The sequence below is a fragment of the Mytilus galloprovincialis genome, chromosome 8 (assembly GCF_965363235.1).
Source record: "Mytilus galloprovincialis chromosome 8, xbMytGall1.hap1.1, whole genome shotgun sequence".
NCBI classification, from domain to species: Eukaryota; Metazoa; Mollusca; class Bivalvia; order Mytilida; family Mytilidae; genus Mytilus; species Mytilus galloprovincialis.
In genome coordinates, this window is record NC_134845.1 from 10,470,372 (window position 1) to 10,614,550 (window position 144,179).

Here is a 144,179-nt window from a genome sequence, read left to right on the forward strand (position 1 = left end):
TATTACTTAAATCTTTGTTTGAAAGTAAAAGATGAACAAACAAGTCATAAACTTCGGACAATGGTTGACATGGTCAACTTACGTCAATAATTTAACTTTGATAAACTATAGGGCACAAACTAGTACCAAAGTCATTAAGTGATTGCTATATAAGTAGAAACTCTGCTTTGAGACGTCAAAGTTTGAATTTTGAAACTTATAGGTAAGTCATGATTTTAAAAGTATTAAATTTTAAAGTAAAATATTTTAAACAAGTTTTACTAAAATAAAGATAATTTAAAGTTTTCTTAAATAAAGTTTTATCAAAATATTTATTGTTTTCTGTCAGGGAAATAATTGAAAATATTTGTTTTACTTTATTGTTGTTTGTAACTGTTTTGTATTATTTTTGTTTTTGTTTATTTTATTAAAAAGTTTGAATTTTGAAACTTATAGGTGTCAGTCGATCCCGGCCTGCCTCTACATCGGCAACAACGCCCGGCCTGCCTATACAGCGGCAGAAATGCCATACACCATCGTAGGCATTGTTCCCGGCTAGTTTCCCCACCAAGATATCCAAAGCTAATTTCCACCACATCATGCAAAGATTCAAAGCTTAACTCTCACAGATGTAGTTCGTCTGTCGAGAGTCCGAGGGAAAAGAGCAACAAGCAGAACAAACAACAGTACAGAAATAACACCTTCTTTTTGTTATAATAAAAGTGCGAAAGGAAAGAAAATTGGAACGAATCGAAAAAAAAAAACCAATACAAAATGAAATGACCAGTCACTGTTACTTAAAATATAATGTATAAAATCAACCAAGAGTCAACTAATTATAAGCTGTTAAGTTTAATAACAATATAAATTTTCAAAAGTGGAGAATTCATTTTAACACACAGCTCAGGTTATGATCATTCTTAGTTACGAATTAAGAAAAGGCGATTTTAACAAATTTGACATCACATGAAATAACAGTATCCTGATTTATTTTCTTTATATTTTGCATGTATTGAAAAGATAAACTTTTTAAAAACTAGTATGTACCTACTAGGTGGAATTTAAAAGAAAAATCTACAATTTAAAATTGATACTTTAAGTCGAAAGAGCATAAGTAAGGAGTCAAAATAATGTTATGGGTATCGTTATCGAGACCAGGCCATATCCGCGAATTCGCAGGTCCGTAATCGAATTAAACAACATATATCTTATTCTTAGCCTGGATTTTGAGAAGTCGTATTGTCATTTGGTATATAGTCAAGCTGATTATAAGGTGCAAATTCGAAGTTCAGGTATAATTATTACCCGTGGTTTTAGAAAATTCTGAATAAGCCTATTGGTACCATGCCATCCGTTATACATCTTTGTCTTTCTTATGGAAAATACCATGAACCCTAGCCTGGACCACACGTTTTTTATTCCCAATTCATAAAGGGAATGATGCATCCGATCTTAATAACTATAGAGGAATTACAATTACTGATTCATTGGGGAAGCCTTTTTAATAAGATACTTGATACACGTCTTTGTAAATCCTTAGATAAATATCATATCATTGATGAGAGCCAAATTTGGTTTACCAAAAAAAACAACAACAAAAAAACACGACCATCTGACCATATGTTCATTCTAAAAACTATTATAAAGTATTGTAATACAAAAGAAGGTAGAATGTTTGCCTGCTTTGTTGATTTCCAGAAGGCTTTTGATACTGTCATTCTCCCAGGGATAAAACGTAAGCTATTTAATATAGTTAGAGAGTATGGTAAGAGATCTCTTTAGAACTAAAGTTGGAGTAAAACAGGGAGACAATTTGAGTCCAAATTTGTTTAAATGTTTTATAAATGAACTTCCTGATTGTGTTAAAAGTTCCCCTGATCCAGCTGTTGTTTATTCACGACCAGCCTATTCTTTACTATACATATGCTGATGATCTTGCCATTTTTTCAACTTCAGCAAAAAAATGTAGATCAGGCTTATCCTAAGATTCTTTCAGAAAGACTACGCATTGAATTTTGTAAACATTTACTTGGTGTTACCAAAAGAGAAACACATTTTGCCAATCTTTCTTAACTCGGTAGATTCACTCTGTATTTTGTCATTGCAAAGTCTATGATCAGATACTGGTACAGGCTTGACAATTTGGGATCATCTTTCCACTACTAGAGGAGGCATATTTAGAGGACTACACCAGTTAAATAAATTCCTTCACAGTATGGATCCTTAAACTTCTTTCTAAAGAATATGGGGGTCAGCAATTCACATTGTTTACTACATTTGTATATGCTGATGATAATGTATTTTTTTGAATTTCAGCAAAAGGACTTCAGCAAACAGTATTCATACATAGCTTGTAGCCAGGATAATATTTAAAATATAGATCTTTATGCTCCAACTCAGCGTGCTGGTCTTTTAAATCTGAGTACATTCATACAATATAAACATTATAACATAAATATTATTTTCAACCTGCATAGGTATGTGATAGTTGCCGCAGTACATTTAGTTTTACCTTGTAATATTATCTTAGCTACAAGGCTGGCTATAAACTACTAATATTTGAGCTTACTCTTAAATTCAAAGCGTGTATCATTGTAAAATATATACCTGCATATATGTATGTAATATTTTCCGCAGTACATTTAGTTCTACCTTGTAATATTATCCTGGCTACAAGCCTGTCTAAAAACTACTGATATTTGATCTTACTCTTAAATTCAACATGTGTAGCATTGTAAAATATCTCAACCTTATTCTTACTTTCTAGGTTAACACAATGTTCATTGCGACACCATGGATTAAGTTTTTATTCTGAACCAATACTTAGAACAATTATCAATGATATACCGCAAGATCGATGGGCGTCAAGTTGGTTACCTATTCCCTATTCCCTATTCGTTACCTATTCCCTATTCCCTATTCGTTGCCTATTCGTTACCTATTCCCTATTCCCTATTCGTTACCTATTCGTTACCTATTCCCTATTCCCTATTCGTTACCTATTCGTTACCTATTCCCTATTCCCTATTCGTTGCCTATTCGTTACCTATTCCCTATTCCCTATTCGTTACCTATTCGTTACCTATTCCCTATTCCCTATTCGTTACCTATTCATTACTTATTTGATTTTTAATATCCTTCCCCCTTTTTAATTATGGCATGGAATAGTTTAATATGGCTGCCGTTACCATGGAAACGGCACAATTGTGAAAAAAATCAGCTTTTGGTTTTTGGTGAACTGTTTGGATATGCTTCAACTCAGAATCATCATATTTTAAAACAATGTAGGTGCCCACTATATACAGGTGTTGGATGATTTTGGCGATTATTGGAACTACTATGTTGCCATGGAAACTACACCAAAATTTTCAAAATTCTAAAAATGCTCAAAACTTCATGAAACTTCACAGTAATGATGAGCAACATTGGAGTTGGAATTTCCAAAATAGGTCTTGTTACCATGGAAACAATGCAAAAAGGTCAAAAATTTCAAAAATAAGAATTTTCCGCAAACTGGATGAAACTTTACAGAAATGATAACTGGCATAGGCAGAGTTGGATTTAGAAGTTAGAATTTTCAAAATGGCCGCCGTAACCATGGAAACAGCAAAAATATCAAAAATTCAAAATGTTCAAACTTAATGAAACTTTGCAAAAATGTTACTAGACATCTGTAGATGCTCTCTTTGACTTTGGAATTGTCAAAATGGCTGCCGCTCACCTGGTTATAGGGGGAAGGGGTGCCTTCCGTTATTGCTAGCAATTACAAATCTAGTTGTTAATAGTCTTACATATGGTAATAGTTCTGAATTGGTTGAGGTAAAATGATCTTTTTATGACCTATTTATATGTGTTTGTGCTCAACCGATCCTTTTACTTCATGTTCGATACGCATTTGTTCCTTACTTGTTTTTTATACGTTCTACCTTTTAACTGCTTTATGTCCGTATGTTTGAAGATGGATCTTGGTTCGACGTGATGAAATCACCGTGTTAGCGCTTGCGTAAAAACGAAGATGTGGTATGATTGCCAATGAGACAACACTCCACATTATACCAAAATGACACAGAAATTATCAACTATAGTTCACTGTACGGCCTTCAACGATGAGCATAGCCCAAACCGTGTAGTCACCTATAAAAGGCCCAGACATGACAACCTCATACAATTCAAACAACAAAACTGACGGCCGTATTTCATATACAAAAAAATAAACGGAAATATGTAACACAAAAACAAACGATAACTACTTAATTTCAGGCTCTTGTCTAGGGACAGGCACATACTTACATAATGTGGTAGAGTTAAACATGTAAGCAGGGTGTACATCGTTCCGGAGCATGCTATTACCTTGTTTAATTCGTTCCATCACTCGCTTATAATTCGCTTATAATACGTGTATCTTACGTTGCACCTTTTAAAACATGATTTTCAATTGTTTTGTTGTCTCTGGTGGAAGATTTGGGCTCTTAGAGGTGATATAACTCTATAAGTGCATTTGTATTCGTTCCAGCGGTCGGATAATACCCTGTTAAATATTCGTTACTAATTCGCTTTTAAAAAGTTTGTTGTACGTTGCACCTTTTAGAAAAGGATTTCCAATTGTGTTCATATCTCTGGTGGTAATAATGTGTTCTTATAGATGAAATACCCCTATAAGCGCATATGTACTCGTTCCAGCGATCGGTTAATACCCTGTTACCTATTCGTTACCTATTCGTTACCTATTCACTTATAGTACGTTTGTTGTACGTTGCACCTGTTAGAAAAGGATTTTCAATTAAATTCATATCTCTGGTGGTAACAATGTGTTCTTAGAGATGAAATGACCCCATTAGAGCGCATGTACCCGTTCCAGCGCTCGGTAAATAACCTGTTACCTATTCGTTACTTATTCGCTTTTAATGCGCGGGGTATACGGTGCACCTTGAAATAAATCGTTTTTTAATTGTGTTCAGGTCTCTGGTGGTAAGAATGTGTTCTTAGAGATGAAATGACCCTATTAGCGCGCATGTACCCGTTCCAGCGCTCGGTTAATACCCTGTTACCTATTCGTTACCTATTCGTTACCTATTCGCTTATAATACATTTTTTTATACGTTGCACCTGTTAGAAAAGGATTTTCAATTATGTCCAGGTCTCAGTTGGTAACAATGTGTTCTTAGAGATGAAATAACCCCATTAGAGCGCATGTACCCGTTCCAGCGCGCAGTAAATAACCTGTTACCTATTCGTTACCTATTCGCTTTTTATGCGCGGGGTATACGGTGCACCTTGAAATAAATCGTTTTTAATTGTGTTCAGGTCTCTGGTGGTAAGAATGTGTTCTTAGAGATGAAATGACCCTATTAGCGCGCATGTACCCGTTCCAGCGCTCGGTTAATACCCTGTTACCTATTCGTTACCTATTCGCTTATAATACATTTTTTTATACGTTTCACCTGTTAGAAAAGGATTTTCAATTATGTCCAGGTCTCAGACGGTAACAATGTGTTCTTAGAGATGAAATGACCCCATTAGAGCGCATTTACCCGTTCCAGCGCTCGGTAAATAACCTGTTACCTATTCGTTACCTATTCGCTTTTAATGCGCGGGGTATACGCTGCAACTTGAAATAAATCGTGTTTTAATTGTGTTCATGTCTGGTGGTAACAATGTGTTCTTAGAGATGAAATGACCCCATTAGAGCGCATGTACCCGTTCCAGCGCTCGGTAAATAACCTGTTACCTATTCGTTACCTATTCGCTTTTAATGCGCGGGGTATACGGTGCACCTTGAAATAAATCGTTTTTTAATTGTGTTCAGGTCTCTGGTGGTAGGAATGTGTTCTTAGAGATGAAATGACCCTATTAGCGCGCATGTACCCGTTCCAGCGCTCGGTTAATACCCTGTTACCTATTCGTTACCTATTCGCTTTTAATGCGCGGGGTATACGGTGCACCTTGAAATAAATCGTTTTTTAATTGTGTTCAGGTCTCTGGTGGTAAGAATGTGTTCTTAGAGATGAAATGACCCTATTAGCGCGCATGTACCCGTTCCAGCGCTCGGTTAATACCCTGTTACCTTTTCGTTACATATTCGTTACCTATTCGCTTATAATACATTTTTTTATACGTTTCACCTGTTAGAAAAGGATTTTCAATTATGTCCATGTCTCAGGTGGTAACAATGTGTTCTTAGAGATGAAATGACCCCATTAGAGCGCATGTACCCGTTCCAGCGCTCGGTAAATAACCTGTTACCTATTCGTTACCTATTCGCTTTTAATGCGCGGGGTATACGGTGCACCTTGAAATAAATCGTTTTTTAATTGTGTTCAGGTCTCTGGTGGTAAGAATGTGTTCTTAGAGATGAAATGACCCTATTAGCGCGCATGTACCCGTTCCAGCGCTCGGTTAATACCCTGTTACCTATTCGTTACCTATTCGCTTATAATACATTTTTTTATACGTTTTACCTGTTAGAAAAGGATTTTCAATTATGTCCAGGTCTCAGACGGTAACAATGTGTTCTTAAAGATGAAATGACCCCATTAGAGCGCATGTACCCGTTCCAGCACTCGGTAAATAACCTGTTACCTATTCGTTACCTATTCGCTTTTAATGCGCGGGGTATACGATGCAACTTGAAATAAATCGTGTTTTAATTGTGTTTATGTCTGGTGGTAACAATGTGTTCTTAGAGATGAAATGACCCCATTACAGCGCATGTACCCGTTCCAGCGCTCGGTAAATAACCTGTTACCTATTCGTTACTTATTCGCTTTTAATGCGCGGGGTATACGGTGCACCTTGAAATAAATCGTTTTTTAATTGTGTTCAGGTCTCTGGTGGTAAGAATGTGTTCTTAGAGATGAAATTACCCTATTAGCGCGCATGTACCCGTTCCAGCGCTCGGTTAATACCCTTTTACCTATTCGTTACCTATTCGTTACCTATTCACTTATAATACGTTTGTTGTACGTTGCACCTTTTAGAAAAGGATTTTTACTTATGTTCATGTCTCTTGTGGTAACAATGTGTAATTAGAGATGAAATGACCCTATTAGTGTGCATGTACCTTTCCAGCGCTCGGTTAATACCCTGTTACCTATTCGTTACCTATTCGTTACCTATTCACTTATAATACGTTTGATGTACGTTGCAGCTTTTAGAAAAGGATTTTCAATTGTGTCCATGTCTCTGGTGGTAACAATGTGTTCTTAGAGATGAAATGACCCTATTAGCGCGCATGTACCCGTTCCAGCGCTCGGTTAATACCCTGTTACCTATTCGTTACCTATTCACTTATAATACGTTTGATGTACGTTGCACCTTTTAGAAAAGGATTTTCAATTGTGTCCATGTCTCTGGTGGTAACAATGTGTTCTTAGAGATGAAATGACCTTATTAGCGCGCATGTACCCGTTCCACCGCTCGGTTAATACCCTGTTACCTATTCGTTACCTATTCGTTACCTATTCACTTATAATACGTTTGTTGTACGTTGCACCTTTTAGAAAAGGATTTTCAATTATGTCCATGTCTCTGGTGGTAACAATGTGTTCTTAGAGATGAAATGACACTATTAGCGCGCATGTACCCGTTCCAGCGCTCGGTTGATACCCTATTACCTATTCGTTACCTATTCGTTACTTATTTGCTTATAATACGTTTGTTGTACGTTGCACCTTTTAGAAAAAGATTTTCATTTGTGTTCATGTCTCTGGTGGTAACAATGTGTTCTTAGAGATGAAATAACCCTTTTAGCGCGTATGTACCCGTTCCAGCGTTCGGCTTATACCTTGTTACCTATTTGTTACTTCTTATTTCAAGTAGTCGAGCGCTGAAACGGGTACATATGTTCGATTAAGGTTATTTCTCCTCTAAGAACCGACAGTTACCACCAGAGACACAAAAATATTTCTTTTTAAAGTGCAACGCATTACACACGTTTTAAAAGCGAATAAGGAACGAATAAGTAACAGGGTATCACTGAGCGGTGAAATGGGTACATATGCGCTAATAGAGTTTTTTCAACTCAGATCACAGAACACATAATTACCACCAGAGACGTGAAAGCAATCGATAATCGATTTATTTCAAGGTGCAACGTATACCATGCGTATTTAAAGCGAATAAGGAACGAATAGGTTACAGGTTATCAGTCGAGCGCTGAAACGGGTACATATGTTCTTTTAGGGTTATTTCACCTCTAAAAACCGACAGTTACCACCAAAGACACAAACATATTTCTTTTTTTCTAGAGCAAACGCATAACACACGTTTTATTTTTTAATTTAAATATATTTATTTATAGTGGATTGGGAAACAAGTTTTGCAACTTATATTTACCCTTTTCCACTTTTCGAGTGCGAGTGATGCCTCTAAGAACACATTGTTACCACCAGAGACATGAACACAAATGAAAATCTTTTTCTAAAAGGTGCAACGTACAACAAACGTATTATAAGCGAATAAGTAACGAATAGGTAACGAATAGGTAACAGGGTATTAACTGAGCGCTAGTACGGGTACATGCGTGCTAATAGGGTCGTTTCATCTCTAAGAACACACTGTTACCACCAGAGACATGAACACAAGTAAAAATCCTTTTCTAAAAAGTGCAACGTACAACAAACGTATATAAAGCGAATAAGTAACGAATAGGTAACGAATAGGTAACAGGGTATTTACCGAGCGCTGGAACGGGTACATGCGCCCTAATGGGGTCATTTCATCTTTAAGAACATATTGTTACCGTCTGAGACCTGGACATAATTGAAAATCCTTTTCTAACAGGTGCAACGTATAAAAAAATGTATTATAAGCGAATAGGTAACGAATAGGTAACGAATAGGTAACAGGGTATTAACCGAGCGCTAGAACGGGTACATGCGCGCTAATAGGGCAATTTCATCTCTAAGAACACATTCCTACCACCAGAGACCTGAACACAATTAAAAAACGATTTATTACAAGGTGCACCGTATACCCCGCGCATTAAAAGCGAATAGGTAACGAATAGGTAACGAATAGGTAACAGGGTATTAACCGAGCGCTGGAACGGGTACATGCGCGCTAATAGGGTCATTTCATCTCTAAGAACACATTCCTACCACAAGAGACCTGAACACAATTAAAAAACGATTTATTTCAAGGTGCACCGTATACCCCGCGCATTAAAAGCGAATAAGTAACGAATAGGTAACAGGTTATTTACCGAGCACTGGAACGGGTACATGCGCTCTAATGGGGTCATTTCATCTCTAAGAACACATTGTTACCACCAGACATGAACACAATTAAAACACGATTTATTTCAAGTTGCAGCGTATACCCCGCGCATTAAAAGCGAATAGGTAACGAATAGGTAACAAGTTATTTACCGAGCGCTGGAACGGGTACATGCGCTCTAATGGGGTCATTTCATCTCTAAGAACACATTGTTACCGTCTGAGACCTGGACATAATTGAAAATCCTTTTCTAACAGGTGAAACGTATAACAAAATGTATTATAAGCGAATAGGTAACGAATAGGTAACGAATAGGTAACAGGGTATTAACCGAGCGCTGGAACGGGTACATGCGCGCCAATAGGGTAATTTCATCTCTAAGAACACATTGTTACCACCAGACATGAACACAATTAAAAAACGAATTATTTCAAGGTGCACCGTATACCACGCGCATTAAAAGCGAATAGGTAACGAATAGGTAACAGGTTATTTACCGAGCGCTGGAACGGGTACATGCGCTCTAATGGGGTCATTCATCTCTAAGAACACATTGTTACCACCAGACATGAACACAATTAAAACACGATTTATTTCAAGTTGCAGCGTATACCCCGCGCATTAAAAGCGAATAGGTAACGAATAGGTTACAAGATTATTTACCGAGCACTGGAACGGGTACATGAGCGCTAATAGGGTAATTTCATCTCTAAGAACACATTGTTACCACCTGAGACATGGACATGATTGAAAATCCTTTTCTAACAGGTGAAACGTATAAAAAAATGTATTATAAGCGAATAGGTAACGAATAGGTAACAGGGTATTAACCGAGCGCTGGAACGGGTACATGCGCGCTAATAGGGCAATTTCATCTCTAAGAACACATTCCTACCACCAGAGACCTGAAAACAATTAAAAAACGATTTATTTCAAGGTGCACCGTATACCCCGCGCATTAAAAGCGAATAAGTAACGAATAGGTAACAGGTTATTTACCGAGCGCTGGAACGGGTACATGCGCTCTAATGGGGTCATTTCATCTTTAAGAACATATTGTTACCGTCTGAGACCTGGACATAATTGAAAATCCTTTTCTAACAGGTGCAACGTATAAAAAAATGTATTATTAGCGAATAGGTAACGAATAGGTAACAGGGTATTAACCGAGCGCTGGAACGGGTACATGCGCGCTAATAGGGCAATTTCATCTCTAAGAACACATTCCTACCACCAGAGACCTGAACACAATTAAAAAACGATTTATTACAAGGTGCACCGTATACCCCGCGCATTAAAAGCGAATAGTGACGAATAGGTAACAGGGTATTAACCGAGCGCTGGAACGGGTACATGCGCGCTAATAGGGTCATTTCATCTCTAAGAACACATTCCTACCACCAGAGACCTGAACACAATTAAAAAACGATTTATTTCAAGGTGCACCGTATACCCCGCGCATTAAAAGCGAATAAGTAACGAATAGGTAACAGGTTATTTACCGAGCGCTGGAACGGGTACATGCGCTCTAGTGGGGTCATTTCATCTTTAAGAACACATTGTTACCACTGAGACCTGGACATAATTGAAAATCCTTTTCTAACAGGTGCAACGTATAAAAAAATGTATTATAAGCGAATAGGTAACGAATAGGTAACAAATAGGTAACAGGGTATTAACCGAGCGCTGGAACGGGTACATGCGCGCTAATAGGGTCATTTCATCTCTAAGAACACATTCCTACCACCAGAGACCTGAACACAATTAAAAAACGATTTATTTCAAGGTGCACCGTATACCTCGCGCATTAAAAGCGAATAAGTAACGAATAGGTAACAGGTTATTTACCGAACGCTGGAACGGGTACATGCGCTCTAATGGGGTCATTTCATCTTTAAGAACATATTGTTACCGTCTGAGACCTGGACATAATTGAAAATCCTTTTCTAACAGGTGCAACGTATAAAAAAATGTATTATAAGCGAATAGGTAACGAATAGGTAACGAATAGGTAACAGGGTATTAACCGAGCGCTGGAACGGGTACATGCGCGCTAATAGGGTCATTTCATCTCTAAGAACACATTCTTACCACCAGAGACCTGAACACAATTAAAAAACGATTTATTTCAAGGTACACCGTATACCCCGCGCATTAAAAGCGAATAGGTAACGAATAGGTAACAGGTTATTTACCGAGCGCTGGAACGGGTACATGCGCTCTAATGGGGTCATTTCATCTCTAAGAACATATTGTTACCGTCTGAGACCTGGACATAATTGAAAATCCTTTTCTAACAGGTGCAACGTATAAAAAAATGTATTATAAGCGAATAGGTAACGAATAGGTAACGAATAGGTAACAGGGTATTAACCGAGCGCTGGAACGGGTACATGCGCGCTAATAGGGTCATTTCATCTCTAAGAACACATTCCTACCACCAGAGACCTGAACACAATTAAAAAACGATTTATTTCAAGGTGCACCGTATACCCCGCGCATTAAAAGCGAATAAGTAACGAATAGGTAACAGGTTATTTACCGAGCGCTGGAACGGGTACATGCGCTCTAGTGGGGTCATTTCATCTCTCTAAGAACACATTGTTACCACCAGACATGAACACAATTAAAACACGATTTATTTCAAGTTGCAGCGTATACCCCGCGCATTAAAAGCGAATAGGTAACGAATAGGTAACAAGATTATTTACCGAGCACTGGAACGGGTACATGAGCGCTAATAGGGTGATTTCATCTCTAAGAACACATTGTTACCACCTGAGACATGGACATAATTGAAAATCCTTTTCTAACAGGTGAAACGTATAAAAAAAATGTATTATAAGCGAATAGGTAACGAATAGGTAACGAATAGGTAACAGGGTATTAACCGAGCGCTGGAACGGGTACATGCGCGCTAATAGGGTCATTTCATCTCTAAGAACACATTCTTACCACCAGAGACCTGAACACAATTAAAAAACGATTTATTTCAAGGTGCACCGTATACCCCGCGCATTAAAAGCGAATAGGTAACAGGTTATTTACCGAGCGCTGGAACGGGTACATGCGCTCTAATGGGGTCATTTCATCTCTAAGAACACATTGTTACCACTGAGACCTGGACATAATTGAAAATCCTTTTATAACAGGTGCAACGTATAAAAAAATGTATTATAAGCGAATAGGTAACGAATAGGTAACAAATAGGTAACAGGGTATTAACCGAGCGCTGGAACGGGTACATGCGCGCTAATAGGGTCATTTCATCTCTAAGAACACATTCCTACCACCAGAGACCTGAACACAATTAAAAAACGATTTATTTCAAGGTGCACCGTATACCCCGCGCATTAAAAGCGAATAAGTAACGAATAGGTAACAGGTTATTTACCGAACGCTGGAACGGGTACATGCGCTCTAATGGGGTCATTTCATCTTTAAGAACATATTGTTACCGTCTGAGACCTGGACATAATTGAAAATCCTTTTCTAACAGGTGCAACGTATAAAAAAATGTATTATAAGCGAATAGGTAACGAATAGGTAACGAATAGGTAACAGGGTATTAACCGAGCGCTGGAACGGGTACATGCGCGCTAATAGGGTCATTTCATCTCTAAGAACACATTCTTACCACCAGAGACCTGAACACAATTAAAAAAGGATTTATTTCAAGGTACACCGTATACCCCGCGCATTAAAAGCGAATAGGTAACGAATAGGTAACAGGTTATTTACCGAGCGCTGGAACGGGTACATGCGCTCTAATGGGGTCATTTCATCTTTAAGAACATATTGTTACCGTCTGAGACCTGGACATAATTGAAAATCCTTTTCTAACAGGTGCAACGTATAAAAAAAATGTATTATAAGCGAATAGGTAACAGGGTATTAACCGAGCGCTGGAACGGGTACATGCGCGCTAATAGGGTAATTTCATCTCTAAGAACACATTCTTAGCACCAGAGACCTGAACACAATTAAAAAACGATTTATTTCAAGGTGCAGCGTATACCCCCCCCCCCCCGCATTAAAAGCGAATAGGTAACGAATAGGTAACAGGTTATTTACCGAGCGCTGGAACGGGTACATGCGCTCTAATGGGGTCATTTCATCTTTAAGAACATATTGTTACCGTCTGAGACCTGGACATAATTGAAAATCCTTTTCTAACAGGTGCAACGTATAAAAAAAATGTATTATAAGCGAATAGGTAACGAATAGGTAACGAATAGGTAACAGGGTATTAACGGAGCGCTGGAACGGGTACATGCGCGCTAATAGGGTAATTTCATCTCTAAGAACACATTCCTACCACCAGAGACCTGAACACAATTAAAAAACGATTTATTTCAAGGTGCACCGTATACCCCGCGCATTAAAAGCGAATAGGTAACGAATAGGTAACAGGGTATTAACCGAGCGCTGGAACGGGTACGTGCGCGCTAATAGGGTAATTTCATCTCTAAGAACACATTCCTACCACCAGAGACCTGAACACAATTAAAAAACGATTTATTTCAAGGTGCACCGTATACCCCGCGCATTAAAAGCGAATAGGTAACGAATAGGTAACAGGTTATTTACCGACCGCTGGAACGGGTACATGCGCTCTAATGGGGTCATTTCATCTTTAAGAACATATTGTTACCGTCTGAGACCTGGACATAATTGAAAATCCTTTTCTAACAGGTGAAACGTATAAAAAAATGTATTATAAGCGAATAGGTAACGAATAGGTAACGAATAGGTAACAGGGTATTAACCGAGCGCTGGAACGGGTACATGCGCGCTAATAGGGTCATTTCATCTCTAAGAACACATTGTTACCACCAGACATGAACACAATTGGAAATCCTTTTCTAAAAGGTGCAACGTACAACAAACTTTTTAAAAGCGAATTAGTAACGAATATTTAACAGGGTATTATCCGACCGCTGGAACGGATACAAATGCACTTATAGAGTTATATCACCTCTAAGAGCCCAAATCTTCCACCAGAGACAACAAAACAATTGAAAATCATGTTTTAAAAGGTGCAACGTAAGATACACGTATTATAAGGGAATTATAAGCGAGTGATGGAACGAATTAAACAAGGTAATAGCATGCTCCGAAACGATGTACACCCTGCTTACATGTTTAACTCTACCACATTATGTAAGTATGTGCCTGCCCCTAGACAAGAGCCTGAAATTAAGTAGTTATCGTTTGTTTTTGTGTTACATATCAGTGATATTGTTTGCCTTGAATTAGTGGAGAATAAAGGCTTTTTCCCCTGGAGAAGAATCCCAATTTGAAAAAAAAATGGCTTAAAATTATTCCCAAAAAGACAACTTTTTTCCCAAACAGTGCAGTCTCAGTAGTAATTGTGCATGAATACAAACTGAAAAACACTCATTTAAACAATTTTCTTGCCTATAATGACTAAATGTGCGCATTTGAGGGTCTATTTATGTATATCATCACTGACAAAATGGGGTCTTATTTTAAAGCAAGGTTTGACTCTTGAAAATTGGTCTGTAAATTGAAGTTTCAGTCAAATTCATGGTTTATTTTAAATTTCCCAATTTGAAGAAAATGATGCATATTTTCCCAATAAAAAAGGGTAGAGGTAATTTTTAAAAAAGCCAACAATATCACTGCATATTTCCGTTTATTTTTTTGTATATGAAATACGGCCGTCAGTTTTGTTGTTTGAATTGTATGAGGTTGTCATGTCTGGGCCTTTTATAGGTGACTACACGGTTTGGGCTATGCTCATTGTTGAAGGCCGTACAGTGAACTATAGTTGATAATTTCTGTGTCATTTTGGTCTAATGTGGAGTGTTGTCTCATTGGCAATCATACCACATCTTCGTTTTTACGCAAGCGCTAACACGGTGATTTCATCCCGTCGAACCAAGATCCATCTTCAAACATACGGACATAAAGCAGTTAAAAGGTAGAACGTATAAAAAACAAGTAAGGAACAAATGCGTATCGAACATGAAGTAAAAGGATCGGTTGAGCACAAACACATATAAATAGGTCATAAAAAGATCATTTTACCTCAACCAATTCAGAACTATTACCATATGTAAGACTATTAACAACTAGGTTTGTAATTGCTAGCAATAACGGAAGGCACCCCTTCCCCCTATTACCAGGTGAGTGGCAGCCATTTTGACAATTCCAAAGTCAAAGAGAGCATCTACAGATGTCTAGTAACATTTTTGCAAAGTTTCATTAAGTTTGAACATTTTGAATTTTTGATATTTTTGCTGTTTCCATGGTTACGGCGGCCATTTTGAAAATTCTAACTTCAAAATCCAACTCTGCCTATGCCAGTTACCATTCCTGTAAAGTTTCATCCAGTTTGCGGAAAATTCTTATTTTTGAATTTTTTGACCTTTTTGCATTGTTTCCATGGTAACAAGACCTATTTTGGAAATTCCAACTCCAATGTTGCTCATCATTACTGTGAAGTTTCATGAAGTTTTGAGCAGTTTTAGAATTTTGAAAATTTTGGTGTAGTTTCCATGGCAACATAGTAGTTCCAATGATCGCCAAAATCATCCAACACCTGTATATAGTGGGCACCTACATTGTTTTAAAATATGATGATTCTAAGTTGAAGCATATCCAAACAGTTCACCAAAAACCAAAAACTCATTTTTTTCACAATTGTGCCGTTTCCATGGTAACGGCAGCCATATTAAACTATTCCATGCCATAATTAAAAAGGGGGAAGGATATTAAAAATCAAATAAGTAGCGAATAGGTAACGAATAGGTAACGAATAGGGAATAGGGAATAGGTAACGAATAGGTAACGAATAGGGAATAGGGAATAGGTAACGAATAGGTAACGAATAGGGAATAGGGAATAGGTAACGAATAGGCAACGAATAGGGAATAGGGAATAGGTAACGAATAGGTAACGAATAGGGAATAGGGAATAGGTAACGAATAGGCAACGAATAGGGAATAGGGAATAGGTAACGAATAGGGAATAGGGAATAGGTAACCAACTTGACGCCCATGCAAGATCGTCATGCAATCGATAAAAAATAAAGACAACACGATAAAAACACCAGGCATTTGTGGATTTTTATTAATCATGATTCACCAAAAGCCGAATATTTGAAAGCCAATGGTTTATAAAAACTGCAATAGCTGATTAAAAATTAAAGAAGGTTGTTAAAAATTGTACGTTCAATAATTTCATCTGCCGACATGATTGCAGGAAATAAAAAGTCGTAAATAAAAAAAAAATCTGAAAGCAAATATTCAACAATTTTATGCCTTAACGTGCAGTAAAAATATATTAATATTCAACCCTAACATACTATTTGGCTCAATGCGAGTTGATTGGTTTTCACTGTTTCTCCTAAATGATGGTCGTTTGGAACATATCAAAAATGTATGATTGATAATTCTTTAACTTATTTTCTGCATCAGAGTAACAAATGAAATAATATTTTTTTGTAGTAAACTTTATATAACAACTGAGTTTATTAACATGGTTATGCATGTGCACAGTACTTTTAAAATAGCTTGATAAAAGTTCGTCTAAATACTTGAGTTACGGTCATCTTTCAAAGTTACGACCATCTTGTGTCGGTTACGACCATCATCCAAAATACTATAGTTGATATTACGACCATCACAAGTTAAAGTTACGACCATCATGCTCGAATTTTTGAATGACTATTTTACGAAAATTGGAATTATTTTATGTGTCAAATTTGGTTTCAATAAGAATGCACTCACGATATGTGTATATGAGACAAGCGGTTTGACTCAAATGAACCTTTTACTGCACGAAAATCGGAAAAGAAAAACTTATCCCTAGAGTTGTCTCCCATATTCAGATGGTCGTAACTTTTAGTTACGACCATCCGCTTACCACCAGTGAACCTAGACTTTACCTAAAAGATCCAGGGAGGTTGTCGTCACATAAGATTTAAAAAAAAATCATCTTACTTGAATTGTGCCAAGCAACCATTTATTCTTATTGGAAATGCCTAGCATTCTTCTTTTTATATTGGAAATGTGCCTAAAAACCATTTATTTATGTATATAGGAAGACTGACTAGCAACAATATATTTTCGGTTGCATTGGGACAAAATTCAGAAAAAAAATGATATTAAAATGCAGTTTTCTTTAAGAACGTGTTTAATCATGAATAGTAAATTTATGGAAAATTCAATTCTCCACAAGACACCAAATTTTAAAAGCTTTCTTAAAAAGGTTTCTGATTTATTAATCTCGTCTTCTCCAAGTTCCCTCTTTAGGCTACCAATTTCACTATCAAAATACTGTTTTTAATTGTTCATGGTAATGCCTGCAATATCGGTTACCGTATCTCTATCTGTTATGTCTGTATCATAATGTCTTAAAGGTAGACTTTCTTCGCGTTCAGAACTTGTTTACATGTTCGATTTTTATACAACTTAGATGTACTAATGCCATGCTGGACTTTTTAATTGACAACATATTTGTTGAATTTGGAGGTTTGATCTTCCAACAGACTATTGGAATCCCAATGGGTACCAATTGCGCTCCTCTACTTGCAGATTTGTATTTGTATTCCTATGAAGCAAAATTTATCCAAGGTCTTGTACAGAAAGGAGAAAAGAAATTAGCCCAGTCTTTTAATTTCACCTTTCGGTATATTGATGATATACTGTCTCTAAATAAAAATAGATTCAGTAATCACTTACATTTAATATATCCAAGTGAACTTGAAAGTAAAGATACTACGACACAGATAAATCTGCTTCATATTTAGACCTTTTTCTCGAAATGACTACTGATGGTAGGTTGAATACCAAAATTTATGACAAACGCGATAATTTTAATTTTCCTATAGTCAACTTTCCATTTCTGTGTAGGAACATCCCAGCGCCACCAGCATATGGAGTATGTGTGTCTCAACTGATACGTTACTCTAGAGCTAGCTCAAAGTACGTTGATTTTGTTGAATGAGGAATACTGTTTACTCAAAAGTCGCTAAGACAGGGCTATGAATCAATCAAATTAACGTCATCACTCAAGAAATTTTAAAGTCGCCATCATGAGCTGATTGGCCATTATGACAAAAGTGTGTCAGAAATTATATCTGATATTCTTCTTCAGTCATAATTACCTTCCATCATTAACAAACTGAACAAAGAAATAACACGACGGGTGCCGTATACGGTGCAGGAAATGCTTACCCTTCCGGAGCACCTGATTTCACTCCCGGTTTTTAGTGGAGTTTGTGTTGTTTCTTAATTATTATTTAAAACTGTTGATGTAAATGTCCTTTGGTTTTGTGAGTCTTTGTTTACTCCTTGGTTTTGATTGTTATTGTCCTAGATAAAAACATATATTATTAATTTGATCAAACGACGACCAATTATTGCTTCATAAAGACGAGTGATGTCTTTAATAGCTGGATACATGTATATGTTCATGCATAACTTATTATGAAGTGTTATGCTCAATTAGATTAATTGTTGTTCTGGAACCGAGATGATGAATTGGGCCGAATATACTTATAAATGACGATTTTTTCTTCAAACAAAATCGTTTTATTTCATAAAGCATTTCTTTAGTATTACTAGTATATACCTTGCAGTATGTCACATGTGGCTTTATTTATTGGATAAGTAAGTAACATGAGTATTATCCAAAAAATGTTTTCTGTTTAAGAGACTGGGGGAGTAAATGACTCAAAGGCACATATTGCTTAGAGGTATAGGGGGGGGGGGAGGGGGTTAAGATCTCATAAACATGTTTAACCCCGCCGCATTTTTGCGCCTGTCCCAAGTCAGGAGCCTCTGGCCTTTGTTAGTCTTGTATTATTTTTAATTTTAGTTTCTTGTGTACAATTTGGAGTGAAGTATGGCGTTCATTATCACTGAACTAGTATATATTTTTTGAGGAGCCAGCTGAAGGACGCCTCAGGGTGCGGGAATTTCTCGCTACATTGAAGACCTGTTGGTGACCTTCTGTTGTTGTCTTTTCTATTGTCGGGTTGTTGTCTCTTTGATATATTCCCCATTTTCATTCACAATTTTATATAACCATATAAAGATCAGTACCATCACCACTCGTATTCTCGAAATTGCCACATATACATATTGTTGTCAAGCTTATCGTTTCTTTTTGACATCTTTGCAACATAGCATCTTATAACGAAACAAAAAAAATTTGAAAGCGTTTTTTCTGGGTGTTACAGATATGCAAAATCAATATTATAAAAAAGCAACAAATGTGACATTTGGTTTCATTTTACAAGACATTGTTGATATTTATAACCTGCTCAAGGTGCGTTTAATCATTCGTTTGATATTTTCTTCTTTTGGAAGTTTTTTCTCAATTGCTTTTGATTTTTCAGTGATCATTTTGGAAATTTCATGTTTATTGTTCTTGTGAACATTAATTGCAGACGTCACTAGCGTGTGGATATCAAGAGGAATCATCAAGGCGCCAATAATACCGCTAGCTACATGTAAGCTGGTTTCAGTAGTTCTTACAGCAGCACCTGCAATTCTAATTCCAGTTCCAACTCCCTCACCAAGAATCCGCGCTGCTGCTTTTCTATTTAATAGACTATCTTCAATAACATCCAAAGTTTCTTCCCAGTTGTAAGTCGCATTTTCCGACTCTTTCTTTCCATGTACGATTGAACACCAAAAATTTACCCATTCTGGAAAGTATTTGTTTACTTCCCCTATCTTTTTCATCTTAACACTAAGTTCTAAGCATCTACTTTTGATATTTTCGCTTGCTTTGTCATAATTTTCCAGTATTTCAAAGGCTTGTTTCTTAAAATCGTTAGCTATACCACTATCTACAATAACGGAACCTCCGACAGTAGCACCTCCTATTCCTCCCACAATAGCAGCTATAAAAAAGAAGAACATTAGAAATTGTGTACTCTTATTTCTTTAATTCTTCATCAACTTATCCCTTTCTGCACCCATTGTATAAAAAAAAAATAATCAACGTGTGGTTCGCTTGATCTCAGTTCTTCGTTGGTTAAAATCCGAATATGACGTCGAATATTCTTGTTTCCCTCTGAATTTCCTATTGTGACGGCATGAACAATAAGGCGATCATTGCCTGATGACGTCACATAGAAAGAACACAATCATCTTCTTGCAGATCAGTTGCAAAGTAGCAATTAGTTTGCTTGCGTATTGTTTGAAAAACATTAGAGGAACAGATTCCACCACCAAATATCGTGTAATACGATATTTATTCACTCTCGACAGTTAAATTTTAAATATTTAAAACGCTCAGCGAGCCTCGCCTTTTGAATTTGATTTAGCTATCTCGAGTTGAGAAATATCGTATCACACTCGATGCAGTGGTAGAATCTATATATAACGATCACCTGTAATATGATCTTACTATTTTGTTATACGAAAACAGTAAATATAAATTTATGAAAATACATTAATGCAGTCCTGTATGATGTAATGATTCAATTCAATTCAATATTTTATTTATATATATCTGCCCCTACGTGTCACTAAGTTAAGTCGTCTTAATTAGCCAAATAAGTCGACTTGTCAGTTAATTAAGTCTACTTGTCAGATAATAAAATGAAACTCTTTTGTAGAAAATAAACACGTCTTTTAGTGTTTTTTGCCCATTTAATGACACGTAAAAAATCGACCTAACTAAGTGACAAGTAGACATAATTAAGTGACATTAGTAGACTTAATTAAGTGACAAGTAGACTTGTATATCTTTACAAGTAGACGTATTTATTGGACAAATCGTTTTACGTATTTGAAAAGTCAATTAATCATGTCTACTTGTCACTTAGTTAAGTTTTCTTGTCACTTAGTGAAGTTTTCTTGTCACTTAGTGAAGTTTTCTTGTCACTTAGTTAAGTTTTCTTGTCACTTAGTTAAGTCTTCTTGTCACTTAAGTAAGTCTACTTGTCAATTAGTAAAGTGTACTTGGCAGATATACAAGTCTGTTTTCACATGTCATGTAATGGGCAAAAACGTTAAAAGACGTTTTTATTTTCTTCAAAACAGTTTCATTTATTATCTGACAAGTATACTTAAGTGATAAGTAGACTTAATACGCTCATTATGACTACTTAACTAAGTGATTAGCAGGAGCAGATATATGCTACCATAAGATACACCAGTCTACTTGAACTTAATTAAGTCTACGTGTCACTTAATTACAAATGTATGTCTATTTGTCACTTAGTTAAGTCTGTTTTTACGTGTCATGAAATGGGCAAAAACACTAAAAGATGTTTTTATTCCCCATAAAATGGTTTCAATATATCGTAAGACAAATAGACTTAATTAACTGACAAGTCGACTTATTTGGCTGGAGGCTCGCAGCAGTCCATTCAAATTTTCAAAACAGCCATTCCATTATTCAAAACTGGCTATTTCTTAATTTTTGGCATTTAGGTACTCCGTAACCCCTATTATGATCTCTAATGAGCATTGCAACACAATTGAAAGTTATATCTTTAATCAGGGGACGAAGAATAGAAAAGGTCCAGTGAAAATAAAGACAAAAAACAATGTTTTAGTATATTAATTTTGATATATGTTTCGGTATTCTGATCGTCCATACATTCAAATAATGAATGTCTGTTTAAAAAGTTAGGGAAACCCACTTCCTTATCCTCTGAAACTAAATAAATTATAAAATATATAAAATTCAAAGAGTGTTTGTGATTTTTTTCCCAACATATTCATTTGAATATTTGTTGAAAAACACCAAAATGATAAATTATAAATTAAGAAGTACGGGATAAAGTAGTTTAAAGTCTCTAGCCAATGTTTAATTCATGTGTGAGTAAGTGATCAAGGAGCATAACGTGAGTCATTGCACTATTTAAGGTTACTGCTTAAGCGTTTTTTGTTATGTCATAGGATGATTTGTTCCAGTCGTTAATAATTTGAAAAAAGACAGAACATTTCTAACTGTCTTAATTGCACTGTTTTGTTCTGCACTCTTTTGTTATGGACCAACTCTGGTGTAATAAATAATGGGATGGAATGGAAATGGTTAAAATGAATAAATAAATAAAAGAAGACGTGGTATGATTACTGATAAGACATATCTCGACCAGAGACGAAATACTGTAGAAGCATACAACTATATATGGCCGTACGGCCTTTAACAATGATAACAGCTCATACCGCATAGTCAGCTATAAAAGGCCCTGTAATAATTAAAAAAACAATTCTGCAGAGAACAATTGAAGGTCTTTCCACCTCGATAATAAGAATGAAATTTAAAAAACGATGTTAGAAAATGTCACTCCGTGTTGATGTAATGGGGTAAATCAAACTGATATAAAAAATAAGATTAATAGGTTTATGCAGAAGACTTTTAAATTAATTGATTAATAATGAACCAGAAAGAATTTTTAGCAAAGGTCAGAATCTAGAACGTCCAATTGACCTTTGACCTTGACCTCAATTTTGAGATCATTTGTCAGTGATCTCAAATCAAAAGATCCTAGGTCAATCACTTGTATGGTTGTGGAGAAATACTGATTTGAAATACAAAAGGGGAGAAAACTCCTATAAGGGTTAACCAAAACTCTTCGACTTAATAGGTTGAAGTTGCGCCTTTTTGAAAACATTTATTTGGCAAAGACATCATATCATTTACTGTCACAGTTTCTTTGGAATAACGATAACAAGCAACATTCAAAATTTATTACATGACCTTGACCTTTGAACTTGACCTCAATTTCCTTCAAATGGACCAAGGACTTCATATCAAAAGACTGTAGGCCTCTACGACTTATAACGTGTAAATTTATCCAACAAATCGCCTATCGTAAATTTCCAAAGGGAAATAACTCCCATAAGATGTCTTCTGATCACTCGAGTCAAAATAAACCAAATCATACCATTAACTGTAACAGTTTCATTTGAATAACGATAACAAGCAAAATTCAAAATTTATAACATGACCTTGACCTTCGACCTTGATCTCAATTTCAAGGTCATAGGTCAGTGAACTCAAAATGCAAGACCGGAGGTCAATCACTTGTATGGTTGTGGAGAAATACTGAATTCAAATACAAAAGGGGAGAAAACTCCTATAAGGGTTAACCAAAACACTTTGACTGAAATAGGTTGAAGTTGCGCCTTATTGTAAACAGTTTTTTTGGCAAACACATCATATCATTTACTGTCACAGTTTCTGTGGAATAACGATAACAAGCAAAATTCAAAATTTAGAACATGACCTTGACCTTTGACCTTGACCTCAATTTCCTTCAAATGGACCAAGGACTTCATATCAAAACATTGTAGGCCTCTACGACTTATAACGTATGAATTTATCCAACAAATCACCTATCTTAAATTTTCAAAGGGAAATAACTCCCATAAGCTTATTTCCGATCACTCAAGTCAAAATAAACCAAATCATTCTCAAGAGTAGACGAGCAATTTGGTGAAAACAGTTTGCTAAAATCTTTTACGGTTTTAGAGATATAGCGATAACAAGAAAAAGGGGATGCAGGGAGATAACTCCTATATGAATAAGTGTTTGGTCACACAGGGTTAGTTTTAAAACCCCCATTACCGTACAACATCATTGGCCAAAAAATCGATTCGATATGTTGTGAGACAAAAAAGCATCGAAGACTGCAGAAGAAAAAAAAAATAATCAGAAGAAAAACAAAAGGTCTTTCCACGAAAAGTGGAAAGACCTAATTAAAAAGGTCTTTCCACCAGTTAATATCTATTTTGATATTAAAATATTAAAATCAGTCTAAAATGTCAGTTCATATGGCTTTATGATGTATAGATATGAATTTAAAGCAAAGGTCAAAATCTAGAACGTCAAATTAACCTATAACCTTGACCTCAACTTGAAGGTCACAAACTGATGATCTCAAATCAAAAGACCCTAGGTCTCTAATATGTATGGTTAATAAGTTATATCACTTTACACATAATTTTAGATATGATAGGGGCAAAAACTCCCATTCATTGTCTACGCACCCTTTTAACTAAAATTATTAAGTTACGACATGTCGCAACTAACAATTTCGTCAAAATAATTTGTCGATATCTTATACAGTTTCTGGAAATGAGTGGAAATAAGCCTAATTCAAAAATTAGAATATGACCTTGACCTTTGACCTTGACCTAATTTTCATTTTTTTGGACCAAGGACCTCAAATCAAAAGATCCTAGGTCTCTATCACTTATGGTGTTCTAGTTTAAAATACATTTCAAAATTTCAAATACAAAAGGGGAAATAACTCTCATATGGAGCGTTCATATTGCTTCGGTCGAAATTGGACAAATCATGCGAAGGATATAACGAGCAATTTTATAAAATAAATTTGTCGTAATCTTCTACAGTTGCGAAGGAGTCGTGGACACAAGGAAAACAGTGTTTGGGGAGATAACTCCTACAAAGAAAAGTATTCGGTTACGCAGGGTAAATTTCAAAAGCGCATAAACTGTTCGATATCATATATCAAATATCTAAGCGACATATTGCGAAACAAATATTTATCGCAAGAACAAATTTAGGCGGAAGAAAAAAAAATAATCAGAAGAAAAACAATAGGTCTTTCAACAGAAAAGTGGAAAGACCTAATAATCAGAAGAAAAACAAAAGGTCTTTCCACGAAAAGTGGAAAGACCTAATAAATGTAACACAATTCAAACGATGAAATGTATGGCCGTATTATATACACACAAAATAAAACGATGGACAACCAATAAATTACATTAAAATACATGAAATTGACTTCGATCAGAAACATATACATAAGATCACATAATGTGGTTGGATTAAACTATTACATGTATGTTTGCGCAAAACCCTTTTCTAACCGGGACAGTGTTGTTACAGTACAACTGCAACATAAACACAAACGTGAATCAATGTATCTAAGTACTAAACATCGGAAAACCGCAAGTTCTTGTGGATGGTCACAAGCACTTGTCTAAGAAAAAAATCACATCTCTATACATGTATCTAAAAGTGAGTTTTTTTCTGAGACAAGTTCGTGCGTGGATGATAAATTGATGACAGGGAATTCAACCTCACCTTAATAACTATTATATCGTAGTGATGCAAATCCGTACACTCTGGTTTGTGGTTATATATTATATTAATGTTTGTATATTACATTTGATGTATATATAATTTTCATCCATTTGTATATCATTCTATTCTACTGTATTAATAATAATACAGTGCATGGTAGACAATATTATGTGATAATTCGATTGTTCTAATAGATTGGATTTAAGTGGGCATTTATATTTTCTGCAAAACGTTCAATCTCTAATGCAGAGTTATCGGTCCTCGAGAGAAAGCAAGGACCGATAACTCTGCAAAAGTCCTAAAAAAAAACTTCAAGGGGGCCTGCAAATACATTTTAATGTTGTTTTTTGGCTTTTTCATGCTTTTATAAGCCGAAAGTCATTGTAAAATTAATTGTTTGATTTGAATTGTGGACAAAATTGCTCTTTCAAAATTTCAATTTGGGAGCCTTCATGGGGGAAACCCCCCGCAAATATGGCAGGTATGGATAATAATGATTTTTGACTTACATATATATAGCAAAACATATCATACTATTCCTTTATGTTCTAAAAAAATATTTTATGAGTATTCATTGACGAAATAAATTTATATAACAAGCGATAAGGAATTTAATTTGCACTCGATGAAGTCCGCGTATTAATAGATTATAGACCGGTAACAAGTTAAACATGAAAGTTACGTAATGGAAATCTCTCTCGCAACAATACACCGGATTGCCCTCACGGCAATCGGCTGTCGAAAACAATGTTACAGGGCTAAACTCTTCAGATCAAACAAAGCAGAAAACACGTAAGAAATCGTTTTATGACCACTTCACGCTGTTATAAATTCTCCTCGAATATAAACCCTTATGTCAGTTGCATATCTGTCTTTATCTAACATGAATATTCATCAATAAAACTACATCAAAGATGCATCAAAAATGTAACTTTATATATAACAGTTAATGAAAAAAAACCAATCACTCTTAAAGCATTTAAAATAGAAATAGATATATATATATTAACAAAAACCAAAACGAAATGAACAGTGAAAGCCTACCGCAGACCACTTAAATGACAGTGACACCCCTCTGGGCTTTCAATGTCCATACAATTAGACATAATCATTGAGTCTGTATATATAGAGGTTGTATCAAAAGATTTCCCAGAATAATGTCATCTTCGGTATTCACGGAGGGCTTAAATTATCACATTTCAGCAAAAAAATGTTAAAATTTCAGGACAAAGGGCACGGGGCAATTGTGAGACCCCCTCAATCTTTCTAATATTTTGCAAACAGTTAGTTAATATGTAGATACAAATTTGACTAAAAGGAATTTTGGTACACTTCTGGTCGTCTATGTTTACGGAGGGCCCAAAGTGCCAGTTGGATATTCAACCTTTGTATTTGTAGTCAAAACCTACCGGAGATCGCTTAAATGTATTATCTGCTGTTGGCAAAATTATTACGATTGACTTGGGTAGGATTGCAACGGATGATTCCGACAACAAATATAGTCGTGTCATACTGTTATTACACCATTGTAAAGGTAGATTAATGTTGATTTACGATATAACAAGTTTTAGTGAGGTTGACAGCCTAGAAAGTGGCATATAACGGAATTTCGTCACCGCCTGACATTTTTTTGAAATGCAAGTTAAGTACCTTGTGTTATATTAAGGTATATGGGATATTTTTTTCTTAGACAAGTGCCTGTGTTAAAGATGCCTCAATTGATCGATAAGGCTAAATTCATAGAAAAATATGATTCTAGAGATAAATGATAGTAAATTGATACTTTTCTTCTATTTGCGTAATTTTAAATCTTCTATAAATATCAAACATGCTTACCATACTATACTTTTCACAACTATTGAGAACCGATTACGTATTACACACACTGTCAAAATTGAGCACAACAACCGATGTTTTGATTTTTTTTGATTTACGCAAGAGAAAATCGTGAGGATAATAGGAAATGAATAAAAGTATCTACTAAATTAACACAATCAGCTTTGACAACCTTACTGGCTATACGGAGCAAACGTTTGTTACACTATCGGGAGCCGATAACATTAGGATATTTGATGGTGTCTGGTTTTATTCACTAAGTCTTGATCTACTCTATAGAGACATTCTAATTTGTAAGTGTCGTACGGTCTTTTTTAAATTTTGCTTGGATATTGTTGTATCGTTGTTTATAAGATATGATTACCTAGGGCTGCGCCCAATGATGCTCCTCCAGTAAATGGTACCGCTGCTATACCAATTACAGTGCCTGTAATTGCCGTTACTGCACCACCGATCTTTGTTTTGTTGATATTTAAAAAAATATCATCTAGTTTGTAAGTCAAATCATTCAAGTTTTCAATGATCAACTTTGTATCGTTCAGCCAATCTAAAAGCTCCTTCTCAAACTTTTCGATTTCGATCTTTATAGCCTCTCTGAAAATACAGGTATTGTCCTTTGATTAATAAAAATAATTTTAAAACAATATTTATTACTTGTTTTACATTGTGTTATCGCTGCAATTAATCCCAATAATAAAGAAACAGGGGGAATCACTGACGTTTTATGAATTTCAAATATCTTCTTTCTTCGATGTTAGTCTTATTTATAATGCATATAGAACCATGTCGAAAAAGCTCATGTTTGATTGTACTCTAAATACTCTAAACATTTAAGATATTTTGTGTTAAAGCTAATAGTACTAGATTCCATGTCAAATTCTATTGATTACCAACCAAAATATCATTTTTTTTAAATTATACCTACATTGTACTGTTGAAAATTTTCCAAATGAAATTAAATGAAACATTTAATATAGTCTCACCTCTCTACATGTACAATACACACATGAATACAATATCTGCAACATGTTTTATTTAAAAGCACAAAACAATCTTAAAAACATCCAAAAGCCACTCTCAAAAGAGTGATGGGAGACTTTTACAAAAAATTGACAAATCGATTCAAATAAAAAACACTTTTTTTTAACCTTTATAAAATATTCTTCCTTTGAATAAAAATATCATGGCAGATTTTGGTAGAATGAAAGCACACATTTTCATATCAAATAAGAATATAAATTCGTCTTTATCAGTTAAGTTTAAAAAACACTATTACAAGAAACAGATTTAGTGAAAAGCTCTTGTCTTGTATGTGAATATAAAGGGCATTTAAGAAAACATGTTCCCCATCTTCAATGAGTTTCTGTTGCATACATGAATCATTAAAACTAAATCTATTTTCACTTAAAACCCCTTCATATCTGCCTGTTTCTAATTTGCGCCACAGCACACCGAAATTTATATTTTCCTGGCATATGAACTGTTACACTTCAATAATTTTCTTTACGATATTCTTGTTTAAACAACCTATAGGTACACAGTTTACTGCAAATATTTGTTGCTAAATCATTACACCATTTTCTCTTGTACATATCAAAAACATATTTTTCAATATTCTTAATATCACATTTTATTAAAAGTACAGTTTATATTAGTACAATAATTTAATTTTGGATGTAACACGTCTTCTGATTGGCTAACGTAGTTTTGTTTATCATCTCATAGACATAATTTTTTTCATGTGACCGTTACGTCATCAACGTTCTTTCATGATATACTCTGGTTTAAAAAGAAATTAAGAATTAAATTATAAGAAATGACTGTAATATTTTTTCTGCCTATTCGAAATAACATAAAAAGTGTGAAGCACACTGCAAATTACCAGCTTCGCGGATTATACAGTGTGCACCACATTTTTATGCAGTTAAGCTGCATTATGCGAGCACCCTAGATTTGTGTTTTACCCAATAAATGCTGAAATACTTGCCATTGTTACTATCTAGCTGGCTACTATGTTATATATAACTAATTGAACACTTTTTTACTACTTTTTATTCTTGATTACAAAAAATATTACCAGAAAAACCTTAAATGATCGTCGAATTATCAAAGTTTTGAAGTTACACATAGGAAGTAGTGCTCATTAGGAATCCTTGTGTAGTTTATTATGACCTGTGCTTTTTGTCAACATGTCAAAGAACAATAATTTGACATACTTAATCGCCGAAAATCTCTTAAGACGTGTAGTTTAGATTTCCAAAAATGGCAAAAGTCGTCGATACGTAGTACTACTATGTCAGTAGTCTATTATATAATAAGTTCGACTGTTCAAGCTGTTGGCGGCAATTTCAAATTAGAAGACGAAATTTTCGTATCTTTTCAATTTGGGGACAGGGGTGCAAATTAACGGTGGTCCGATACCTTCCACTTTTGCATGCGGAATTTCGATTTGGACAGTTTCTAGCTACGCCCGACCAAGTCACCTTCCACTTGAAAGAAAATAAGAAATAACTATGCAAATCTTTTTACCCAAAAGTCTCCAAATAAACGATCTAAAAACTTTTTGTATCATTGTTATCATGACAGCTATGTTCATTTTGTTCAACCGCTAGCTTTATACAGGAAATCGCCGACAAATAATGTGTAAATTTGAGTAAAATCGTATCTGATTGACAAAAACAACATTATAAACACATATAACAATGGCTGCCGTGGAGACAAAATTTTACAATTAAAAAATAAAACCTATATATTAATATTACAAAATGACGATTTTTTTAATATTAATAAATGTTTAATAATATTAAAAATTCGATTTATTAATATAAATAAATAATATTTAATATCAATAAATGATTTATTAATTTTTATAAAAAGGGAATACATTCCACAACGGCTTTACATAGAAATAGTACTAAAAATTAAAAGTATTCAATAAGCAGACAGTTATCACCCGTTGTCGTTTAACCAATTTGCCCTCTAAGTTAATCTCCTGTCTTAACATTGGCAGTTGATGTATCGTCTGACTCTGCTGGGTCAAGTGTGTTGTCTCGCGGGTTGTAAAGTTAGGCATACTCTGAAGTAGTCTTTCAGAGTCGTTTTCCTAGTCTCTGTGCGTAGTTTGACTGCTTCGTCTGTATAGATTTTTGGTAATGGATAGCTTTTGAACAACGAGATATATTTGTTTAGTTCTTTTGAGTACTTGATCAAAATTGAGTTGAAATGGATCTGATAGATGATTATGTTGATCTCTGGTATTCTATTGAGTGTGTTGATGGTAGCTGTGGAGTCAGAGTTTACACATCTCCAGTAGCATCTGTCACCCCGTTTAGTCTTTACTCTGTATTTATACTTGTAGTTATTGTAGACCAAGTGTTCTTTGCCAAGACGATTCTTTAACTGTGCATTAGTCATACTTGAAAAGTGAATGACACAAATTGCCTATCATCAGCTTATATGTGCACATTATAATATTGTTCGTTTTTTTTAGTTTGAAATAATTGTATCGAGTGGTATTTCTTTAGTACTTCTTATATGTCTTATGTTGATAAATACATTTCCATTCCCAAAATAACTATTTTTTTTTATTTTAAAAGTTATAATACGGTTTATCTAATTTATAAGATAAACCAATTTAATTAAAGAGAAATGATTATTGCCTCATTCGGATCCGGTTCTTGTTTCCCGCCAATCAACGTCACATGACTCGTCAGCATTACATTGCACTAGCCAATCTTGTAGATATGTAGAAGTTTCAAAAAATGCAATCGTAAAAAATTATTGACATCCGCATATCATATTCTAATATTTTGAAATGAAACTATCGTAGAGACAATTAAGACAATTCTCCAAGAAAGGATTTTCATTTGCAAGGGTCAGCAAACGACGATATTAAAAGGTAAACCGAACTGTCACCACACGATCCGATGCCATCAACACGAGGAACACATCCAGCTTCTTTCGACATGCTTATGTTTGTGAGATTATTAGAACAATTTAATAATGTATTTGCGCCATAAAAGTTATACAATGCTCGAATGACGGGGACAGCTTCCAATTTGTCAGTGGCTCATTGACCGGTGATCAATTTAATGGCACAACAAAACCTTCACACCAGGAGCCCCCGTTTAGAATTCCACACAGCACAAGATGCACTTGTAAGGAAAACACGATTTAAAAGAAGGAAAACCAATGATCCAAAGAATTCACTACCTGGTTCCAGCGGTTTGCAGATTTCGTCAAGCTTTAACCTTGGTATGTTGAATTTATATATATATAAAAAAAAAAAAAAAAGGTGATGTGTTGTGGTGTATAATTATTCTAATTGATATTTATCTCATTAGGAATAAGATAATCTGGTGGTGATAAGATAAGATTACTGAAAGGGTTATTTATTATTATAATTTGATGTCATATATCTAGTTCGTGGCCTTTTTTACATGTGTCTGCTTTAATGTACCTAAATTATATAACCATGCAGTCGTTTTGAAGACGCACCTAGCGCTATTACACACAAGATACACACGAGGGCAATAAGTGCACATTCCTCAATCTTTATTTACTTTATAGATTCTACCACTTTTATTCACAATTATACACTATCTGTTAGATGGCTCAGCTGACGTGTAAATGAAATACACTATATGAGAGATTGTGTGGCGGATGAGATTAAATCCATCAGAGTCGATGGCTTAGATTAAAATATTTACAAGTGAAAATCCTTTGAACATGTACAGTCTTAAATATTTCCTAAACTGTTTGATACACTTAAATCGGCATTACTATTAAAAAAAATGTACATAAATTATGCCTACTCGGCTACTGTTTTCTCGTTTGACTTGTTTAACATTTTTCCTTTTGGTTTTTATTTACTCATTAACGCAGTATCATGGGCTCTGCTCATTGTTGAATGCAGTATAATGACTTTGTTTAATGCAGTATGGGCCCTGCTCATTGTTGTAGGCAGAAAAGTGACTAAATGTTATTAATGCGACTTGGGCTCTGCTCATTGTTGACGGCAGTACAATGACTTATTGATATTAATACAGCATGGGCCCTGCTCATAAATGAAGGCAGAAAAGTGACTAAATCTAGTTGATGTGGCATGGGCTCTGCTCATTGTTGAAGGCAGTAAAATGACTTTTTGTTTTACTTTAATTGCCGTTTGTTCTACTGTGAAGAGTTGTCTCATTGAATCATACCAATTCTATTTACACGAGTGAGCTTCTCAGTTACATGTTTATATTTATACTTTTCAATTTGCGTTTATTTTCTTGTTAGCTTGCTTGTTTTAATTTTTGCATGTTTGCCTAGCTATTTACATTATGCATGTGTTCCTGTTGTAAAATATGCTTTATTAAATATGATATTTGATTTTGATATGGAATAGCAAGTCAGTTGAACTTGTGAGAGATTTGCAGAGCTCATGTTTACGTTGTTGAATTTAACATACCAAGCCCGACCCTAAATTTTCTGACTTGCGTAAATATAGTTCATATAGTGATACAAGCAAATATAGTTATACAAGCGATAGTCTGTATAGGTTTCAAATAGCTTACTAATGCTCATGGACAGGACAATTAGTTTACCAACAAGTCAACTTAGAGCAAATAAGAGAATAATGTGCACTATTCACACAATTATCCAATTACTTTATATCTCACGAAGCAGAAGACAGAGCATGGTACACAACATCCTCTTTACTTTGAAGTGCGATAATGTTATTTTATATACATGGACATATATTGTTTAGATTATTTTTGATTGTCTTATCTAACTCAGATATGTGAACATTGAGGTTTTAATACGTTTGTATTTTACTATCACATTTATTTTACATGTCGACACGAACTATGGGCTTACCCACATCTATTTTTAGAAACAAAACAAATATGCGGTATACAAGTTACTGTTATAAAAAAGTGCCTAACAAGATTTTGTGAGGTAGACGAAATTGACTTTAAAACGATCGTATTGACTTTTGATGTGCAGAAATAGGCAGATCGGACATATTTTGACTTTAGTTACTTACTTCTTAAGTTTGGGATTAATTGTAATCAACATATTCCAATGAGACTGAAAAATGCTTTTTTTATTATGATAAATAATAATTTTACCTGCCGTAGTCGTGCGTAAAATATATTTCGGTATTTCTCTTACGAAAATGACTTGTTTAATGGAACAAAACGTATTATTTGTAAACTTTCTCTTTAGGGAGCTACCATTTGATTTTTATGGGGGGGCTAGGATGAAAAATTTTGTCCTGCATTTTTTTTTAGCTGTAATCTCTGTCCTGCCTTTTTATTTTTCACTCTGTTCGGTCCTGCCTTTTTTTTTATAGTTTATCCTGACTTTTTTTTTACCTAAATTGTCGTCCTGACTTTTTTTTTTTGCAAGTGTCTCATCCTGCCTTTTTTTTTTACTCAAAACTCCTGTCCTGCCTATTTTTTTCAAATTTCATCCTAGCCCCCCATAAAAATCAAATGGTAGCTCCCTTACTCTTCACAATAGGCTTTTAAAAAATAACCTTTCCAACTGTATATTCCGAAAATTTTGTGAAAATCGAATAAGTGGTAATTCTAACTTTCATACCTTAACTTTCATTGATAAAACATAATATTGACTTGTCCAGTGTCCAGTTTGAAGGTCATTTTAGTTACCGGTCACATTCATGCACGTTCTAATTAATCAATAGTCATGTATGAAAGCATAAACAAGTTTGAAGGTAAACTAATAACAACTTAATCCAATCAAATTGCCAACGATTCAATAACAATGACCAGTCCACATCAAAAAAATGTATAGGGGTAAACTGGGTAGGGAGAAAATGTCAGATATATTAAGTTCATTATTTTGCAATAACGAGTAAAAATTTGTTAACCAATAGATTTGTTATAATTTCATAATCATGTCGTTATGTATTGGTATAGTTTTTGGATCTTTCATTAGCGTATTTAAGGCTGTAGAAAGTTTGGCCTTCAAAAGTCAACATAATCATTGACTTTATAAAGAAAATTCGCCTTTTTAAAACATTGAATGTTTCACAAATAATACGCGACAACAAAGCAAAATCATTTCTTAAAACACTGCAAAAAAAAATAATTCTGATTGATGCAGTGGTATTGTCATAAATTGCACTGGAGTGAACAGTGGTACATCAAACGTCGAATTCCCTCACACAATGTTATCACACACTATAAGGACTTTTACAAACAAACACGCATATTATCCAGATGGGAATCTCGATGAATTGTTAAATTTATTTCAAATACTCTTGATCTATTTCCTTCTATTAAAAGGAACTTTTAGCATTCTTATCTATATACAAAGCTGATGGACACAATCTTTTTAATTCTAGTCGGAATTAATCAACTATCCATTACTTAAAGTAATACCATGGAATTTTACTCTAGCACCTTGTTCTTTTAGGTCACAAAATATATTGGACGCAAAACTATTCAAGATTAAACTTTCCAAAAACATGTATCTGAATTTTAAGTACTAATAGGAATACATGGGGTAGCCAATTTAGTACAGGAAACGCCTAGTTCTTTTAGGTCACAAAATTTATTCGACGTAAAACTATTCAAGTTTGAACTTTCCAAAAAAGCGGCACATACTGCTTAGCTGTCTCCGAATTTTAAGTACTACTAGGAATGCATGTGATTGCCAACTTAGTCATGTTAGTACAGGAAATGTTTATTTTCTATGTATTGATTGATATGATTTTTTTTTTTTGTGTACGTTCTACACCCTTGGTTTTAAAATATTGGTCACGTTACTTGTTTAAAATTAATATATAGCCTATACAAATGTACACGACTTTGAAGGAGTGCCTACAATAGCACATAATATATATACAGGTAATGTATTTTCGTAAACTTTGTTGAGGATAATAAAATTGAAAATGGAAAACTAATATTAGTGCATATTACAGATTAACAAAGCAATTGAGTAGATTCATGGCATACCACCATCTTACATTGTACTTTTGCAGTGACCAGTCAGTCTAGTTATTACCCAAATCTCCGAATGTGTACACAGATGTTCAATTTTATTGATTATACTGTTTATTTGTATGAAGGAACTTCATGATTTATCGCATTATATCTCTTAGAAATATTTAACACGTTCCAAACTTATGTGCTTTAGAATACATTTTGTTCAACTAAGCCGGTTAAGGCGAGATAACTCTTTTTGTAAACCCATTGATAATTCATGATCGGTTTTTCAGTGGATGTATTACTGCTAAAATAATGCGTTTTATGATGATTTAAATATATATATATATATATATATATATATATATATATATATATATATATATATAACATGGATAATACAACGAAAGAAGGGATTTCTTCAAAAACAGCACCTTTATAACAAAGCTATTACAAAAGGAAAAATATGATTGTCTAAGATTCAAACATATTAACAAAGAATAATGCCTTCTTAGCTAGTTCACCTAAATGGACCTTTAGGTTGTGGGAAAGAGGGGGGGATTCTGATGAGTGTGTATAGACACACTCAAGTGGCAAGATTAAGGGGTTATGATCGTTTCCCGTAATTGTACGTCGGATCATATTAGGTTTTTACTTTCCTGCGGTACCGCAGGAAGTTCTGTTGAGACCATCTCATGTCTACCCTGAGTGGCCGGTTCTGAATTGGTACCAGTTCGAGCTTGACTGTTAATGATACATAGTATGGCCTATGTATTCAGTGTTTTATAATATAAAAAATGTTAATCTTTACTCCCCTGAAACCAGAGGGTGATGCGAATAAGACCCGACGTATTTGGGGATCATAACCCTCGTTCTCTTTAGGATTTAACCTGGAGGAACTTGAGCATCCATTGCTACCAATGGTGCACAGATTTGTCAGTTAAAACTAGCATGTCGGCATTCTGTAATCATGTCAGACCTCGTCATTCTAAGTGAACTGTGGCCGTTATTTCCACATTATTTATTTGTTTGTTATGTTTTTGCCTGAAAATGGATTCTTTGATTAAAAATGTTTTAACTTGTTAATTTCTTTAAAATTCATAAAAATTTTAACCCTAAATTCTTCTATTATTTCTATCATCACTTTGCGTCCGTCGTCCGTCGTCATCGTCGTCGTCTGTTAACTTTTACAAAAATCTTCTCCTCTGAAGACTACTGGGTCAAATTAAACCAAACTTGGCCACAATCATCATTGGGGTATCTAGTTAAAAAAATGTAAAAAATAGAACATAGGGGAAAAATGTAGACTTTGGTTTATAACTCTGAAACCAAGGCATTTAGAGCAAATCTGACATGGATAAAAATTGTTTATTAGGTTAAGATCTATCTGCCCTAAGATTTTCAGATGAATTGGACAACTGGTTGTTGGGTTGCTGCCCCTGAATTGGAAATTTTAAGGAAATTTTGCATTTTTTGGTTATTATCTCGAATATTATTATAGATTGAGATAAACTGTAAACAGCAATAATGTTCAGCAAAATTTGATCTACAAATAATTTAACATGACCAAAATGGTCAGTTGACCCCTTTAGGAGTTATTGCCCTTTACAGTCATTTTTTGCCAATTTTTTGTAAATTTTTGTAATCTTTTACAATAATCTTCTCCTCTGAAACTATTTGTTCAAATTGAACCAAACTTAGCCACAATCATTATTAGGGTATCTAGTTCAAAAAATGTGTGCGGTGACCCAGCAAACCAATCGAGATGGCCGCCATGGCTAAAAATAGAACATAGTGGCAAAATGTAGATATTGGCTTATGACTCTGAAACCAAAGCATTTAGAGCAAACCTGATAAGGGGTTATATTGTTTATCAAGTCAATATCTATTTGCAATGAAATTTTCAGATGAATTGGACAACTGGTTGTTGGGTTGCTGCTCCCCAATTGGTAATTTTGAAAAAAAAATTGTTTTGTTTGCTTTTATCTTGAATACTTTAATAGATAGAGATAAACTGTAAACAGCAATAATGTTTAGCAAAGTAAGATCTAAAAATAAGTCAACATGACCAAAAATGGTCAGTTGACCCCTTAAGGAGTTATTGCCCTTTAGAGTAAATTTTTAACAATTTTCATTAATTTGGTAAATTTTTGTATTATTTTACAAAATGTTTCCTTCTGTATCTAAAGAACCAAGTTTATTATCGATAGAGAAAATTGTAAGTAGCAAATATGTTCAGTACAATAAGATCTACAAACACATCAACATCACCAAAACACAATTTTGTCATGAATCCATCTGTGTCCTTTGCGTAATATGCACATATACCAAGGTGGGCGACACAGGCTCTTTAGAGCCTCTAGTTTCAAATGTTGCCATTTTATCAAGTTTACTTATTATTTTTAACGGTTAAATACTTATTATAAAAACGTTTAAATAGTTTTAAAACCATCTATTGTTATTATATAAACATCTATTTAAATTTCTTTGTTGGCATTCAAGGAATAGGTACCATGTAAAATGTTGGCATTCGAGGAAGACACCCATACATAATTCTGTTATTACTCATTATCACACAAGTAATTCCTGGTTTTCATGATATTTCAGTTTTATTTCAAATTATTTAACGTATACATACACAATAACTGTTTTTAAATGTCTTTAAATATCATCTGTTTTTGTACGAGGCTAGAAAACAAGGTGTATCCAAGCTTTTAGTGAGCTATTACACCTGTTTCGAGCCAAGTACAAATACAGCTGATATTTAAAGACACTAAACAATAATTGTCCTTATCCTGTAATTCTGTATATTATGTGTGTTTTTATAGACACAAAAACACATGTTTTGCATTTATTTTCAGTTTGAATAATAATATTAATACGATACAGTAATCACACACTCAGCTGAAGACTGGTTCGCTAAAAAACAATCTCGAATAGTCAACAATAATTCTTCGCTCAAGGTGAATAATTACTAGTATCTATTTTAACATAACAACTAATTTCAACACTAAGAACCAATAACAAAACATTGTCCAATTTGAAACAGAAGTGTACGAGTTGTTTTACGCTTCAGAGTCGACATTCTCCAAACATGCATGCTGAAATTGACTCGGTTGTTTTTGTTACACAATCATACACATTCATTAATAGTTATCCCATAAGGACGCGGTGTGTCAGTGTAAGATCATCCCGATGGCCGGAGGCCAGAGGGTGATCTTACACTGACACACCAAGTCCGAATGGGATAACTATTTTACATCCCAGCTGTTTTAGATTAGACGAAAAACCATTTACAATTCATAAAATCTAGTTTAGAACGCCACACAACCATTATTATATACTTTATATATTACTATATGATGTATACCCTTTATGACCCCCTAACACGATGAGTAGATATCAAACAATGTCAACTCGCCCCACTGGCCAATCGGCCCACACTATATCGCCACTTTATGAAAAAATCGCCCACTCTTGTAACCGACTCGCCCAACTTTAAAAAAGTGTAAAATCAAATTGAACAATCAGTCTGACAACTCATTAATTAAACGAAAAGGGTTTAACCCCACTGAGTAAAGGTCTGCCAACTCGCCCCAGTTATAAAACTATCTTGCTTCCTTTAAGTATGTTAAATTTCTGAAAGTTCGTATCCAGTCGTCCTGGTGAAGTGGTATGTGTCGTGGCTTGATATGCTAAAGGTCTTGAGTTCGAATCCCAGCATATACACTGGATTTTTTCTGCGTGAATTTTGATAGATAGTCTTCTCCGTATAATTAATTATAAGTTTTATACTGGATTTGACATTCCCGCCAAAATGTTACAGAACAAAGGAAAGCATGCATAACAAAGAAACTTAAACTGGGGTGATCTGGTAGGTGTGATCCGGCTCAGATCACCCCTGTTAGAACAAAGGAGCTGGGATGTAAAGTTTTGAAATCGATAGTTGTCATCGTAGAAAAAACTGCTGTTCATGTGTGTATGTTATCAGAACAATGTTGTGATTATTATTGCTCTAACGAAATGTTTAAAACAAACAGATTGTTAATTCGCAATCGATACGTCATTGGAATGCGACTGCAATACACATTCTGAGGTAACGCAGGTTCATACACTAGTCAGTTTGGCATTGGGCGGAGCTTTAAACAGATATCTGTATAGTATAAAGATACAGCATAGCGATATACGTAGGGCTATATCTGTATAGTAGAACACCCAATTGCAGTATAAAGCTATTTAACTGTCCTGTTTAAATGATGTAGTAAAAGGGAAAAGGGTATGTGGATACATGAATACCATTACTCACTGCTGACAAGCGAATGATGGTAACTGAAGTTACCACGATCCCAATATGGCAAAGGGGAATCCCCGTTAGATCTTTGCCTCTTAATTTCTTTGTTTTTAAATAAATGTGGCTAACATTACTCAGCCGTCGTTGGGTTATTAACATTTGCAATGAGGCTGAAAAATATTAATCTTCAACAGGTGTCCTTTTCTTAGAAAACAGAAAGTGAAAAAAGTACATTGATGGTGGTAACTGTTCATGTTATCTATTAAAGATCGTGGTAGCTGATTTCTGGGATGGTGGTACATTTTGTAACTTACCAAAAGGGTGTATAAAATGACAGACTAACCATTTGTTTTTAGATGTGTACGGATTGATAGTTTTAAATGCATGATTTATTAATTGTAAGTGGCTTTAATTAAACTAGCTGTCAGTTAACTGCGAGTACTCTCAGATCTGTACCTAGTGTTGGGATGTACAAGTACCCGGCCACGTCCACTTGTGTATTTGTATTTTTATTCATCTGATGAGTTACGCCTTTTTCAACTGAATTTTTTAGTTCGTTCTTATTATGTTCTGTTATACCAATGTCCCAGATAAGGGGGCGGTTGGGATCCCACTAACATGTTTAAACCCGCCATATTCTGTATGTAAGTGGCTGTTCTAGGTCGGGAGCCATCTGTTATTCGGTGATTATCGTTTGTTTAAGAGTACATATTTGTTTTTTTGTTCACTTTTTGTACATAAATGTGGCTAACATTACTCAGCCGTCGTTGAGTTATTAACATTTGCAATGAGGCTGAAAAATATTAATCTTCAACAGGTGTCCTTTTCTTAGAAAACAGAAAGTGAAAAAAGTACATTGATGGTGGTAACTGTTCATGTTATCTATTAAAGATCGTGGTAGCTGATTTCTGGGATGGTGGTACATTTTGTAACTTACCAAAAGGGTGTATAAAATGACAGACTGACCATTTGATTTTAGATGTGTACGGATTGATAGTTTTAAATGCATGATTTTTTAATTGTAAGTGGCTTTAATTAAACTAGCTGTCAGTTAACTGCGAGTACTCTCAGATCTGTACCTAGTGTTGGGATGTACAAGTACCCGGCCACGTCCACTTGTGTATTTGTATTTTTATTCATCTGATGAGTTACGCCTTTTTCAACTGAATTTTGTAGTTCGTTCTTATTATGTTCTGTTATACCAATGTCCCAGATAAACCCGCCATATTCTGTATGTAAGTGGCTGTTCTAGGTCGGGAGCCATCTGTTATTCGGTGATTATCGTTTGTTTAAGAGTACATATTTGTTTTTCGTTCACTTTTTGTACATAAATTAGGCCGTAAGTTGAGTACAGCGTAACGCTATCAGGAGCGGATCCAGATACTGTGAAAAAAGGAGGGGTGTGCTATTTAGGGTTTATCAGAAATATTGTGTTCTGTTACTTTATTTATTTAACATTTGTTTAGTCAATTTGTCACATGAAAAAGACAACTTTTCTATAAAAAGGTGTGTCAATCCCCGGCAGCCTTCTGTTTGGATCCGCCACTGAGTCTCGCTCTGGATCTAAATATATAACCAATTTCATAAGATATATTCTCCATTTATAATTTTGAATTATATCGAAAAGACAATACTTATCTATGGAAGTCATGAACGAAAGTGAAAGAAGCTTGATTGTAGTAAGTATTTGTTTATTATGTTCACTGGTCTATACTCGTTTTAAAAATTATTTATTTGCACCATTAAAGTCCTTCAAATTGATAATTCTGTTTTAATATATTCATTAAAGAACATCTAGACATTCTGTTTTAAACGATGTGTAAACGATTCCTTTTATTCCCTATATGCTTTGATAAATGAGGATGTGTTGGGATAGGATTTTCAGATATCAATCGAGAAAAACAAAACCTTTCCGGCAATGATTTTAGAAAAGAATAATAAGAAATGAGTGGTGGCTAACATTATGTTTCAGGAATTTAATACTGTAACTGACATATATACCTAATAGTTGTAATTAATATGACGTCGATTTAAAAGATGTGTGTATGAAAAGTTTGATAGGTATGAAATGTTTTCCAGAGATTCCTCTCTGGTTTCACTTTGAAACCGAACACAATAAGATGTTTATTTCCTGTTTCTGTTTCCCATACCTACTATATTGAGGAGGGAGGAGGGGGATCCTGATTCCGAAATCCCGGGCTTAAAAGCTTGAAATCCAGAGGACCAGAATTTATAGAAATTTCAATACCGACATCCTAAAATTTGAAATAGGAATTCCCGTATCCTAAAATTATCAATCTCAAAATTCCGAGCTCAAAATCAGTCCCGAAAAATTAACCACCCCATATTGTGATGCCATAAGAAGGCATACTCATGCGCTTAGCATTTCTTGGAATATGGTTAACTTTTCTTCATTACCTCAAAGAAACTTTTTTTTTTTTTTTTTTTTATAATTTTCCTATATTTACATGTATTTATTCATCTTTAACAAGAAACAATAAGTTCTTGGTTGGAACATATAATAGTTTTTTAGTTAGTAGTACACACTGTTTGTGAAATTGTTGCATTAAAGAACGTTTCATTCAACAAAACATTTTAATTTCAAATTGTTTTCCCGATACATTTTTGTATCTTGCGCTAGTATTGTTCAATACTCCAATATAGTGATTTCAGTTAAGATGGGTTATTGTGTTTCATTTCATGTATAGTGATGTTAAACACTATGATTGAAAAGAAACCTCGTGTAATATAAAAGTTACCATCATCTCCTTACTATTTTCATCCACCGTTAGCACCATCCCATCTTGGAGTAACCATCATCATCGCATTTTTACTGTGTTCAGTAACGGACAGCTGTTTAAGGTTAATGTTTTACAGACTCATAGCAAATGTGTATAACCAATCTACGGCTGAGTAATGTGAGACACATCTATGTTAAAGCTACGAAATTAAGAGGAAAAGACGGGGAATCCCCTTTGCCATATTGGGATCGTGGTAACTTCAGTTATCATCATCCGCTTGTCAACAGTGATGATTAATTTTCCAAACCCAAGTTCCTACCAGGTCCATTTCCTGGATCCGTTTATAGATTTAAATTCAGATTTGGAACAGGTTCAAACAATATACGGTGATGGTAAACTATATTGGTCGTCAACATTTGTATCAGAATTTGAACTTTCAAATGTATTGGCCTTGACCATCACTGAATATATATATATATGCATTGGCGGAAACGTATCTGATGCAACAAAATTGGTTCCGTTAATGATATTTCATATTATGTACTTAGTTATTGTTCGTTGTTGAAGGCATTACATCTTTTTCATTTAATCTATGGTGGAAAATTGTATCATTGAACTAAATACCACATTTTCGTCTAAGTTTATCATTGGTCTGTTTTGAGTGAGTTAATTATTTGGTAAAAATAGTGCTAGGAAAAAAAGAAATGTGAAACTGAGACACGTCAATGCGACAACAATTTACAAAGTAGCAAAAAAACATATAGTGGTGAACAATATATATGGAGCCCTAAATCTTTATGGCAAACGACAACTAGACAAGGTTCCGAACTAAGGTCACAAACTAGAATGTTTCTCGGCGTATTGTTTTCTCTCTCGCGTTATCAGGCCTGCACATTTTAAATCTCGATTAGTAAAACGTAAATAAAGGTCTTTTTATAAAAATCAACCAACGACAATGACGACATGGAAAGATCAGATGAAAAGAACTAGAACTGCCTTTACTTAAATTGAATTATTTTAACTCGCACATATACTTTCTATGAATATAAAAATAAAGATATGTTGTGTGATGCAAAATTTCTACAGGATACTTTAATTTACGACGAGTTGTAGGCCAGATACAAAATGTATGACAAAGTAAATAAAAATTCAAACGAGAAAAACTAGTGATCGGCTTATGTACAAAACACATAATAGATATACAATATTAGGTAAATGTCAGAAAAATATCAACTTTTTTGTATGAGGCTGAGAAACTGGAGAAGGGCGAGCTTCTACCGAGCCTTTTCCCAGTTCTACGCCAAATATAAAAACAACTATATTTTTCTGACATTGACCCAATTTTGTTTTTATACTGCAACTTTAATAGATATACTCATAGCTATTTAAATTGTAACACAATAGCAAACTTATTTCCATCCCTTAATGAACCCCTGACTGTGTTCCATGATTAAATTGACATTGCACGAAATATACCTGTGTTACCATGCATATTTAGTAAATAAACACAACTAGTTGCAGTATAAAAACAAATATAACTAGATTTGCCATTGCAAGCAATAGCGGATGGCACCCTTTCCCCATTGCCAGGCCAGCGGCAGCCATTCAGAAAATGTTTGCTGTTTCCATGGCAACGGCGGCCATTTTGAAAATTCGAAACTCAAAAGTTAAGTCTACATAAGCTAGGCAAAATTTGTTATAAGTTTTATTAAATTTAAAGCATTTTGAAGTTTTTCATAATTTTGCTGTTCCCATGGTAACGGCGGCCATTTTGAATATTCCAAAGTCAAACCCGCGCTGCTATTTTTTCCCTCCATAATCATATATACCATCATATACCATTTAATGTCTCTAGAATAAAGTTAACATTGATGTTCTGGAATGTTCTGTGAAAATTCTAAGTTTTGACCTTTTTGCATTGTTTCCATGGTAACAACAGATATTTTGGAAATTCCAACGGCAAATTCCACATCTTCCAATGTTGCTCATCGTTACTGTGAAGTTTCATTAAGTTTTGAGCATTTCGATATTTTTGAAATTTTTGGTGTTGTTTCCATGGCAACATAGTAAGCATATTCAAACAGTTCACCAAAACAAAAAACAGAAATTTTTCACATTTGTTTCGTTTCCATGGCAACGGCAGCCATCTTGATGATGCCATACCTCACTGCACTATTTAATGTGGTGGTCAGCATTATGGTATATTTCCATCAATATTGTTTAAGCCAATTCTGAGAAATAGTATGGACAAAAAAGTGTGGAAGAATAAATATAACTAGAATTGCTATTGCAAGCAATAGCGGATGTCACCCTTCCCCCCATTGCCACTAAGCGTCAGCCATTTCAAAAACTTTTAACAGTGAATGCACATATTTGCATGGCTATACATTTTTCTGTAAATTTTCAGTACATTTAGGTCATTTTTAAAAATATGACATTTTTGCCTTGTTTCCATGGCAACGGCAGCCATTTTGAAAATTCCAAAGTCAAAAGTCTCATCTATACATGCCAGTTGACAATAATATTAAGTTTCATTAAGTTTGGAGCATTTTGAAAATATTTGACATTTCTGCAGTTTCCATGGCAACGGTTGCCATTTTGAAAATTCCAACTCCAAAAGTCTGATGCAGACTTGACATTCAACAATCCTATTAAGTTTCATTACTTTTTGAGCATTTTGAATTTTTTGAAATTTTTGACATTTTGGCTGGTTTCTATGGTTACACAGACCATTCCAAATTTCTAATGGCAGATACCACATTGGTACATGGGAGGGAACATACCATCAGAGTTTCAATGGATTTGACCTACCCTTTTAAGAAAGTAAATGCCACTTTTAGGTGTTTTTGGACCATTTTTACCATTTTTGCATTGTTTCCATGAAAACGGCAGACATTTTGGAAATTCCAACGCCAAATTCCACATGTACCAATGTTGCTCATCGTTACTGTGAAGTTTCATTAAATTTGGAGCATTTCCATATTTTGGAAATTTTTGGTGTAGTATCCATGGCAACATAGCAGTTCCAATGATTGCCAAAATCATCCCAAAACCAGTGTATAGTGGGCACCTACATTGTATCAAAATCTAAAGATTTTAAGCATAACCATTTTGAAATAATTGGCTGAACTGTAAAATAATATTTTTTCACTATTTTTCTGTTTCCATGGTGATGGCAGCCATTTTTTAGTTCCAAAGTTGCACTGCAACTGGAAAGTCAGGGTTCCTTGTTATAGTGCACCATCATTCAGATTGGTTCCTTTGGCTCCGAAAAAACTGCCGGACAAAATTAGGTGGAAGAAAAATAATAATAACTAGATTTGCCATTGCAAGCAATAGCGGATGGCACCCTTTCCCCATTGCCAGGCCAGCGGCAGCCATTCAGAAATGTTTTGCTGTTTCCATGGCAACGGCGGCCATTTTGAAATTTCGAAATTCAAAAGTTAAGTCTACATGAGCTAGGCAAAATTTGTTATAAGTTTTATTAAATTTAAAGCATTTTGAAGTTTTTCATAATTTTGCTGTTCCCATGGTAACGGCGGCCATTTTGAATATTCCAAAGTCAAATCCCCGCTGCAATTTTTTCCCTCCATAATCATATATACCATCATATACCATTTAATGTCTCTAGAATAAATTTAACATTGATGTTCTGGAATGTTCTGTGAAAATTCAAAGTTTTGACCTTTTTGCATTGTTTCCATGGTAACAACATTCATTTTGGAAATTCCAACGCCAAATTCCACTTCTTCCAATGTTGCTCATCGCTACTGTGAAGTTTCATTAAGTTTTGAGCATTTTGATATTTTTGAAATTTTTGGTGCAGTTTCCATGGCAACATAGTAATTCCAATGAGTACCAAAATCATCCAACACCTGTATATAGTGGGCACCTACATTGTATTAAAATATAATGATTCTGAGTTTAAGCATATCCAAACAGTTCACTAAAACAAAAAACTGGAATTTTTCACATTTGTTCTGTTTCCATGGAAACGGTAGCCATCTTGAACCATTCCATGCTTACTGCAACTCTGCACGTGGGGGTCCTTACTATAGTAGAGTTCCATCAACATTGGTCCATTGGATTTCGAGAAATCACTTGGACAAAATTTGTTGCAAGAAGAAAAATAAGAAAAAAAAGAAACGTAGAATAACAATATGCCACCCCAACTCCGTTGAGGGTGCCATAACTAGATTTGCCATTGCAAGCAATAGCGGATGGCACCCTTTCCCCATTGCCAGGCCAGCGGCAGCCATTTAGAAAATTTTTACTGTTTCCATGGCAACGGCGTCCATTTTGAAAATTCGAAACCTAAAAGTTAAGTTTACATAATCTGGGCAAATGTTTTATAAGTTTCATTAAATTTAAAGCATTTTGAAGTTTTTCATAATTTTGCTGTTCCCATGGTAACGGCGGCCATTTTGAATATTCCAAAGTCAACCCCCCACTGCAATTTTTTCCCTCCATAATCATATATACCATTTAATGTCACTAGAGTAAATTTAACATTGATGTTCTGGAATGTTCTGTGAAAATTCAAAGTTTTGACCTTTTTGCATTGTTTCCGTGGTAACTACAGATATTTTGGAAATTCCAACGCCAAATGCCACATCTTCCAATGTTGCTCATCGTTACTGTGAAGTTTCATGAAGTTTGGAGCATTTTGATATTTTTGAAATTTTTGGTATAGTTTCCATGGCAACATAGTAGGTCCAATGAGTGCCAAAATCATCCAACACCTGTATATAGTGGGCACCTACATTGTATCGAAATATGATGATTCTGAGTGTAAGCATATTCAAACAGTTCACCAAAACAAAAAACAGAAATTTTTCACATTTGTTTCGTTTCCATGGCAACGGCAGCCATCTTGATGGTGCCATACCCCACTGCACTATAGAATGTGGTGGTCTACATTATGGTATAGTTCCATCAATATTGTTCAAGCCAATTCTGAGAAATAGTATGGACAAAAATGTGTGGAAGAATAAATATAACTAGAATTGCCATTGCAAGCAATAGCGGATGTCACCCTTCTTCCCATTGCCACTAAGCGGCAGCCATTTCAAAAACTTTAAACAGTGAATGCACATATTTGCATGGCTATACATTTTTCTGTAAATTTTCAGTCCAATTAGATCATTTTTAAAAACATGACATTTTTGCCGTTTCCATGGCAATGGCAGCCATTTTGAAAGTTTCAAATTCAAAAGTCTCATCTATACATGCCAGTTTACAATATTATTAAGTTTCATAAAGTTTGGAGCATTTTGAAAATATTTGACATTTTTGCAGTTTCCATGGCAACGGTGGCCATTTTGGAAATTCACACTTCAAAAGTCTCATCCAGACTTGCCAGTCAACAATCATATAACGTTTCATCAAATTTGGAGCATTTTGAAATTTTTGAAATTTTTGACATTTGTGATGGTTCCTATGGCAACAGAGACCATTCCCAAAATTTAATGGCATATACCACATTGGTACATGGGAGGGACCATACCATCAAAGTTTCGATCCATTTGACCTACCATTTTAAGAAAGTTAATGCCACTTTAAGGTTTTTGGACCATTTTGACCTGTTTTGCATTGTTTCCATGGTAACAGCAGACATTTTCAAAATTCCAACGCCCAATTCCACATCTTACAATGTTGCTCATCGTTTCTGTGAAGTTTTATAAAATTTGGAGCATTTCCATATTTTGGAAATTTTTGGTGTGGTATCCATGGCAACATAGCAGTTCCAATGATTGCCAAAATCATCCCAAAGCAGTATATAGTGGGCCCCTACATTGTATTAAAATCTAAAGATTTTAAGCTTAAGCATTCTCAAACTATTCCCTTAACTCTAAAATTATATTTTTTCACCATTTTTTCGTTTCCATGGTGATGGCAGCCATTTTTTTAGTTCCAATACCGGAAAGCAACAGAAAAGTCAGGGTTCCTTGTTATAGTGCACTATCATTCAGATTGGTTCCTTTAGCTCTGAGAAAACTGCCGGACAAAATTAGGTGGAAGAAAAATAATAATAATAATAATAGGGAAAAAGAAACAGAGGAAAAGCAATATGTCACCCGACATTGTCGATCGGGTGACATAATAATAAGAAAAAAAGAAACGAACAATAACAATATGTCACCCCAACTCCGTTGAGGGTGCCATAATAATAATAATAGGGAAAAAGAAACAGAGGAAAAGCAATATGTCACCCGACTTCGTCGATCGGGTGACATAATAACAAAGAAACATAAGAAAAGCAATATGTCACCCGACATTGTCGATCGGGTGACATAATAAGACAAAAAGAAACGAACAATAACAATATGTCAACCCAACTCCGTTGAGGGTGCCATAATATGCTGTAAAAAAATGATAGCTTTCGATGTGGCGGGGTTAACCGTGTTTGCGGCCACCTAATCTTGGACAGTGGACCTTTAAATAATCAAAAGCATTCTGCAAAATATTGAAATAATCATATGTTTTAGCTAAGCAAAATATTTTGCACTGTTTAAATCGCACGAAGTTAAAAAATTAAATAAAGGAATATAACATAAATTGTTATTTTCCCTCCTCCCACTCCCCATATTTAACGAAGGACTGAATTGAATTAATTAATTTGTGCATGTGTCACTTTTATTTGCTACCGATAAAACCAATGTATTAATTACCTGTATATGGCATTTAAACTTCCCTGATCTGTTTGTTTGGGACATTTCCAATAACACCAAATAGTACTTCCCACTATGTAAGCTACAAAAGTCACGAGAGAACAAAATTAACACTTTTTACAAAAAATGTACTCTTATTACGTTTTCTACTAAAACAGAAAAAAATCAATTTGTAGTAAAGACTTTAAGTGTGAAGATCTCTTTTAAGAGGGACGAAAGATACCAACAGGACATTCAAAATCGTAAATAGAAAATAAACTGACAACGCCATGGCTAGAAAAAAAACCAGACAAACAAAAGTACACTAACCAAATTGTTAACATAGAAAAATACAAACTAAGTAAAATTAACCACAACAAAACATAACGTTTTTTGTTTAGTGATATAGTCTCATCCTTAAACAGGACAATGCTTTCCCGATTGTCCCATATTTTTTTTATTTTAACATACGGAAATAGTGTAGAACAATCGGGAATATAAATTGTGAGATTGTTAGAAAGTTGGACACTCGGGAGTAATCTTGATAGTAATTTTCAATTGTAGGTATTTAATCAATATAATTATCAAATGCTATTGGAGAATAGTGAGAGAGTATGTTTGTCATTTTGTTTTGTTATATTTTGTAAAATAATCTGGTCAAATTAAGAAACCCTATATATTTTTTTAATTCATAGAAAATAGAATAGACTCCAATAACAGCAATTGTGAATTAAACAAATGAATAATTGAAAGAGTTAGAGGTAACAAAGATACAATTAAAAGAAAATATGTGCATCCAGGAAATCGTTATAGATATAACGCTGGGAATTAATATATTCAAAAACGCCGGCTTACCGTCAGAAAAATTTGCATCTTTGTAGTGACAGGATTTTCTGAACTTGCACATTGTTCATCGATTGAAGGTTTTATTGTTCTAACATTAACAAGTTCTCGTCCTTTTTTTTGCATCTCATTATTTTTTCATATTCTTATTCAGCCCTTTTTTCTATAATTTTGTTTCTTTATTATTCTTTTTCCTGTAAACCCTCTCCATAATATCATTTTAAACAATATGTAACGATATTATTAATTAAAGACTGGAGACCAAATCCCCTCTGGATTCCCCTAACATTGTATGGATCTGTAGGGTGAGGGGGGAGGGGGTAGTAAGAAACCGTATATGGAATTTGTCACAGGGTATTTTCCTGTCAAAATTTGTTTAAAACAAACATTTTTTACCCCTCTCTATTCTCTATATGCCTTTGTTAAGACAAGGGCCTTTAGTTCACTGGTTGCCGTTTATTCAAGTCTGTCATATCTGTGAGTTAATTATTTCGTTATGATTAAGGCCGTAAGTTTTTCGCAATTGATTTGTTTCAGATTTTTTATGTCGGGCCTTTCATAGCGGACTATACTGTAAAGTTTTTCTATCTGTTGAAAGCCATAATGACCACTCGAAAAAATCTTTCATTTCATTTCACAGATGATACAGGATTAGTTCCAATTATCGTTATTGCGATCCCGTCTCCTTTACCCTAATGTGACTTATCGAATTAGACTTAATACTGGGTTTGAACTGCCATGCGCAATTCAATGCGAACCACAATGTGGACCACGATCTACTACCCTCCCGGAGAACCTGATATAACCGCATTGTTTTTTATATGGTTCATGGTGTTTCTATTCCGTACTGTGTGTACTGTTGTTTGTCTGTAATTCTTGAAGCCATGGCGTTGTCTGTTTATTTTCGACTAATTGGTGTGAATGTCCCTTTAGTATCTTTCACTTCTCGATTACAGCGTAATTAACTTTTCAACTTTATACGAATGTAAATAAAATCACACATATCTTAATCGTTTGAAACTATAAACTAGCCAATATCTAATAACTCAAATTGTCACATAATATGCATCTTCTACAGACAAATATCTCCTGCCCAATGAGCAACGTTTATCTGTTCAAACACTATCCAATGTATCATACGTACACACATGCGATATCGTAGTACTTAATAATAAAATCAATGGACTATTTTCATTCACATTGATTAAGAGTTTACAGTCATCCGTTTATGATAAAATACAATTATAGATAACATCCAGTGGTTATATCAATATAGTCCATAGGCCATATTTACTACTCTTTATCTTTTGAAAATTATTGATAATATGTTACATTCTAATTTTGACCTGCAGTGTAAAAGAGGAACGAAATATACAAGAGGGACAGTCAAACTCATAAATAGAACATAAACTGACAACGCCATGTCTAAAAATGAAAAAGAAAAACAGACAAACATAGTACACATGACACAACATAGAAAATTAAAAAATAAGCAACACGAACCCCACCAAAAACTAGGGGTGATCTCAGGTGCTCCGGAAGGGTTAGCAGAGCCTGCTCCACATGTGGCACCCGTCCTGTTGCTAATGTGATAACAAATCTGGTAAATAGTATAATTCGGTAAGTTATATTGATGAAAGGGAAGGGGATTGCAGTTACGACGTAAGTAACATATCCGATACCATTTGTGAAAAAAAGAGGGACGAAAGATACCAAAGGGACAGTCAAACTCATAAATCAAAAACAAACTGACAACGCCATGGCTAAAAATGAAAAAGACAAACAGAAAAACAATAGTACACATGACAAAACATAGAAAACTAAAGAATAAACAACACGAACCCTACAAAAAACTAGGGGTGATCTCAGGTGCTCCGGAAGGGTAAGCAGATCCTGCTCCACATGTGGCACCCGTCGTGTTGCTGATGTGATTACAAATCCGGTAAATAGTCTAATTCGGTAGGTCACATTCATGAAAGGGAAAGGGATTGTAGTTACGACGTAAGGAACATATCCGATATCATTTGTGAAACGGTTATTCCATAACGGTCAACCAACTCGTGATGGCGTCCGTAACATTTACGAATGGATGATTTCAACTTCACCATTTGGAACTCGTGGTTTAATAGCTTCCTTGTGAGCAGCAGCACTCTATCAAGAAAATCCTGATAGGAAATGCAAGCACGGGAATAACATATCAATTGGAAGATATAAACCCCGTATGCAGGTGCTGCTGGAATGTTGTTACTTAGAAATGGAAAGTTCACAGTTGGAAAGCTGAAATCATCTCTTTTGTCGTAAAATTTGTTTTCAACCGACCCTCATTGTCAATTTCTAGATGCAAGTCAAGAAATGAGGCCGAATTAACTGTATCTGTAGTATCCTGTATCTCTTGTTCGATGAAATAGACGCGTTCAACATAGTCACCAAATTTTGAATTATTTAGTGAAAGAACATCATCTATATAGCGAAAAGTAGAGTTAAAGGATATTGCTAACTTCTTATCTTTCTTCCTAAGAAGTTCCTGTATAAAATCAGCCTCATAATAATAAAGAAACAATTCGGCAAGAAGAGGGGCACACATTGTTCCCATTGGAATGCCGACAGTCTGTTGAAAAACACGTCCTCCGAACATAACAAATATGTTGTCAATCAAGAAATCAAGCATCTTGATAATGTCAGTTTCAGAGAATTTTTTGTTTGATTCAGAGTGATCCTTTACAAAGTAGGATGTATCCCTCCCTAAGACAAGATACTTGTAATTACGTTTACCATTCGTTTTTATGAAACAAATCAAAACCAACTCTTTTAATTTGTATTTTAGTTTTGAATGTGGTATACTTGTATAAATTGAAGAAAAGTCAAACGTTTTAATACTATTACAAGATGAAAGAGAATTAGATTGTATGTACTCTAAAAGATCTTTGGATTTTTTAGTATCCACATCTGATTCACGCCACCTCTAGAATATGCAGTTTCACAATAACTTTGAAGCCCGTCTTTGGTTGCTGATAAAATAGATGTTAATAATTTAGAAAGAGGTTTCGTGGAGCACCGAACAATATATCGTTGTTTGTAAGGACACTTAGGTAGTTTAGGTATCCAATACAGTGATGGAAGATCCAGTTCCTCATCTTTGGTTGAAACTCCAAAGGAACATAGAACAGACCTATGATTATCCCATTTTCCTCTTTGGAAAGTGTCGTGAGGGTATTTGTTGAGTTTCCATGTGAATTGTCGATACCTAATTCTTTTATCAAGCAGTTAATGTAATGACTTTTACACACAACACCGATGTTGTTTGGGACATAGTCTGCGGAAACAACAACATATTTGTCATGGAGGTAGGATAAGTCTTTTGCAACATTTGGGTCTTCAAAGATTGACATAGCATGGGCATTGATAGACCCATTCAGTTTGTTAATTCTGATTTGTATCAACGACCTCACTGCCTTAATCTATTCTGAAAGATTGTCTATGTCTTCCTTCTCGCACTTAGCCCATTGCCTGGCATAATCCTCACAATCCACCAAAATGTTAAAGTTGTATTTCCAATTGATGGATTTAGGCTCACGATATTTCGGACCTTTTGATAACACATTTCGTAGACAAGTGTTATTAACAATGTTGAGGTCACCGGTAATATTGTGGCCAGCAGGATTATATGTCATTATTATATGTGAATTTGGAACTAGCACTTGGACGGTCACATAATTAAATACAAAGTCAAACAAGTTTTTTTAGGCTGCTAAATATTAAAAAGAACATAATTAACTATACATGTCATCTTGTATATGTTAAAAATATTAAACAAAACCACACACAACAGAAACAACAAGTTCAAATCGAGAAGTTATTGCGATTATCTGCAAATTTTGTCTTTTGCACTTTGTGATAAAAATAATCATAAACAATTCAGTCTTTATTCTATGCTTGTCTTTACTTTTTTGCTAACTATATAAAGTATCTTACCAATGGATATTGCGATAAGACATGTACACACAACAATACCGGTAGTTCTCGTCACTGGTATGGATATATTTTGCAATATTGTGTTTGAAACTGTTTTTAGAAAAAGAAAAGTATGTTTTATAGTACGTGATAATTCTTAAAACTTGAATGTGAGCAATGTTTTTTCTTTTCAATTATTTTCTGGATATGGATTAAGAGTTGCATTTTTTTATTTTTTCATTACAAATCAGGTACCGGTTTTACGCAGAATGGATTGTAAAGCATAATTGTTAATACATACTGGTGTGCATTTATTGCCTTTTTTTGGCGTTGATAAAATGTAATAATATTTCTGCACACCAGATGCGGATTTCGATAATAAATGTCCGTAAGGGGTGGTCGAGGCCAAACTATTTAAAAATCCAAAGCTTAACAAAAATGAATAGCAAATAAATCAAAATCGACAACAAAAAAAGACCAGTCACAACAGGAATCCGAGATTTACACGAGGAAGGTCTATTCCTGAATTATTCCTTAAACGTTATGAACTGCAAATCAAATAACACAAAATCAGTATAATCATTTAATTATTGAATTCGAAGTACTGGCTACTGGGTTGGTGGAGTAATAGTTCCCCAGCAGATGCATCAACCAAATGGTAGTAAAAACTTTAACGGTACCATTTTTTTCTCTACCAGATGCGCATTCCGACATTAAATATATCGTCAGTAGTGTTCGAGGCCAAATAATTTCAAATATAAAGCTTAATAAAAAACGAACAGCTTATTTACAATCTACAAAAAGAAAGCCAAAGTTCAGGCAAGGAACCAGAGCTGTACATGAGAGAGCTATATATCTTAATCTAGAATACGCTTTTGGTAACCAGGATACTTTGTTACTGGGCATAGCATTAACTTATAGGATATTTGCATCGGAAATAAATTGGCATTATACAGGTTATGTTCTGCTCATCTACTTTATGATAGTATAATACTAAACCCTAACCGGATAAGATTGTACTTGATATTCATATGTTGAAGAAATAATCTTTTAATCAGTTTATTTTGGGTCTGGACTTGGTATGTCAGTAACTGCTAATAGTCCTTTATTAATTTATGTATCATTATTATTTTGTTTAGTTTATTTTGTTACCTATTCTAACATCGAACTCGGACATTTTTAATTGACTTTTACTGTTAGTACTGTTATGCGTTTGTTTTTTGTTTACTATGGCAAGAGGAATAGAGGAAGGGTTGAGATCTAAAAAAAAACTGTTTAACCTCAACTCATTTTTGTACTTGTTCCAAGTCAGGAGCTTCTGGTCTTTGTAAGTCTTGTATGATTCGGAGTTAAGGGTGACGTTCATTGTCGCTGACTTGGTTACCTTTTTAGGGGCAAGCTGAAGCACGCCTCCGTGTGCATTAGTTTCTCGATGCATTGAAAACCCATAGATGACCTTCGGCTGTTGTCTTCTCCTTGGTAGGGTTGATGTCTCTTTGACACATTTCCCTTTTCCATTCTAAATTTTATCATTTCAAGGGTATATATATCGGAACACTGTTTTAAGTGTTCGACAAAATCAATTCGGGGAAGAACAATTGAAAAAACCATTTACGTCAATGTGTATAATTGTAAACACCTTATAAGAAATTACATTTCGATATTATACAGTATACCTCTAATAACCCATTAATGATAAACTGTTGTCTATATCTTCAAAGTCAACTGGTGAATACTGATAAAAAGTTAATAGGATGGATTATGATCTATTCAAGTTGAATTCATGAGCAAATGAGGCATTGAATAAGAACGATGGACGAATCAAGTGATAAATGTTAATAATTTTCGATCATACGCTTTGCATACTTCGAATATATGTGTTTTTCTTATATCTGCTTTGTATGCGTCAACAAAATTATAAGTGAAAGTTCGAAAATAATATATGTAAAGCCTCGGTCACACCTTACCGGATAGCTCGAACGGACGCCCAACGGATAACATTTTTAATCCGTTGATGTCCGTTAGACGTCCGTCCATATCCGTTGCATGCCCGTTAAGCGTACGTTTTATCCGTCGACGTCCGTTCTGTCCTGTGGAAGATTTTGAGCATGTTCAAAACTTTGAACGGACGCCCAACGGATAAAATGTCCGTTGAACGTCCGTTAGGCGTCCGTTTTGTACGGTACTCGTCCATTTCGTTTCCGTTTTGTATTCATAACGTGTCCGTTATACATGCGTTGGAGGTCTGGAAGATAAATTCACCAACGGACTTATACCGGACGTTTAACGGATAAAACGGATGTTGAACGGATGAGAAACGGACTTCTACCGGACATATAACGGATAAAACGGATGATGAACGGATCTGAAACGGATAAATGCCAATTGAAAATTTCGTCAGAAATGCCAATTATTGGTATGTCAGATTTCTTAAGATTCATGAATTCTTATTATTCATAACCGATTTTAGAGAATAGGTACGTCTTCACAATCAAGCAGTTCGTATTCAGGCCAGACACTGCCCTTTGGCGGAACTTTGAAGAACAAACCAAAACCAGTTACACAGAAACATTTTGAATATTTATGCGATTTACATGTATTATTATTGTCGCCTTTGATTTTTCCGTATATCTTGTTCATCTTTTTTATCCGGTACGCTGCCGTTAGGTGTCCGTTTCATGCGGTACTCGTCCGTTGGATGTACGTTCCACATCCGTTCTGTCCGGTACGTGTCCGTTTCTCGTACGTTGCATATCCGGTGTGTGTCCGTTATGCATCCGTTACACGTCCGTTTTATTCGTTCAGTACATCAACGGACTCCCAACGGATAACAAGTTTGTCAACGGACAACTTTTATTTTCGTCCGTTAGGCGTCCGTTCGTGCTATCCGGTAAGGTGTGACCGAGGCTTAACGGGTAAATTCAATGATCTTTATATACCTCACTAAAACCTCTTGACTAATTCAAATATATCTTCAAAATAATAATTTTATAGAAGGTCCTCTTCCAAACATTAAATTTTCTTACTGAATAGACAGAAACTCGTTTTTTAAAATCAATATTTGATTCGGATTGCACAATTAAGAAAAAAAATAAAAATAAAAAACGTTCCACAGCTGCTTATATTAGCAAAAAGTAAAATCACAAAACTACTTAATTTCGAGGAAAATTCGATCGGAAAGTCCCTAGTCACATGGCAATATCAAATGACAAAACACATAAAACGAATGGACAACAACATATCAACTATGATAAGAAGACATTCTCTAAATGTTCCGAATTCGATGTTGATCATGTCGCAATCTTAACGTCATTTGTATAACATAGTCCTTTTAAAATGCCATGAAACTGATTTTGCTGCTCTTTTATTTTAAAAATACCACTTGTCAATTATGAAAAAAACTGGACAGGAAGGAATGATGGTACATGTAGGCAAAAACTTACTTTAGTAACCTTTGTAACCCAAAATAATCCAGTGAAAAATCAAGGCTTCATTTTGTCTAAAGTTATTACCTGGTTTTATGTCTTGCTTTTTATTTTCTTTGTCATTTCTGAAATTGAAGAAAACCAGCTTAAATAGTATTTCTTAGGTTTTATTTCACATCACTTCTATGGTTTTATTTTGTTATTAACAATTACTTCTGCAAAAAAGGTCAGAACACAGTTTTCTATTATGTGCTCTATAGTATCTTTGAAATTGAATGATTTATTTTTTTAAATCTGAAATCAAAACTAATATAATGATTTCATGAATTTTTTTCAGATGTATATATTCTTTTAAGATAATTGAGATTGTTTCCTTTTGGTTTACTACGATATCTTACGTCTGTCTTCAAAAAGTATCTTTTGGTATATCATAAGGTTTTCTTTACCCTTTTTCAATCATTTGCCAGTTTAGATCAATTTTTGAGTGCTATTGTAATAACAATCCTGCTGATTTGTTTTTCATAAAATCAATATTATATTTGATATAGATGCTATTTGATCTATATCTATTGATTGATGATTACTATAAATATATCGGATGGTAAATTCTAGTCGTTCCAAACCAGTTTGTAAATGAAAGTGTCATACAGTTTCCAATTGCAAAATACCTTTACTTATAGCCCCCCCCCCCCCCCATCCCCAATTTTGTTCCGTCATTATTTAAATACTATTATGAGATAAGCTTATACACGGAGATTTTGAAAAGAATAAAGCAATACAATTTCACCTTGAGAGATAAACATTTGAACATAATGGGATGTCTGCTATTGGAGTCTCCGGTCTGCAATTATAATCTACAATATAAGGAAGGTACATTTAATATAAGGTTTAAAATGTAAGATTTTTCAGGAAAGATTTTCTATGTTTGTTGTCGTTTGTTTTTGTTGCACTTCAGTGGTCCTGTTGTTCCGTATTTTTTCAATTATAGTCTATTTGGTTTTTTTTTCAAGTTTTGTTTGTAACCTAAGATATGTTTTTTTCTTATTTAGAAATCAAACTTGGTATGCTTTTCAATATATTTGTTGTGGCAGAATTTGTCTTTGCATTCACATGTTTACATTTAAATGTACATTGCTATATTTTTCGTACATGATTTTTATATCTATAGATACTTCAATTGGATTGGTCAATTATACTTCTTCTCCTGGTTTACACTACGATTAATCATGTTTCCGAAACTACTTTCGTAACTTTCACCTCGATCTATTCATATACGAGACACATGCAAGTAGGGCTCCCCGGATATTCAGCAAATTGAGATTAAAAACAAATACATAACAGTTGGTTCTTTCTAATGCATAGATAAACAAAAAATAAAAACTACATTAAAGCTTCGAAAATGTATAAATTTAACTAGCTTTTATTTAATGCGAGTACTCTGAAAACTTACTTTCATGTTAATTTGACATGTTGACATAAACTTTAATGTATGTTTGTTATTTGATATTTCCATATATTGTGTTATATCTCGTCTCACTATTTAATTGTGTAACAGCCTGAATAATTATCAAGTATTACAATAAATGTATACTTTTGTTCTCGAACTATGAACAAAAAAAATTATTCAAAAAATTCATGTTTTCTTACCATTAAACACAAAATTATTATATTGTTCATGTTATTGTATTTAATATACATTTTCTAATAAAATTCAATGAGTATAGCCCATACCTCAAAGTTACATGTAGCTATAAAATGCACCGAAATGACAATGTAAAATAATTCAAACGAGAAAACTAATGGCCTTATTTATTTTAAAAATGAACGAAAAACAAATATGTAACACATAAACAAACGACAACCAATGAATTACAGGCTCTTGACTTGGGACAGGCACATACATGTACATACATAATGTGGCGGGGTTAAAAATGTTAGCGGGATCCCAACATCCTACATAATCTGGACATTGGTATAACAGTACAACGTAAGAACGAACTATAAAAAACAGTTGAAAAAGGCTTAACTCATCAGATGGACAAAAATACAAGTGCACGTGGCCGGATATTTGTATATCCCAACAACAAAAAGACACTAGGAACAGATCTGAGAGTACTCGCTGTTAACTAACAACTAATAAAAACAATCATGCATCTAAATTATCAATTCGTACACATCCAACATCCAATGGATTTAGTGTAAAGACGTCATAAATAGTCAGAGAAAAAGATGACCTTGTGCAATGCCAAGATACAGGTATCGACAGATTGTAGATTTTGTATATGCAAATAACATACTAATAATATTTAGGTTGCCTTTAATTTACTGATAACAAAATCAATATGTATACCATTAAAACAATATTCAATGATCTTATTACAGTGTTGAATTGGTAACCACTTAAAATAAGTTAATTTAATGGAGCGATACGTTTACAAGGATCATTTCTAAAGAGCACGGTTAACAAAATTTCTGTAAAAATGAGGATGTTATCCCGTTTGAAATAAGTTTTTACTGGTACAACCAAACTTCAAAACCAACTTTTGATATCTATGGAAATGTTAAGTAAAGGTTTTAAGAAATTAATGGTAACGATATCCCTGGTTTAATAATTTACATAGATAACGTTCGTTTAAATCTAAAACGTCACAACAAACACGGGCCATTTTGTCCCATTCATATCTTGTGAATTTGTATAATAAAAAAAACCCTTTTTTGGAAAAATAATTATACTTTTGAAAACTTGTATCCACAGGCCGAGGCATGTTAGAACTAAATATGACGATTATCTTTAGTGTGAGTTCGTGGTCTAGTGGTTAATACCGATAGCTACAGTGCTCAAGGTCCCGAGTTCGATTCGCATCAGAAGGGTAATTTTCACCCTCTTACACACATCTCTGGTACCCAGACTGGAGTTTAAACTAGAATGGGTACTCTGGGGGCCTCGGTTGGTCAAAGTTGTCCCCTACTTAGACATGGAGATCAATCTTCTGATATCTCGCTATTTTGTCTGTTTTCACCGAGTGGCCCGGTGGTTCTCTCCGAGAACTTCGGCTTCCTCCACCATCCCTTTGTGTTGGGTGGGGAATGATTGTCCTTGTAAAAAAAATTGTCATATAAATATACGTTAGTGATACATCTACATTAATCCCAATAGGGAGTGTTCATGGATGCCACTGTACCCGCGCAGCTTTCGAGTGTCGGAGGCATTTACAAGTACATACATACATATCTAATTATCAAATTCAATTGAGCGAAAAACCCTTTGAGAGGTAACATCTATTGACCTAATTGGTAGTATCTTACAAACATTTATTGACCAGAAATATCATGGTCCAACATCTATTGACAACATATCTTGTTCACTATTAACATTTACTGACCAGTCATATGATCTTTAACCTATTTATATATATTGACCAAAATCACAGTTCAAAATTAACATTTACACCACAAATACACAGTCTATAACACAAATTTTTACCAAAACCGTTGTTTGTTACAACACTTTTTTACCAAATACATGATATATAAGTAATATCTAATGACGGAATGCATTGGTTATAAATAATATCTAATGACCGAATGCATTGGTTATAAATAATATATAATGACCAAATGCATTGGTTATAAGTAATGTATACTGACCAAATATATGATTTTTAACCAATATATATTAACAAAAAAACATGGTTTATATACAAAGTCTTTTTCCAGAATTTTGACCAGATATGTATGTATGTGTTAATCTGTTGAACATCTCAATACAAGACGTTTATATCAAGACAAAAAAGCATATTATTATTATAACAAATACATGGTCAAATATGGTTTTAAAATCGTAATCTATCGAACAAATATATGTTGTGTTTGAGACAACTTTACATCATAGTTACAACTACTTTTTTCTTAGTGTGACTTGAAAGGAAAGTTGTCTCTGTGGTAAGTATACCACATATCTTAAAGCTGTGTTCATAAAAAGAAGGCATCGTAAATCATTTTCTATTTAACAAATATATGGCCTACATACAATTTGTATATCTAAAAATCATATACACCTCTACTGATAGTTAGCATGGTCTTCATAAAATTCATATTTCTAAAAATCATATTCTATTGTGCAAATATACCTGGTCTAAATAAAAGGTAAAAATTAAACAAGTACATTCTATCGACCAATGCTTGGTCTATGAGTAATATATATTGAACAATTAAACGCTAAATCAGATACTTACCAAAAGTATGGTATTAATTCATAGTATTGTATCTAAATATAAAATTTTATGAACCAAAAAAATATATATGAAGTAATCTATATTTCGTAACGAATATATAGTCTAAAAATAACATCTTTTGACCAAATAAATGTCTTATAAAAAAGACATCTATTGAATTTTTTGTATAAAAGAGAGTAACAACTACAGACCAATATAAGGTCTATTATCAACATTTTAAAATAAAAAACCTGGATCTTTAAAAATGGGACGAAAGATACCAAAGGGACAGTCAAACTCATAACTCTAGAATAAACTGACCACGCCATGGCTAAAAATGAAAAAGACAAACAATAGTACACATGACACAACATAGAAAACTAAAGAATAAACAACACGAACCCCACCAAAAACTAGGGGTGATCTCAGGTGCTCCGGAAGGGTAAGCAGATCCTGCTACACATGTGGCACCCATCGTGTTGCTTATGTGATATCAAATCCGGTAAATAGTCTAATTCGGTAGGTCACATTCATGAAAGGGAAGGGGATTGTAGATACGACGTGAGGAACATATCCGATATCATTTGTGAAACGGTTATTACATAACGCTCAACCAACTCGTGATGGCGTCCGTAAAATGTACAAAGAGATGATTTATATATTAAACCGAATTAAATATATAATGACAAAACATAAAAATTACCAACCTGCAGTATACAAATACATGGTACAATGTATGTTACCAACATATGCTAACTGAATGCATTGTCTATATAAAATGTATATTTCTAGGTAAAATAGCTCAATTCATATTCTTTCGAATAGTACATTGGTACATGGTCTACATGTACATGTATATACATGTATCTAACAATCTTATTCTATTGAACGAATGTATGATCTTCCTCAACTGTATATTAATATCATATATTATTGAAACGATGAATGGTCTACATAAAATGCTTTTATGTAAAAAAAATATATATAAACGAAAAAATGGTATACATCAAATAAAATATCTAAAATATCATGTTCTTCTGAATAAAAATACCTGGTCTACATAAAGTGTAAATGTCTAAAAAGAAAAATTCTAATGAACAAATCAATGGTCTTCAAGTAATATCATTTGTACATGGTACAATATATGTAACCAACATAAATGAAATTACTATATGGTATAATATATGTAACCATCATCTATTGAATTACTTCATGGTACTTCATGGTACAATGCAAGTAACCAACATCTATCGAACATAATTATGTATATTTTAAGTAACATGTTCAAAAATCATATTCTCTTGAGTAAAACATTTATACATGGTCTACATAAATGTATATAAATGTATCTAATTACATTCATTGAACAAGTACATATTACTTATAAAATGTATATCTAGATATCATAGTATATTGAACTAATAAACAGTCTATATATTACGTTTTTTTTTTTATCTAAAAATCCAAATTCATTGAAAAATTAACGGTTAACATACAAATTACATTCAATTTAAAAGCGTGTCGACAGATACCAGAGTGACAGTCAAATTCATAGATCGAAAATAAACTGACAACGCCATGGCTAAAAGTAAAAGACAAACAGACAAATAATAGCACAGAAGACACCACATAGAAAACTGAAGACTTAGCAATACGAACCCCTTCAAAACCTGGGGGTGATCTTAGGTGCCCCGGAAGGAAAGGCAGAATCTGTGGCACCAAATGTGGCACCCGTCGTGTTGCTTATGTTATTACAAATCCGGTAAATAGTCTAATTCGGTAGGTCACATTTGTGAAAAGGGAAGGGTATTGTAGTTACTACATAAGGAACATATCCGATATCATCTGTGAAACGGTTATTCCGTAACGATCAACCAACACGTGATGGCGTCCGTAAAATTTACGAAGGTGTTGATCATATCTATGTTCTCTTATAATCTATATTGCTAACCAAATACATGGTCTATAAGTAATTTCAATTAATCAAACATATATTCTATACGTATAATATATTTACCAAATACATGGTTTATAAGTAATATTAATTTATGAAAGCATAGTATATACTTAATATATAATTACCAAATAAATGGTCTTAAAGTAAGACCTATTGACACATTATCTGTCAAATAAAGGCAACAGTAGAATACCGCTGTTCAAAATTCATAAATAGATTAAAAAAAATCTGAGTTACAGACTATAACTAAGGAAAATACATCAAATATAGGCGGAGAACTACGACACAACAGAAACACAGCAAAAAAATGTTACACACAGAAACGAACTATAGTGTAATAATGCCCATTTACCTGACTTGGTACAGGACATTTTAAGAAAACAATGGTGGGTTGAACATGGTTTTATTGACTAAAACCATGGTCTTTATATATTGTAATATTTGACTAAAATCATACTTGTCATCAAATACATGATCTGTACGTTAGATATATATTTAATGTTGTTTGCACCTGTCTTCAGTCGGGAATCTGATGTTCAGTAGTTGTCGATGTTAATTTGTAAAGTGTTTCTTGTTTTACATACCGTTTTTTCCTGTTTACTTTTAAAAATTAAGACTTTGATGAATAGTTGTCTCGTTGGCACTCATGCCACATCTTCTTATATTTATAGAACACGTACATTGTTTATAAGTAACGTCTCCTGACCAAATACCTGTCGAATTAATAAAATCTATCAAAAAGTATCTGGTTAAATAGATATTGACTCAAATTTGCTCTTTTAGTGTACATGTATATTGTTGTCGCTTTGATACATTCCCCATTTCCTTTCTCAATTTTATGTATTTACAAATATGATCTTTGACAAATACATAAGCTATATAAATATGTAATTAGGTATATGAATTGAACTTGTCACAGGCTAACAACATGGTCTTCATATTATATGTTTTTAACATTTTTCAATTGCTGCAGCTCGACTGAAATGTGAAATGAAGCCGTGTATTAGTTTCGAAACCTTGATACATGTAAACATGTTAATGTCAATATGTATTACGACGAGAACGAACAATTCAAACAACTTCTGATGAAGCTGGTTTATGTTACAAGCATTCCTAAATTGAGGCATTTTGTAAAAGAGTGACGAAAGATACCAAAGGGACAGTCAAACTAATAAATCGAAAAAAAACTGACAACGCCATGGCTAAAAATGAAGAAGACAAATAGACTAACAATAGTACATGTACACATGACACAAGATAAAAAACTAAAGAATGTAAACTATAAGGTATTTTACAAAATTCTTGAAAGTATACATAAAGGCAGCAGTAGTATACCACTCTTTGAAAATCATAACTCGATTGAGAGAAAATAAATCTGGGTTACAAACTAAAACAGAATGAAATATACACAAAAAAGATTGAACGGTAATATGAAACACATTATGATCTTATTTTATTTTTAAATAGCTCTACATTTTTAACAGTTGAATAAGTTATAGTTTACACAATCACTGAATTTGACACATATGTGTTACTACCTGTAATGTTTGGATGACAACGACTTAAACAATTGTCAATTACAATTTATATTCAAGAGGGAAATAATGATATTCAAGAGAGAGAAAAAAGAGGCAAAAACAAGTTTTAATACATTGTTAATTTATTGTTGCATGATAAACGTCTAGTGGCAAATATTGCATAAATATTTTAGAACTGGTTTTTATCGGGCTTATAATAAGAGATTTGCTATACAAGATCTCACAGAAGTCGTCAACTATTTAATTTATGTGAAACTGTCCTTATTTGGCATTTCTCAAGGATATTTCTTGAGCTCATTACATTGCTATTTCATATTTTGCTTTTCTTCTAAGAGCCTCTAATTTTTTATTTAATTATGCTTATGATAAAAACTGATAAATAACATTATATCTTGACATCATAAATGCATTTATCCTAAATCCAAAGGATTTTCTTTTACTCCAATCTTAAATTTGTTCAAATTAGTTTCATATTTTCCTTCTTTCCATATAAAACATTTCTGATTGGAATCAAAACTTTCAATGAATTGGTATATAAAACTTTCATCTGTTTTTATAAAAACAAATGTGCCATTCTGTAAAGAGAATATCATTAAGTGACCCTCTGACATAGAGAGCAAAGTTTTGTTTTCTGTATGGTGTTAGTTATATTTTAAATACATGTATATCAAAGCCTTTATTTCAATCAATATTTTTCTTTGCTTTACAAACTTTTTTATCATCTACTTCATATATTTCATATTTGAACAATTTCCCTGAAACTGAACATTTTGTTTCATTTTAATTGGAAATTTTTAGGCATTTTAGAAAAACTTTAGGCAGTTATAAAACGCCTGTCAACTTTTATTTTAGAACATGTCAGAAAATTCAGTCATTTACAAAACGTCTAAATTTATGATATTCCTGTAAGTAATAAATTACGACATTCGACAGTTTCTGCGACTTAATGAATCATAGTTAGAATACAATCGATGTTTAAACTTTAAACTAAAGAAAGTTTAAATAGTAATAATCGTAAACACAGCACTTTTCCTATTACTTTGCGATATGTTTTACATATCTGAAGCCAATATACATATATATCCGAGATGACAAGATTTTGAGAGAGCTCCTACTAATCATTATTATTATTATTATTAGTTAGAGTGCTTATATAGCACTTATATAAATAAACATTTACTTTAAGCGCTTTACAATGCATAAAAAAAACCAATAATACAAGTACATATAAACAAACTTAAAAATAGAATCAAAATAGAAACCGTAAAAATTACAACTCAATATATGAAAATTAAAAATCATTCATCAAAAATAATTTAAAACTATAAACAGGTTGAAAAAAATATTAAAACGAAATCAACAGATGATTAATATGTTATCAGTTCCAACGAAATATGCACGAACGAGCGAAGAGCCTTCTTCAAATATAGTCAACCATCTTAACCGTGTATAGTTAAAAAAATATTTATAAAATCCGAAATAAATACCTTGTTTACAAAATATGGATCCATAGATCAGAAAGAATGGGTAATAAGACATATTGTGTAGAAACTGACTAAGGGTCATTCACCCAAAAGATCGGAATACAGGGTTACCTAAAGGGTTGGGGTAATGAAAATTTTCAAGCAAACTAATCCTTTTTCTGAATAAAAATAATTTGTCTTTTCACTAAGCACCTGTTAAGATGTATATAAAATGTTAAGCCTATAGTTAAAAGTTAATAAAAAATGTGTATTTTAAAAGTATATGTATACATCATCATATATACCGTTTTATGTATTTTCAAAGATTGACCGTTAATCTTCAATGAGTGTACATTTCATATACAGTTATACTGATATACAGTCAGCATGAACAATAACAAATGTACAATTCATATGCCTCTTAAAAATGTTAACAGCATTGCGTGTCCTGAAGTAGCTGTGCATGTTTCATTTGTCGGCGTACACTCTTGTTTTCAGTTTAAAGAAATTCGAAATCACTGGATATTATTGTTGGGCAAAACGACAATAAAAAAGGAAAGATCAAAACTTGCGAAAAAAAAGCTTACCAATCCCAAGCACCTAATTTCACATTCCTCTAGCTCGGTTATTAATATGGTTCTAGTTGTGTACTGATGTGATATGAACTGAAATCTTCGTCTTTTTTTGGAATGAACAATTTTTTCTATTACTTCTTCATTATATTTTATATAGCTCGTAGGAGGGTAATAAGTTCTTTCTACATTTATGAAACTCGTCATGCTCTTTTATAAAACCCTTCATACTCTTTAAATAATGGCTACGATGGATCATGATGAGAAAAACAAATACATTTTTTTTAATCTATCAAAACAATAGATCAGTTACCTTCAATGTTGTTCTAAAAATATGGTTTAACGTATATTATACAATGTAATTAGAGCATGGTGATCTAGTTGACAAAATTAAAACAAATAATTAATGTATATTGATAAATATAACAAAGATAAGTATTGCCATTGCATTTATAGAAAAAAATCAAAGAACTCAACGGAAATATGACATACCACAAGATTTACAACTGTTAATCATTGTTATAAGGTGTCGTATGAAATATTATCAAATACTTTAATTATCTATAAAGGAAAAACATAAACAAAAATTTCATTTGTTTTTATATTGGACTTACTCAATGCGGCTAGTAGTTTGAGAACATATGGATATGTTTGTCATTATCTTAATATAAAGAAATATTTCAATATTTCATTCCTTTCCTGTGCTACCTTTCATATTGAGACTTAAACAAGAGTTACCTGCTGTAAGAGTATAGTTTAAAGGACACGACACAGCAAAACATGTACAGTCTTCTTCCGATGGTATGCAAGAACAGGAATTTCTTGGGGTTTTTATAAAACCAAAACCCTTCGTAAAGTCACAACGGCATGTTGTGTCTTTATTTGTAAATTTATCATCAACAAGGTTCTGTCCGATTTCAAGGCATTTTGATTTTTGAAAGATACACTGGCTGGACGTATTCGACCAAAACTTAAAAGGCTGATATCGTTTAGATGAGCAATCAGTATTACGTCGTAGTCCGCTGATAATGTATTTTTGTCCTGCAATCAATTATAAATAACATTCATTACAGAAAGAATATTGAAATAGCAAACAGTAACTTTTAAAAATGTTTATAATATTTTACAAACTACATTACGCTTAGATGTTTCCTGTAAACTGAAGTACTAGTTAGTAACACTTAAATACACATATAGATATAGGAAGATGTGGTGTGAGTGACAATGAGACAACTCTCCATCCAAATAACAATTTATAAAAGTTAACCATTATAGGTCAATGTACGGCCTTCAACACGGAGCCTTGTCTCACACCAACATTACTAGTGTAAAACCATTCAAACGGGAAAACCAACGGTCTAATCTTTATAAAAAACGAGAAACACGTATAAATTACATAAACAAACGACAACTACTGTACATCAGATTCCTGACTTAGGACAGGTGCAAACATTTGCAGCGGGATTAAACGTTTTAATAGTACCAAACTTTCTCCCCTTTTCTGAAATAAAAGCATAACATCACAACATAGAAAACCACACGATAAAATATCAATTGGAAGGCCTAACTCAATCAAAAAACGTACATTAACACACTATGAACGAATAAATTAGATCTGCGAAACCTGAATGCAAATGAAAGTTTTTTAACATATTGGTGTTATATTGTATCGAAATTGAAATGTAGAAGAGGTACCATCCGAAATTATATGAACAATCATTCAACATTATATTGGTCACAAACAGAAGAAAACACGTATAGAAGTTTTTAATTGCTTTTATGAAAAGTAAAATTACAAAATATCGTATTGCGAGGAAAAAACATCAAACAAGTACTACACAACTGTCATATTCCTGAATTAGTACAGGTATTTCCTTATTGATAAATTGTCAATTATACCAGATTGTATAGCTAGCTAAGCCTTGCATTTGTGTAACAATCGCATACAATAAAGATAAAATAAAAAAAATAAAACAATAAGTAAACGAATGGTTAGAAGGCTGTGTCATTAACTATTGCATTATTATAAAAACCGTGACTATTGGGTTAAATATGAGTAATGTTACTTATATTTCATATTAACTTGAATTTATCTTTATTTTCACATGTAGAAGCCGCAATAAAAAAAAGTATGTACATTATGCTAATGCATTAAAATACACAAATAATGGCACGCCATCATATTATTCAAACTCAATTGACAAAACATTTATTGTTTTCACGTAATATGTGTTGTGTTCTTAAAGTCATATGAAACTTCAAATTAATAAGAATGATACATATGTTTTTTTTTATAACTGAATGGATAGTTTGTATTATAAAACTTATTTGCATATACCTTTTTCTCAAGATCATTTTATAGTTTGTCCAAATTTAGAAGAAACTTTTTTTATTTGTTTGTTTCCAGTAAACAATTCGTCGATATGTTTTCAGTATTTAGTGAACCCTGTGACAATTTTGTACATGTTATATATGTACTCAATATCCAGGCTTCTGTTATGTTGATTGTTTACTCTAAGGTGACAATCGCTAAACTACGGCTTCAAAACACGACAATAATAAGCTGCCATATTTTCACACCAAAATAGACCGAAAGAAACAATTATACGATATGAATGCGTAAAAATTATAAAATCGTGCACAGAAGCCTAAGTTCATGATATATACATAAATTGGTTCAAGAATTTGATAAACATTATTTTTCACTTGTCACTCGTTTGATATGACTTTAATTTCGAATGATTAAGTAGTGTTGTAATTATTCTTCAGGATATCAGGATTTTTGTCTATCTGCATAAATGCAAAAATTTCTAGATAGATTTTAATGTGAAATTTCAATGTAGGTTAAAGAAGTTTTATTTTGAACTAAGCATGTATTTCGCATATTATTATCAAGAATAACTTGAATGCTTATGTTTTTGTTTTCTTTTGTTAATACAAACGTCTTCGAGTTTTAAGAGATTTTCAATAGAACTTGAATTGGTACAGGCATTTTCTTATGTGGATTAAACCCATATAAGATTAAAACAATTTAAAAATTATAAGACTTACAAAATACAAAAGAAATTGCACAATCAAGGAATGATGAAAGTAACTTGGAGTACTGATACGTTTGAAAATAGTTAAAAATACTAACCAAAACTAACATAGTCTGGGTCTTCACAGGATTCATTATATGTCTGGTTATGTTCATCAAATAAACAGGAATACTGTTGTTTTGAAGTTTCTATGCAAACATATTTAGATCGTATTGCTCTCTGTGATAGGTCAGGACAAGACATATTAAAAGCTAAGGTAACTGGTAAAAATACACCTATCCAAATAAACTGGAATAAACAAACATGTAACTGCTAACATTTTCGTAGAGCAAAATATATTGCAATATGTTAGAACCATATAGTGCAGTTTTAAATAAATACCAGAATCAATACTAATATTAAAATTGTGTGCAATATCATAAAAGATATTTTCAATGTGGAACAATAATTTTAGACTACGCATGAATAAATGGATGCTGCATTTAGAATCGCATTGAAAGTATTATTGTATTTGTTCTGTCGATTTGTATATAGCTATAAACAACAACAACAGAAATAATACAGATCTTGGTATATTCTTACGCGTGTAATATACAGAAGATAACATATTTAGCTAGGCTGTACTCGTTGAAGTTATGCGTTTAAAATTTCCTACATCCTCAGCGAAATAATAACGGGTATATTAATTTTTTTATATTTTAATTTGTTATATATTATTAGTTACATAGTGTACTAGTGACCTGATATGATTATATATGAGGTCAGCAAATTCTATATGGGGTGAAAGAGAAGCTCGAATCCCTACATGTATATAGAGTTTTCTGACCCAATATGTATCGTCATTATGTCGTATTAGAGATTTCCAATAAAATGACATACGTACCTAACTCGACGTACGCACGTAACGGGACCGGTTATTGCTTTACCAATTAATTTTGTTAAATGCGTTACTCAAGTTTTAACTAAGCATTCCTAAACTATGAAATCTATTCATAATAAATTTTATCAATATTAAATATTTCTAAGATGATGAAAAACGAAAGAAATCATGATTTTTATATATCACGTGATTATTGAGATTCCCGCCTAAACTTCACTGTCATAAGACCACGTATATATACGTATCTTTACCTATCATACGATTCATTTGAGTTGTCTTTCATGGTTTTTACAATGACTTTGATTTTCAGATATACTTATCTTTGCAAAATTTAATGAACCTTTATTATTTGATATTTGTATTGATTTTGTTTGTCGTTATCAGATAGATTCTTCTTTTCGATTTTTAACATGTTTAATGTTTTATAATATTTAATTTCCGTGGGTATCAATTTATATAGATTTTGTCGTAATTTCAGAAAAAAAAAATGAACTCAAAATGTTAATCAGAACGTGTCTCTGTTAAATTTGATAACTTGGATTTCATCATACTTTATTAAGTATCATTTTAAACGTTCTCTTCTTCTGCACTTATATATATATAATCTCCTCAATTTACAATCTTCTGAAAAGAAATCAACAGGGAAAACGTACGTCAACGGGAAGTGAATATTTAAAAAAAAAACACATTAATACAGGTCATGTACTTCTTTTAATTTTAATAGTTGACATATACTTTTCTTTCAAATGAAAGTCAACGAACAATAAAAAAAGAAAATTGTAGTTGATACTAATGTGTGTAAATAAATGTGTACACCAATTCGTTATATAGATTGTAATTTGGAAGTTGTACTTGATTAGCAAGTGATGACTAATAATCTGCATTGATCACTGTGGATAGTAAACTATCAACTTATCATAGTACATAGTAATTAGCTAAAAAATATCCTGTACCCAGGCCAAGTATTTCTGATTAAAAGTCGATGAGAATGTCTATTTACATAGTTGTTACATTTTTGAGACAACTATAATGTCACTTCAGTCTTTACGGGAATTTTCTTTTTACTCGTATTCATCCGATTAGAAGTAGATTTTAAAGCTATCGCATATATTGATTGAGTTAGCGAAAATTTTAAGTTTCAATTTTTGTCCCGCTTTGGAGGTATATATATATATATAACATACGTACTTATGAATATAATTATTTTCTGTGACTGTATCTTACATTAATTTGTAGGATCCTTTACTATAGATAATTTAGCTGATCTGTAACAATAACATCTTCATGCCTTATATATCATGTACTGTAGTACGCCGCTAGATTAAAACTGACGTGGAAAGGTAACACATGCCCACCGAAAGCTCTTTTTTTGAGAGCCCAGGTGGTCGTGTGGTCTAGCGGGACGGCTGCAGTGCAGGCGATTTGGTGTCACGATATCACAGTAGCATGGGTTCGAATCCCGGCGAGGGAAGAACCTAAAATTTGCGAAAGCAAATTTACAGATCTAACATTGTTGGGTTGATGTTTAGACGAGTTGTATATATTATATATATATAAAAGTGCCAGATCCAATGACAGGATCACCAGTGAAGGTGTTACACGACTGAAAAAAACCCATTTTATATTCATATTTATATACTTGTATATATGGGATTGACTGGTAGCAGGCTAGCCTCGAAAACAAATTCAATTATTTTGTTAGACCCCCTGATCGAATGACTTTAAGACTATTTTTTCGGCTTCTCCACCAAGCATGATTCATTCATTCACGAGCAAGAGCAGGTATTGGTTTACTCGTGTAAAGACTAGTGTGTCTTTACAGTGGTGACGCTCTCTTGTTACCTAGCATATGAAAATGCGACTCTTAATTGTCGGGCATGTTTCAAAAGGTATATGTATTTATCATTATAATTAATTTTCATCATCCTCAATATATATGTAATATTTGTCGCTGGATATAAGACATACATCAGTATCATCATCATCATAAGTACTATAGCTTGAGGCTTAATCTTCGTCGTAAGTACATGCATTATATATAGCTGTAGGCTTCTTCGTCGTAAGTATAACGTGAGGCTTAATTCGTATCTGATATTTTAGCCAGATTATGTCGAGAACTTATTTTACGCATGCATCTCTATGATACATAGTTTTTATAAATATCCAAGTTAAAGCCAATGGAGATCATTTATCAAATGATCATGTCACAATTAAAACAGATAGAAAGGGATTGACTCGTGAGACTGAAACGAAGCATAACAACAGCTAGCCATTTCTAGTATTTCCAAATAAGCTCCATGTACCGAAATGATAGTATCCACAGCTGCTGAACACTATTTTAAAAACAACTACAACTAATAAATAAAGAATAATTATCCCGTTTATAATATTGATCAACTATGTCGTACTGTTACACCATTGTCCTAGTACGGATGTGACTGTCCCAAGTCAGGAACCTTTAATTCAGTGCTAGTCGTTTGTTGTTGTGTTTTCGTTGATTTTTTTTAACATTAATTTGGCTGTTAGTTTTAGTTGTTTTACATTTGTCATTTTGTGGCCTCTTATAGCTGACTATGCTGTATGGACTTGATTCATTGTTGAAAGCCCTTCGTTGGACTATAGTTGTTTAAATTTCTGTGTCATTTGGTCTCTTGTGAAGAGTTGTCTCATTGGCGATCATACTACACCTTGTTTTTTTTGTACATCACAAATTATAATAAAACATTCATAGACAGTCTAGAAAAGCGAGACCTTTTGTCATGTCAAAAGTACAGAGTATCTGTAGGACCATTAGTGGTCATAACTGTTTAGCAGATTTTATGTTTTTCAAATTCAAATTCAAATTCAAATTCAAATTCAAATATTTTATTGGACAAAGCACATATGATACAATGCGTATTCCAAGATACAAACACATTAAACATGACAATTTATGCAAATACAACATAAAGAAACATTTCAAGTACTAATTATATATATAATATCACAGTATTATACTTATGGTAGACCAACTGACATTAGATTATGTAGTGCCCATGTGTCCATTAGATTACACGTCAGTATCACATGTCTGTGTTCCGTGAGCTACTAAATCACGGGAAAAAATCCAATTCAGTATGTAGTCTTAAACTTTTAAATCACATGCGAGATGCCTAATGTTCAAACATTGTTGTTTTTAAAAAGTATTTATCAAAGTCAAACGACAATCATTTAAGTTTTTTTCTTCGTGCAATACAATTTGTGATCATGACCGGATCCAAGATATTTGAAAAAGGGTGTAGTTTTCTATAATTGAATTTAAATTGACGAGCGGAGTGATACAAAAAACAATTTGGACAATTATACGCTAAAAATGATATGGATTTTAAAACTTATTTAGCGATCGAAAAGGGGGAGTACGCCCTCTACCCCAGTATCCTCGGATGCAAGTTTAGGTATACTTAAACAAAAACCTCGCCTCATAATTTGGTATAGGTAAAGACGAAAAAGTACTTTTGAAAAATATGAATTTCTGCCCACATCAAATTATCTTCAATTAAATTATAGAAAAATATTATTTTGTTTTAAAAGTCGAGTACACCTTTTACATTCGGGTGTGTTGGAATCTACTTTAAACGTTAAATCTTTTTAAAACAATAAAAAGGCAACCTTCTCGCTTCGGAATTCGTTATTTTAATATTTCCATGCTAACTTTCGTCTTTGTAGTTTTTAAAATTCATAATTTGAGAAGAACTAAAATATGGGTCAAGTGAAATGACAAGAAATGATGGGTGTGTTTGATTACAAGTTGCTAATTTACTTGTTCCATTATATTATTTGTGTCAATAAAATCATTCAAAGTTTAGTGACAAAATATTTAAAGAGTAAAAAAATTAGTTGGGGTTGATTTTTACGGACGGTATATTCCAGCAAACAATGCGTGTTCAAAGAGCAAAACATGCATGCAGTGTATGCTCCACTCCGTCATGCTTCAATGCAGTAGGACGAAATACGTTGAGTTAGGTCGGTTATGTCGAGTAAAGTCATTTTATTGGAAATCTCTATTAGGTCAATAGCACACTACGTATCGAATTTATCTTACCGAATATCTTTATTAAAAGTGGTATGTACACTAGTGGTCTATAAAAGTGATCAAGTCTTCAAAATTACTAATATTTTTTTTCAATGCTATACATGTTACACTCAGATTGACGTCCGGTCTCTAATCGACGTCCGTGCTTCAATTCGAGGTCCAAACCTGACTTCACATTCTCATATCAAGGTCAACTAATTGAACTATCTTATTGAGGTCCAATGTGACGTTATGAATTACAAAGACGTCTGATCGATGAGAGTCTCCTCTCATTGCAATGTCCATAAATTGTACTGAATCATTTACTTCAAAACTCATCGTTGTTTATTTTATCTGCATTGTTTCGTCTTTTTTGTGAAGAAGCTAAAAGAAACGATAACTTTTTTTTATGTTATTATCCAAATAAAAGGACAAACATCAGAAATGACGATAAGTCAATCGCCGACATCATATTAGTATTACATCTCCATTTGTATTCATATTTTGGCGCAAGACGTTCATATTCTCGAACTACGTTTTCGTTTTCCTTTCTTGTTCATATAGAAAAAACATATACAGGGCAGTACATGTATACAGACTAATGAATAAAAAGTACGACCATTTGTTGAAAAAAATGAAAATTATGTCATGTTTTTTTCAACAACCTTTTGAGGTTACTGTTCAATTCACCCTTTAATAAAGATTAGATTTCATAAAATCGACATCGATTAGAAAAGCCAAAAATTGGACGTCAATTTGAGAACAATGTAGATAAATGGGATAAAACATTAGCCGTCGATTTGGAATGTTATTTAATTGTGACGTCAGATTTGACGTCGATTTGTGAAACGGACGTCGATAAGACCCTAACGTCTATCTAATTGTAGTGATATTACTTACCATTTCCTTCGTGTATTTGTACAACACAAAAATTGATTGGTTTGACGTCCTTGAAGTTTATTATTTACGAAGTAGGATTTGATTAAATTAGTTTTATCAAAATCAAGATATCATAAGCAAACACAGTTTAAATTATTTGTTCCAACATTATTATCTAAAATAAAAATAAAGGATAAATACGCAGTTTTAAAAAGTTTGAACAAACTTGCTGAATCACTTCTTTTATATCTTTCTGAAATGGTTTATTTCGATAGACATGTTCACAATAAGCCGATACCGAAACCGAAACCGAAACCAAAAGTAGAAGTGTGGTAAATGGTAAATGTGTATAATGTTAATTAAATCAAGCCTTTTACTCCATTATATTGTTGGAAATCTGAACACACAAAACGGAGTATTACTTCAATTCACCAATTCACATGATTCTATCAAAAAAGCAAAGTTAAATTTAACCATAATTAAATACACTAATGCAAGATATATACAGTTTAAGATGTTGACACCGTTTTTCTTTATGATGTACACTATTCATGAAGCATGGTTCGTCGTAGGGAAAAACTGCACATAGTTCTACAATAGGTGCAATATCATTCAGACTTCGTCTATAAAGAGAACCTCTTATACAATATATTTTCATTCGTCTTATGATCTTCTACATGAACTCATCTTGCACGAATCTTTTGCTGGACAAATTTGCTTTGATAGCGGATAATTACAATTTTGATTGCGTAGCTGCCTTTCAGTATATGGTGTTTTAATAGGATGTTCTGATGGATATATGATATTGACAAGAAGGTAATAATCATGAGGAAACGGTAATATCTAGTATGGGCTGATCGTATCTATCAATCTTCGAGTCATCGCGTAATTGTTATGACTTAGGAAACCAAAGTATATGTATCTTATTTTCTTTCCTGTGTCTAATATGACTTGCGTATGAATACAGTGTATTTGACGATGTCCAACATATCACAATGCCTAGTTTTCGGTTGGGCGAATTATTCTATAGCAGGTGTCATCAATAGATCCAACTACTTCCAATTCTGGCCAATCACCGTTCATCGATTCTCGTTCTTCAACTGAAGGCCATGTTATCATTGATTTGAAAGATTGATGACCAATTTGCCAAGTTTCAGGGACAGCTTTATGAACTAAAGTTTTTCAAGCATCAAATATCAAAGCCATTTGTTCAAATGTAGGGTAACATCTTAACTAAATCAAAAATAATTAAATGTTAATTTTGCAAGCTTATAAATAAAGGCAACAGTAGTATAGCGCTGTTCGGAAGTCATAAATCGATTGAGAGAAAACAAATCCAGAGTACAAACATAAACCAAGGGTAACATATATAACTATAAGAGGAATACAACGAAACAACAGAAGCACTGAAGTGCAACAAAAAAACAAAAGACAATGCAACACACACGGAAACGAGATATACGATAACAGCTGCTTTATTCCTTACTTGGTACAGGACATTTAAAATAAATGGTGCGTTGAACCTGGTTTTGTAGCTAGCCAAACCTCCAGCTTTTATGGCAATTTTACTAATATCACTAAAATGACAACATTACACGACAGGACTACAAGTAAATGCAAGAACATTAAGACAGAGAACTACACAAATAAACAATACAATAGTGCATTACGACATGCTTATCAAAGGTAAACGGCCTATAATTTAATACACAAGATCCGCGTGTCGTCTACAGAGGACTCATCAGTGAACCCCAGATCATAGTAAGAAAGCCAAACAAGCACAAAGTTGAAGAATTTGATGATCCAAAATTTCAAAAAGTTGTGCCAAATACGGCCAATGTTAGTTAAGTACATGTACCATCTCTGTATTCATCTGTCTTATTCTGCTTATAGCTTTCTTGAGGATCAATTATACTTCATTAAAACTATCTAATGTTTATACTGAAGATGAACAAAAATTTCAACCTCGCACAAGAGGGACAATCAAATGTGCTTCCAGAAAAAGAAAAGAAAAAAAGGAAATGGAGAGAGAAAACATAAAAATGTATAACAAACTGTTAAAAGTAGTTTTGCCGAAAGCACACTAGCTTTTTTGGTCCTCCTCTTCTGAAACAGCTTAACAGTAGTCACATAATTATATTGAAATAAAACAAATTACCTTTATAAATGTTTGTTGTGGTCAATGTGTAAAGTTTCTCTCTATGTATATAGTCGGAACGATATTGCACATTTTGTAGAACTTTGTGCAGTTATTTTCCGTCGACGACACTTGCTTCATGATTAATGTTTATCATCAGTAAATTTGTATCTACGTCTTAAAGTCATAAGAAACCTCAAATTAAAAAGAAATACGCGTATGTTTTTAATAACTAAATGGATAGTTTTCATTATACAACTTATGTACAAATACTTTTTTGTGAGGAAAATTCTTTAATTTGTCCACATTTAGAAGAAGTTTACTTATTTTTAATTGCTTCCTTCGAGGAAGCGATTCGCCGACATATGTTCCGTATGCATAGTGACCTTAGCGTAACCCTCCTCGTAAAAATCCGGTGATCGCAATACGCATGGATCTGTCATTAAAAAAAGAATTATCTGATTGCACATGTTAAACACGTTCTCAATACCCATGCTTTTTTGTTATTTGTTTACTATAAGGAGACACTCGGTAAACTTTGGCTTTAAAACACGGCATTTAATGGGCAGCCATATTTGTTAAATCATAACAGACAGAGAGAAAAAAAAATTGCCGATTAAACTATATATTTGCGTAAAAAATGAGAAATTCGTGCACGGAGGACTAAGGTCCTCAATTTTTGTCAACTTCGTACTTTATTTGGCCTTTTAAACTTTTTTGGATTCGAACGCACTGATGAGTCTTTTAAAGACGAAACGCGCGTCTGGCGTATATACTAAATTTAGTCCTGGTATCTATGATGAGTTTATTTATGATAAATACATACATCGGTTCAAGAATTGAAACATTATTTTTCATCACTCACTCGTTTAATATAACTTTAATTATATGTTTCTTGCATTAGTGTCTTTGATACTCGTTGAATTTAACTTTAATTGTTGTATAGGTAAATGTTACTTTTTGAATTAATTAATACTACATCAAGTGTTTTCAAATTTCGAACAATGTAATAGAGTAAAAAGGATAAGTTAATTAAATATTATAAACATTTACCATTTTTCCGACTACTATTTTTGGTTTCGGTATAGGTATCGGTTTCGGTATCGGTATCGGTTTCGGTATCCGCTTATGGTGAACTAACCAGAATAATTCAGTCGTTATATTCCGCTTACTACATTAACGCCTGAATGCATGGACAATGAAAAATCTTCAATCAACCATTCGGAATTAGCTCGGGATTTACCTATCTCGATAAAATTGAGCTAATTGCTGATTGGTCACCTTTTCTACAGGGCACCAATCAAAATCCAGGATTCGTGAATAGTTTTTATCGTGTAAGGAATTCAGGCACTCACAAGTAGGAGAGATCGATTACGGGGAGGGACTGAATTATTCTGGGGGTTAATGGTGAACATGTCTTATACTAGTCAAGTACATAATCTAGAAGTCATTATAATTTGTTAATTAGTTTGCATTTCGTCCTCTATATGCAGTTTTTTTAGATGTTTTGTCTAGTTTCTTTTGTCATGATTGTCATAGTGTGTTAGATAAACATTTGTATTTTTATTTAGTGATGACAATTTTTACTTGTATGCTGCCCAAATCGGCTATGATATTTTATTAAAAACTAAATGTTTATTATATTCTTAAAATATATTTTTGAATTATGTTCTATGTTTTATATCTCATATTTTATGTATGTGTATGTCCTGTACGTACAAGATGTGAGTTTTTACAAATCATAATTTGTATAGGGTTTTTGTACAAGTTATAAGATTTTTGAAAATACCTGTTTGCACCAGATGCATCCCTAAAATTAATCTGCTTAATGTCTGAAATTCAAATTTATGTACTTCAACCTAACATTTAGTGCTGTTTTTCTCGTTCACAAACTAGAAATAAGGATACATGAATGGTTTAAATTCTATTTTTAAATTTCTCCTCATACCAAAATCATATCCATAAAATGCTTTTCGTGTTTTTTTTTTATTTCAATGTTCAGTATTAAACTGTATCATGAAGTCAGGGAAATATAACAGAAATATACGAAACAAATAAAATACTGTGAACATGCATTACCCATTTGTGTTAAGTGGTCCTTCAAACACTGATAACATTTACAACCTTTGGTTGTTGACAGTTCGACGATTGAGCTCCAAAATTTCCGTTTTAGCAGTTAAATAGTTGTGAAGTGTATTACTTTACTGAACTATATAATGAATTTAGTATTTCGAGAGAGAGAATTCACACTGAAGGATAGGGAATTACCCCAAATTTGAACATTTGTAATTAACTTTCTGTGAATTCGAAATAGAATGGAAATATGTAGGATCAAACTGGACATGACAGTCATCAACCACACAGAGAGATATAACAAATAACATACAAATAGACAGTATTGAACACAAAAACAAACAAGAGCATGCAGGTGAAACACGTGAAAAACACACTTAAAAGATCAAGATCTGTAAATGTACAAAATGGTGAAAGAAACAAACGAGTGAAAAAAATCAGAATTTCATTAACTTTAATCGTTTATGTACGATCTAACCAACGAGTTAAAATCTTTAATGATTGAGTTTTTGAATACATAGACGATGTAGAGAAAGACTTTGTAAATGATATTGTTGAAAATATAACAAAAATGATTAAAACTAAATCAACAAAGTGGAGGACGAATTTAAAACAGAAGTGAATCTGTAAATAAAAGAATTGGCAGCATTGTAGATAAACTGAGGCGCAATTACTACATAAGTAAGCCGCCTACCAAAACCAATAACAACAACAACAAGATAAACTGAGAGTTATCTTTTAAAATTTGAAAACAGAGAATGAATCGGCGTTCAATAGCATCGACCCGTGCAATAACTATGATAATTTACTCAGATATCAAAAACATGGTGCAAATGAAAACAAATACAGAAACGATATCGATGATAGTGACCTAAACTGTGTGACAAGTAGGGAAGAAGTGAAAAATACAGTGTATAAAGCGAAGCTGGGTAAAGACATTGGTAAGGATAAAAAACCTTGACTTGTTACATAAACTTGTTAAATTCTGTTTTAACGAAGGATAAGTGACGAACGAATGGCTCACAAGTATAATGACTCCGATTCCGAAACCCAAAATGAATCAGTTAAACCAGTTACATGTAGAATACCGTCCCATTTCAATTATATCCATACCATGCAAAATAGATGCAGATATATTAAATAAATGACTTATTTTTTGGTTCGAGCAAATTGACATTTTAGCGGAAGAACGAAACAATTTCCGAAAAAACAAAAGTTGTTTAGGTCATCTTTATGTATTACAACCTATTGTAAAGAACAGAAAACTTAAAAAGAAACAAAACATTAATAAGTATCGACATTAATGGGTTATTTCTAAAGGCTATTAAATCCTCATATAGACGCATTTAAGCTAGAAAATAATTTGACTGATATTTTTCCTGTTAATTTTGGTGTGAAAATCGGCTGTGCAATGTCGCCTTCATTATTTTCTATTTATATGAATGACCTAGCTGAAGACATACGTGCTCTTTATATTGGTGTTGACATTGTTGATTTGAAAGTTTCAATTTTGCTTTATGCTGATGATATTGCACTTATCGCGCCAGACGAAAAGAGTCTTCAAAATATGTTAACCTTTATTCATTCTTGGTGTGTGAAATTGAGATTGACTTTAAATGAAACCAAGACCTATTTATTCATTTTCGTAACAAAAATGCTCATAGATCTTCTTCAATTTTAAATGTGGTGATATGCCTATTAGCTTTCACAATGCATACAGATATTTAGGATTACATATAAACGAATATAGATATACGACCCGAGAGATAACAAGATCCACCAGCCGGACGCTTTCAGCAATTAACACTTAACTTTTATCATGTGAAGGGTTGTCATTTGATGTTATACAAAACTTTATAAAACACTTTTTGAACCCGTGTTATTACATAGAGCCGGATTGTGGAGACACAACAACTGGAGAGAACTCAAACAATTCAGGACAAGGCATGTAGACTCTCTATGGGGAGTTCATCAAATGCTCCGAATATAGCGGTTTCAGGTGATATGGGTTTTTAATCAACCGAACATTTAGAAACGTAACGTCTATTTTTGAGAGAAGGGTATACGTATGACTACAGAATTACACACAAGGTCCATATGTAGGGTATGAATATTTCTCGATCATGGGACAAGAAATGTTATGAAATAGCACATAAACTTGGTATACATGAAATTATTGATAGCCAATATTCCAACAGAAATAGTTATCAAAAGTACCAGGATTATAATTGTGTACGCCGGACGCGCGTTTCGTCTACATAAGACTCACCAGTGACGCTCATATCAAAATATTTATAAAGCCAAGCAAGTACAAAGTTGAAGAGCATTGACGATCCAAAATTCCAAAAAGTTGTGCCAAAGACGGCTAAGCTGATCTATACCTGGAATAAGAAAATCCTTAGTTTTTCGAAAAATTCAAAGTTTTGTAAACAGGACATTTATAAAACAAAAATGACTACATTATTGATATTCATGTCAACACCGAAGTGTTGCAACTGGGCTGGTGATACCCTCGGGGACGAAACGTCCACCAGCAGTGGCATCGACACAGTGGTGTAAATAGTTATCAAAGGTACCAGGATTATAATTTTGTAAGCCAGACGCGCGTTTCGTCTACATAGGACTCATCAGTGACGCTCATATCAAAATATTTATAAAGCCAAACAAGTACAAAGTTGAAGAGCATTGACGATACAAAATTCCAAAAAGTTGTGCCAAATACGGCTAAGGTAATCTATAATTCGGTAGGTCAAATTTATGAAAGGGAAAAGGGTTGTAGTTACGACGAAAGAAACATATCCGATATCATATGTGAAACGGTTCATCTCTTTTGTCGTAAAGTTTTGTTTTCAAGCGACTCTCATTGTCAATTTCTAGATGTAAGTCAAGATATGAAGCCGACTTATCTGTATCTGTTGTATCCTTTATCTCTAGTTCGATTGGAAAGATGAGTGAAACATAGTCACCAAATTTTGAATTATTTAGTGAGAGAACATTCTCTATATAGCGGAAAGTAGAGTTAAAGGATATTGCCAACTTCTTATCTTTCTTTTTGAGACGTTCCTGTATGAAGCCAGCCTCATAGTAATAAAGAAACAATTTGGCAAGAAGAGAGGCACACTTGGTTACCATTTGAAGGCCGACTGTCTGTTGAAAAACACGTCTTCCGAACGTAGCAAATATGTTGTCAATCAAGAAATCAAGTATCTTGATAATGTCAGTTTCAGAGAATTGTTTTGTTTGAATAGGAGTGATCCTTTACAAGACAAGATACTTGTATCTACGTTGGAAATCCTTTTTATGAAACAAAGCAATAACAACTCTTTCAGTTTGTCTTTCATGTTGGAATGTGAAATACTTGCATCTGTGTAAATTGTAGAAAAAGTCAAATGTTTTAAAACTATTCCATGATGAAAGAGAGTTAGATTGAATGTACTGTAAAATATCTTTTTTAGTACCAGCATCTGATTCACGCCACCTCTAGAATAGGCTGTTTCACAATAACTTTGAAGCCCGGCTTTGATTGCTGATAACATAGATGTTTATAATGTAGAAAGAGATTTCTTGGAGCACTTGGAAGACCCAGCAATATACCGTTGTTTGTAAGAAAACTTATGTTGTTTAAGTATCCAATACAGTGATGGAAGATCCAGTTCTTCAACTTTGGTTGAAATTTCAAAGAAACATAAACAGACCTATGGTTATCCAGGATTTTCTCTTTGGTGAGTGTCATGAGGTTACATGTTGAGTTTCCAAGTGAATTGTCAATAACTAATTCGTTTATCAAGCAGTTTATGTAATGAGTTTTACACATAAAAAAGATGTTGTTTGGGGCTTTATCTGCGGGGACAACAACATATTTGTCATGGAGGTAGGATAAGTGTTTTGCAAAATTTGGGTCTTTAAAGATTGATGTAGCATTGACATTGAGATACCCATTCAGCTTCCACGTTCTGGTTTGTATCTTCGACCTCACAGCCTTAATCCATTCGGAAAGAGTGTCTACGTCATCCTTTTCGTGTTTAGCCCATTGCCTGGCATAATCCTCAACTGAATCCATCATAATTTTGAAGTTGTATTTCCAATTGATGGATTAAGGCTCACGATAATTCGGACCTTTTGATAACACAGGGAAGTATATTCGCAGGGAAGTGTTATTGACAATGTTGAGGTCACCAGTAATAACGTGACAAACCGTATTATATGTTAATTGGGAACAAGTGCACTCAGGAGGTTTAGACTTGAAGTCCTCAATATTGAGAAACTGCAAAACGTGTTTGTAATTTACATTTTTAGTTTGATAGGTTTGGTATAGGTAAAAGAAATGATAAGTACAGACTGATCTTTGAAATAAGGAGGTATTTTCGACTGGACTAATTAATGATGGCAAATGACAGGTATACCTATAGACTTTATCAAACTGAATTAGAAACAAGTTCATATCTTAAAAAATAAAAATGATAGACAAGATAGACGTATTTTATTTATAAATTTAGAAGTTGGTTTTAAAGACGTAAAACATGTTTTAATGCATGGCGAATTTTTTTCAGATCTGCGATATGGTCTATTTTTGAAAGTAAGTGCAATTAACTCAAATTTGTACAACACTAATCATGATGGCAAATTTATTTTTCTGATGTAAAATGACTGTATACAACCCTTTTTAGCAAAATCTTTATATTTTATGTTTAATCGCAGAAAATATTGTGAATAATTCTTTTCATGGCAAAGTTTTATTTATTTATTTAAAAATGAATGTTATAAGAAGTTTTTAAGCAAAAGTGTCTTATAAGTCAGTTATGGCTGGATACCGATATTTTAACTTCGATTTGATTTTAAACATATTCTATTCATTAAGATATGAAAAGTATTCAGCAACAGACACAGCCTAAAAAAGCTCTCTCCATATTACATGTACAAGGTATAATTCAATTATAACAACTGTATTTAAAATAAAATATATATATATGAGTCTGAAAGATTGTGTAACAATCTTTCAGGCTCATATAATTTTTCCTGTTTGTATAGTATTGTCAATTTTGATGATCCAATACCTATTTAGTTTACTGGTTGGTAGATTCTTATAGACTCTATATATATACAACTCGTCTAAACATTAACCCAACAATGTTAGATAAAATTTGCTTTCGTAAATTTTTTGTTCTTCCCTCGCCGGGATTCGAACCCATGCTACTGAGATATCGTGACTCCAAATCGCCTGCACTGTAGCCGTCCCGCTAGCTATAGACCACACGACCATCTGAGCTTCACAATAATAAAGCTTTCGGTGGTCGTGTGTTACCTTTCCTCGTCAGTGACAACTCTACAACAGATTTATCCATCGGAATATATTAAATTTATATTAAGATCCATTTTGTTACATCTTGTGATCAATTTTATTTGGCAATCGGCAATGGCAGTCAGCAGGGTTAAAGAACATCAGTTGTTCGACCTGTTAGTCAAATGCGTTTTGTTTAAATTTACTTTTTCACTTTTTTGGTCTTTTGGAAAATGTTGTTTGTGCAGTATTTAGACCCTTCTACAACGCAATTTGTTTTACATCCACACGTATAAAAATTGCGGTTTTTATCCAACGCAATCTTAGGTTTGAACGTTGTTTTCAATTAAGACATATCATATGAAAAAAATCTGTTTCCAAAAAGTAATAATTCAATATTTCTATCAACATTATCAGCAATGGAGTTAATGGAATCAAGAAGGATCTGTCTTACATCATTGTACTTAGGGCAAATGAAAAAGAAATGTTTGTTATCCTCAGGGAGATTACCGTTTGCACAAAAAGTGTTCTCAGATAAGAACTGATTAAACAGATGAGATTTATTTCTGAGTTGACAATGACTTATATTAAGTTTCCTTATCCCATAGTGGAAAAGTTTAAATATATCACCAGTCCTGTAAAACTTTTCAAATACTCAAACTTGGGGATTTTTGTAAACTCAAAGGAAAACTAAAATAAGAACTAGTTCTAGCTCGAGGCGGATGAAAAGTGTTATTTTCATTCCTCAAAGTATAAGGGGTTTGTCTGGGAAGATATGGCTGGACTAACCCATAAAAGTATGCAGGTGTCACACAATTTGATATGTTATAGAATAGTACAAGCTTATGTTTATTACGTCTATTCTCCAGAGTTTCTAAACCTTATTCAATATAAAGTTTTTTTTTCTGGAGGAATTACGTCGTAAACCTGTAGTAATTCTAGCGGCTTCTATCTGAATATTTTCAAGAAGCTCAGACTCGTGATGGGGGCAATTGCCCCATACAACATTACCATACTCCGATATAGGTCTTATAAAAACATAATAAATACGTATAAGTGAACTCCTATCTAATAAATGTTTAACTTGACGAAGCACAGATACACGAGAGCATGCTTTTTATAAATAATATCAATATGTGAGTTCCATGAAGCTGATGACTGAAATGCTATCCCAAGATGACAGTGAATATTTATTTTCTCAACCTATTCCCCATTTATCCCCAAAAATACAGGTGGGCTCTACCTTTCCCTTCTAGTTAATACAATATTTTTATTTTTGTTAGAGTTAACTTGAACAGCCCATGATTTTGCCCAATTTGAGATAACATCCAAGTCATCAGTAGGATCATCATCTACTATAACAAATAAAAAGGTGTCATCTGCAAAAACTCTAATATCATTAGCAATGTCATTTACTATATCATTTATATAAATAAGAAACAGAAAGGGTCCTTAAACTGATCCCTGGGGGACACCTGCATGTATACTTCTTAGAGTTGACGAAAAGCCTTCTGAAACCACCTTTCGTTGACGATCTGACAGATAACTTTCTATCCAAGATAAGAGCTGATCATTTATGCCAGATTGTTTAAGTTTAAGCAAAAGTCCTTTATGCCAAACTTTATCGAAAGCTCTAGATACATCACAAAATAAAAACCTTTCATCCCTCCCAATATCCACATTACTAATAACTTTATGATATATTTCAATTAGCTGATTAACAATAGAGTCACCTGTCTAGAATCCGGATTGAAACTTTGACAAAAGGTCAGTACTCCTCATATTATTATACAAATGTTTAAATAGAACTTTTTCCATAATCTTACAAACAATACTAGTTAAAGATATTGGACGATAGTTCAGAAATGAATGTGGACAACCTTTTCCTTTTAAAATAAGATTAACATGTGCAATTTTCCATAACAGTGGAACCTGTTTAACTGGTAGAGACATATTAAATAACTTAGTTAATGGTTTAGAAATAAAGCCAGCAACCTTTTTTAAAATTCTAGGACTGATACCGTAAGGTCCAGCTGGTTTAAAAACAATCAAGATTTTTAACTGATCTAACATTTCTTTCTCAGTGATGACAAATTTATTACAAAGACATGGAGGAGGCTCATTATGATTAGGAATTTCTGGTTCTGTATCAATATTAGCTATATAAACAAAATGATTGTCCAATGGATGAATAAAAATTTTGCCATCATGTTCCAAAAAAGGGGGAATCTCTATTTTAAGTAAAGTTTGATACAGACTTGGCAATGCGCCACCATTTACCAGGAGGAATATAAGTTTTCGCTTATAATCCTCTTTTGCCTTTTTAACTAAACTGATAATCTCATTACGAATGAGAACTGCATATCGGTGAAAGAACAGTTACGGATAAAATTAAAGTTTTTGCGATTAGTCACACGTTGTAAAGTTGGTAAACAACATTTTCATAGATCACCTTAGCTGTATTTGACAAAACTTTTAGGAATTTTGGTTCTCAATGCTCTTCAACTTCGTACTTTATTTGGCCTTTTTAACTTTTTTGGATTCGAGCGTCACTGATGAGTCTTTTGTAGACGAAACGCGCGTCTGGCGTATATACTAAATTTTGTCCTGGTATCTATGATGAGTTTATTCTATTTAATTTTCTATTCGTACTTTTATGCTTATATTATGATGTATGGTATTGTTCTGAATTGGTATGTGACACTTTAAGGAAATATTATATCTGTCTGACTGTTTGTACAAAAATTCTGTACAAACTATAATGTGTACAACATTACAACTTGTACACAACACCTATATATATTTGTAAGTTTATATATGATTTTTATAGTAATTATATTTCTGTTAAGAGTTGTTCTTGCTTTACATTATGTGAATAGTTTTGTAAGAGATAAGATATGAATAAAAAGTAAAAGAACAAATATACTGAACTCCAAGGAAAATTCAAAAGTTAAACGGAAAGTTACTAATCAAATGTCAAAATATAATGATAAGAGACGTCAAACGAATTGACAACAACTGCCATAATCCTGACTTGGTATATAGGCTTTCTCAAATGTAGAATGTAGTGGATTAAAGCTGGTTTTATAGCGTGAAACCTCTCACTGGTACGACAGTCGCATCAATTTTCATTATATTGACAATGATGTGATAACAAAATGTCACAAATAGGGGTACAAAAACTACATAGACCTCACCAGAAACTAGGGGTAATTGCAGGTGCTCGGGAATGGGAAGCAGATCCCCTTCCACATGACGCACTCGTCGTGTTCCTTATGTTGTTACAAAGACGGTGAATAGTCTAATTCGGTAGGTCACATTCGTGAAAAGGGAAGGGGATTGTAGTTACGACATATTCTGCTAATATTGTCTTTAGTCATATAAAACATTTGACATACGAGTTCATATTTGATAGGAAATAATAATACATTAGTAATTCTCAATTACATCACCTTAATAAAACATCATACATGTAAATTATGAATAGTTCCCGCTTAAGATAGTTTTTTGCAATAAAAAAATATACACAATGAATCTTTTTTTACTTCTCTTCTGTCTTAAATGATTGTATTCGGTTTTCCTCGTCGATAATAAATTATTATAAACCTACTGACAACTCACCAATATATGCCCCCTCCTGTCTATTACATTTTGTAGAAGTATTTTACTCACTGTCATTGTTCTTCGAATTCTAACCCAAACTTCACACAAAACATACACAAAGTGGATGCACAAATTCACAATCAATATGCCTTAACCGGAAACATAATTTTGATAAGAACGAAAACAACTGGTTGTGTTTGCTTGTATGAGATAAAATGTTTACCTGTGATCGTGGAAAAGATTGTAATATTGATTTAATTGTATAATTTAAATGATAACTTTATGAAAATATACCAGATTCTAGGTATTGAGAATTTTACTTTAAAAAAATGAGGATATTTTCGTTTAAATGTGAAACGAATGATTCCCCATGTCTCATATTTTTTTTATTAAACGAGGGCTCCCTTTGTCCGCTGCCATGGATTGCATTTGTTTAAGGTTTTTTTTATTCCTTGTGATTCAAAAAAGAAAATATTCAATCTGTGGTCACATGAATACGGATTTAATGAGGTCGAATTATTTACTTGCATATGAAGAAATCGTCAGCGATATTTCCATTCAAATGTCACAGATGGCATCATATCCCCAAATCTTAATTATAAACCTACTGACACTCGCCAATATCTGTACCCTACAAGTTTTCATCCTGCTAATCTTAAAAAGAGCACCTCGTACAGACGGGCACTAAGAGTCAAGCGAATTTATTCCAACACAAAAACAATATAAAAAAACTACGTCAGCTTGAAATCCGCTTGAAGAGAAGGAGCTACAAACACAGAAATATCAAAAAGGTTTTCCAAAAGCAAAAAATTACAAGAAGGTAAACTAAATTTTAACACATGGAACTCTGTGTTAAAATACAAAGATAAGAAGAAAAATAAAATGACTCCGTGAGTTCTTACTTAACACTAATCTCTCAAAACAGCCTTTGTGTCATTCGTGAGCATTGGAAAACAGTTGAAAACAAAAAGCCATCCAAGATTTTTCTCCAACCCTTCAATGATAGCTTTTAGTCAACCCAATAGTCTGCGGAACCCACTGGTGCCGGCTGTAGTGTCTGACAATAGAAGTACTTCTGGAGAATGTCGTTTGTGTGAGGAACAACATTACAAATGCTGCCTACAGATGAATCATTCGTCAACTTTACACAGTAAGGCAACCGAAATTAATTATTATAGGATATTTTGCAATGTAACCTGCAAATGTATGCATGTTATTTACATTCTAGAATGTTAAGTTTGTGGCCTCCAATATGTTGACGAGTCAAAGCAGCCTTTCAACAACGCCGCAATGTCAATATGAGTGATACCTGTATCTCTAAGAAGCCACTCCTTTCATTTTCTGAGCAATTCATACAGCATAAAGTAGGGTCATAAACTTGATGACTTTACCCGCATGAAAATCCTAGTGATTGAACAGAACATTTACTGGAGTAATGCCAAGCGACAGGTGTGGGAAAGCTTTTGGATAAAGGAACTCAATGTACATCATCCAAACGGCATCAATTAGAAATACTAAGTTTTTGTTCACTAATGTTTGGATGAAAATATAGTCACGTATATTTAAGTATCGATTTTTGTTTATATTATGATATTCAAGATTTTGGATTCAAACCAATAGACCAAAACTAACCTGTAGTCATACTGATCTTTTATACATATACCATCAGTTTTGTTAAAATTTTTGACACTGACGCAAAATATTTGTTTAACCGAAATATTTGTCAACAAGATTAAATAATAACACCTTCGTATAATACCATCTTATATTACTAGTATTATTGTGTAAATTATTAGACTTATATATATAATATAACATCTTCCCACGCTTGAAACACATTTCCTATCTCTTATGACTATCTTTAGATTTGCCTTCCGTGACAAGTTAACGCTACGACTATATAAGTTATATTTTTTTATATAGCGGATGTGGTCGAGTGGTCTAGAGCGCAGGACATGAGACTATGCGATTTGTGATGTAGTGTATCAAATGTGTGAGTTCGAATCCCGCAGATGGATAGACAAAAATTTTGCGGGTAGTACTTTGAATGCAGATGCACGTTAACGTGTAAAAAACAGATCGATAGCGATCTCCGAATTGGATATTTTCTAAAAAATTGGCGTTTTCCGTGGGAAAATATATTGTTTTAAAGACAACAAGGAAGTACAAAACACTACTTCTATACGTCATATCACAAATATGTCCGACTTTTTTTTATAGTTTCAGATGATTTTCGGCTGAATGAAATCGGTCTCTTCATATAGTTATATAAATGCTTGAATTTGCCTATAAATACATTTATCTTACCTCCTATACATTTCTAGGAATATGATTGGTTAAAAGCGACCTCGTGGTGACCGTGTATATTCCATATTAGGTTAGTAGGGAGGTAATGCTTATTTCAATACACAGTTAGTAGAGGATTTGCGACTTAGGCACTGTTTGATTATTTAAAAGTATTGAAAGTTCTGTTGAATGTTGTTATATCGAGGTTGTTGATAAAAGATATTTATCGTTTACATAAGTTTTTAGTGCAGATCAATAGACAACTTTCGAGTTCGATGCATTTGCGTCAAAAACTCTGGTTTTATTGAACGTCATTTGTGCGTTTAGGGGCGTCGTCACTTCCATTCCAATGTTGAGTGGATGGTTGGAAAACTATAATTCTATATTGGACGAATTATTCGGCAAATTGAATTTTCAAAATTGACAATCAGCATTGCTGTCATTAGGGAATTGTCATTAAGTACCTACATAACAACCATTATTTCTAGTTTATCCTGCACAATGACGATCACTGAGACGCTTGATGAACGTAAATAGTGCAGGGATACAGGCGATCCCCTCTATCTGGTAAATGACGTCATAAAGACGCGTATAATTGACGAGTTTTTTCCGGTGACGGATGAACTCGAAAGTGGTCTATTGAAGAAGGTTCCTAAAATTGAACACTTGAACACTTTAATACAGAAATAAAAAGATGTGTTATGATAGCAAATAAGACCACTTTAGTCTAAATGCCACAAATAAAGATAGTCGGTAAGATAAATTCGTTACATAGTGTGCTAGTGACCTAATATGATATATATAGGGTAAGTAAATATCATATTAGGTCACTAACACACTATGCACCTAATAATAATATACTACCTTATCAACATCGGTTCAAATATTATGACGTCGCTGATTTATTCGGGTCAAAGTGAGTCATACCGGGTCAACGTATTTGACATCACGAAACCGTGATATGGAATTGCATAACAAAAGCTGAGGAGATTGATACAGCACTTGATTATTATTGATTATCTACAATATACGCTTTGTCCGTGTGAATTTTTGTGTTTGTTTGATACACATAACATGGCTCAGTACCCGCTATTGTGTTTTTGTTCTATTATAATATTTGTATTCTGGTCTTTCGTAGTTGCTTATGCTTTGCCTATATGCCCTTTTGTGTTGTTTTGATATATAATGACAGGCTCTTTTTTTAGTTGAAATACAGCATATAGACAGGCGGCAAGAATGAAAGGTAAACTTCCAATTCACATACTACAGAGGATATGACTACGGAACTATTATTATATACTATATTAATTTCTTACTTTCAACGACAAAATTATAATATATCTCTACCTGTGTGACATTTACATTCTGACGTCAAGTCTACGTTAGAGTCAGTGTTAATCTGGCCATTTGGTCCCAGTGCTTAAGGTATTCGGCCGTTTATGGATGAATTCGGCATGCATAAATAAAAATTAAAACAATAGAAAGCAATGAATGAGGTTGTTAAACTTTATATATGCCTTTTTACTCTTCTTGATAAATATTTGCTTGTTTTTATTGTGATTAAGATACTTATGGTACTTGTACATCCTGTCATTATTAGTTATGCTATTCTCGTATTCCTGTCTTTCATTTTTGCTAATTCGCTGTGTCTATATGCCTTTTTGTGTTATTTCGATACATATAGCGTTGCTCTGTTTTGATACATCCCATCATTGTGCTATTGTTAAACTTTTGTTGCTTGTGGTTCAATTTTGCTATGTCCATTGTCTAAATTCTTGTTATGTTTCCTTTTGACATATATAGCGTGGCACTGTACTTATAAATACCGTCATTATGTTATTGCACTATGTTAAATTTGTGTATTCCTGTCTTTCATTTAGCTCATATTGCTTGTTTTTATGCCACTTTGGTTTTTTTTTATTGCGTATAATTTTAACACAGTGTTGACTGCTTATGTTTTTTTATGTATGCCTGTTTGTTTTGTTCACGCATCGTTGTCAATATAAAGGAATTGGATGCGACTGTAATACAAGTGAGAAGTTTAGCTAGCTATAAAACAGGTTCAATACACCATTTTTAATGTTAAAAAAAATGCTTGTACCAAGTCAGAAATATGACAGTAGTTATCCATTCGTTTGATGTGTTTGAGCTATTGATTTTGTCATTTGATTAGGGAATTTCCGTTTAATATTTTCCTTGTTGTTCAGTATTTTTGTGATTTAACTTTTTTTCTATATTATCTATGACCTCCGAAAGCTATGAAATATTGCAAATAATAATCCGATATGTATCCAAATTTATTTTGTAAATTAACGTTCATTATGCAGTTATTAATAAATAAATTTAAACATATATCATACAATGTCATATACATATATACCTATAATCGCTGGTCTCCTTCCTTCACTTGTTTTGGGGCACACAAAAAGCCAATATCATGGCAGGAAATATTATACTCCTTTTTTCATAATTGTAAATAATGTCTATTTATCATACCAAATATATAACTTATGGTACTTGCAGTAGTCCTATATCCAGGATGAAGAAAGTAAAAAAATAATTATAATCAAAGTCCTTGATAGTTCTGATGGAAAAGATAACAAGTGTTTCCATTTGTATATTTTTTCCCAAAATAATTCATCTGCACATCTATTCGCTTTTTGATTCAATATAAAGAAATATATTTTTCAACGATAACTATTGCCGATCTTCCTAATACAGTATATTCATACAAATGACCAAGATAATTCCTGTATTTGCGTTTTGCTTTAAAATTGCTTCATTCTAAGAAATTCAAGTACAATAAGTTTTAATGGATACCTTCTGATTCATCTATTTTTTCAACATAAAAACCAAAATAAATTTGGTCCAAACTTAAGAAAACTAAATGACATAATGTGATAGAGAGAGTTTGATTTTTAGTTTTTTATTTTGCTTCTTTTTTTCGTTTTTCATAAACTTGGCATCATCTTTTTTCTTATGACATACAATAACCTTAACTTTTCCATTTAGGAAGTTCGCATTTCAGTCTAAAAATAAATAGTTTTTCATAAAACTAGTATGTTCTCTCTTGATTTTTCATAGCTTTATTATTGACAAGTTAAAGTTCTCGAAAACTATTAAAAATAAATAAGATTTAATAAGACTTTTACAAGTAGATAATAATAATACATGCAAAAGATTTATAAAAAGAAAAATGGGGATCAATGGGCAAAAACATTTCAGGCATTTGAATGAATAAAACCAGAGGATTACAAAAAATCCAAAACATGACAAGCGAACATCCTTAATGTCATGATTTTCCTTAATAACAATTAAGCGGGAAAAGATAGATTACTTGCAAGTTTTTGTAAATTAGAACAACTAATATTGCCAAATTTTAACACATGGAACTTTGTGATAATGCTGCTGCTGTCAGTGTAAAAGTGAAGTTGGAGTAAGGTTTACTGTCTGAAAAACATTAACCTTATGCCATGTTGCCTGTATCCAAATGTTTGCTGAAAAATAGACATAAAATACAATAACATTGAAGAAAAAAAACAATTCTAAAAATTGTAAAAAATTCTCTAAATATCATTAAAATGCTAATGTTCACATTTCATTTATTTTCATAATTATATTTCACAAATTTATTGATGGTGAAAACAATTCTAATCACAACTAGCCGGAAACGAAAGGTTGACGAAGTAATCCGGAATTTGGAATCGCTGTGTCTGGCTTCGAGGACTTTCGTCACACGCTCGATATAATGACATCAATAAAAAAAAATCAGTCATACTGATTTTCAAAGCGTGACGGTGACTGCATTAAGTTAATCCTTTGTGATAATAATGTTGTTACATTTTGCTTTTACAAAACTAGAACAAGTAGAAAGTGTATTAGTGTTATCCGAGGATTCTTATGTAATTTTAAGAATTCTCTGTACCGTTGAAATAAAATATACGTTCCGGTTCTAGGTCAGCTGGGTTAACTGACAGACTCATAAGAGTTTTATGCATGCAAACATTCCTTTTATAGAACAGAACTGCTGTGAAACGTCATTTCTGAATTTTGCAGATTTATCATGAAATATATCATGAATATCAATGCCAATTGTATCAACCAGTATATTAAAAATGTTTGGGTTGTTTTTGGTTTTTTTGTTCTTTTTTCTAGGTATTGACTCTAAGCAACACATACAGCACGTTAAACAGCATGTTTCGATACCATTGCTTACAATGCTTTCCTGATATTTTATATATTTTTTTTAATTACTGACTTGTTTTCTGTTGTTGCAGACTTGACTGAAAGAATATTTTTAGAAATATGTGTTGTACATGCCCCGTTACGTTCGTACCAATATAACGGAAACGATTATACACACATTCAAAATAAATTTTATTATAATGTCGGAATATGAAGATCTCTAACATTATTGTATTATTTTCATATATTTCACATGAATGGATATGAAATAACTACATATCTGTGTAAGAAATATGAATGATTTCATTTTGTCAAATTATATGCATAATTATATGCAACCGTACGGTCTTCAACATTGTGTATTTATTATATGTTTCTGTTTTTATTTAGATAGCCTATAAGTGTAATCTAAATTTTGAATAATATTGTCTACCTTGTTTAAGTACAAGGAACTTTAATATTCGTAAAAAGTAGAAATGATGCAAGCGTTTGAATTGAGAATAAATTCATAAATGAAGGACTCAAAAGTGTGATGGGGACCTTAAAAGGCGATGGTCACGCTTAAGTATGATGGTCATCGCTAAAGTCGATGGTCTGGTAGGGGAGTGCTATTCGACGGAACACGCATAAACACGATGCTTCAATACACAAAAGTGCGTATCCCCGCTTAAGTCCATTTGTTCGCGTATGTAAGGACGTCAACACAGTTAACAGCTTTAAGACATTTCAAGTCGTTTGAACTAACAAAACATGAACATGTCAGAAAATCAGAATGTTTGTCTAGATAAAGGTTTTTATGAGACAACAGAAAAAATGAAGGCAAAGAAACAAATTATTCAAACCTGGAACCTTTTTGGTCGGAGCTGAAAGAGGTTAACTTGATTTTGCTTCTTTTTTTAACAAAAGGGCCTAGTTTTTATACAAAACAGTAAATAAAAACCACAGCAACTAACGACTACCAATGAATTGTGGTATTAATAAATTGTCAGACCAAATGTGTTTGATGTATATAATTATTTACCGTACGGAATTCAACGTGAAGCTTTGATATGTTATATGGGGTCACGTAATGAACAGTGTTAAACAATTAAAAACGAAAGACAACGACATGATTCATAAATAAAAAAGTAAACGAAAAACTTATAGAAACACTGGAAAAAACATTGCTGTACCCCATTTCCAATACACCGTCGCACTTTGCGTGTTATACCACCGCCCTTTAACGTGTTATGCCATCGCACTTGAAACAACCGTTTCACTTTAGCGTAAACCATCACATCTATGATGAGTTTATTTACTCAAGAGTAAAACCATCACATCGAAATCCGAACTATTGTCGTAGTCCAAGTGCCCGGTTTCCATCGTAACTTCATGCTAAATATAGATATTGCATAAAATTAATATTGATTTTCCGTATCAAAAAATAAGCCAAGGGAAGGAAGATTCATAAACATGAGGTTTTTAGAAGAAACATAATTCATCTGTTGTTTAATTTTACATTTAATATCAAATGAATCTGACCAGTTGTCACTTAATGATAAGCACACATGGTTTAGAAAAGTATACATAAACGTCTTGTCAATAGTAACGGTCATTGATTTATCAACCTCTGGGAGAGGGGGATGGACATTAACACATACATGTATGTAAAAGCCATATAAACCAGAATTGGGTCTTAAAATGATTAATATCAGCTCTCCAATAATTATTCTTCAAATCTGTATGCCAAATAATCTGTCTTGAATCACGATTTCAGGTCTGACATACTGAACAAATCAAATATTTCTTACCTGCACACGCAAAAATCATCACAAAGCTCCCAATACAAAGTATCAAATATTTTCCTACAATATGACTATACCGGTGTATTTCTTTCCTGTGGTGTTCTAAAAAAATAAGATTGCAATCCCAATTCTACAAATGTATATACGTTTATATTGGTTTAAAACTTATTTTTATACCCTAATTTTCAAAGCTGTCAGATGTTTGCATATGCATTTTCCATCAATCCTTTCGGTATGAGAGTAAACAGTTAAAGTTGATAAACAATAACAACGGTTCACGTACATGTTGATGTGTTTCCCTCTATTTTGGTTTGCGACCCGGATCTGTTTTCGCTCAATCGATTTATGACTATTAAACAGCGTTGTATTACTGATGCCTTTATTTTCATAGTTTTAGTTCCTAGATTCCCCCATATAATTTTTGATTGTAAGTTTAGACCCTTTCAGTTTCTCTTCCCAAAACTAAAAGTTGGGAAAGTCCGGACTTCCAAACGTTTGGTTTTGGACGTACCTCATATGAAGGGGATTCTAGTTACGCATGGGAATTTATGTAATTAAGAGGTTATATATTTGACAATGATACACCTGTTCAGCAAATGAATTGGATTGAAGCAACAATCAGTTAACGTATGACCTTCATATGTAGAAAAATAACACTAAAAACGGGAAACGAAAACAAATTTAGCATACATGTGCCTTATGAATATCTTGAATATTGATTCATATTTTATACGATGCAATATTGACTAAAATCCTCTAAAATCAATATCGATGGTTTAATGACAATTTGTGATCAATGTATATGCCCGTGCGTCAGTTATTTTACGTTTAATCATAAGTGAGGTTGCCTAATTTATATTCACGGTAAGTATAGTTTCCGGCGGAGATCATGTTTTTTCGAATGAATTTCGAGTGATAAAACATGCGATCAGGTCATTTAGATGCTGTTTCAAAATTATAATAGTTTAATCCATCACTGTCACCATCATCTTATTTTCAATACTATAGATGTAGGAAGATGTGGTGTGAGTGCCATTGAGACAACTCTCCATCCAAATAACAATTCATAAAAGTAAACCATTATAGGTCAATGAACGGCCTTCAACACGGTTATACATGTTTTTATCACAAGCGATGAACAATTTCGTTATATTACACTAACATCAGTGTTTTGCATTGTCCTTTTTTTTCTAGAGCAATAGTTAAAAGTTAAAACGTCCGGGTTTTTAACAAATGGTCTGTTGTTTTTTTTTTTGTAAAGAAAATTTGAAATTAAGCATTCTTGACCATAATAAAATTGAATTTATATGTGGACAGTGACATAGGAAAAGGAGTAAACATTCAGAAAAAATCAAAAGACACCCAAATATTCTAATAAAAAAGGACCCTACTCCACCCCAATAAAAATTGATTGTAATGAAAACAATTCTTTAAAATTTCATTCGTTTTTACCTAAAGGACCGTTATATTTGAATGATTCATTGATTGTTACTTAACGTCTAGTGGCAAATGTATCATCATGATCAGGACGAGAACAGATAAACAATTAATTATATCATGTAACAGAGTCGTTCTGAATAAAGGTCGGGACATTTAGACTGCCACTGTACATGTGCATTCATTGGATATAGACATATATTTACCTTGCAACAGCCCACATATGGACCATTCGAAGAGCTGTATCCGACTCATCTTCACACTAGAGCAATCAAATATTGTACAGAATTCCAATTTCTAGACCGATAAACATTATGTCTTATGAAACAAGAATTTTGCAATCTGATTGGTTAATTAACCGAGAGTATACAACTTTCCACACATGTTCACAAGAGGGTAAATAAAACTGATGTTTGAATTAGGTAAAGCATTGTTAGTGTTGAAACATGTGTAGTGGAAGTTACATGTAATCTTCAAATGCATTTTCAATGCAAAAACAAGATTTTTTGTCAAGTATCTGTATATGTAAATATACATAAATTCCAGTTGCACATTTTCGATGACATTTGCATCGGTATGTGTTACAGTATAACAATGGCTTTAATCAATACTTTAGAATAAATCAATTTAAGGCTATATTATCCATTCATATGTGTTTGAGCTATTGATTTTGCCATTTTATTAGAGACTTTCCGTTTGAATTTTCCTCGGAGTTTAGTATTTTTGTGATTTTACGTTTTAAACGTTTTTAAAACAAAATAATATAGGGTTAATAATATCTATATATCAAAAGTTTAACATTGTATGATCTTGTTTATAAAGGTTAAATAATCTACAACCCGACAGAAAGTCTGTTTGTTTACATTTATCATCATATTCACTCATGAAAAATTGTCACACTCGAAACAAAACCTGATCAAATCACTCGAAAAACCACGTTCACAGTACGACACTTGACCTACCGTTATAATGATATTTCGTTTGAACAGTATTCACATTTACAAGAAGATCTTTGTTCATTTTTTGTTCAACATTGATTTCTTTTGGTAATAACTCCTTCAGTATCATAAACAAAGTTTGTAAAAATATATTTTTGAGCAAATATTTCAACGAATTTATATTTCTTTTTTAAATCAAGCTGTTCCTATTTGATTCCAGTATTTCAAAATTGCGCAATCTAAAATGTTTGTTAATTTGGAACATTATGAATTTCAACTCCAGGTGCTTGAATGTTTACACCTTCTTATACTTATGTCTTATATGTAATTTCTAATTGATTCCCAGGGTCAAATTTTCAATAAAAGATTTTAGAAAGACTTATATGTGGCCTATGTGACTATTTAGGTCGGGATATTGTCTTTATGACAAATTCCCCGTTTCCATTCTTAATTTAACCGAAAACTGAATTCTCCTAAATAATAATATAATCCTAAATATAAGAATATTAAAAAAAAACATTTCATACCATTATTGTCTAATGCATATACTTTCCTTGACTTTCCTGCTAAAGAGGTAGATTTTGGTAATCTGAAATAGTTGTACTATCACATAAAATGCAGTAGAAAATTTTGTAAGTTTCAAACTTTAAATATGCTATCTATACTTATTACACATGCTACGGAAATATCAATTAGCTATTGCATACCAAATATTTTCCTAATATAAGAAGGTATGACTAACGAAAGGGCAACTAGTATTTTTATGAAATTTGTTTACAGTTAAAATTTGCCAGCTAAAATGAAATTCACATATACACAACAATGATCTTCGTAAACATATTATTTATTGATCACTCTATAATTCTTGATTTTATCAGAGACTTCATTATGCCAACAATTCATGCCAGAATCCTATCAGCATATAAAAAACCAGATCACGTGTATCACTCCTAATAAGAGTTTCCCTGTCCAAGCTTAAATTTCTTGTGTTTTGGGGTGGAGTTTTTTCTGTCGTGTTTTCTGCAATCGAAGACGCCTATTTTTAGTCTTTTGCATCTAACAAATGATATTCATACTCACTTTATTTCTGACTCTCCAATAGATAAACATTTTCCAGCTTCTTTGTACATGTTTTTGATATTTTCACAATAAAAGTCTGTAAAAAAAATAATACCATTAATACCATTTTTTGGCGATTAGAATATACAAATAAGCATAAATGATTGAAATCAGCCAACCACTTTCTTGTACTGTAAGCTAAAACAATCCTTTCCAATACTCTAACAAACCCCTTCGTACTCATATAAGGATACTAAACCTTATTTTTACATGCAAAAGTTTAAACAAATTTAGTATTTCAAATATGAAAATTTATGTGGAATTAAATTCTGTGTTAAACGACAAGACATATAATATATAACATATATAATAACATCTGTAAGTAATGTAATTATCAATACAGAAAGCAGAATACTTGTAAACAGCCAGCCATTCTTGGATTTCAGAATTCATTTCAGTTGCTCCTCCGTCTTTTTTTATATTCTTCTTATTAACTTATTTCCCTTTATTATAATAATAAGATAAGTAATAACAATGCTTCTAATGGCAGCAATGTCTACGGAAGCCCATTTAAAACCTTCAAAAAGATAATTTGAATTCTAAATCGCGAATTCAAATCGTTAGCACGACTTTTTTAATTCATATTTTGTAATTCGAAAATACGAATTAAATTCATTTGATTTGTTGGTTTTTTTTTATTTAAACATTTGATTACGGACTTTTAATTTTGAATTTTCCTCGGAGTTCGATATTTTTGTTATTTTACTTTTTTTTTATCATCCAGCAAATAGCACAGATGCATATCCTAAAAAGTAAAACCACAAAAATACCAAACTCCAAGTCCCAAATTAAATGGCAAATCAAAAACTCAAAAACATTAAACGAATGTATAAAGTAACAACTGTTCTTTGTAGGAATTTTATGATAACAACCCTTTTCGATATCTGAGTTGAGGTCACTAATTCTAAAATAAGTAAAGCATTTTAGTTTAGAATTGGAACTTGAAGCTAAAACAAAACAAATCCAAGTTAAGTTTCAAATTTTTTTAAAGTAACAGTTTACTGTTTTCCTCTATTATCTATTCAATTTTTAAAGATATGTTTAGATTTGTCTTTAAATTCATTAAAGGGCTTTACAGAATTAATTTAATTCAAGTCGATACACTTATTTACTTTATCTCAAATGTCTGGGTTAGGTGAAATATTCTTTGTATGTGTGTACCAAAAATAAGTATCATGGGAGACCAGCAGTTTTTGAAATGTTTGTTTATGTAAAGGGTGTATATTTTTAGAATTCAGTCTTGCAGGATAAGTTAGAAACTATGGAAAAATAATACGTTCGAGGGGTTGTCTTCCTAGTTCTACCCGGACTGCTATGTTCAATTAAGTTGGATAAGAACTGCAATTTTTAAACTTATGCATGCAAACCAAATTTCGTTGTCTAAATACAGTACAAACAACATTTTCCGAAATACCAAAAACGTGAAAAAGTACATTTTAACAAAACGCATTTGTCTAGCAGGTAGAACAACTGTTGTTCGTAGACCCTGCTAAATGCCATTGGCGATTGACAAATGAACGGATGACTAGATGTAACAAAATGGATCTTATTATTAATTTATTAGCAAACAGAAACAATAAACTTGCGGAAAAGATGGTATACCGCATACATGAGGTGCACACATGTGTACACCATTTCCGGATTTCGATAATTAATGTCTCTTCATTGATGTTATAAATCGAAAAAGTATTTGGAAGGCCATATAATTTCCACATAGATATAATATACGGGGAAAAGATGATTTGAAATAATTATATTTGCATAATACTAGTTCAAATTATTAGCTTTTATCATGTTTATTGAATTCAATTTGTTTATATCTTTTTAATGCGTTTGATGAGGATAAGAAGTATCTATAATGTTCTCCCAGTTTGTTAAAACAGTCATAACAATTTGACTTTAAGATTTTAACGTGTACTGCTTATATTGTAAAAATCATACCTTCTGTTAGTATTTCACTTTCATGGCATGTTGTACTGTAACAACTACAGTCTTCTTTTGATGGAATACACGAACAGATATCTGTTTGTTTAGCTACGAAAACAAAGCCTTTTTGAAAGTCACATCGACAAGCACGGTCTTCTACTGTTGAACCGTCACTAACAGTTACTTGACCTGCTTCAAAGCATGTATTCTTTACCATTTCACAGACGCTATTTACATTCGACCAAAACTTTCTTGGTTGATATCTTGAGCCAATACAATCACCACTGTCGATTCCACCTCTCCGTACATATCGTTTACCTATGTATTAAAACTTCTTATTCAGAACATGAAATATACAAATATATATCATATGCTTAAAATTAATGAACTATCTTCACTATTTGGATTGCACGTAGTATTTTAAATTAACCTAACATAATTATTCTTACATCTTTTGGAGACCGTGTATATTTACGCCAAACATTTTTCATTTTAAGCTGAACAAATAGATTTTGCAAAATACTCTACAAATTTTAAATTAATTGGTCTGATAAATGTAACAAACATCTGTTGAAGTCACTTCTGAAAAATCATTTTCGTTATGAGAATTGAAATTTGTAATTTTCATGACATTACATTATTTGATTTCACGAGGATAATATTAAAAGTAATGATAAGTTTGTCTTTGAAAGATTTCATCTTATCAACAGTTCGAATAAATTAAAACATTTGAATTTGATTGTTTTAGAAAAGAAACAAATTTCAATCTCCTTCTGAAGGACAAAATATTGAAATTTCTAACCTTGAGCATTTTTCAATTTGCCATAAAATATTGAAAAATGAAAAATGTGGAATTTTCATTTTTAATTTTTTTTCTCAAAAATGAAAATAATTTTGTGTTGAGCATTTTTCAATTTTTCAAAGTTTTGTTTTTATGCTTTAAATATAATACACATGTGTGTATGTGTGAACCCGTGTATACACATGCATTTTTATTACATTACCCCGAAAAGATAGAACAACAACGCACCAGCAAAATTTTGTGATGTGATGCAGGATTATTATGCAAAAAAATATTATTTCCCTTGCTTAAAACCCTTAACTTTATATTTCCCTATTTTGTTATTCACATTCAGGTTAACTACATATTCTCTATATACATTTATCTGTTAAATCAAATGGATATTGGTTTGTTTAATTCATTGATAGAGTATTTATTTTTACTCCAAAGTTTAGTATTTGCATCATTGCAAAACATTTGTAAACTTCTTTAAAACGTTAATGTACATTTAATATAAAATCTGAGCAATACGCTTATGCATTAGAACAAGGCATTTATAACCCTGCTCTTGACAACACGGATTCGTTGTTGCCTTTAAAGGATTATGCATAGCTGGAAGAAATTACAATATGCCCTTTAAAGCCCTCAACGGCAGAATAGTTTAACCAAAGCTGAAAGTTAATCGTCAATAAATAGTAAATGAAAAATATTGTAACAGGAAATTTTCTTAACATAAAAACACTGGCTACGAATCGGTGATACCCTCGTTGACAACTTAGAAAAGATGTAAAGATAAAAACAACACCTAGGAAAGCTGTTCTTTTCCCAGACTCTATGTATAAGGTTGATTAATATGCCATTTTCCTTCTACATACAGCTCATTTTGGAAGTCATTGAATGCTCCATTTCTTAACTAGATAAAATGAATTAAATAATTTGTTCATTGTTGGGTTTTTTTTTGTATTACTTAGCTATTAAGATACCAATAGTGCTTTAACATTTGGCATCCATCGTCTCTGTTTACAACTAGAACAAGCTGTGGTTTACATCTCAGAATCTCAATCAAAATTACTAATGCTAAATGTTGGTCCATCGAGGTTGATGTTGAATTTTACAGCGATTTTTCTGTTTTTAACTGAAATACATTATTTTGGGAAAACTAATCAGGAATGAAGCAGACATTTGAGTCAGTGCTTGGTGGAATTAGATACGACTGTCTTTAGAAGACAAGTTTTGAAAATGTAGGTGTATAATTGTTCCTGTGGTCTTTTATTTTTATAGTATGGTTTATTTGGTACATTTCGTGTAAATGTATAGTCAAAACATGTTTGATGTTGTCAAGACTGATATTGCTGATAACTTAAAGTTTGTTCATTTTGAGACAGATTTTCTATTATTTGGAATGATGTGAGGTGGCATTTCAGCTATAATGAACTTCAAATGTGAAGCTAGTTTACGTTTCTCTAGATATAAGAAGATGTGGTATGAGTGCCAATGAGACAGTTTGACTTCTATAGTAAATACTATTTAAACGGGAAAAACAGCGGTATAATCTATATACAGAACGAGAAACACTAATGAATCACATCAACAAACGACAACAAGGAGCATAAGAAGATAAAAAAAACCTTTTAAACAGACTTATGAAGGAGGGATAAAGTACGATTCTGTTGTCAGGTCATTAAAGTTTACATATTTTGGCTTTAATATTGTTTCACTTATAGGGTCTTTACATCGGAATTAAACACATTTATTTAAAAACCAGTGCACATCATTAAATATTTCCATACACCAAAATAAGATGACATATTGCATATAGCGTTAGAAAAAAAGACCAAATATCAAAACTTTGGCCACTGAACCATAAAATTTGGTCAAGGTAGTAGCATCGTAAAAACAATAAAATCCAAACTTTCATCCTGCTCGTCCTTTTAGATCGCGGTGAGCGTGGTGCAATAGTGGTCTAGTGTGACTTGGGCATACAACATGCTCCTTGTTTCTCTACCTTTTCTACTGATCAAAATGAGCAACTGGTTCTTGTCTTGAATTGTTGGTACCGTACGTTTCCTGCTTTCATCGTGTTAGAATACATTTTTAATGATCGTGAAATATATATCACTTATTGTTCAGTAATTTCAACTGTTTTATTGATCGTAACGCAATCAATAAACATAATCAATACCGAAGAAACTTTGCTATCTTATTTTTTCTTAGTTTCCCCTGTAGCAAGTACAAAAAGCATCACCAATTGATACATGTACATTTATAAAAATTCATATATGTAATAGCATGTATGGCACATGAAAATATATAAAGCTGCGCTGTCCATGTATTCATTTACTCAATTCGTGAATGGCGTGCTCTGTAACTAAACTGACGAATACTAGTGTTTGTCTTATTCATAACTTCATAAAAAAAAGATGTGGTATGATTGCGAGAGAAACAATTTTTCCACCAGACATTAAATGATGATGAAGTAAGCAAGTATATATAATTCATAGTACAGTCTTCAACATTGATGAAAACCAATACCGCACAACAAGCTATAAGAGAATCCAAAATGAAAAATTTAAAACAATTCAATTCATTTGAGAAAAATTAATTTTACGGCTCATATATTAGTGATTAAACTCGTTTTATGTGCACAACCATCCCCTTAACATTGAACAGTGATAAAAAGGATATTATAAAAACAGTTGAAAAGACTTTTAAAATAAATAAATAAAGAGCTCCGCTGTAAGCGCATGATACTCCCCTTGTCTTTATGCTTTTAAATGATATTTTTCAACGACTAAATTTCCTTGGCTGTTTCCGACATTTTGTCAGAAGAAAAAATCCACAAAACTTTACAACATCAAATCAGAAATTACATATACATCAAAAGGGTACTTAGTTTAATAGATATTAACTCGTCACCATAGTTTCATCATTAAATGCTGAAAGCATTTTTGATTTATTATCCCAAAAACTGGAAAAAAGCCTCATTCTTTTATCAATAAGACTGCATAACTTATAAAAATTGAAAGGTAGCTTAAGTCAACAGATATAAACAGTTCACTAAAGTTTCATAAAATTTTGTGAAAGTGTTTATGAGTGATTGTTCGAAAACTGGAAATTCCCCCCTTTTTTAAGCATAAAAATTCATGACACGGAAACGTAAAATCTGAAATTTATAAAAATCGAAAGGGAGCATCCGTCAATAGATTTAAAAAATTCACCAAAGTTTCATTAAGTTGATGGAAGCATTTTTGAGTTATTGTCCGAAAACTGGAAAACTCCCCCCTTTTTAAGGATAAAATTTCATAACATGGAAACGAAAAATTGGAATTTTATAAAAATCGAAAGGGAGCTTGCGTCAATAGATATGAACAATTCAACAAAGTTTCATAAAAGTTGGTTGAATCGTTTTTTATTAATTGTCCGAAGTGTGGACGACGGACGGAAAACGGTATACCATTATATGTCCCGTTTTAGACGGGCGTATAAAAACAAAGAAACAAGTTATAAAAAAGGCTAAACACATAAACACATTTATATATATATAGTACAGATACAAGCGTGCTCGATGTTTGTGATAGAGGGGGAGGGATGTGAAATTGCTGCGAGTTTTGTTTATCCAAAATCGATTTCACATCTGTCCATTTTTTACAATCAATATTTCACAAATTAAGTTAAGAATAAGGAGGGTGTCAGTGAAAAAACTATGTGAATTAAGTTTTTTTTTGTATCCTACATTGAACTTTTGATGTCGTACCATACTTCTTGGCTTTGTGAAAGCGTCGACCATGTGCATCATACGCTGCCATCATTGCAGAAGTTGAAACACTATGTATTTCCGTTGGTGCCCCCACCCTTTTGTGGGGAAAATTTGGTTGATTATATAGGGAATCACCGAAGCATGACTGGATCCTCCCCCCTTAAGGTCAGTCAGTGCCACCCCTTATGAAAAGTTCTGGATCTACCACTGCTGCTGTCATAAATGATGGTAGCGAGGTTAACTGTTGCTAATGCTTTACCAACTCTAGCCTCACACACGTTGATTCCTTTGCTTGATAAATGGCGTGTCATCATTTTCCGACCGTATGTGGGTCCAACCTGGAAATAACACACACTATGCACACATTATGTTTTAAATGTAACTACGGCCGTGTTCACATTGACCTAAACTCGGTGTTGTGTAAGTGTAACTCACACGTAAACTAAACAAAATTACGTTCCCATTGATAAAACTCAATGTTTACATGTAGTGTAAATCATGTTTTGTCTACATGCAGTCGATACTCGATGTAGGCCTTGTGTAGATTAAGTGTACACAAAACTAGGCATTTAAAACATTAGTTTCACCATGCATATTTAAGGAAGAAACGATTTTTTTTAATAAAATTGATATTTATAGCAATTATTTATGAAGTTCTTTACAGAAATATTTGTCTCAACTTGATATATTTATTTGTTTTGTTTAGAAATAAAACTTAACGTAGCTTTATTAAGCCCTTATCAAGACTCAAATCAGCATCATTGCCAAACACATAATTCATTTGAAAATTAAGGTCTTTCCGAATCGACTTGACTTACACAGAAATATTTGCCACTGGTCTTTACTCAAACAACGATTCACTCATAAATGCATTACTTAAAAAGTGTGAGGTAAATGTATTGTTTGTCTAGTATCTCGGATCCGTGAAATTACACTTAAAAAGTAAAAAAAAAAAAAAAACATTACCCCCTTCCTTTGCCAAATACTTCTTGGAGAAGAAATACCATTTGAACAAACAGAAAAGATAGAAATATAGTGATCCCTAATATATCCTTCTTCGTCTGTATATATAAGCACGCTGTTGCAGCCTACGTTTTCTAATGCTTAATCGAGACATCTTTAGTATCTTTAAACTACTGCAAATCATCAAAATGGCTTTCATAAAGAAGCAACCACTTAACTTAAAAAAAGGGGGGGCATTTTGTTTATTTATCTGAGTCAGAATTTTGCCGCGAAAACGTTTTATTCCGGTTTTTTTTTCGATGCTGGTAATCAATTTTTTCTCTTCAACATTTAACACTATAATGTGTGGGGAAACTCTTGATTCAGAATATTTTTTATCATCTGTAGAACGAGAATTGTTTTCTTTATCCAATTGGGGTTCGGAATATTTCCATCCCCCCTATTTAGAGTCAAATGGTCGTTCCCTTGCTGCTAGAAAAGTTGTCCGAAAACGTTTCATTCGATTCTACGTAATAAACATTTTTAAATGACATAGAGTTTACAAATGTGAACAAATCTTATGTACAGGTAATTAAACAAGGTGTATAGATGTGAACAAATTTAATGTGAAACCAATGTCCAGTTCATTAAACTAAGTGTAAACAAGTTTACTCAATCTAATTAAAAACCAATCTCTCATCGCTCCTGTTTCTGATATGTCGCGTGGGAGATCTAACGAAACCCGCTTTGAGGTCACATGTGAGTGACCTCGTAGGTGTGTCTTTTTCGACCAATGAAATTGAGTCTTCCACGATCTTGGAAGTTTAACGTAAGGCAAAGGGATGTAACTCATTTTATTTACGACGAAATCGTCAGTCAAAATAATTCATAAACTTTTTTGATTGGCTTATTAATAGGTCGTCAACTCATTTGCATATCTTTAAAAATTCATGACTTTTAGTTCACTCACATGTGACCTCAAAGCCGGTTTCGTTAGATCTCCCACGCGACATATCAGAAAAAGGAGCGATGAGAGATCGGTTTTTAATTAGATTGAAGTTTACTGTACATGGAATTTGGTGTGAACACGGCCTACTAGTATTTGTTCCATGTACATGATGCATACGGTTTGGAATTCGTTTGTGTCGATCTGTGTCGATCTGGGTTGGTTTGTTTTACTTTTTTTTATTTCAAAAGAAGATTGTCACTGACTGAGACCCCTTTTTTGTGTCGACATATTTGTCCTATAATACTCGTTTTGCTTTCACATATTTAAGATGTAAAATCATATTAAAGAAATGATAATAGAATGTACATAAAACAGAACCTCATGGGAACTGTTTTATGTTTGTTGAAATACTATTCACATAATTATTATATATTCTTTGCTACATTTTTTTCTCGGTAAAAGCAAATATAAGAAGTCTTTCATTCTTCGAAATATACATTTACCACACATACATGCATGCAAGTTAATTTCATATTTTCTTTTATAAGATGATGCTTATTTGAAATTCTGCGAAAGAAATTGTGAATATCATAAGCTTGGGAAAAACAAGTTTGTATTAAACAGATTTATTAAACAAATACTAGCGCAGTGATCAAAATAATATAACATCTACACCCATCCCTCCTCATCCCACTCGACTCGCGAATCCTGTTCTTTGAGCATGTACAGAAACTGACATGGACAATATCTAATATTCTTTGAGACATTCAGCCACGATATGGTTCAATGATACTTCGTCTACTCCGCATCGCCTAGTAATTCCATTTTCAGAACAAAAACGGCTTACGGAAAGAAAAGACAAAGAAAAACAAAAGTCAGGTAGATAGACAGATAGCCAGATATATACAATGAATGACAGATTGATAGATCGAAAGATAGATATAAACATGTAGCTACAAAGACAGCTATATATATATAGATAAAAAGAAAGAATGATTCTCTGTGGTTATTATCGTACTTGTCAGTGTACCATTCTTGTTCGGAATTTGTTGATACCACACATAGTTCACACACACACACACACACACACCCAAAAAAGATCTTCAAGACATATTGCGCTTAAAACAAGACAAAAGAAAACGGAAATAGTAAAACATTTAATAAAAAGGGACAACAATTTTAACATTTAAACGCCTACTAGTATATTGAAACAAATTATATTTCGTTCTCATTATTAGACATTTAAATAATGAACATTTTTTCAAATTTGAATATTGCACAGTAAAATGAAAATTGAAAAATTGGAGCATTTTTCATTTTTCAATATTACACGTCAAATTGAAAAATGCTCCACGTTGGAGCATTTTTCATTTTTCAATATTTGAAGACAAATTGAAAAATGCTCCACGCTTGAGCATTTTTCATTTTTCAATATTGTTAGTCAAATTGAAAAATGCTCCACGTTAGATCATTTTCCATTTTTCAATATTGTAAACTAAATTGAAAAATGCTAAAGGTCAGTATTTTCAATATTTGCTATTAAGAATGAGATTGAAATATGTTTTGTTTTCTAAAGCAGGCAAATACAAATGTTTTAAGATTTTTAAACTTTGACAAAATAAAATCATTTTTAACACAAACTTATTGTTATTTGTTTCAATATCTTCGTAAAATAAAAAATATAATTTCATGAAAATAACAAATTTCAAATCTCATAGAGAAAATGGTTTTTCGAAAGTGATTTCAATAGATTTTTGTTACATTTTTCAAACCAACTACTTTTAAAATTTGCAGAGCAATCTGAAAATTTATTTTTCATTTTAAAATGAAAAATGTTTGGCGTAAATGTACACGGACGTTTTGGTTCATCTCAAAACTTTTTTCAAAATATCATTAGAAGAATAAATTCCAAAAATCATTGATAGCAATTTTTTGTGGAAAAAACAAATGACGTGACCTCCACCCTTTTTCAAAAAGGTTTTTAAAGGTTTGAAATAAAGGTTTCTTAGTTACATCAGAAGGTCAGTCATTTGAACAAACATATTCAACAAACACTGAAATCTATATAACATATTAGTTGGTTTATATGGTGGAAATTGTCTGTTTTAATAGAAAAGATATGTAAAATTGGCCTTCATGAACAGTTTACACCCCCTAATATGACCCAATTTGTATTATTTGCCATTGATTCAAAATATGTTTACCCGGAGATATTTTTTTCATTTCTGATTAGCTGAATATCTAATCTTTGAGTGCATGTAGTCATGTTTTGCCTATATTTCTGCAAAAAAAAAATTGGGGGGCCCAAACTTGGTCAAATTTTACTCTTTTTGTCAAAGATCTACAGTGCCGATTGGCTGTAATATTCTATCTGTATGTCACCATACATGATCTTCTTTAATAAATATATTTTTATCAAGCACATTATGTAGTTTTTTTAATGATAAGCTATTTATGGCTATCTGCAATGAAAACTGAGCTGTTTATAACTGAAATTTGGTCATTTTGAGGTAAATTTTTCCTTGGTTGCTAAGGAAATTTTTTTTCCTTAGCAACCGACAAGACGGACTTGGATGATTAAGATTTTAAACTGATTTTTATGAATAGTGCAACTATCTTTGATGTTAGAAGCAGTTTTTCTATCACATAATGTTTTTTATGTGGCCAGCTGTTGGTTGATGCATACAGAGAATTGATGTTAAGAAGCAGTAAGTAATGTCTCTTGTAGTCTGTGTAGAAGTCAAAACTGTATATCTTCTTATTTAGGTATAATTTTTTTTTAAGTATAAAAAGTAAAATAACAAAAATACCGAACGTCGAGGAAAACTTAAAACGGAAAGTCCAAAATAGCAAAATCAAAAGCTCAAAAACATCAAACGAAGGAATGACAGCTGTCATACTCCTGATTTGGAGAAGGCACTTCATAATGAATTCGAAGGGAGCGATATCAGTATATACTTTTATATACATATTAACAGTTGTTAGTTTTATTTCTATTTTTGCACAGCTTATGTTACCTTAAGTTAACCTTTACGAAAAATGTATTTATCTTGAAGATACACATCTATAAACATCTATATACCAATTTTAAATAAATTTTGAATCACGGAAAATTTTAATTCACATACATTTTTTAACATCGAGTCTATACAGTATGACCTAAAGTTACCATAGTCAATATTCTATATATGATAATGAAGTCATGTACAGATGAACGAGACAAGACAGAAAATAACACCTCAGAAATATTCAAAACACCAAACAAAGTTGACCTATTGCTTATAATAATACAATCTGAAAACATGACAAAATTACGAAAATGTATCATTGAACAATGAACCATGACAAAAAAGGTAAAATCACAAAAATACTGAACTTAGAGAAAAATCTAATCGGAAAGTCCATAATCACACGGCAAAATCAAATAACAAAACACATCAAAAACGAATGGACAAGAAGTGTCATATTCCTGACTTGGTACAGTTATTTTCAAATGTAGAAAATGGTGGATTAAACCTGTTTTTATAGCGCTAACACTCTCACTTTGATGTCAGTCTCGTCATATTTCGCTATATTTACAATGATGCGTGAACTAATTAATAAACACGATGAGTTCGAGGTCAAATAATACATGGCAGAAAATATTTAAATCTTACAATTATTTCTTTCAACAATAATAACTGAAATATTACTTTACGAATTTGAAAAAATGACCACAACAACTTTGAACAATGAACAATGAGTTCAAGGTCATATGATACTAGATAAAATGACATATATACCTTATAATTATTTTATACTACGAATATACCTATTGCTTAAAGTACTTCCAAAACAGATCAAACACAATAACTTATCACGTCACATTGACCTTGATCAGTGATTTATGATGTGAGGTCAAGATCAGGTGTAACATACCTGACGGAACATAGCATGTCATGCATTCTAAGATCGAGAAAAAAAAATCACATTAAAATCAAATAAACCCATGACTAGCAGTCATTATGGGCACATGGTTGAAGGGCAAATATGTTATGTTTGGCGAATTAACCCCATTACATATTTATAGTTTATCTGTAAAATTTCTACCGTGTGGATCAGTTTGAAATTAAATCCGCAAGGAAATAGGATCATTTTCAAGGGGAAGAAATATTTTACAAAATTGTGTTTTTTTTTATTTTTGATGGACGATAGGTTTAGGACAAATTTGTATAATTGGTACATTTTGTAAGTTGCTGAAGGTACTCGATGATAATCTGTGTGTTTATGACATATGTTGAGGGTTAAGAGGAGGAGGTATTTAAATGGAAATCAATTGTGGCAACACAAAACATTACTTTTAACTTAGATTGATTCATAATTATGAGCAGAAGTTGGATCAAGAGTAATTATGTATATAATAAATCTTACTAATAAAATTCTTGATTACATCAAGCGCTTACAGTCAAGATGTTTCATTTTAGATACCAGTAAATGGAATTTAGAAGATAACCCAATTAACAAAATCTGAGGACCGTATGTGAGGGAACATGATTTCCCCTGTGCCTCTCCAAATTCAGGAGCCTATATTAGCGATTAACAGACTATAAATCGACGTTAGCATTATACACGTGTGCTTATAAGAGAGCTTATTGCTGTCAAATTGTTTTTTCCAATATCTGAAATCGAGCTATAATCAGCATACAACTAACATTGCAGTCTATTTATAGAAATGACACTTTAGATCTGTTCACCCAGACAACCAATGTGATCAAGTTGATTAGACTTACTTGTACATGCAGTTTCTGTCTGACTATTGTAGATTATTCCGAACAGAAAAAGTACATCATATAATTAAAACTTTTTAAATTGTACAGATATTGAGGGATTTCGCATACTTAGAAACATGTGACGCGTTGCAACAAAAGACAGTAAAAATGAAATCTTTCAGTCAAATATCATGGATTGTATTGGGTCCCGTGTATAAAATATTATCTGACCAGCTGTCCCTACTCTTTTGAAATAAGCGGGAGTTTTTCTTATCGATTTAGCTAACCACAAACAACATGATATTATGATAAAGCAATTATCAAAACCTTCTGATTGAACATGACTTTCTATTTGTATTTAAATTAAATCCCGATTTTTACTTGTAATTCTGTTGTCTACTTATGTTCCACTAAAACACTTATTACATTGTGTGGTTGTTCGTATATTTTGCAATAAGGATAAAATTGAGAAAGGAAATGGGGAATGTGTCAAAGCGACAACAACCCGACCATAGAGCAGACAACAGCCGAAGGTCATCAATGGGTCTTCAATGTAGCGAGAATTCCCGCACCCGTAGGTGTCCTTCAGCTGGCCCCTAAAATATATATACTAGTACAGTGATAATGGACGTCATACTAGACTCCGAATTATACACAAGAAACTAAAAGTAAAAATCATACAAGACTACAAAGGCCAGACGCTCCGGACTTGGGACAGGCGCAAAATTGCGGCGGGGTTAAATATGTTTATGAGATCTCAACCCTCCCCCTATACCTCTAGCCAATGTAGAAAAGTAAACGCATAACAATACGCACATTAAAATTCAGTTCAAGAGAAATCCGAGTCCGATGTCAAAAGATGTAACAAAAGAAAATAGATAAAATGACAATTATACATAAATAACAACAGACTACTAGCAGTTAACTGATATGCCAGCTCCAGACCTCAATTAAACTGATTGAAAGATTATGTCTTCATCATATGAATATCAGGCACAATCCCTCCCGTTAGGGTTAAGTATCATACTATCATAAAATATATGAGAAGAACATAACTCGTGTCATGCCAATAACTGTTTTTTTTTAAATAAATGTGTTTAGTTCCGATGCAAAGACCCTATAAGTGAATCAATATAAAAGCCAAAATATGCAATCTTTAATGACCTGACAACAGTATCGTAAATAAGGGTTTGCTTACCAGCCTTTACGAAATCTCTGTTTTCCGTACATGATTCTGTGTATATTCTTTTTTCAATATCATATAAGCAAGAATACTTATCCGGTGTGCTGCATATTTGTTTCCGAAATTTCCATTGAGATGATTCAGGACACTTAAATTCAAATCCAAAGCATACCGCGACAATTACAGAAACTGTTAATCCCGTATAACTTGATATCTGAAAAAAAGAATATGTTATATCAAATTATAAGAATATAAGGTAAGAGTTCCATATGACACCCCACCCAAAAAGTTGAGAAAATATATTTAATTAATATATTTAATGTACAATAATAATAAATTTATTTTACAAGTCATTAATTAAGATTTAAGGAAAATGGGGGTGTCAAACAGAAATAGGGGGTGTCACTTCTTGAAACAGGTATATGTACCATAAATTTTAATATAAAAGAAAGTGAAACATTTATTATGTATAATTATTTCATTTTTTTTGTGCAATAACTAATTTCAAATCAACATAGGGGATATACTTTGTACATGTCCTGAATGAAACTGTCAAATAGTGAACTTTTATCTGTGTATAGTGTTCTCCACATATATTCCATCAAATGTTTATCAAAAGTTTTTGATCTTGTATGTGTGGTTGGCAATTGTCGTTTGATACACCACCATCTATTCTCAATAAGGTTAGTGCATGCACCACTAGTTGGATCAACAAAGTTTTCAGAATGATTGACGGTTTTGTGTTGATACCCTAGTTTTCCTAAACATTTATAATCAGTTATTATTGTACTTCCCTTTTCAACATATTGTTCTATGATTGGAATAAGGGTATCTTTATCTCTCTTTTCCACTTTCATAAGAAAAATTTCTTTGGTCTCTCTACAAATCCCACCTAGAACCCAATTTCCGTCCACAACTCTCACTCTATTGTACTTTCTTTTGCCAAATTTAGCCTCGTCTATTTCAACAATTAAACCGTGTCATCCGATTTTCTGCGGCTTGATATTTTCAACTACATAGCAACAAATTTCACGACAATAATTGTAATAGTCATTTACAGTTTCTTTTGAACTTTCTAATTTTCTTCGTTTTAAATTACTTTGTCCTTCGTTGTCGGAGTCAGATGCTGAAGAAATAGAAGTTTCATCTATAGCTAAATCATATGGAAATTTGTGTACAAAACAGTATATAAGTAATAAGCCTTTACGTAAAGAAACATTAGCATTTTCAAACCATGTATTTTTACGCAAAGGAATATGATTTTTATTTGTCCGTTTATACTTTCTTTTATTACACTGGAATCTGAACTGTTGTCTTTTCCTGCCACTACGATTGATTTTTTATATCTTACATATCTTACTTAGTGTATCTCCACATTGAGTGCATTTTACAGATTTAGGCAATAAACCAGAATTTTGACAAAATTCTATAGTGCTGTCATCATCTGTTAGAATGTTTCCTAATCCAAATAAATTCAAAGTTTTATATTTACCGCGCTTTTTATTAGATCTAGTATTAACATTTTCACCACCATCTATAATATTTTCGATATTATTATTGTTAAGGTCACCAACAATGTCGGACACAAAATCAACATCATTATTGTTTGTATTAGGAACATCTGCCTCGGATTCTTCAGAACTTGAAAATAAACTTTTACTTACACCAAAGTAAGATCTTAGACTCACTGATTTTTCAACTACGTTGCTAGTTTTTTGTTGACCACAAGCAAAAGGCGATTCTTCCGACATTGAAAATAAACTTTTACTAGGATCATATTGTCACTTTCAAAACTTGTATTTATATTAAACTGTCCACATTGAAATTGTGATGAATCTGATGATACTTCCTCATTTATATCATTTTTCGGATTATTAATAACTTTCCGTTTTCTTAAAGTCATGTATATATTATCCTTATAGGACTTGAAGAATATCCCATGTTAAATCAATATCAATTCCAAAGTAACTATATATATAAGGAAATGAAATAAATAGTGAGTACGTTTTATTACATTAAATACCTCACCTTCATAAATTTAGATATCAGTCCACTCGCTGCATTATTCAACCGGAAACCAGCCAGAAAAAGAACCATGACCCCGTGACAACATCTTCCACCTGACACTTGTGCGTCCTAAACCGTCATCATTTTTTCCGGTTCATCAACGCATGCTGCACGCTTTTGTGGAGGAGGAAAAAGTTTATTTTTTGCAAACAAGTTGTTTATTCATATATGTAGAAATTTAAATTGATATTTTTGTTTATTATAAGTATATTTAGATAATTTTGTCATCATTTTATCTGAATATTATGGATAAAATTCCAGCTTCGGCTACCCAAGAGGTAAGTGACAGTCAAATACACACTTCCAACAGTAATTTGTTGTCCCCTTGGCGTTCGGCCACCCATTCTGATGAATTTTGGGATAGAAGTTTGGAATTTCCAGGGGTTTCAGGTGTTGGTATGGAACAGGACTCAGAACCTGTTCCTGTCAGGACTTTGCCGTTCACTCCTGGTGCCAGTCAGTTGAGGCTATCTAGGCCTAGCAGGGTCTCACATACCGTTACTAGTCCTGCAGAGATACCAACGTCTCCTGTGTCTTGCAAGACAAGAAGGCAGGAGACTCTACCATCTGGCATCAGGAGTGACCCCTTTTCCAGGACTAGGTGGCCCATGGATTTTGCCTATCCTCCCATGCCTATGGGTATGCCCAACTTGCCGCCTTATCCCCAGCCCTTTGACCCGTATACGACTCAATCAGTTTGGTCTGGTCAGGGGTTTGGTGGTAGACCCTCTTCAGAGTCATCCTCTTTTAAGGATGAGATGAGGAGTCTTACCACGTCCATACACAAGATTCAAGCTACTGTTAATGCTAAGTTCTTGGAGTTTGGTAACAAACAAAAAAATCTGATGGAGTCTAGGGGTCTGTCTCAGGATCCTGCACAGGACCCTCCCAGACCTCCTAGACAGTTGTTGGAAGACGACTCGGTGTCTTTGGCTCCTAGAAGTCAGGAAGGTAACTTTTTGGATGACCAAGGTGGTATTTCAGATATTGACAGTGTAGTAAGCACAGAGGCAGATGCTTTCTTTCCTTAAGAGCCTTCTTCAGGCAACTCGGATTGCCTTAGGAGTCTGGTCTACTCGATTCGCAGGGATATGTCAGATATGCCCATGTCGTCTCCACCTAGGGTTTCTTCTAATCCTTCGGATTTCATGGCTTGCTCAGGTATAGTCAAGCCAGAGTCTAAGGGGTATTATTCTTTTCCAGAGTTGGGGCACTTTACAACTACTTTGTCTTTGTAAACTCTTCTCTGGCTGAGAATCTTGCTAACACTAGCAAAACTGGTGGTAGTTAGTTATCTGGTTTCGGACCTGCCTCTTACCCAGGGAGATGTAGATCTAAGGACTTTGATATCCATGGATCTTCCTTGGGTATGTCGGCTTCTAATTGTGACAGGGCTTTTTCTAGTTTACTTGGTTCGAAACCTTTGGATGGCCTCAGATTTTCTCAAGATTCTTATGTCAAGTCAGAGAATAATCTGAGGTGTTTGACTTTAGTTCTTGAGACAGCTGAGCACTTTTTGTCAGCAGCTGGGTCTCTTTTAAAGGACAAAGGGGAGGAATTTTCAGACTTGAGGTATATGCTGCTTCAGGTAGACAAGAGTCTTTGAATGTCTCAATTCCTTCTTCTTGGTACTGTGGCCAACTTCACTCTTGCAAAGAGACAGGATATTCTTGATAAATCGACTGTCTCTGAAGCGCTTCAGCAGAGACTTGTCAGTTCTCCTTTGTCTAAGGACAAGTTGTTCTCTGTTCCCTTAGAGCAGTTACAGGAGGAGTTAAATAAGGCCCCTCCTGTGGTCAAGGTGGATGTGCAGGTCACTGATGGGAAAAGATTTGTCAAGACTACTCAGGTTGACAATCCTTCTTCTTCTCATCAACCCAAGGCTTCTACCTCTTCTTCTTCACAGCCTACGAAGAGACCAGCTTTTTCTCGTCCCAACTAAGTTGTTAAGGGAAAGAAGCAGGGTAAGTGATGTGTTGTCCCCTCCGTTGAATTGTTCCCCACTGGAAAAGGAAAACTATACTTCTCCTCTTCCTCATCTTCCAGTGGGGAGCAGGCTGTCCCACTTTCTAGATCAATGGGCTCTGATAACTTCAGACAAGTGGGTACTTTCGATTTTACGGAGGGGATTGGAACTTCAGTTTCTGGAACAGCCTCCTCTTTCTCCTGTTCCAATCAATCCGTCAGTGACAAAGGATTCTCAAAAGAATCAGTTGTTACAGGACGAAGTGAACATTCTTATTCAAAAGGGTGTGTTGGAGGAGGTCAATCTTCCTTTTCATCTAGGGTTTTATTCCGGGCTGTTCTTGGTTCCCAAGAAGAACGGGAAAATGATACCAGTTCTAGATCTTTCTGTTCTCAATCAGTATCTAGTGGTCCCACATTTCAAAATGGAGACCAACAGGTCTATCAGGTCGACTATTCATCTAGGAACTTTGACAACCTCTTTAGATTTGATGGATGCCTATTTTCACATCCCAATTTCTCACAAGTTTCGTCATTTTCTGCGACTGGTTTTGGCAGACAAGGTTTACAGTTTCAAGGCTATGCCTTTTGGCCTGGCTATTGCACCCCTAGTTTTTACCAGGATTTTCAGACGGTGGTGTCTCATCTTCATACTCAGGTAGTACTCATTCACTCCTACCTAGACGATTCTCTTATCAAGAATTATTGCCGATATCTTTTGGAGGAACACACCAATTTGCCTATCCTTTTACTCCTGAGACTGGGTTTTTTTTTATTTCATGGGAAAAATCAGAGATAATTCCCAGTCAGAGTTTCATTTTCCTGGGAGAAGATTTTCGGACAGATTTGGGTCTAGTGCTTCCTCCAGAAGAGAAGGTAGTCAAGTTATTCTCCTTCTACTATAAAGGGATATAGATCTGCCATAGCCAGAACAATATCACTTTCAGGAGGCTCTGATTTTGGTGACAATGAGTTTTTGTCCTTGTTGATAAAAAACACTTTTGCCTTAATAGACCTCGTCAAAGGCGTTTGGTTCCTTCTTGGGACTTAGGTTTAGTTTTGAAGGTTCTTCAGTTCCCGCCTTTTGAACCTTTACATTCAGCCTCCTTGAAATTTTTATCTTACAAATGTTGTTTTCTGATAGCTTTGGCTACTGGTCGCAGAAGGAGTGAGATTCATGCCTTGTTAATTTCTAAGTCTTGTCTCCGCTTTGCGGCTGATAAGTCTTCAGTTACTCTTCTCACTGGTCCATCTTTTTTAGCAAAGAACCAGTTACCTGATAAAGGTTGTGGTTTAATTACTTTTCCTGCGTTACCTCCAACGGCGGATAATCAGGTTTTGTGTCCAGTAAGAGCCTTGATTGTTTACCTAGCTTCTTCAGCTAAATTAAGATCTGCTGGTTCTTCTAGGTTGTTCATTCCTATTAAAAAAGAATTTCTGACATTTCTGCTAAAACCATTTCTACCTGGATTTGCAATACTGTTATTTTGGCTTATAAGTCTGCTTCTTCTGAAGTTTTAGTTAAACATCTAGTTAAAGCACATGAAGTTAGAGCTTTAACCTCTTCTTGGAACATTTTTAATTCCTCCTCTATGTCGGAAATCATGTCAGCTGGTTTTTGGAGGTCTGATAGTGCCTTTTATAACCATTATTTACGTTCCATGCCTCTTCATTGTGACAACCTCTATTCTTTAGGGCCTTTAGTTGCTGCTCAACAGGTTGTTTTTCCTCCTCCTAGTGATGGAGATTCAGCGCTTCGTTAAATTCTGTTATCTAAATTTATGACGATGAGGTATTTAATGTAATAAAAATCAAATTTTTAGAATTAAAATTTAGTTTTGTAAATTAAATACTCACCTTCATAAATCAGAGGTCCCTCCCCCTCCCCTTCATCCCCTTAGTGCCTAGCATTTTAAGGAATAAATGATGAAGGTTTAGGACGCACAGGTGTCAGGTGGGAGAGGTTGTCACGGGGTCATGGTTCTTTTTCTGGCTGGTTTCCGGTTGAATAATGCAGCGAGTGGACTGATATCTAAATTTATGAAGATGAATATTTCATTTACAAAACTAAATTTTAATTCTAAAAATTTGATTTTCAATTCAAAAGTATAATAAAAATATTAACCAGTGTAACTACTGGAGTGTGAAAAATACTCATTTCATGTATTGCTAATTACATTATATAAACTTAAGGGTGTTCGCGGGTCTAAATCATTTATATAGGATTTCTCTATATTTTTCTATAAATGAACTATATCTTATAGTTAATAGAAAAATGAAATAAAAAATGGGGTCACCGTTGATTTGCGCTCACAATCTGCCTTCAAAAGAAGCATACATCATTGTAAAAGTGTTTTTTTTTCCTGTTGAACTAATAGGAGAAATAAATGTAATATCGAAATAAAAAAAGAAATTTATTACAGAAATCGCTCAAATTTTACAATAATTTAGTTTAAGTACAGCATATATCGAAATTATATTAAAAAATATAGGTCACCGATGAGTGAAAAGAGATATTTCCATTTTAAAGCCAAAAAATGGCATTTTTCCACCAAAGGGAGATAATTTGGAACTTTTTCAATGATGTTTACATTTTAAAAGTCATCTGAAGCCAACACGAATTAATTGTTTTGAATGTTTTTTGTACCATATGACAAAGTAACAACTACAAAAGGTAATAAATAAAATTTGTAATGAAAAACAAATGTTTAATATTTTTCTGAAATTTTTATACCCTCGAGCCTCCTTAACAATATCATTTGTTACCTTTTTAAAAGAGCAAAAATAACCCTGATATACCCATATAGAATTATCTTTAAGGATATAATCATTTTTAAAACGAATATCTTCCAAGTTGTCATAGTTTGGTGGATCAGACAGTGAACTACCAATCCCAAGATTGGAGGTTCGAATCTCAGTAGGGTATACAGGTATATATATATATATTTCTTCATAATAGTGTTATAGATGTGAAAAGATATAAGATATAATGTAATATAAATGATGTTTCACATGTACAGATATCATGTAAATATAGGAAGGTGTGGAATGGAAATGGGGGTGTCAAGTGGAAATGGGGGTGCCAAAAGAAAAAAGAATGGCATAAAAGAAAACCAACTAATATCTATTATTTTTTATTCGAAATTCAGAATAAAAAAAAAGAAATTTTTTAACCCCAACAAAATCCATGCCTCATTTTTTTATAAAGCTCCCCTTACAAAAAACCTTTTTAGAATGTTTTCATATCGGGAAAATATATTTTTGTGTGGGGTTGCCATATGGAACTCTTTCCGTCCGTTCAGTCAGACATAATTTCATGATAAGATACCATTTGTAAGACCATGTCGTTATGTATATTTTATTTCATTTGATCTATACTACGTATATACAACACGCCAATGTTTAAATCGTAGTACTTTGAGAGTAATCAATTTGTATTATCGTTTGAGGTTGATCTTTCGACCTTATTCATAACCAATTCTTAAAATTTAGTCTCTTATTAGCGTCTGCCCTTAACCTTTGCTTGGCATCAGTCCATTGTGAAGTTAATGTCATTTATTACCAGTCATTACTTATTGTTAATCACTTATCACTTGAAATCTTTCATATAATGATTTATATTCACTTCCAGAGCTCAATGGAATGAATCATTACTGATGATCTCGATATAAGATCAAAGTGCTCCTAAATACTCCATGCATGATTGCCCCAAATATAAGTCATGGAGTCGTACCTGAATCGACCGGATGTTCTAACGCAAGAGAGTCGAGCCAAGAATGGTATGTCTTAATTATTCCTCTGGATGGTGTACAGATCGCACGGGAGTTAAATGATACTGAATGAGCAATCTGGCTGAATGTACATTTAGGCAAACTTTCAATTGTATTACCCGAATTTAATTAAATTCAATATAACACAGTCCTCTACAGCTGGCCAAAGGATAATCCCTCGACCTGAATATCAGTGTAAAGAAACTTTTTTCAGACAATATTGACGTTATCTTTCGTGTTTATTTATATAAAAGTTGATTTTCTAAAATGGCGAAAAGAAATCGTTTGTAAGCTTTCTCAATTGAGAAACTCATTTGCCAAAATGTTGTTCATATCAGGAAGACACAACTGACCTACTGAAATCGTCAGCTGAAGGATATACAATAATGGGCTGAAATATCCTTCTTCTTCATGAAGTGAATACATTCCATATCCCTAGACGGCCGAAATGATTTGCTGCAAGTTAGTTACAAAGAAGAAAACATTTTCTGGATCCTTGGTCTTTGAAGAAATCGATGACAATATACTAGTATCTCATTTGTTTCAGTTAAAGAGGGTTGACCTGGTAATAAATTTTAGTTAGACACGTTTCAAAAATTTCGACTTAGCTCTGGTTCAACTATAAATGTTCAATTACCATGCAAATACACAGAACGCTTTTTTGTGCTTATCTTAGACTATTATTCTTTTCAAAATCAAGAAAGAGACAGCTTAAAGATACATTATTACAACATGGGTAATGCGTCTCTTATGATCAGGTACTGGTAATATCAACTCAACTGGATGAAGCTGTAGTTGAATATCATTTGAATGAGAGTGTTTTTTTTCGCCTTCATCTAAGTGTTTACCACAGCTGCAGTCGACAACAAAGACCACAACCCCAGCTCAACAACATGAAAATCATATTTAATGGTACCAATATCTCTATTTTTCGACATCTAATTAAAGAAAATGTTTGCGTTTGAGGAGATCGGGTAAAAGTTAACCAAAATCTAAAAAGGTATCCAAATATATCTGCTCATCTTTAAACAAAACAAAAAACTAAAATTCAGAAACCATTAATTCAATGAAAGAAACCAATAAATACTCGGAAAATATAGTAGAATCAAAACGCTGTAAGCACTGTAGGCAGTTAACCAAAAACCAAGGCAAACATAATTATGAAAACTGTGGCAACAAACATTAAACATTCATATATAATTGTACATTTATGTTCTTTTAATGAATTAATCATTAAGGCAAATAATTCATATTTTATCAAGGTTTTCAATAGCAACGTATATATCAAGTATATTTTTTGTTCATGGTCATGAGTCTCGAGTCAGCAGTGGTACAAATTTGCAATGATTGCAGTTCTTCTAGTTGATCTTAATTGTTCGTATGAGTTGACTGTTAGTATTTCAAGTTGACTTTAGTATGGGCTTGTAAAAGTATGAATGGACTTACTTCCCTGGAAAGAAAACTGAGTTTGTGTTCGACAGTACAAAAGTTATGAGACACAAATCAAACAAATGTTTACTACTACAGGGATCAATAGTGAGGTATGACTGACCTGTCCATAGTAAACGTAAATGACTCCCACCTTCAACCCAAGTCCATGATGTCTAAGTTTGGAATAAAATGACAGGTGTTAGGTCTAGCAAAGTGATATGCATATGTGACGCCTATGAGATTGACCTTGTTTGTCATTCAATCTTTTTGAAATGACAAACAGGAATGAATATGGTTTAGGAGTTGGTATCTCAATCTTTTACATGTTCTCAAAACACACACAAGAGGGTGTGAGTGACCCTAGGGACTATCCCTATTTTTCATTTGATTTTTTATATTGTCCCATACATTAATATATATATGGTTTAGGGGTGGGGGACCCCAGTGACTTCCCCCTATATTTCATTTGATTTGTTATATTGTCCAATACATGAATATATATGGTTGAGGGTGGGGATCTCATCTGTTTCTAAGTTATCAAACAGGATTGGGTAGGGTGACCCTTGGGACTCTCCCTATATTTCATTTGATTTGTTCTTTTGTCCCATACATGAAAATATATGGTTTAATTTAAGGTTAGGATCTCGACTGTTTCCAAGTTCTCAAACAACAGGAGGGTCGGGGTGACCACAGGGACTTCCCCTATATTTTATTTGATTTGTTATTGAGTCCCATACATGAGTATATATGGTTACGTGGTGAGAATCTCGACTGTTTCCAAGTTCTCAAACATGAGGGTGCAGTGACCCTAGGGACTCCCCCTATAATTCATTTGATTTTTTATATTGTCCAATACATGAAAATATATGGTTTATGGAGGGGATCTCAACCGTTTTCAAATTCTCAAACAGAAAGGGGTAGAGTGGCCCCACGAACTCCACCTATATTTCATATGATTTGTTATATTGTCCCATACATGAATATATATGGTTTAGGGGTGGGGATCTCGACCGTTTCCAAGTTCTCAAACAGGAGGGGTGGGATGACCCACAGGGACTCCCCCTATATTTCATTTGATTTATTATATTGTCCCATATATGAATATATATGGTTTAGGGGTGAGGATCTCGACCGTTTCCAAGTTCTCAAACAGGAGGGGTGGGATGACCCACAGGGACTCCCCCTGTATTTCATTTGATTGGTTATATTGTCCCATACATGAATAAATATAATTGGGGGTGAGGATCTCGACTGTTTCCAAGTTCTAAAGCAGGAGGTGGTGGGTGACCCTAGGGACTTCACCTATATATCATTTGATTAGTTATAGTCCAATACATGAATGTATATGGTTGAGAGGTGGGGATCTCATCCGTTTCAAAGTTATCAAACAGGAGGGGATAGAGTGCCCCAAAGGACTCCACATACATATAATTTGCTTACATTCAGGTATCATATAATCAAGTTGCACTATATGTGTAAAATAAGAAACTTCCAGCTATTTTAACTGACCCATCAAAATTGAAAAAATACCCATTTAGTAATATGTTAACACTTTTAAAGCATCTTACTTGCTTTACCAACATTTATTACTGATGAATAAAAATTTTACTGTCACCAGGACCATATATATTGTTAGATATACTGTTCCTAGCTGTCACAAAGACTCACATTGTATTGGATTTTGACATTAAAATTTGTCAAAAAGTAATTTTGAGTTTCCTATGGATACCTATGGATCTTCAGAACGCTGGCACTGTTGCACCATTATATGCTGCTCTACTTCATCATCATTGTATTTAATTGTACGTTTCTCACATTTTCAGTACAAAATATTTTCTGTTTTTTCATTTTTTTACATATATCTTTTGGTTTTCAATTCTAGTGTTTATATTTATTTACCATGCAAATATGTATTTTGTCATCTGTCTGATTTTTTTTTTAAAGTTCAAAGATCGCCAAAACCCGGAATTACCCATATCCGCTTCCAGAATCGGATCCGATATAAGAATTTTCTTCTCATGTCAGCCATTTTGTTTTCAATGTTGTTTTTGTCAGATATACGATTTAACTCGAATTTACACATTATTTGTCGGCGATTTTCTGTATAAAGCTAGCGGTTGAACAAAATGAACATCGCTGTCATGAATAATAATGCTAAAAACAAGTTTCGAGATCGTTTATTAGGAGATTTTGGTAAAAAGGTTTGCAAAGTTATTTTTTATTTCCTCTCAAGTCGTGCATGTCAAGCGAAAATCCGACTACAAAAGTGGAAGTTCGCAGACCTCGGACAACCGCTAATTGAACCCCTGCCTCCAAATTGAAAAGATAAAAAAATTTCGTCTTATAATTTAAAATTGCCGCCAACAGCATGAACAGTGGAACTTATTTTAAAACTACTGACGTAGTTGACTACGTATTGACGACAAACAATATTCCTACGACTTTTGCCAATTGGGAAATCTAAACTACTTGTCTTTAGAAATTTTCGGCGATTAAACATTTCAAACATTTGTTTTATGACAGCTTAGCCAAAATCTCAGGGGATAATAAACTACATAAAGATTCCTAAAGTGCCCTTCTTCCTATGTGCAACTTCAAAACTTTTGGATAAATCGACAATCATTAAAGGTTTTTCTGATCATATTTTTTATAATCAAGAATAAAAAGTATGAAAAACGGTCCAATTAGTTATAACATAACATCCAGCTAGATAATAACAATGGCACATATTTCAGCATTTATTGTGTAGAACACAAATCTAAGGTGCTCGCATAAGGCAGCTTAACTGCCTAAAAATACATCAATCGACATTCCTGCATGTCTTCAATAATTAACTATTATATACCAAACGGACACTTTTATAGCATATCCTTACCACTATTATTTCTCTCGATTGTATGGAACTTTAACAACTTTAACCGGGAGTGGTGATTTATTTTTACAATTACTGTTTAGGCAATATTCAATCAAAATGTGTATTCGGATTTAAGAAGATGTGGTAAGAGTGCCAATGAGACAACTCTCCACTCAAGTCATGATTAATAAAAGTAAATAATTATATGTCAAGGTACAATCTTCAACACGGAGTCTTGGAGTCCTTCTTATTGAAATTGGATGATAAAGTTAGCTTATTAAATGATATGGTCAAATCAGCCCTAATACGGATACATCAGCATGCGAAAACTGTTGACGTTGCCCTATAACTCTAAAGTAAGAGTTTAATTTGTTTTTTCGAAACGGTCCAATACGAAAAAAGCGTTCACTTCCGGTTTATTTATTTTGTCATTCGTAATATATGTTAGTTATTTAAATAACTCTAAAAAAAACAGTGATCTAAATATTCTAAAAATAGAATGAATGCTATATATAGTTAACAAAACGAAGGTGTCAAACAAATTTTGTATATTCAATTCATTTTGAATACATTTGAATAACGCACTTTTAAAATTTACAAACCATTAATTCAAGTGAAAGAAAACAATCAATACACGTCACATGCATACCTTCGTTCGATAATTACTACATTCCATGTCTAATGAATACGTTTGCTCTGTCTCTTCCGTTTTAAATATTGACCTTCCATTTCTTACACATAAATTAAATTTATATCACAAAAATAAAGTATTCAATCAGCTTAAACCTGAGCTATTTCAGAGTCTCAAAAAGGTACGTCAGTACACACTAAGTTGAAAGTTTACAACATTCTATAATTGTCCATCGAACAGAATCATTATGTCATTATTGTGAATCTATATAATGTGTTAGCTCACATGACTCAAAGGACTTTGCGCGTGTGCTACCGGAAATGAATCAATTTAGCACGCGTGACGATAAACCTCATGACCATAAGAGATTTATGAATGCCTTAATATTTGATTAAATATTGTACCTGAAGTCTCGACTAACAGTGTATTTCAAATTGAAGTGAACGATAAATGCACGCCATTCGAAATATGTTATAAGGTAAACCCAATGTTGCGTGCAATCAGAAAGTAAACCCGTTTTTTTTTTATTCAGACGACTTAGATTTTTACTGGGACTATTAAATAAAAGTCCCAGATATCTAGTAATATTTTGATAATCGGCCGGTTCTGATTAGATACGAAGTGAACTTAGATACTACATTGCTGTCAACTCACTTGTAAGACCAAGAATAGAATACAGCACAGCGATATAGGATCCCTATACGCAAGAAAATATAGACAAAATAGAACCGGTACAATGAAGAGCACGTCGCTATATTTTCAACCACTACAGTAACGAATCAAGTGTTTCTAGCATGATAAGCAAGCTTAACTGGATACCTCTATACCAACGAAGATTAAACATCAGAGTATGCCTATTTTACAAAATTGTAAATGGACTAGTAGCAATTCCAACAGAAACTTACCTGATTCCATTAAACCGAACATCTAGACACGACAATACCATGGCAAACATTAGCATCCGCCCAAGACACGACTACTTCAGATCCTCATTCTTTTCAAGAGTTGTAGCCTGGAAAAATTACCAGAATCGACAGTGAAAGCTCGCAAATATGGGACACCGATTACTTAGATAATGGAATGTTTTTGTCCTGTACCAATTGTACAGCATGCACCATATTCTTTTTTTTTAAACCTTATTGATCTTTTATTGTAAAGAGACATTGTCTGCTCTATGGTCGGGTTGTGGTCTCTATGACCCATTTCCCATTTCCCTTCTCAATTTTATTAGCAGCACCTATGTAACGCACACGTATTGAATACTCATTATTGAGTTTAACTACGATACCAAAGAAGAAGATGAGACATTGCAGGGGTTTAATGATAATACAGTGATTTAAAGAGTCAAATACTGTCTTAGGATTGGTTTCGGTAAACAAATATTTCATTGGGGTATTCGCTGTAAAATTCTTGTTCACCGATTTGTTTCATATTTTCAAGTTTAGTTCTTAAAAATACCACAACATGTATTAAAATTACAAAAAGTCTAAAATAAATCAATTGCAAATGCATGGACTCGATAATATGCGTTATCATTTTTTTCGCGTGTACCTAAGGCTAGACGATATCTAATTTATCATTGAAATAATTTCAGAATACTTTACATATAAATAGTTATAGTTCTGTCTGTTTTACCCTATTTTATAATAGTTTAAGTAAATCCTCGTTTTTACCGTATACAAATGAATTGATATGTGACTCGAATCAGACAACCAAAAAGTTGACCATTGGTTCATGTTCACTGTTGACATTTTCCTTTACCTGTCATATTACGGACTTAAGACAGGAATTTCATTATGTAGAAAATTGTAGATTGAACCTGGTTTTATAGAAAGCTAAACCTCTCACTTGTATGACAGTCGCATAAATTTCTTTATATTGATAACATTAATGTTCGAGTAAAACATATAGACATAATATATAGATAACAATGTCAAAAAAGGGGTACAGTAGTCAACATTGTGTAAAATCTGCATCACTATTAAACCAAACAACTGTGTCAACAAAGAAAAAAAAATGCATGTAGATACTCTATAAACAAAGCACAAAAGCAAAAATGAAAGACAAGTCTACAAAAATTGCCATAGTATCAAATTTTTAAACTTATTGTTTTTAGAAATATACAAAAACAAGTCAAAGAAAACTATAACAAGTTATCAGTTCCCAATTCACATATATTTCTGCTGGCCATGTTATACCTGTATAATTCAACATTATCAATAACACGTCCGTGCGCAATGTGTTATCCAAAGATCCAAAATATCATGAACCTAAATCAATCAATTAGAAATACAACTTCGAAATACCAATGAACTCATTCGAAGCCAGGAAATGGGATAAACGTGAGAAAGAAGACGTAGAAACTCTTTCCGAACAGATTAAGGTTGTGAGGTCGTTGATGCAAATCAGCATTTATAAAATAAATGGGTCTATCAATATCGATGCTACGTCAATCTTTCAAGACCCAAATGTTGCAAATCACTTGACCTACATTCATGACAAATATGTTGTTGTCCCTGCACCGTAAGAAAAAGCCCTTAACTACATCATTTGTGTATGTAAGTCTCGTTACATAAACTGATTGATAAATGAATTACTAGTAGGTGTTGCCGATCGTCAGTCACTTGGAAACTCAACTTATATCGCCCCGACAATTACTAAAGATAAAATCCTGGATAATCATAGGTCTGTCCTATGTTCCTTTGGACTTTCAACCAAAGATGAAGAACTGGATCTTCCATCGCTGTAATTGATACCTAAACTACATAAGTGTCCTTACAAACAACGGTATATTGCTGGGTCTTCCGAGTGCTCCACAAAACTTCTTTTTAAATTATTAACATCTGTGTTTTGTCAGTTATCAAAACCGGGTTTCAAAATTATTGTGAAAGTTCCAATTCTACAGGTGGCGTTAATCAGATGCAGATACTAAAGAAATACATACAATCTAAGAATATTTCATCGTTCAATAGTATTTGAACATTTAACATTGTCTACACTTTACACAAGTATTCCCCATTCCAAACTAAAAGACAAAATAGAGAGTTGGTATTGCTTTGTTTCCTAAAAAAACATGGTCAACGCATTTGCACAGTTCGTGTTACTTAGTCTTCAGTTTTCTATGTTTTGTCTTTTGTACTATTATTTGTCTGTTTGTCTTTTTTATTTTTAGGCCATGGCGTTGTCAGTTTATTTTTATCTATGAGTTAAGTCATGCATAAATCATCTCTAGCTGAGAGGTTTAGTTGAAGGTAATCAGCAATGTTTTTGAGTTTATTTTTTGGTGGAAGAAGACTTCAAGTCTTCTGAAGACCTATGGTGCCGACTTTAAAATCATTGAACCTCCGTATGCCGCATCCGTTTCTGTGCATTACAATTTCATAACAAATTTCAATTCGTGACACCGATTTTTACACATGATCAAGCATCTGAATCATTTAATTTGTAAATTAAGATTGAAAAACTTTAATTTGTAAATTAAGATTGAAAAACTTTAATTTGTAAATTAAGATTGAAAAACTTTAATTTGTAAATTAAGATTGAAAAACTTTAATTTGTTAATTAAGATTGAAAAACTTTAATTTGTAAATTAAGATTGAAAAACAATCACTACCGTAAATATGTACCCTTTTGTTTATGTAAATTATTAGATTTCATCTCATCTACATGAACGTTGTTTGGTTACTTGTAACCAGATGTTTTTAATGTATATAGATATTTGTAGTACACATGCGTTAATTTGGTATCGGGTCGACTCGCCCTGTTTACATGTTCGCCCTTGGTCTGTTCGTCCTGAGTTCTTTCGACCATATAGCACGTTCGCCCTGTGTTTGTTCTCTTCACTCTTATCAAGGACGTTTTATAATACGTCCTTGCATTTATTAAAAAATACTAATATTAAGAGTCTCGTTAAAAAAACCTCTAACACACGATTTAGTGAAAATCATCTGTTCCTTATTTTGTTCCCAAGGTAAAACAATCGTGTTCAGCCAATCAAATTCTCTGTAACTCATGATCAAATTAATAATCCAAGCAAAAACGTTTTCTCTGAAGATTATTCTAACATGCTAGGTTTTGAACTTTGTTGTTTTCATCTAGTTGTAAAATCGTGAACATGGCACTGCCGCAGGTGAATTTTCATCTGCAAAGAGGGTTCTTACTTAAGGATAAAAGCATGGCTGATTGACAAAATTCAATGTTGCAGTACTTCCATAAAGATAATACTGAATAGTAGTTTTTTTCACTAATTTATTGACATAATACGTTATTTTTGTATTCAATTAAATCATTTAAAGCACAATGTACTATTCTTTTTTTTCACAAAGACCAACAAACAGGTGTCACTTAAATGAAGGACTGTTGAAAAAAACTCATAAGTGGGAAAATTCATTATATTTGGAACAACTTTTCTAAGTGAGGGGTCAAATTAATAAAGAAGATATAAGTTTAGAAACATCACACAATTCTTTTGACATGTTTTGACCATTTAATACTTGATAGATGCATAGTTCTTGGGGAAAGTTTCATCAAATAATATGAATATAAAGGTGCTCATTTTTTACAGTGGGTTGTTATGTTCTTCCAATAAGGCTTACCCCTCATTTGGAGTGTTGTTCCCAACCTGTAAAAGGTCCATCTTTGTGCATAATTCAAAATTGGAAATTTCAACAAGCATCATATATTCTTACACAAGAAAATAAACCGTGGTCTGCTAGCTACATATCTTTTCTACTGATTTAATAACTAGAAACATGTAAACAGACTTAAGAAAAAGGCATGTAAGTTCATCATACAAATATGACACTTTTCTAGACAATCAAGATTGTGCAAAATATTTCGATAAACATTGTAACCTTTAAAATTGTTGTCGCGCACTAAAAACCCCCATGGGAACTTTCAAAAGTTGGCAGGTATGTAACAAGTCTTACTATTTTTATGCCCCATTTATAGGAATTATGTTTTCTGGTCTGTTAGTCCGTCCTGCTTCAGGTTAAAGTTTATGGTCGAGGTCGTTTTTGATGAAGTTGAAATTCAATCAACTTGAAACTTAGTACACATGTGTTCCTTATGATATGATCTTTCTAATTTTTCTGCCAAATTAAAGAGTTAACCTAATTTTCACGGTCCACTGAACATAGAAAATGATTGTATGGATGGTAAATCCATGTACTTATGACACATTCTTGTTTTAAGAAAAAAATTATGTCATAACGGTAATGGAACACAGCAGGCTGGGTTAATGGGGCTGCTTTTATGGTAATTCAAGTAACCTTTTATTCACCTTCTTTCACCTCAGAGCTACTAGCTCTTTGATTAAAAAATTGGGTCAAACATACTGCTCATGACGAAATATTATTTCAAAATAACGCTTTTGTTAATACATGAAACAAAATAATCGTTACGGTATTCTTAATGTTTGTCAAAATCGTAGCTTTTGCCCCTTAAGGTGGTATGGGAGTCTAAATTAAAAATAATAGAATTTGTTCATACTTGATATTTGTTAAAAAAATATCATAAAATTGATAGGTGACCGTGAATTTTTCCAAGCTACAAGTCGTGACAAAATAACACATTTTGTATAGATTATACAGGAAAAATCACCATTACGTTATTAGAAGCAAAACTTAATGATAGAATTGTAAAATAAAATACGAGAAGATAGCTTTTCTAAAATGCTTTGAAAATATCAAAAGAAAAGATAGGATCACTGTGCGTTTTTTTCGGCTAAAATACGAGATAGCAAAATTCCATGTAGATTCCTTCAGAAAATGCACTATTTCAGAGTTACCTCCCCTTAAAATGTCAATATAAAAATATTAAAATTCAAGCAGAACTAATCAACACTTGTACAAATATTAATATTTAAAAGTTTTAATCTTATAAATATGTTCTTTTAAATGCAAATTTACAAAAGTTATCTGCATTCCTGCATCAAATTTTGCTAATTTGATTGAAAATCTGGACCTTAGATTCTCTGTTTTTTACAATCCAAGATGGGGAAAGACTATCTCTGCCGTTACAAAATCATTGTATATTGCCAGTAAGACTGGAACTCGTCCGATTTTTCCCAGTTTAATGACTTTTATATTCCAGTGTAGATTGGGGTTTTTTTTGGAAGAGAACCAGCGAAATTGCCATTCAAGCGAGAATCTGGTGTACCACAGAGCGAGCTAATCGATATCACGGGCTTAACCGAACATCCGTTATCGGAACAATTGCAATGTATCCTGGTGAGCCCAAATCCCCCCAAAAAAGACTTTTGTGTAAAATTATTGTCACCTTGACTTCCCAGACTTTAGATCCTACTTTGTGAGTGTACGTTTTTCTGTGCGGGAAGTATAATAATAATGATAATAATAACAAAAATAATACTAATTAAAAACTAATTGTTCAGAGAACAATTGAAGGTTTTTCCACCCGAAAAGATATATTTTGATACAAAAATACTAAAATTTGGTTTAAAATGTCATTTTCACCGTCAAATGATAGCTTATTCGCACGCTGATTCAAAAAATATATGGTTTCTTCACCTTTTTTCAATAAGGGAGATAATTTGTTACCTCCGGTATGAAAGATATCACTACCGGTAGTATTTGATTACTTATTTAGCGCTGATTCCAAAAAGATATGGTTCTACATACTTGTACATTATAAAAGTACAAGCAATACCTACTTCCGGTTTATACAAGGTCTCTTCCGGTTGGGTTTTACAAGGTCATATGGCTTGCATCCTTATGCAAAAAGTTCCATGGCTTTATCATGTATATATAAGGAGTTAAAGCAAAGTAAAGATCTAGGATGTCAACTTTACCTTTGACCTTCAGCTTAATTTGAAGGTTATAAACGTAGGTTTTAAATCAAAAGATAGTGGTCTTTATTATATATGGTGAATGAGTTATATCAACATACGCTTAAGTTTATGTATAAGAAAGGAAAACTCCTATTTATTGTAAGCTTGCCTTTTCAACCAAAATGTACTAACAAACAAACAAATAATTTATTAGAGTCTCACCTCTTTAAAACCTTTGATAAAAAACACAATATAATATTAACAATTTATAAAAGAGCCACTCTAAAAAGAGTTATGAGAGACTGTAAAAACACAGATTAAAATACATTTATTTTACATCTATAACATATATCACTATATCTTAGCATAAAACACCATACTATTAAAAACAAGTATACAAAAGAAAACCAACAACATTATATACATATTACGAGTATAAAATACACTTTCTCTTAAAAAGTACTTCATGGCAGATTTTGGCTGTAAAATAACAAACTCTATCATCATGAAACATAAATAAAAACTTTTCTTCATTACTTAAATTACTAAAACTTATTTCTATATTACATACACTGTTGAAAAATATCATTCGCAAATCTACATATTCTGGGAACTCTTACAATACATGTTTTTCATCTTCAATTTTATTCAAATCATTTTTTCTACAATTTTAACTTTATTAAAACTGATATTATACTCCAAAGAAAAATTTTCTGATTAAGTCTAGGTTCGTGTTGTTTATTCTTTAGTTTTCTATGTTGTGTCATGTGTACTATTGTTTTTCTGTTTGTCTTTTTCATTTTTAGCCATGGCGTTGTCAGTTTGTTTTAGATTTATGAGTTTGACTGTCCCTTTGGTATCTTTCGTCCCTCTTTTATACATCTTATTAAATCGTGACCATGTCCTAAATATGGAAGACCATTGTTTAACAATACATGGTTTCCATCCCATATCTCCATAAAGTGCTAAGTTAGGGGTATATCTACCCAATCCCATAAAAAAAATCATAGCCTTATGTATAACAGCGTTTATACAGGAAAATTTTTTAGTACCCCAAGTAGAGGCACCATAGTCAATCACTGACCATACAATTGAATTTAACAATTTTGTAAATACATCATATGGAAATCACCATGAGCTTTACATTTTGCTATTACTAACCATAATGCCCTACTGGCAGATTTGGCAACTGCTTTTGCCATATCCTCATAACTCAAATGTTATTAATAAACCTAAATATTTATAATTTGATACTTTATCAACACATTTTCCATTAAAAACAAAAGGAAAATTAGTACATGGCACAGAAAGTGTTCTAAAATGCATAACTTTTGATTTTTCTAAATTAACCTTTATCATGTTTCTATCACACCAACATTCTAAAGTATTCAAAATGATTTGTAATTCAATTTAACTTTCTGTTAAGAAAACTACATCGTCTGCATATAACATTATACACACTTTTTCTTCACCTATGCTAATACCAACATTTAACTTTTTGACTTCATCAATTGAATCATTAATGAAAAAATTAAACAATAATAGTGAAATTATACACCCTTGTTTTAAACCAGTATTAACAGGAACCAGTCAGATAAAATACCATTTAACTTAATACAAGACTGAACATTATTATGCAAAGATCTTAATGCTTTTATCATTTTAGAACTAACACCAAGTAACTCTAATTTGCTAAATAGCAATGCTCTATTTATAGTATCGTACGCCTTTTTAAAGTCAATAAAAGCAGCATATGTAGACTGTTTACGTAGTTTTCTAGACTCTATTATACTAGTTATAGACAAAAGGTGATCAATGGTGTTACGATCTTTTCGGAAGCTATTCTGCTCATCATAGATAATGTCCGATGCATCAAACTTTTCCCGCAACCGACAGTCAAGAACACCACAGTACAACTTGTATGTAGCTGGAGCTAAAGTTATTCCACCATATGAGGCCACAGACCACAATTAAATTCTCTATTAGTTCTTTATAACGTTTTGTTTCATTAAAAAGAATTGCACCTAATCTTTTGTCAATTTTTTTGTGTGTGTAAAGTACAGTTCTAGTCCAAAACGATATCCAAAATTCAGAAAGATTGCTACTCTGTATTTTACAAATTCAGCCAATTCACATCCATACCCCTATGGACAAGTCAAAAGATGTTCCGAAAACTGTAAATATCACCTTTTTGTACCTGGCCTAATCACTCTTTCCATATCAAAATCAGTTAAAATAAAATATTCAAAAGTTTATTTTAGCTCTTTTCTTTCATTTCCACCCCAGAAAAACTTAGAAATGTATGAGAAAGGGAAAGAAAAAAAAATAAAGAAAAAAAAACACTATAATTAAAGGGAACTATACAACGAAAAGTGGGATCATTAATTGTGGTCTTGGGCCATGAAAGAGGATCTCTGGGGTCAGACGACGAACATTTCGGTACTGGTACAATTACATCTTTGGTCCATAGAACAGGGACCTTTATTGTATTGTAACACACATTATTTAAACAAACGAACTAAAAATGATAAAGCAGTTTGGTGTTTCAACACTTCTACTGTTAGCTCATCAAGACCGGGCGCCTTCCCATTTTTAGCCTTTTTTATTACATTAAATATTTCCTCAATTGTAATTTCGCAATCCAATAAATAATCACATTTATCTTGATCTTTAGAGTCGAAATTTTCAGAAGGCTGTATACAATTTTCTACATTTAACATTGAAGAAAAATCATTTTTCCATTTATTCAAAACTGAAATTGGATCTGTTGATACCGAACCATCTTCTAATTTTATTTCCATCGGTATGTTACGTTGCCTTTCTGCACCAATGACTATCTTTCCAATTGTACTCCAAAATTCTTGCGGATTATCACATGAACTGGTCAAATCATCCTGCATTTTTACCAATAACGACGCTTTGCCTGTTGTACATTTTTGTCAAAAAAAATTCCTAACAATATAATTGGCGCAATTGTTTTTTAGAATGACAACTTTCAGTTTTAAGATACATAGTTTCCGAATTTGCACACCTCGTTCCAAAGATCTGTTAATTCTGTACTCTACCAAGGTTTCTTGATTCTCCGATGCTTATTACTGGAACCGTTGCTAATATGAATGGTCTTATTAGGGATTTTTTTCCGACATTTCCGACTTGATACTATTAACAAAGCTTTCATATGTTTTGTCAATATCACACTGGTTAGCTTCAGACTCTTCTAATATACCTAGTATACGATCTATATCCGATATAAATTGTTCACTATTTAACCAGTCATCTGGTATTTTGTCAAGGTCATATTTGGTTTTAACGCTAGCAGCGGTGGCTTTTGGTCCAGTGTTTTCATCAACAGAAAAGTTCAAGTGCATTGACCAACTAAGTAAAGAATGATCTGGCATACACCGTGTCGGGTCTACTATACCGATAATATCCACATCTTCAATAAGCGCAGAAACGCGCCTGACATCAAACCTATCAAAACATTTCAACATTTGGTATGGCACGATACAATAGTCATCAACACTTAATCCCCTTGTCGATACATAAGTATAGTCATTGTGACTATTATTCCTACTGTTCAACACACAACAGTTAATGTCCGCTAAAACTTCACAGAAAATGCTGTCGTACTTATTAGTTTTATAATCAACTACTTGTCTCTCTGGCAAGATATCTATACCTTCTACAAATTTAAAGTCATTTAGATCACCACATCTTGAATTAAAATCTCCACATAAATAAAACTGAATACCCTTTGGAATCGCATACGTTTGTGACATTAGACAATAAACAACACATGTATAGAAAATATTGTCCAAATTTAACTTATCCTCGAACTTTAGCCAACATATACCGTCTATTGAGTCTTCCACAACTATAACGTTAGTAAGCTCCATCAGATCATTTCGAATCAAAAATCCTACTCCGCCAGAGTCAGTCTTTGCGCGTATATGAATGCCTATTCGGTTATGAGCAAACCACGTATATCCATCAACACTAATTGTATTGTTCTTAACCAGGTATGTTTCTGCGATACCCAGAATATGCAGCTCTTCTATACTATTAAACGAGAAGACCTCATTTTGTGTGTCGCTTCTCTTCTTTCCACAATAAAATATTCAGCATGCCTCTGTGTCCCATAGGTACCATGCATAGTCGCATTTGTCATCCATTCTTATGATTATTCAGTTTGGTTTATTTTGGGAGAAAAAACGAAAAAAAGACGTCCGGATATTGTTCCGTCTTTGGGCGTAATTTTAAGTCAGAATAGACTTCCGGTTTACGTTTTACTGTATACTTTGATACATGAATAATGTGTATTTGCTATCTGCTATCATGTTCAAGTTTACTATCCACGACGGTCAAAGAGTTTAATAAATAGAGAGGGGCTATGCAATATATCAATGACCGCAGTAGACCGATATTAATAAACTGAGAATTGATAGTAAAAAGCAAATACACTAATGTATAGTAATGAATGTTCATAATATACCGATAAACGCTAATGAATGTTCATAATATACCGATAAACGCTAATGAATGTTCATAATATACCGATAAACGCTAACATTATTGAAATTAATAGGGGGACAATGGGAAAAAGGAGGACCGGACGAGAAAAACAATTGTCCTGTCCCAAAGTACCTAAGACTTTTGATACCTTTTCTGAAATCTCCAGTCATAAAATATTTTACAAAAATTCATCAGGTCACAAAGTATATTTAATACAGAGCGTCTATATAATATATCAATGACCACCGTGGATTGATTAGAAAACTGAGAATTGATAGTAAAGAGCAAACACATTCCCTTTATAGTAATGAATGATCATAATATTCTAAATGTATGTTCATATTGAAATTAATAGAAAAGAAAAAAATGGGAAAATTTGGAAAAAAAGAAGAAGGGTAGAAAAAGCAATTGTCCTGTCCCCAAGTACCTATGACTTTTGATACCTTTCCTGAATAGAAAACAAAAACAGGGAATTTTGGAAAAAAAGGAGGAGGGTTGAAAAACAATAGTCCTGTCCCCAAGTACCTATGACTTATGATACCTTTCATTATTTAAAAAAAACATCTTTCAACACTTAACATACATACAACTGCTCTCTGAATGCCCGCGATTTTCCGGGTGTCTTCTAGTTATTATTTGAACATGCACATAAAAGTTTAAATTCATCACTGAACCTGTCACAATTCCATCCGTTCACATTCCAAAATTCGCATATAACCTGTTGGAATTTACTCTAAGTACAGACAAACCTGAGCATCTGTAAAATTATTTAGGCATAGATAAATAAATTTCAAATATGTTTTATGTTATAGAAAAATAAAAACTTACCCGGATTTTGCCGTGCACTTTTTTCATTCCTCCAGGAGGTGCCAAAATAAACTAAGTTGGGAAACGAGTTTGAAAACTTCACCACAGGTAATAATTGAAGTGAGCTGTATTGATTGACACGGACAATAAAGGACAATAGATACCTGACAATAGTTTTAACAGAGATTTAAACTGTATACTTGAGTGAACCATATCAAGGAAAACTCAACTGTTTGTTAATTGTATAATCTTCTGCAGATGTGCAGGGACGAAAAAAAATAATACATTTCTTAAATCATACAATGCATTTTAATTCTATTTATCTAGGGCATGCTATGCCTTAAAACTTTTCCAGATGCACAGGTTTGTCTGTACTCAGAGTAAATGTTTTCAAAACCGGATATTTTACTTACAGAATTTGTAATTAATTTTCCCCAATTAATCAGACAAGGACGGAAATAAGGATTAATTTTGTTTTGTATATCCATTGTTTGTTTCCTTAATAAAAACTGTTTATGCCTTGTGGTAACATCATGATTTTTTCTGTGTTTATTTGCCTTTTCTACATGCTGAATGTTGTCTGCAGTAACAAAACCAGATGCTTTAAAACATCAAGGTTGTATAATTTATATCAAGTTTGATCATAGTCATTATAATTGTTATTATGTTGACCTTCCATTTCTTTATCATGTTGTCACTGTATTGTTAATTGTTTATAATGATTGTTGTTAATATCCACTGAAAATTAAATCAAATATCGTTGCAGCATGAAGCTTCATTGTCTATAGCCGAGCAGATTTATATTTATATAAAAAAAACTCTTCATAGATACCAGACTAAAACAAGATGTACACCAGACGCATGTGTCGTCTACACAAAAGTCATCATTGACGCTCGATTTAAAAATGTTATAACGATCATATAAAGTACGAAGTTGAAGAGCATTGAGAATCCACAATATCGAAAGGTATTACCAAATAAAGGGGGTATTTTCCTCAGGTAGAAAATCCCTTGTATTTTGAAAATACCATGTTTTTTTTTATAATTATGACTTAAATCGGTAATATTTGATGAAAAGTGTCAAATGCGTGGCTGGTGATACCATCGGAAACCTTCATTACCAGTGATATCGACCGCTCATCATAGATACAAAACTTTGAAATTTGCACGCCAGACACATGTTTCATCTACACAAGACTATCAGTGATGCTCGTATCAAAGAAGTTATAATAAAGACCAAATAAAGTTTGTAAAGAGTAAATTTATGACTATGACTTGTCACTATAAGTTCATGTCAACATAGAAGTGCTGACTACTGGGTTGGGAATACCTTCGAGGAGGACACATCCACTAGCAGTAGCACCGATCAAGTAGTGGTAGACCAAAGCAAAGACCTGAACAATCATCTTACAATCATCTAACACGCAGAGTTCAATGACAATAATGTCATATGTTATTTTGATCAGCTTTCGAATTTTGTACTTTATACACAGGTGCTGCCGAAATCTATATGAACTCACAATTGAAACGCTGAAATCATCTATTTGTCGTAAAGTTTTGTTTTTTTTCGATTCCCATCGTCAATATCTATATGAAAGTCAAGATATGCTTAATCATTTATTTAAATGTCGATAGATACATATCTATATTATTTAAAATGATTTCAAATGAATAGGGAAAACAAGAAAAAGGGTATATAACTCTGATTTCATTAAGACCATCGTGAGGCTATAATGAGCAGTTTTTGTTGTCTAAAGTTGTTGACACTTATTAATGCAGGTGATTTCATACAGTGATTTGGGACTTTCCTTTTTGAATTTTCCTCGGAGTTCAGTATTTTTGTGTTTTTACTCTCTTTTTTTTTTTGGAAAAAATGTTGATTTCTTTTACATTTAGCAGCAGTGATAACATACAACACCAAAGTGAGAAAAAAATTAATAAAACAAAAGAAATAGGAAAAAAAATGGTCTTTAAACAATTCAATCCTTTTAAGTTTTCTTTCTATCGGTTGAATACAAGTTGCAAAAAATATAAAAAGCATGTAAGATAATTTCTATGAAACGAGGTTTTACATTCAAACTTTGTATAAACAGTTTATTTTTTAATCATGACCGTATCGATGTGTACTTGACATTTTAGCTCAGGAGAATCTATATTGTACTGCTGTGACAACCATGTAGAACAAAATGGAACATGTGTAGGTAAGAAATCTTCTACTGGGAAGTTTACAACCTGTTTAATCTCATCAAAAAATCTAAACATTTAATGAATGGAAAGTAGGAATGTATTTATTTATATAATGGATCTGTTGGGCAGACAGCGCACGATTCCTGGCAGGTCTGATTGGTGTTTTTACGTCACCTGGGCTCATTTCTATTATACTATCATTTAACATTGTCATAAAAGCGGGTGGTTTGGCAAGCCTCAAAACCAGGTTCGACACACCATTTTTTTAATGTCCTATACCAAGTCAAGAAAACGGTCATTGTTGTATTATAGTCAGTGTGTGTGTGTGTTGCATTTTAGTGTTGTGTTTTTGTTGTGTTGTTATTCTCCTCTTATTTAATGTGTTTCGCTCAGATTTAGTTTGTAGTCCGGATTTGCTTTTTTTCACAACCGATTTATGAATTTTGAACATCAGTATACTACTGTTGCCTTTATTTACTGAGGTCGTTTTTTTTTATTATTCTATCATAATTGTCACTGGGACAAATTTCTATCATAAAATCATAATTTTAAAGTCCTTGCCTCGCGTAAGTGTATGTAGATTAAATAACTTCAGTTCAAGAGATACTTATTTTATTTTTATATTGTAGAATGTAAACCAGGTTTTGAATCATTGAACGGTTTACCTTGTACAATGTGTTCAACAGGCAGTTATGGTAGGAAATGTGGCGAGGTTTGTAATGCGTGTGCAAAAGAAAGGTACAGATTATCTATTTAGTTTTTGTTGTCTAAAGTTGTTGACACTTATTCGATCTAGTATTTTTATTGGCACTATGTAAATTGTAACATGCCATGCTTTTAATGCAGGTGATACTCTCCAATAATGATAATAAAAATTCCAGATTTAGGAGGGCAAAGTCAAATTATTAATGTCTAAAATCAATCCATGTAGTTCTTTCCAAAAACTCGATATTTGTTTCGTCACTGCGCATCTTGATTTAGGACGAAATCTAAGTTATTAGAGACAAAAAGTGTAACTGATTACTTTAAAAGCTCTAATATTCTGATGTTAATTGTTCACAGATGTATGGTTATTGTGTCATTTGGAGTAAATGGATACATTTGTACATAGTTCCAGAGTTTTATAGTTAACGGATTGTATGCTCAAATCATATAAACCAGTACATTTAAATCGTCTACCTACAAAGGTTGATAGGTCGACAAGTTGACTCTAACACTTAATTGTCTACCCTGCTTTAAAAGTTGGCATTTCGACAATATGACATTTTCAAAAAAAAACAGTGTACCTTCGCATGTTGACAAAGATCATTGAGTATACATTGTTCTTAACAATTTGAATGAAACTGTTTTTAAACAGTTTCAATACGACTATTTTTAAAACAAAACTGTTTTTACACTATTTTAATGAAATTGTTTTAAACTATTATTATTATTCACCTAAATTCAAAAAGGTAACGAGTTTTAATGAAGTAATGGAATTATCTGCAAAACGAAAATATGAATGAGAACGTAATCAAAACATGAAATGAATTAACCACAATATGTGTTGGTATATTGAATTGTCAATCAGTCGAGTAGATTCTTTGTTGCTTTCCTAAATTGCAAACTTGATACCCTTTCTACGTGTTAATTAAGCGAATATGTAGAAAACATACTAAATTACCGGATTTTGATATCAGTATACTACAGTTGAGATTTATTCTACTGATTTAACTGATGTACCCTTTTGCTTTATTATATACAAATAATACCGTAAAGTTAGATAATAACATTAACGGTACAAATTTTCCTGCACCAGATGCGCATTTCGACAATACATGTCTCTTCAGTGATACTCATGGCCAAATTATTTGAAATCCAAAGCTTATATAAAAAATGAAGAGCTCTAATCCAAAAGGTCCAAAAAGTATAGCCAAATCCGTATAAGGAATCAGAGCTTTGCATGAGGGAGATACATTCCATGATTTATAATAGTTTCTAACATTTTATAGCAGCAAATTTAAATAACACAAAAAATCCGTATTTTCATGCCTGAACCGAAGTACTGGCTACTGGGCTGGTGATACCCTCGTCGACTAACAGTCCACAAGCAGAGGCATCGACCCAGTGGTAGTAATTACATTAACGGTACCAATTGTCCTGCAACAGATACGAATTTCGACAATACATGTCTCTTCAGTGATGCTCGTGGCCAAATTATTTGAAATCCAAAGCTTATATAAAAGATGAAGAACTATAATCCAAAAGGTCCAAAAAGTATAGCCAAATCCATGAAAGGAATCAGAGCTTTGCATGAGGGAGATACATTCCTTGATTTATAATGATTTCTAACATTGTTTAGCAGCAAATTCATTTAATTTAAATAACACAAAAAATCCGTATTTTCATGCCTGTACCGAAGTACTGGCTACTGGGCTGGTAATACTCTCGGGAACTAACAGTCCACCAGCAGAGACATCGACCCAGTGGTAGTAATAACATTAACGGTACCAATTTTTCTGCACCAGATGCGCGTTTCAGTG

At 33.2% G+C, this 144,179-nt stretch overlaps 2 protein-coding genes across 4 annotated transcripts; both read right to left on the minus strand.

Moving 5' to 3' along the window:
- Positions 1–19,444: 19,444 nt before the first annotated feature.
- Positions 19,445–88,718, minus strand: LOC143043106 (uncharacterized). Its single transcript, XM_076215567.1, has 9 exons — positions 88,627–88,718; positions 69,806–69,995; positions 67,408–67,710; positions 57,713–57,779; positions 57,013–57,050; positions 53,522–53,611; positions 48,728–48,809; positions 27,449–27,678; positions 19,445–20,077 (listed from the first exon to the last, which is right to left on the minus strand). The coding sequence occupies exons 1-9, from the start codon at positions 88,681–88,683 to the stop codon at positions 19,482–19,484; spliced, it is 1,653 nt and encodes a 550-aa protein (XP_076071682.1). The 5' UTR covers positions 88,684–88,718; the 3' UTR covers positions 19,445–19,481.
- Positions 88,719–94,021: 5,303 nt separating this feature from the next.
- LOC143085058 (uncharacterized) lies at positions 94,022–127,631 on the minus strand. 3 transcript variants are annotated; one of them, XR_012981235.1, is made up of 9 exons: positions 127,380–127,631; positions 115,171–115,769; positions 114,659–114,857; positions 102,299–102,601; positions 100,319–100,394; positions 99,766–99,827; positions 98,507–98,562; positions 96,870–96,965; positions 94,349–94,391 (listed from the first exon to the last, which is right to left on the minus strand). XR_012981235.1 is itself a non-coding variant. In XM_076261205.1 (8 exons), the coding sequence occupies exons 2-8, from the start codon at positions 115,498–115,500 to the stop codon at positions 94,309–94,311; spliced, it is 1,149 nt and encodes a 382-aa protein (XP_076117320.1). In that variant the 5' UTR covers positions 115,501–115,769; positions 127,380–127,631; the 3' UTR covers positions 94,022–94,308. The 3 variants fall into 3 exon arrangements, 2 of the variants coding, with proteins under 2 accessions (XP_076117320.1, XP_076117321.1); XM_076261205.1 differs by lacking the exon at positions 98,507–98,562 and having other exon boundaries at positions 94,022–94,391; XM_076261206.1 differs by lacking the exons at positions 98,507–98,562; positions 115,171–115,769 and having other exon boundaries at positions 94,022–94,391.
- Positions 127,632–144,179: the final 16,548 nt, after the last annotated feature.

Excerpts from the sequence above, each read along its gene's own strand:
- LOC143043106 (XM_076215567.1), bottom strand. The coding sequence starts at position 88,683 with ATGACAGTGAGTAAAATACTTCTACAAAATGTAATAGACAGGAGGGGG. Across the intron at positions 27,679-48,727 it reads AGTTTAAATGCCATATACAG|AGAGGCTATAAAGATCGAAA; the intron begins GTAATTAATACA and ends CTGTATTTTCAG. Across the intron at positions 20,078-27,448 it reads ATCATTGGGCGCAGCCCTAG|CTGCTATTGTGGGAGGAATA; the intron begins GTAATCATATCT and ends TCTTTTTTATAG.
- LOC143085058 (XM_076261205.1), bottom strand. The coding sequence starts at position 115,500 with ATGAAAGTGGAAAAGAGAGATAAAGATACCCTTATTCCAATCATAGAA. Across the intron at positions 99,828-100,318 it reads ATTGGAGAGTCAGAAATAAA|ATTACCAAAATCTACCTCTT; the intron begins GTGAGTATGAAT and ends CAACTATTTCAG. Across the intron at positions 94,392-96,869 it reads GATGATTTTTGCGTGTGCAG|CAAACATTTGGATACAGGCA; the intron begins GTAAGAAATATT and ends TCTATTTTTCAG.